The 135,060-nt window shown below is 47.8% G+C and overlaps 5 protein-coding genes and 1 pseudogene across 9 annotated transcripts; 4 read left to right on the forward strand and 2 right to left on the reverse strand.

Annotated features, from left to right (window-relative positions):
• The first annotated feature begins 734 nt into the window (after window positions 1-734).
• Window positions 735-50,607, forward strand: Akt2 (AKT serine/threonine kinase 2). 5 transcript variants are annotated; one of them, XM_026411528.2, is made up of 15 exons: window positions 735-898; window positions 9,128-9,241; window positions 19,446-19,570; window positions 29,358-29,486; window positions 31,044-31,155; window positions 41,946-42,099; window positions 42,522-42,653; window positions 43,362-43,427; window positions 44,426-44,494; window positions 45,273-45,395; window positions 46,721-46,849; window positions 47,009-47,223; window positions 47,700-47,787; window positions 47,902-48,004; window positions 49,029-50,607. In XM_026411528.2, the coding sequence occupies exons 3-15, from the start codon at window positions 19,525-19,527 to the stop codon at window positions 49,106-49,108; spliced, it is 1,446 nt and encodes a 481-aa protein (XP_026267313.1). In that variant the 5' UTR covers window positions 735-898; window positions 9,128-9,241; window positions 19,446-19,524; the 3' UTR covers window positions 49,109-50,607. The 5 variants fall into 5 exon arrangements, with proteins under 5 accessions (XP_026267313.1, XP_077648900.1, XP_026267312.1 ...); XM_077792774.1 differs by lacking the exon at window positions 9,128-9,241 and adding an exon at window positions 16,063-16,139; XM_026411527.2 differs by lacking the exon at window positions 9,128-9,241.
• A 5,054-nt stretch (window positions 50,608-55,661) lies between these two features.
• Window positions 55,662-59,303, forward strand: Ccnp (cyclin P). The gene is given in 7 exon segments (XM_077792740.1): window positions 55,662-55,720; window positions 55,722-55,929; window positions 57,470-57,559; window positions 57,638-57,793; window positions 58,337-58,495; window positions 58,578-58,729; window positions 59,138-59,303. Coding segments are annotated over 7 exon segments (990 nt in total).
• Window positions 59,304-62,558: 3,255 nt separating this feature from the next.
• Ttc9b (tetratricopeptide repeat domain 9B) lies at window positions 62,559-64,782 on the forward strand. The gene is made up of 3 exons (XM_026411594.2): window positions 62,559-62,979; window positions 63,560-63,742; window positions 64,673-64,782. Exons 1-3 carry the CDS (start codon window positions 62,559-62,561, stop codon window positions 64,780-64,782), a joined length of 714 nt encoding a protein of 237 aa, XP_026267379.1.
• A 273-nt stretch (window positions 64,783-65,055) lies between these two features.
• Map3k10 (mitogen-activated protein kinase kinase kinase 10) lies at window positions 65,056-79,949 on the reverse strand. Its single transcript, XM_026411544.2, has 10 exons — window positions 78,843-79,949; window positions 75,523-75,703; window positions 72,541-72,689; window positions 71,907-72,082; window positions 71,080-71,326; window positions 69,624-69,740; window positions 67,623-67,785; window positions 67,421-67,533; window positions 66,407-67,090; window positions 65,056-65,643 (listed from the first exon to the last, which is right to left on the reverse strand). Exons 1-10 carry the CDS (start codon window positions 79,522-79,524, stop codon window positions 65,321-65,323), a joined length of 2,835 nt encoding a protein of 944 aa, XP_026267329.2. The 5' UTR covers window positions 79,525-79,949; the 3' UTR covers window positions 65,056-65,320.
• Window positions 79,950-110,878: 30,929 nt separating this feature from the next.
• Window positions 110,879-116,980, reverse strand: LOC113198732 (protein max pseudogene; annotated as a pseudogene).
• Window positions 116,981-127,764: 10,784 nt separating this feature from the next.
• LOC144250329 (vomeronasal type-1 receptor 1-like) lies at window positions 127,765-128,790 on the forward strand. The gene has a single exon (XM_077792906.1). It carries the CDS (start codon window positions 127,765-127,767, stop codon window positions 128,665-128,667), a length of 903 nt encoding a protein of 300 aa, XP_077649032.1. The 3' UTR covers window positions 128,668-128,790.
• The last annotated feature ends 6,270 nt before the right edge of the window (window positions 128,791-135,060 follow it).

A 135,060-nucleotide genomic window follows, 5' to 3' on the forward strand; every position in this document is an offset into this window, starting at 1 on the left:
TCTGTTTAAATCTCTTTTCTAGCAGGGCGATTTTAAGACTTTTGTGGGCCCAAGTTGATCCACAAAAAAAGATATACAGCCCATATTTATTTGGATATAGATTTTGGAATGAGAGATTGTCATATTGATAAAAATCGTTCTGTTTACATAAAGTAATTCAACAGCCCACTGATGCTACTGTGATTGTTTCCATTTTGCAGATGTGGAAACTGAGACACAGAAAACCGTCTGCCCACAGTCACTGAAAAAGAGGAAACTCAAATTTTGGGGTTGTGTGGCTTCAGAGCCTGAGCTCAACCATGACTGGCACGCTGAAAAAGAAGAACCTTCCAACTCCGGTTCCTGGGCTCTTTAAAAGCCTCGGAACGAGGAGTACGGGCAAGAGCAGAGCAGATCAAAGCGTATGTAAATAAGGACCGTGGGCTGCCGGGAAATTTTCTCTGTGGCTGGCCTCTAGAGAAAGCAGGCGTCCGAGTCCTACGGCGCCTGCGCTGCCCTACCTCTCCTTTCCATTCCGCCCAAGCCAGGCCCTTTTCTTAGCCACACCGACCCAAACTGCCCAACGAGCGCAGGCGCCCGGCTGTGGGCCGGCTTCCTTCCCTTCCCTGCGCTTGCGCCGTGGCCCAGTCCAAGGCCATCCCTCGTTCTTTGTACGTCAGTTCCTGTTTGTGGCGGGAGAAGGCGGTATTTCCGGCTAGGGGGTGGGAGGGGGCGGCAAGCGGGGGCTGGGGGGAGGGGGCGGGGGGGCCGCGCCGCGCGAGCCGTTGGGCCTGGCTCGAGGAAGGCGTCGCCGCTGCCGCTGCCGCCGCCAGAAAACACAAGGAGCTGTAGCTAGCGCAGCGTGGCGATGGGCGGGGGTAGAGCCCCGCCGGAGAGGCTGGGCGGCCGCCGGTGACAGGTGAGTGCGCCAGCGCGTGTCCCCGAGCGCACCCCCCCGCGATGGTCGCGTCCGGGCCCCCCGCGGTGCCGCGCTGGGCCGTACCACCCTTGCCCGCCGGGCGGGGACCGAGCCCTCGAGCCCCCCCTTCCGGAACTGAGTGGGGGTGGCTGCGCGGGGGCGGGGGGACTAGCCCAGAGGGGCTGGGGGCGGGGGTGGCGAGTTGCGCAGCTGTGGCGGCTGGGGGAGCTCACCAGGCCTGCGAGGGCCGAACCCCTGAGGGGCTGAGGGCTGAACCGGAGTGGACCGAACCCTTGAGGGGGCTCACGGAGTCTAGTGTCAAGGACTGTGTTATTTGGGGGCTTAAGAGCCGTTCCTATAGTGCATTTAGAGGAGTGGGGCTTCTGGAGAGGGGCCTGTACCAAGTGTGTCAGTGGTGGGGCCGTCTGGTTCCTACCACCGAGGCCTGGTGGGGAGCTGGGTCGGGGAGGGAGGGGGGACGAGGAACAGGGGGCAGGACGGGCCAGGTGGGTGTTTAGGGGTGTATTTTGATAGAGCTGTGATACCGAGTGGTGAGAAGGAGCTTCTGCTTTTCGTATTTAATGTGTAGTGGTGGGCTTTTACGTGGAACTCACTCTTGATTGAACTTTTATTAATGATTTTGGGGAGAACTGATGGTTACTGGGGTCCTTTGAACCTTGGTGTTGTTTGCTCTGGACTCCAGAATCTGCTCAGATTATTTCTTTTTAAGGTGTGCGGGACATCCTTTGGCAAATTTTTTCCTTCCGGGGAGTGGGGGTAATAGGTCTTAGAAATCACTTAAGTTTTCTGAGCCTTAGGTTCCTTATTAGGGAGGGGAGAGGGTGTTGGGCTTATATTTGAGGAGCTGCCCCAGAACCTGCTTGTTAAGACTTGGGAGAAAGGAGTGTTTGGAGGGATACTCTCCCCTAGGGAGGGTAGCAGGGGAATCTCGATCCTTAGGATTCTAAGACTCTTTTTCTCTTATTTGAAGATGTATTGGGGCTTAGCAGAAGCCTGGACTGGAGCACTTAGGACCTCTGATTGGGCTTCTTTTCAACCTTGTTCACTCTTCCCTTCCCAGAGAAGCAGCCAGAGTTCGTCCTGCCTGAGTTCATCCTTGGTGGGCACCACTGCAAGCTCCTCCATCCTGGCACCACCTTGGTGTTTATGTCTCCTGGTTACCAGCCCAGCTGCCAGTCATGTTTATGCTCCCTACCAGTTCGGTGATAACAGTTGGCCTCACGGTGAGGCTGAGAGCTGTTTTCCCAGCTGTTCCTCTCCGCATAGGCCAAGGGGACCTGGATGGGGGGTGCCCCGGCCCAGAGCTCAGGGAGAAATGCTGCTCTGAAATGTTTGGGACAGTCAGATCCTTCATAGATTTGGTTTCTTTTTGTAGTCACTGAATGGGTGTTTGGAGCAGACAGCTCTAAAAGTGTGTGGCCACTGCTCCCTAGGCCAACTTGTGACCTTGACTTCCCCTATAACCTTTGCCCTGGGTCTGGATTTCTGGTTGGACTGGCTGAAGTCCCTGATTGATCCTGCTGACTGGGCTGATGAATGGTCAAGGGGGCAGATGGCTGCCTGTGGTCTCTAGCTGGTGGCTTCCGAGCTGACTAGCCTCCATGGGTCATGGTTCCTGGAGAGAAAGGTCCCCGAGTCATGTGAAGCAGTGCTCTCTAGGGTTATTCTACACTCAGGGTTTGTTCCTCTAGTCTTCTCCTCCTACTAACTTTTAGAGGGTTCACTGGATGGGGTTAACAGCAATAAAAAAAATAACCTGAAATTGATGCCTGACATTAAATGAGTGAATTCTCTGTGCCACATTATGTTAAGGACAGTTCATGTAGGTTAACTTGCTGAACACTAGTGTTCTAGAGTGACAGGCACTTTTAGATGAGGAAACTGAGGTACAGAGAGGCACCATTTCCAGAGTGAGAGGATAATTAGTGTTTATTGAGCATTCGCCTCCATGCTGGACATGTGACAGGTGTTTTGCACATATGGTCATGCAACTTTATTTAAGAGACTTCATTTAAGTTTCAAAATTTATCTATTGTTATACCTACTTTATAGAGTTCTATGAATAAGGTAGGGTGATGCCCATTTTACAGACAAGGAAATGAGGCACTCACTGTGAAGTGAAACCACTTCCCTAAGGTCTGGAAATGGGTAGTTGGGATGAAAACTCTCCGCTCATGTTCGCCCCACAGTGGTCCTTTTGTCAAAGAGTAATTGGTAACTGGGCAGTTACTGAGGATTGAACCCAGGAGTGCTCTATATCCAAACTACATCACCAGTCCTTTTTTTAAAAAAAATTTTTTTAACTTGAGACAGGGTCTCACAGAGTTCCTCCTCCAGCTGGCTTCAAACTTGTAATCCTACTGCCTCAGCCTTCCTGGTAGCTGGAATTACAGGTGTGTGCCACCATGTCCACGGGTAGTGGCTTTTGTGAGTGGATACCCTGCCTGGCACTGGGCTTGGGGCTTTATCTGGTGTTTGTGTGTGTTGTGTGTAGAAGGCTTGGAGGAGGAATTGCCTTCCCCCAGGTCTTACCAGACCCTGGGAGGCTGGGCTGGGGTTGGAACCCCAGGTAGTTATACCCTGGTGCTGCACACACATCATTGCTCAGCAGGTTGCATGCTGAAGTGGGTCTCTGTCCCCTTGGCCCCTGCCCTAGGCATTTTTTTCCCTTTACTCCTAAGCCTGGATTGCCATGAAGGCAATCCTTCATGGAGTCCAGCATTTCTGGGTTTGCTGGGGAAACTTGGTGTCTTCCTGGAGTTGAGCTAGGGCTTCTTTTAGCCCAGGCAGATGTGTGCTAGGAGCAGGATTCAGCAAGAGAACTATGCAGGTGGTGACACAACTACTGGGGACCTGTTAGAGGAATGGTGGGGACATGGGCATGGGTGTATGTTCTGGCAGTGTCACTTTTGGGCAGTTACCTAGGATACAGCACACATCTCCAGGCAGTGGACTCAGAAAGGCCCCCACCTTAGTCTGTTGTGAGGATTTGGTGAGTTAATCCCTGAGAAGTGCCTACCGTGGTACCTGGATCTGTGGATGTCCCAGTTGGTGACCTCGATTGTGTTACTATGTGCAGGACTCAGGCATCCTGCATTGCCCACCCTCCACCCTGCATCCCCTCCGGCATCCCAGGATCCAGGCCCGAGCTTGTCCCAGCCAGGATCCAGGCATTTGATAACCTGGTTGCCAGCCTCTGAAGAGCTGCACTGAAGCGATTCTAAGCAGAGTTCACAACAGCCCTATCACCTTTTCATTGTGTGGCCTTGAGCAGGATCCTCTACCATTTGGAGAGTGTTTCATCATTCATGTCATGGGAATGACATGAGTCTCACCCGATAGGGTTATTGGGAAGGCTAAGTGGGTTCATTTCTGGAAAGCATTTAAAACTCTGTGGGCAGAACAGTAAGCCTGCAGTAACTGCTTCCTCTTCTCTCTACTTAGGACACATGACAGAGACAGATGCACCCCCAGGTATGCCAGCAGCTCTAGTTTTATCATTCCTGCTAGGTCGTTGAAGGCCCTTGCTAGTTCACGGGACCATGTCAGAAAACTTTAAGAAGAGGGCAGGGCCAGAATCAGCATCTCCATTTTCCAGATCAGAAATGGTGTGTGGTGGGCACACAGTCAAGTAAAAGCTGACAAACGCAGCTCCCAGGCCCCTTCTCTCTTACCTATAGCTGTTGCCCTGAGCCCTTCCTAGATAAACATTCTAGATCTTTCTAGATGTCAGACTGTGTGCTTACCCTTCTCCACGTGCTTTTCTTTCTTTCTTTTTTTAATGGTAGCATTAGGAATTCAACCCAGGGCACTCAACCACTGAGCTACATCCTAGCCCTTTTTATTTTCTATTTTGAGACAGGGTCTCACCTAGTTACTGAGGCTGGCCTCAAACTTGTGATCCTCCTGCCTCTGCCTCCCAAGTCACTGAAATTATAGGCTTGTGCCACTATGCCTAGCTCTCCACCATAGCTCCTAGAGTGACACCAAGGGTGGGAGTTGGTAGGGAGAGTCCTGGAAGAGCCTTTGGGACCCAGGTGAGAGGTATGGATTTTATCCTGAGGTCCTTGAGCTGGGAAAGTATTTCATTCATCCACCACCATTTATTGAGCCTCTACTCTGCCTGGCCTTGCATTAGGTACTGGGTTATGGGGGTACACTCATCAAAATTCCTAACCTTGTGGAGCTGAGGGAGAACAGTGTATAACAGGTGACTAAGCATGGAATAGTTTAGATGCCAGGCAGCAAATTCAGATTAGATGATGGAGACTTATGGGGAGCTCCCTTATACATGGTGGCAGGGAGGACCTGGGAGCTGATATCAGACAGGCAGGTGGTCCTGTGGAATCAGTGAAGGAACAGCCTTCCAGGTGGGGGCACCTATAGTGGTTAGGTCCAAAGGGAGGACGACTGGGTGAGGTATAGGAATGGACCGCACAGGGGCCTGTGTGACTGGGCGGAGCCCATGAGGGGAGTCAGGGTCTAAGGCAGGCAGGGCCTAGCTCCCTCAGATCCTAGTAGACTGCCAGAAGAGGAGTTTGGAGCAGCCTGGGCAAATTTTAGTTAGAAGGTGACTTCCACCATGAGAGGTTCTCAGGCTTCTCCCTGGAGGCGGGTACATTGACTGAGCTGGGCAGGGAGTTTCACATGCCTCCCACTTCCCCCTTGAGCGGAATCACTGCCTTACGACTGGCAGAGGCCCAATGGTCACCTCCCTTTTCTGTGGTTTTCACACTGTGTTCCCTAGAGCCCATGGCTGTTACCTTTGGGGAGCAAGGCGAGGGGCGATGGGCTGGCTTTTCCACCCACCCCTCCCTAACGCAGCCAGCTGGGTGGATGGCAAATAATGCAGAACTGCAGAAATTGATAGAAACAGTCTTGCTGCAGATTGTGCCCTCTGCTCAGCTTGTGGACCTGTGATATGCTCAGTGCTGCTGGAGAGTTGGAAAGACCAGGTCTCCTGGGGCACCCTCCAGTGAAGACAGGTGCCCAGCCTGTGGATCTGCAGTGCCATATCAGGTTGTGGTTGGTGTTATAAAGGCAAGATAAGGGGGCATCAGGGGAAGGAAGGGTGGGAATGTTAACTCCGCTTTAGCTGGACAGTCAAGGGTGGCCTCCCTGTGGCAGTGATGGAGTGCTGTGGAAGGGGCCATAGCACGACCTAGGTGAAGACCCTGCAGACTTAAGGAATCAGTTCCACTTCCCACCTGACAGCAGTGAGACTCTCTAACTTGCTCTGGGTCTCCCAACTGGAAGTGTTGGTTCCAGATGCTGAATTTGGGTGGTCTGGCTCCGGGGGGGTCTCTCTAGCACATGAAGAGGCTCAGTAACCCTAGGTGGGCTTGACCCCTGATGTTTTCTGAGGCTTGATCTGGAGTATCATCCTGGATGGAACAGAGCCTCCCTCAGATGAAACCTCCTGGGGTTCCAGAAATCCCCTGGGAAGTGGGAATGGGAAGGAGTGTCTTTTGCAGTTAATCTCAGGCTTCGGAAGGACCAGGAACACCCCTGTCTGGGCCTCTCCAGCTTTCCTGAGCTCTCAGAGCAAGGCTTTCAGCCATCAGGCCTCTGGGCTGCGTGGTGGGGTGGTTCCGTGGCAGGCTCTTTTGGACAGCCAGCCAAGCAGCGAGAGGCCCAGCTGGGGAGACAGCTCCGGAGCAGGACCAGGAGGGAGGGAGGGAGCGAGTATGGGAGGGGACAGAGTGGGGATCTTGGCCTGGCCCCATTGGGACAGGACCCACTGCCAGCTTAGCACCCACAGTAGGGCCTGGGTGCTCTTGAGTGCACTGAGCAGGGTCAGCACGCCAGGGCCAGCCAAGGAGAGACTCTATGTCAGAGGTTCCTGCAGGAAGTTCCTCGAGCCCAGCCGCCCTGCCTGGGAAGCTTGTCTACAGATGTTGTTTCTAAGGGTGAGGCCAGAAATCCAAGCCTTCCTCTGCTTGCCACCCTGTGGGCCCTTTCCTAATGGACTGGGGCTGCTGCCACTGCCTTGTTCCCCTTATTGGCTTGCTCTCAGGCTCCTCACTGACTGGTGGGTTATTGGCCTGCCCTCACCTCGCCTGGACTGCCTAATAATCCAGGCTGAGGACAACTAATGGCAGAGAGCTCTGCTTCTGACACCCCTTAGTTACCATGGAACCCTGGGGACCTTGGTTTACTTCTGAAGGGCCTGCCCAGCCGGGGTGTGGGAGGGCTTAGGGAGCTAAGGTGTTAGGGAGCACTGACCCCATATGTGGGAGGCTGAGGCAGGAGGATGAAAAGTTCGAGTCCAGCCTTGGAAAGCGTCAGCCTCTTGAGAAAGTGCTTGACTTATTTGAGTTGCTGTTTCTGGGAAGGGAAGCTGGGGTTGATGGGCATCTGAGAGTAGAGAAGGGCTCTGGGGACAGCCAGCTTGCACTTGTCTATTGGCAGGGTGGGTTCAAAGTTGGAGCCTTGGAAGAGTGGGGGATCTGTTAGTTGAGGCGCCCACCTGGGAGGGCCCCACCCTGAGCTGCGATAAGTACCCCATGCCAGTTAGCCAATTAGTTTACAACCTGTACGGCAGCCTTGGGGGTGGACAGTGTTGTCACCCCATTTTGTAGATGGGAAACTGCGGAACTGAAAGCTATCTGTGTTGTTATTGAGAATTGTTAGCTGAGTGGCCTCTCTATGCTGGACATGGCTCCGAAGCTGAATGTGTCTCCCTTCATTAGTTGTCCCACAGCCTGGGAACTCAGTGCAACTATTATCTCCCCATTTTACAGGGGAGGAGATAGAGGTACAGGGACACATTAGATCAGTCAGTGTCAGTGACCGAAAATTTGGACCCAGTTCCATCTATGGTACAACTGTCCTCCCCCACTTTTTGGTATTGGGGCATGAACCCAGCAGGGGCACTATACCACTGAGCTACATCTCCGGCTTTTTTTATTTTTTACTTTGAGACAGAGCCTTGCTAAGTTACCCAGGCTGGCCTCAAACTTGGGATCCTCCTGCTTCATTCAGCCTTCTGAGCAGCTGGGATTACAGGTGTGTGCCATCACATCTGGCTCCACCTGCCTTTATAAGACCAGATCTTCTTTTGATGGATATTGTGGTTAATGTTCCTGGGGTCATCACAGTTGTTGTAATGAATTCTTTCTTGCTTTCTCTTCTCCTAGGTAGTTGGCACAGAGTAGGCATCAGTCATCCTGGAAAGGCCTCCTTTGGATGCCAGCTTGAGCGTTGGGGTGTGACTGTTGCTTTCTAACCCCTACTGCCTGTGCAACTCTGATCTTGGCACATCCTTTCCCTAGAGACCCCTAGAGGCTGGGAGAAGAGAGGAGACTGGGAGGCACATCCCTCCCCTGCCTTGACGACTGATTCCTGAATGGCCACAGGAGCTAGCCCGTGGCTGGTTTTGGTCATTTGTGTATTCCAGTCTACCACCAAATATTTATTGAGTCCCTATTCTGCCGTGTGTAGTTTTGGGTGCCCGGGAATGGTACATAGCCTATCAGAGGGTACGGAGGATGGGAACATATAGAACTGGGTTTGGAAATTCCCCTGAGGAGGGAGCGTGCAGGCCATGGCAGGAAGCCCCAAGGGGTGGGCTGGCAGAGTCGGCACAGGTAGAGCCCTGAGGTGAGAGAGACCTGGGTATGGTGCTGACATAGAGTTGATCAATGTAGCAGGAGATGGGAGGGTGGGAGGGCCCAGGAACCAGACAATAGTGAGGAACCATGACTTGGACCCCAAGAGGAGGGACAGACAGGTAGGTGGGGAGGCACTGTGTGAGAGGGAGCTGGCTGGATTTAAGTGGTGGCTCAGAAGATGGGAGAGGGCAAAGAAGTAGGCCATGTTCTGCTTTGGAGGCAGGAGGGTCCCTCCCCCAGCTTCTCATGCTGGCACCCAGGGGCCTTTTAATGTCTACTTTTTTTTATCTGTTTTTTTTTTTTTAATCTGTGTTTTCATTTAGATGATATTTTCAACAGGCTAATGTAGGCATGATGAAAGTCATCTGGATGATTCCTTCTTACTTCCCTGACCCTGACTGAGGCTCAAGATGGCCCTTGATTTCAGATTCACCTTTGTGTAATTGCTGCTGCTTTCCCCAGGCACTGGTCTTATCCCTAGCTGTGCATAAGGCACATCTCAGTGGGTTCCCATGACAACACGGGGTTGTCCCAAAAAATTTTGAGGTAACATAAATATATGCTCTGTCTGATGGTATTAAATCCCATTTTACAGATGAGGGAGCTAAGGTTCAGAGAATCAATCTGAAGCCTGGAGGTGGTAGAGTCAGGATTGGAGTCAACTGGAGGTGCGAGTTTGGGCCTCCGAGTCCTGCTCCAGTTCTCTGAGGTGAGCTGGTTGGGGTGTTGGAGAGGGATTGTAGCATGGGAGCTTCTCTTATCCAGGCAGGGTGACTGGCCTGTCCCTCCTCCTACCTCAGACTCCAGGTGTGATTTTTAATTAATTAAAATTAAATAAAAATAAAAACATAATTCTTTTGCCAAGGCTGCAGTTCAGACTCTCAGTAACCACATCTCTGTTCTGTTGGGTGCCTCCACCCTAGGCTCAGCCCATCCCCTGCATGGGCTCACTGTGCTTTTGTGCATGTGGCTCTCTCTGAGCCTTAGTCTCCTTATCTGTATAACAGGGATGTTGTACTATCTACCTCTCAGAATTGTGGGGAGGATTCAACAGTAGTGTGTGCCTGGCACTTTGTGAGCACTTACTAAATATTGGCCCTGGTCACTCCCTGCCTGTTTGCTTTTAGGTGTCCTAGAGGTCAGGTAGGAACTCAGGCCACTAGGCCCTGCTTCAGATTCAGAGGTCCCTGGGGGTGGGGAGGCAGATGGTGATGACACAGAACAGCATGTGTGCGGGAGGTGCCCATTCAGCCGGTCTGGAGGGATCCTGTTGTGTGTGTGAATGGACACAGGTATTTGTGTGTGTATTGGGGACAGCTTAGTTCTGCAGAATGACTGGAGTGGTAAGTAAGAGAGGGCTGCCCAGGGGTCAGAGGCATAGGCAACAAGAGAGTAGCTTTGGCTTTCTCTTTTGAGCGGAGGCAGAGAGAGGTAGACACAGGACTCAGGGTCTAACAGTAGAAGTCCAGTCTACTTGACTGTGTCCTGGCCCTCTGTCTGTGGGGAATTAATCTCATCCTTGATTTCCTTATCTGTCAAATGCAGGTTCTTTGGTCCCCACATGGGACATGTGATGGAAGTGTCAGGCTAGTGCACAGGGCTTATTCTGGGTACAGCTCCTAGAAAGGAAGACTGCGACACAGCCCTGCCTATTGAAGACCAGCACCCTGTACTGGTGTCGATGGTTCCATGTGCTGCTCCCTCCCTCTGCCCACCTCAGGCCAGCAGGTCTCCATCTTACTCCTATGGAGAGCACAGCCCTTGCAGGGGCATCCACAGTACTGCCCAACCAGGCTTATCTGTACCATATTTCCTGTCCCTCTCTTTTCTACTCTCTCTCTACCTCCTGGTGGAGCCTCATGCTCCTCACTTCTTGGCCTTGCTTGTCTTCTCCTTGCATGGAATGCTCTTCTTCTTTTTTTTTTTTTTTTAAAGAGAGAGAGAATTTTTTTTTTTTAATATTTATTTTTCAGTTTTCGGTGGACACAACATCTTTGTTTGTATGTGGTGCTGAGGATCGAACCTGGGCCGCACGCATGCCAGGCGAGCGCGCTACGGCTTGAGCCACATCCCCAGCCCCTGGAATGCTCTTCTTCGGGACTCCATGTGGCTCTCATGTTTTGCCTCAGACGTCACTGTCTCCATGAGCCTCTCTCTGATCACTCTGTATAAAGTTGGAATCCCTTAACCTTCCTTTACATCTTATCTCCATAGGCTGCTTTTCCTATAACATTTGTCAATCTTGGATATATTGTATAATTCGCTCCTGAGTTTATTTTACTGCCTATCTCCACATTCCTTAATGGTAGGGGTTCTGTTTGGGTCACTGCTGCATCCTTGGTGGCCAAGACAGTGCTGATACAGTTATTGCCATGTTTGTGGAGTGAGTGAATGGAGGATTTTTTTGTTTCACCTTCACGTGGCAGAACTCTGAGCATAAAATTGTGATTCTGTTTGCCACCCGCTCCTAGAATGAATTAAAGCTCTAGGCCTGGCCCATACTGGGTGTGGCTGGGAACACAGTGAGGATCAGGGAAGACTCTGTTCCTGCCATGTGGAGCTCCCAGTCCAGCAGGGGAGGCCACATTACCCAGATAATCGTCCAGGTGGCTGGGCATTAGAGTAAGTATAGTGAAGGGGAGAGAAGGCCAAGCTCTGAGGTCTGCTCTCCTGAGGAAATAAGCAGTAGGCAAATGAAAATGGGTAAATAGCATGCTGGTCAGGGCAACAGCATGTGCAAAGGCTCTGGAGTGAGAAAGCAAAGTCTTCAAGGGACCAGGAGAAGGGGGAGTTGTGTGTGTTAGAGCCGCTGACCTAAGAGGCTGAAGAGTGGAGGAGGGACTGAGGCAGATGGCCCTGGCAGTCTCCAAGTTGGCCTTAGATGTGCACCTAGGAGAGGGCCTGAGTAGGGTCAGAGTTGTTCTTGGAGGACCCTGCTGGCTATGTCCTGGTGCTCTGTTTGTTTGGGAGCCCATGGCCATGCACCATGACCAGAGAGACTCAAAATAATTTGACATAGTTTCTGTGGGTTCGTAAGGCCCTGCGTGGCAGTATGGGGAAGGTGCATGTGGCGGGGGAGGCAAAGAAGAAGAGGAAAGCTGTTCTAGTGCTTATTCTAGTTCTGGTTTCTTTTGCAGCCTGCCCACGTCCTCCTCCTGTCCCCATTTCCACCTGCTCCAAGTAGACAGATGGGGTAGGTGGCAGGGTAGGGAGGGTGATGAAGAGAAAAGTCTCTTTGACGCCACCTTCTCACCAAGGAGGTAGAATAGGTAAAAATTCACATGTTCAGAAATATACAGTGTAGGAAGTGAAGTTCCCATGTCTCCACCTACCAGAGGAGATCGTAACATCTGCTGTGTCGGCTCTATTGGGAGGACTCGTGTGGATTAGCTCATCTAATCCTGCCACAGCCTTGGAGGCCTACACTCTTATTATCTCTAGTATATGGATAAGATGAGGAAAGGAACGGTGACTTGCCCAAGGTCCCACAGCAAACGGCAGAGTGGGGTTCAGAGTCTGATGTTTGGTTTATGAGCCTGCCTTGACTCCCACATGCTGCAGTCTGCCTCTGTTAGTAGAGCCCCTCTGATCTGTTTTTCCCTGCCCTAATGCCCAGGACACTGTGCTCTGTAAGTCTCATTATTTATCTGTAACTCATTGGTTTTCTGAAAGGATGCTATAGGTGAATTGTATGCATGGGTCATGAGCTGCTTACACCCTCAGTAACATCAGAATGGAGGCAATGTGGTGGATACCTGTTTGTGTTTCAGAAAAAGGGGTGACATTATAAGTTCTGCCAAGCGTCAAGCCTTTTGCTGAGTGCTGAAGGTCTCGGTGCTGGTACTGCCAGGCTGGTATTTGTGTTCAGGATTGGTACCACAGAGAATGTTGCTGAGTAGCGGCACCCACTCCTTGGGCTGGGAGGACTGTGTTGAGTCCTCCCTGTGTGAGCCTGTGGTGGAGGAACTGCTGATGTCTCTGTTTCACAGCAAAGGGAACTGAAGCTTGGGAAGGTTATAAAGTGGGGGAGCAGGGACCTGAATTCAGTCCCCCTAACTTGAAAGGTCATCGGGTACGGTGTGAGGTGAAGCCCGGCTGCCCCGGGTCACATCTCAGTTCTGTTCTTTCCTTTTTGGGTTGTGGGGCAAGTCGTTTCACTTGCGTTCTTCAATTTCCTTATTAAAGGGGAGGTGGTAAAAAGTCTACTTTGTAGTGTTGCTGTGTGGGTTGGATTGGTAGGTACAAGGCACTAAATGGGCCCTGTACCTGGTGAATGCTACCTAAGCATTTGCTGAACTTAGTGGAGTTGTCATGTTAAGCATTACTGTAGTACCAGACCCCTGTCAAGGGCATTTAGGTTGCTTCCAGATTTTTACTATTACTGTGTTTCTCATCTCATCTCAGAAGCTAAGCAGGTCAGGCCTGCTTGGTGATTGGAAGGGAGAACTCTGTTTCTCAGCTGAGATGGCTTTGCTCCCAAGGGGACAAGTGGTGATGTCTGAAGACATTTTTGCTGACCACAACCAGGGGAGAGTGTTATTGGCTTAGTGACTAGAGACCAGGGATGCTGCTGAACCTCCTGAAGTACACAGAATCCCCCACAATAGGAATTACCTGGCCCCCAATGTCACTAATACCAAGTTGAGAGTCCTGCCTTGGAACTCCGCCCTGGTTAGCTGGGGTTGTGGCTTGTGATAGAGCACTTTCCTAGCACGTGTGGGGTACTGGGTTCAATCCTCAGCACCATATAAAAATAAAAAAATAAAGGTATTGTGTTCATCTACAACTAAACAAACAAACAACAACAACAACAACAAAAAAAACAACTCAGCCCTGGCAGTCTTAGGTAGGAAAGACTCCTCCTAGTACTCGCATGTTCTTTAGCTCATTAGTTTTGCTGAAATGCCTTCACAATCCATGGGCCAGTTTCCAGAGTGGCAAGTAGCAGGTAAGAGTGTTACTTCCCTGCACTCTGCCCCCTATTCCCATAAGCAAACGCTCTCTACCATGATAGTTTCCTTTGAATTTTACCTCTTGAGCAGGTCCTGGGGAGCTATAGGAAGGCCCAGATAAGAGGACAGGTGACAGAGGCTCCTGAGGGCCTCACTGCCACCACTTCAGTAAGGCACAGCAAGGAAGGAGTCCCTAGCCCACTGCCATCAGCTCCAGGAGATGCAGATCTCTGATTTCCCTGCCGCCCTGAACCCATATGTGCTGCCTGGCATCTAAGCCAGGTCAGTGAGAGGGGGCGTGGAAGCGGGGGGACGTAGCTAGTGGCAGGGAAGGAATGTTTTTTGAGCTACTGCTGTGCACAGGGTCCTCTACAGACACTCATTCCTCAGGTTTTTAGTTAAGTGCCCACTGTGTGCCCAGCACTGCAAGGCTGTGGGAATTCAGCGGTGACCAAGATAAGCAAAAGTTCGTGCCCTCGCTGTGTTGACATTCTAGAGCAGAGAGACAATAAACTGATAAACAAGTAAATATATATAGGATATAAGTCTGCAGTGATACAGAAAAAAAAAGATGATAAGGGGAGGCAGGGATAGGAGCTTAAGAAACATCAGACTATTTTAGTAGAGACTGGGTCAGTCCCCTGAGGGAGCGGGGCACACAGCGACCCTGGGGTGGTGTCCTGGTGTGGCTCAGGAGCTATGGTGGCTGGAATGGATGCCTTTGGAAAATCAGTTGGGGACAGGGCAGACCCCATGGTGTCCTGGGGCTCCTGTCAGGACTTTGGCTTTTGCCCTAGGTCACTCTAAAGGGGCAGGAACCATAATGACCCTAGCTTTATAGGTGAACAAGTGAGGTTCTGGAGGACCTGGCCCCTTCTAGCTGCCCAGCTAGGACAAAGTGGTCATCTGAGGGACCCTTTATGCTCACCTCTGCCTGGAATCCTGGGCCCTTGTGGCATCGTTTGAATCTCAAGGATGCAGCCTCTGAGGGGCTTCAGTTTAGAAACCATTGAGAAATAGTCCCCTGAGCCAGACAGATGGAAATAAAAATGTTTTAAAGAAAATTTAAAGTAATTTATTATAGAGCATTTGCAGCATAGAGATAAATTAGTCAATGATACCCATGTAGTCAGCAGCTCTTAAAAAAATTAATACAACCAGGGCTGGGGCTGTATGTAGCTCAGGGGTAGAGCGCTTGCCTTGCATGTGTGAGGTACTAGGTTCAATTCTCAGCACTACATAAAAATAAATACAATTTTAAAAAGAAAAAAATAAATGTTTAATAAATAAATAAAACCTCACCAGCACAGTCAGAGCCTTGTTGGGTTGCCTTCCATCTCCTTTCCAGTTGCCTCCCCTCCTTCCCCATCTAGACTGACCACTGTGTGGTCACACTGTGTGTGATGATTTCATTTCTATGCATAGCTCAAGAAGTTGCCTCCAGCTTCCTTGTGAGGGGTCAGGCCACCACTCCAGTGGGATCAGTGTACACATGGGAGCACCAGGGGTGTCACTTGCCTGTGGTCACATGGCCAAGATACAGCCTGAGGCTGAAACTCAGTTCCTTGGGACTCCAGAGGCATCCTTGTGCACAGATGGCCAGGCCTTCTTGAGGGGGAAGGGGGAAGAGCCCTGCTTTGGGACATAGGAGGTGGCCCAATTTGGGCTTCATGTCATCTGAACTTCCAAACCAGGGTTCCTCTGTGTGGTTACTTCTTTTGTCATAAAATGCAGAAAAATACATGGAAGATACTTTCTACAGTGCAGTAGAACCAGTGGTTGTAAAGCAGGTCCCAGTGTGACCACAGGGGAACATTGTCACCTCCCAGAGTTTCCCTAAGGCCCTGCCTTTGTGGCATTTGTTGACATTTGTTTCTCCTTGATTTTTTTGCAGAGGAGAAAGACATTCTTAAACAGCAAACAGCATGGCCTGTCCTGTTTCCATCTAGCTGTGAATGGACTCTCACTGGCTGTGTTACTTTGTGTCTGATTTCTTCTACTCTGTCTAATTCTGTTATGCCTCCTCCCTGTGGCGTGAGTGGTGTTCTGTAAATATTAATTCACTCGTTGATTTATCCAATCTCTTGTGGGTGGAATCCTGGCAATCACTAGGAATATTGCTCCTGTGAACCTTCTTCTATGTGTTTTTTGGTGAGCAAATGTATTAATTTCTTCTGGGGGACTGGAATTGCTGGGTTATGGGGTAGGCGTGTGTGTGTATTTTGTTGTTGTTTTGAGATGGGGTCTTACTGTGTTGCCCAGGCTAGTCTCCCACACCAAGGGGTCCTTCTGCTTCAGGCTCCTGAGTGCTGAGACGATAGGTGCATCCCACCATACCTGGTGAGATTTTAATTCTTACTGCCAAACACTTTTCCACAGTGGTTGGGCCATTTTGTACTCCTCCAGTAGTGCATAGAATCGTGATTCCTCATATCCCTGCTGATGCTTAGTGTTGTCAGTTTTTTTAATTTCAGCATCCCAGACAGAGTTATGTCCCCATAACTAATGAGGTTGTGCTTGTTCCCTATTCATCTGGGTGTCCTGTGAGTTCCCTTTCTCTTTTTGCCTTGCTTCCCAGGTGGCTCACCTCTGGTCAACAGCTGTAGCCCTGGCCAGAACCCTCAGCACACTCATGCATGGGCGTCCTAGGAAGTGGTGAGTGGGGAAGAGCCATACAGGCTCCCTGCAGAGGGGGTGCTGCCTGCCGAGTGGCCAGCGCAGAGCCCTGCGTGCTGCCTGGGTTCCCTCCTGCCTGCGTCCTAGGCCTGCACTCCCTGGTGAGCAGGCTGTCCTCTTGGCCATGCCGCCTGGTGTTTCATCACCACAGGACTGCGTCACAGACACCTCAGCCGAGGCGCCACCCTCAGTGGGAGGACGGGGCAGGATCCAGGCGGGACACAGGGGATCTTCCAATTCCTCCCCCTGTTCTCGCCTGAGCTGCCGCTGGCTTTTTAGTTGCTGAAACAAGACCATAAAACGTGACTGTGGCGTGCTGAGCCGCTGCCAGGCCTCCACCACTCAGCTGGGAGACTCGAGGTAAATGGCTTCCCCTCTCTGAGCCTCTGTCCTTGCCTGGGCACAGTTATAGCCCCTCTGGTGGGGTGTTACGAGCACTCAGGAGAGGCTCTACAGGAGTGCTGGCACTCTGCCCAAGGCCACCCAGCTGGGATGGCTCGTGGACTCTGGAACCCTGACCACTCTCGGTCACACCTGACTGCCTTCACTTTTGAATAATGGCAGCCATGTATTTGGCTTTACCAGGTCCAGATAGTGGGTTGAACCCTCTTCCCACAGTAGGTGCCTGAGTGCTACTCTGGAGCCTTGTGCTACTGGGTTGCAGAGGCTCCGAGAGGTGATGTTGTTGGGCCGCCAAGAGGAGCCGAGGCTGGACCTGGGACCCCTGTTCTCTTTCTTCCTCAACTGAGTTCTCCATCTCAGCTCTTTGGGAAGTGAACTCAGCAGGGAGAAGTGTGGTGTCCACCTCAGCTCCCCGCCACACCTCGGAATACCTCGAATGTTTTCTCCTGGCTTTGCCCGCACCAGCTCCTTCCTGCCTTGGGGACTTTGCATTCACTATTCCTCTGCCTGAAATGCTTTTCCCTGTACCTCTGCACTCCTCACTCCTTGGTCCCTCAAGGTGTCTGCTCATGGGTCCTCTACGCTGTGCGGCTCCCACAGCACCCCACTCCCTGCCTGTCTTTCTCTTTACTTTGTTTTCCCTCTCAGTGCCTTTTTGCCAAAGCTGACATGGTTCTGAATGTGCGTGGTTCTGCCTTCTCCCCAGAATGTGAGCTTCATAAGACAGGGCAAGGGCTGTATCTTAGTGATGCTCTATCTAGCACCCAGGACAGTGTCTGAAGCTTTAGGATACACTCAGAAAGACTGGTGGAATGAGTAGAATGCAGAGGTTTCTGCAGCGATCTCTGATTTGGGCTGCTGCCTTGGGAGCTGTGATTCATTTATCATGTTCAGCTGGTATTGGTGCTATGCTGGACACTGAATCAGCTTTGACAGGGGTGGGGAGAATTGCCAGAGGTGGGTGCACAGAGCACTGGGAGGCTTCCTGGAGGAGTCACTTTTTGACTGAGACCTCACGGTGGAGGGAGAAGGCATAGGGGATATAGTCTAGGTGACAGATGCCTGATTTTTTTTGGGGGGGTGGTGGGTAGCAAGACATGTTAATGACCATTGTCATTGTCTTAGCCTTTGCTTTCTGGATGTGTGTCTCAGCTCCCACGGGGCCTCCTCAGTACAGCACGGACTTTGTTCTTGTTCTGAGCACATTGGGGAGCTGTGGAAGGGTTTTGAGTGAGGAGAGGGACAAGGTCCATTTAAAATGGAGCTGTAGGGATGAGAGCAGAGGCTGTGAGCCCAGGGAGGAGGCCAGGGCTGGAGGAGGGGGCTGTGGGGACTGGGCCGGTGCTCGGGCGGGAGGCGTGCAGGGTGAGTGCGCAGGAGGCAGCAGGGATGAAGGGCGGCAGAGCGGGTTCTGAAAGGCTTTGGATATCAAGCTGAGGAGTTTGACTTTTTTGCCAAGGACAATGAAGGGCCACAGAAGGATTCTGAGCAGGGAAAGAACAGAGTCAAATTTGAGAGTCCTTTAGCTGCTGAACAGGGGATAGGATACTGGGGGAGTCCAGGGAGGAGGTAGAGCGTGATCCCACTAGCCAGGCCATAAACTGGGAAGGGAACGGGAGGCATGGGGCCAGGCAGTCACATTGCAGATTGACATTGTGGGGAGAGAGTGGAGGGTTCTAGCTGGCCTGTATTCAGGGTCTGAGGTGCCATGTCTGCTTACAAGGAGGCCCTTATTGCTATTCCCAGCCCAGAATCGTTGCCTTTGAATCTTAGGAGTCCAAAATGTGATTTTCACTGTCCTGTTTATGTCCCTGTCGCTGTCCATCTTGCCTTTCCTCCTGCTTCCTCCCACTTACCTCCCTTCCTTCTGCCCAGGGCCTGGGCAGCCTGCCACTGTCACATGCCAGGCAGTAGCGTATCCGGCCCACCAGCTCCCCTGGGGCACGAGAGAAAGCTGATGCCCATGGTGTCCCTAGAGCCAGCTGACACTTCTCTGGGGGCCACCGTAGCTTCTGACCTGCTGTCCGCAAATAACCTCAGGCCAGGAAAGGCAAAAGGCGCCTTGAGCTTCGTGGCTCCAGTCCAGGCCCCTGGCTCCAGGTAGGGCCCAGCTGGCAGCTCCTTGCACCCTTCTGCACTCGGCTTTGGGAACCTGAGACGAGGCAGCAGCCTCGGCGTCCATCAGTCTGTCGGCTGCTGGTCCCTGAGGACAGAAGCAGAGGTCTTGGGGAAGGGACCAGAACTGACTCCTAGGCCCAGACAAGCGCATACACAGTAGGTTGCTTGTTCAGGACCCCAGAATGCCACGCTTGTCTTTTAGTCCTCTTGGTGGGAGCAGGGAGGGAACTGAGGCTGAGAGAGTGGCTTGGGGTAGTCCAGCATGGAGTGGATGGACATTTATTTTGCTGAAGGTGATAGGTTGGTGGTTCTCTGGTTTGGAAAAGAGAGAATGGGAATGAGAGAGAGAGAGTGTGTGTGTGGATATATGTGTTGTGGGGCAGGCAGATGCTGATGGCTGTGAGCACACCTTCCGCTTGGTGCCCAGGGCTGTGTGATTCACTCTGGGTTACCTCAGTACTGGGCATGGGAGTGATGCACCGGGCAGAGCCATAGCTACCTCAGTGACCGCCCAGCCAGCAGGAAGGGTGCAGGAGGGGCCTGAGTGCAGAGGCCTGGCCACACATAGGATTGGGGTCTCCGGAGACCTGGTTATGTCTCTGCTAAGTCTGGGCCCTCAAGGGCAGGGCTGTCCCCCATCTTCACTGGCTATACCTGGTGCACAGCAGGCCAAGTTGCCAGAGGGCCTCAGAGTCTTGAGTGTCCTGAGGGAAGGGGCTGGGGCGGAATTTCTCCCACTCTGACATGCTCCTTCTTGTCTTCCAGACTATATCCACAGCACCTCCTGCATGTCCTGCTGCCCTGAGCTGTCCCAAGCTAGGTGACAGCGTGTCACGCTGCCACCATGAATGAAGTGTCTGTCATCAAAGAAGGCTGGCTGCACAAACGTGGTAAGGGGTGGCTTTTGCCCATTTGATAATGTGTCTTCCCCACCTATCCTGACTCTTTTGGCATCTGGCACCCTGAGAGGTGGAAGCGTAGGGTGATTACTGACCCAAGGAGTTAGTGTTTGTAGCCTCCATGCCACTAGCTACGTGCATACCACTTCATGGAATCCTTCAGGGTCCCTGGGAAGGGAGCTGAGGATCTACTGGGGCTGAGTGTCCAGGCTTAGCTGGACACCCTGGATGAGCCACAGACCAGGCCTCAGGCTCTGCCTTGCATCAGCGATCTTGTTCATAACCCCTTTTTGTTTATTTATTTATTTATTTACTTATTTATTTATAAATTTTGAGACAGGGTCTTGTTAAGTTGCTGAAGGTCTCACATAATTGCTGAGGCTGGCCTTGAACTTGTAGTTCTCCTGCCTCAGCCTCCTGATTTGCTGGGATTACCTGAATGCACCACTGCTCCTAGCCTCATTTAATAGGTGTGGAAAGGAAGTCACTTAATTGAGGGCAGTATTCAACATTTATTCAGCAAATATTCGTTGACATTGTCCCAGGCTTTGGGACACAGTGGCATCCTCATAGAATTCACATTCCAGTAGGGAATGGGGACAAACAACAAATGAGTAGACATGTGATAGTGATAAGTGCTGTTATGAAAAAAACGTAGAAACTCTGAGGAGCAAGGGGCCAGGGAGATGGGCAAGGCAAAGGAGGCTGCTTTGAGGAACCCTGGAGAAGGTGCAGGAGTGAGCCACACAGATAGCTGAGCAAGGGCGTCCCAGGGGGAGGGACAGCAAGGTCAGGGCTCTAACATGGAGGTGATGCCTATTGCGTTGTGTTTTTGCAGTGCTGGGGATGGACCCAAAGCCTTATGCACATAGGCAGGTACTCTCTCTTAAGGTGCCATACAGCCAGCCCATGCCCATTGTTTTCTAGGAAAAGCATGACTGGAGCGCAGTGAGCAGGGTGAAGTGGAGGAGAGAGGAGTGACATAGCTCCCACCATGTTGGGCCCTATAGGCCACAGAAGGGACCTTGGCTTTAACTTTGGACAGTAGGAAGCCCTGAGTATTGTGACCCATGGTGTGACCTGATGCAGTGTACTGATGGGAAGTTGAGGCGCTAGTGAAGTCATGGGTGGGGAAGAGACTAGACCTTGAGACTCCCAAAGTTGCCTGTTCCCTGGGCCAGCCACCAGGTGACCCTGGGATACAGGCAGGAAGAAGCACATGCTATGAAATGGCTTTGTCCATAGCTGAATTTTTAGTAGCTGTTCTACTTCACTTCACTTTCTTTTTCTTTTCTTTTCTTTTTTTTTTTTTTTTTTGGTGTGTGTGTGTGTATTTGGTGGTGGTGCTGGGATTTGAACCTAGAGCCTCATGCATGTTGGGCAAACACTTTACCACTGAGCTATCTCCTTAGCCCCTCCCTCTACTTGCACTTTCATCCATTCAGCAAGCATTTATTGATGGATCAGTCCCGGTGGTTCAGGTACAGTCCCTGTGGATCAGTCCCTGTGGTTCGGGTGCCAGGGTTATAGCAAAATCCTGTACTTGTGATGATATCTTACATTCTGGGTGGGAGGCAGGTAGCACCCAGGCTGATGTGAGTATGCTGTCGTGGTACATGCTGTGGAGTAGAACCAGACAATGAGAGAAGGATGGGGTGTGAGGTGGGCAGGAACTTGGAGACCCATCTTAATTTCAGTGGTTAGGAGGAGGTCTTCACTAAGAAGAGGATGTCTAAACGGAGACCTGAAGGAGCCAGACTTGGTGGTGCACACCTGTAACTCTAACTGTTTGGGTGGCTGAGGCCAGCCTGGGCAATTTAGCAAGACCCTGTCTCAAAGTGAAAAAGAAAAAGAGGTAGGGATGTAGCTCAGTGGCAGGGTACCTCAGGGCTCAATTCACAGTAACCAGGGAAAAAAGACCTGGGGGAGGCAGAAGAGGGCATCACAGCTCACTGGGTCAGGGGCACATGGACAGAGGGGATGGCCAGCGAGTCCTGAGGTGGGTGAGCAGGTGATTGATGGGATTGACCCTGTGGAACCAGGAGAAGAGAACCATTCTGCCCTGTCCCAGTCCACAGACACCAGACAGTGATGTGAGACAGAGGCCACTGCCAGGCAAGGACTCCCCATCAGAATGAGCAGAAGGACCCATTTCCTGCTGCCCTGTCCAAGCAGGGGCAGCATTCACGGCACCTCAGCCCAGCCCCTACAGACAACCCTGAATTTGGGTCTGTTAGTGGAACTTTGCAAAATTTGACAGGTGGTGATGGTGGGCAAGCTGTGTCATTTGACTGAGCCTTCATTTTACATCTGTATCTTAGGTTAACAGCCCAGGCCTCTGTGACCATGAGGGCAGGGATTTCCACGTGACTTGTTCACTGATGTGTCCTCATCACCTCAAAAAGTGCTTGTCATACAGTAGGCAGTCAATAAATGATAGTTGGATGAACAACTGGAATTGTGTGTGGTGCGAATGTCCTAGAGTGTGTGAGGGTCTTAGGTCTGTCCCTCAACTCAAGCTTCCTGAGGCCCATGGCTCACTGGGCTCAAGTGCCAGGAATCCTGGAGGTAATTGGAGAACTGTCAAAGGCTGGGGAGTTTATCTCTGGCCTGGGGACTTAGCTGATGGCATTAAGTGGGTCTCAGTCCCTGTTAGGGCATCACTGTCCCCATTCATGCTGCGAGACCAGATGAGTGGTCCACAGTCCTGTCCCTGTCTGCTGAGTTGGCCCAACTTGGACATACCTGCCTTGAGTTAGCACAACACACGTGTACACACCTGTGCTCGTGTACTTCCAGGCCTCCCTGGTGCCTGTCATTGAGGCAGCTGTTGTCTTAGCATCTCTGCTCCAACCCTTGCTGGCTAAAATAATTGCTGTACTGTTTTTTGGAGTGTCCACCCTGCCAGGCTCTGGACTTTGCCCCAGACAAGCCCAGTGTTGATTTTTTTTCGGTGTGGTGGGGAGGAAGTTTCCTGGGGATTAAACTCAGGGGCACTCATCCACTGAGCTACACCCTCAGCCCTTTTTTGTATTTTATTTAGAGACAGGGTCTCACTGAGTGGCTTAGCACCTGGCTTTTGCTGAGGCTGGCTTTGAACTTGCGATCCTCCTTCTTAGCCTCCTAAGCCACTGGGATTACAGGCATGCACCACTGTGTCCGGCCCCAGTGTTGAATTTTCATAGATGCCCTGTAAGGTGACTACCATCTTACTAGCAGCAAGAGTGATCACCCAGAGTTTTAGTGCAGAGTGTGAGGTTGAATCAGGCCTCCTGGCTGCTGAATGAATGAATGTCCTCAAAGTCTAGTCTCTGTGCTGCCTCTTGTTCAGCAAGGTCTAAGAATGTGGAGTCCCTTGTGCTACGTGTGGGTCCTGCTTGTGGCACGGCCTTAGTACACCACCACCATCATTAGCAGAGTGCCTACCCTCTGCCAGGCTCCGTACAAGGCCAACTTAGTGGTCAGGAGTGCTAGCTCTTATAGGACAGCTGTGAACCTTGACAAGGCTGCCTGTGCCTCAGGTTCCCCATACAAAATGGGGGATAAGATCACAAGACTCCTTTTTTCTTTAATTATAGGTTTCTTGATATCCAAGACAAGTTCTGGATCATTACCTCACCCCTGTGCCAGCGTGCGTGCAATAAAGAAATAGAGCTGGGTACAGTGTCACATGCCTATAATCCCAGTAACTTGGAAGACTGAGGCAGGAGGATTGCAAGTTTGAGACCAGCCTCAGTAATTTAGCAAGGACCCAGGCAATTTAGTAAGACCCTGTCTCAAAAAATAAAAAGGGCTGGCAATGCGGCTCAGTGGTAAAGTCCCTCTGGTTCAATCCCTAGTCCCCCCCCCCCAAAAAAAAAAAAAAAAAAAAAAACGGAAAGAAAGAAAACAAAACAATCTGCAGAAGCCTCTGCGCCCTTCCCAAGCTTGTAGTTTTCTAATTTTTGTCTTCTTTTTTTTAAAAAAAAGAAGGTGAAATTTACATAATATTAAAATAACCATCTTAAATTATACAATTCAGTGGCCTTTTAGTACATTCATGATGTTGTATTAACTGTTACCTCTAACTAGTTCCAAAATGTTTTCATCATCTCCAAAGAAAACTTTATATCCATTAAGCAGTCAGTCTCTGTACCCCCTTCCTCCCAGTGTCTGGCAGCTATCAGTTTGCTTTCTGTTTTTGTGGATTTACCTACTCTAGACCCTTCGTATAAATAGAATTGTACAATATATGCTCTTTTGTGACGGGCTTCTTTCACTTAGCATAATGTTTTTGAGGTTCCTCTGTGTTACAGAGGCCAAATAATCAACTTTATGGACATATCATATTTTGTTTATCCATCCATCTCTAGAAATATATTGGAGTTGTTTCTCCCTTTTCACTATTGTGAATAGTACTGTTTTGAACAAAATGTACAGTATTTGTTTGAATACCTGTATTCAGTTCTTTCATGTGCATTACCTAGGACAGTTGCTGGATCATGTGGTCTGTATTTGTAATTTGCATTTATAATCTAATATCTAATACACATAATATGTAAATGTGTGTAATTATATAATCTGAGTCATATTTCCTATATTTATATTTATAGTATATTCTGTGTTTAACTTTTTGAGGAAGCACCAGATTTTTCTACAGTGTCTTGTACCATTTACATTCCAAAAATGCACAGGGATTTAGTTTCTTCATCTCCTTACTAAACAGTCCTTGTGTGTATATGTGTGTGTGTGTTTGTGTGTGTTTAGTACTAGGGGTTGAACTCAGGGGCACTCAACCACTGAGCCAAATCCCACCCCTAGTTTGTATCTTATTTAGAGACAGGGTCTCACTGAGTTGCTTAGCACCTGGCTTTTGCTGAGGCTGGCTTTGAATTCTGTGATCCTCCTGCCTCAGCCTCCTGAACCGCTGGTATTAACAGGCATGCTCCACTGAGCCCGGCAGTTTATTTTTTATTTTGACAGGGTCTCTATAAGTTGCTGAGACTGGCTTTGAACTTGCAATCCTCCTGCCTCAGCCTTACGAGCCACTGGAATTACAGATGTGTAATACCATGCTCAGTTTTGTTTGTGTTGTTGGTTTTTTTTTTAAATATTTTTTTAGATGTTGATGGACCTTTATTTTATTCATTTACTTATGTGTGGTACTTAGAATCAAACCCAGTGTCTCACAAGTGTGAGGCAAGTGCTCTACTACTGAGGTACAACTCCAGCCCCTTTTGTTTGTGTTTTTAAGATTATCATTATTGCTGGGCAGAGTGGTACACACCTATAAGCCCAGCGGCTTGGGAGGTTGGGAAGAGGCAGGAGGATCTGGAGTTTAAAGCTAGCCTCAGCAACAGCAAGGCACCAAGCAACTCAGTGAGACCCTGTCTCTGAATAAAATATGAACTAAGGCTGGGGATGTGACTCAGTGGTTAAGTGCCCCTGAGTTCAATCACCGACCGCCGCCCCTCCCCCCCCCCCCCCAAAAAAAGATTATTATTACAGTCATCTCAGTGCGTGTGAAGTAGTGTCTCATCATGATTTTGATTTTTTCCCTAACAACTGTGTTATTAAGAATTTTTTCATGGCTTGTTGGCCATTTGTATAATCTTTGGAGGAATGTCTGTTCAAGTCCTTTACCCCCTTTTTAATAAGCTGTTTGTCTTTTTGTTGTTGAGTTGTAAGAGTTCTTTATATTTTCCAGATACTAGACTCTTGTCATATGAGTGGCAAGCATTTTTTCCTGTTCTGTAGGTTATTTTTGTCTTTGTCCATTCATCCCTCCCCTCTTTCCCTCCCTACTTCCTTCCTTTTCATTCCTTCTTTCCCTTCCCTTCCTGTCTCCCTCCCTCTTTCCCTTCTTCCCTCCTTCTTTTCCCTTTATTTTACCAGGGCCTCACATGTGCTAGACAAGCTCTATCACTGATCTACATTCCCAGCCCTATTTATTAATTTATTATTTATTTTTGGTATTGATGATTGAACCCAGGGGAGCTTAACCACTGAACCCTGTGTCCAGCCCTTTTTGTATTTTACTTAGAGACATGGTCTTGCTGAGCTGCTTAGTACCTTGCTAAGTTGCTGAACTCTGGACTCATGATCCTTCTGCCTCAGCCTCCCAAGCCACTGGAATTATAGGAGTGCGCCAGCATACCCAGCCTCAACCCTTTTTATTTTTGTTGTGAAACAGAGTCTTGCTAAGTTGATAGGCTGGCCTCAAACTTGGTATCCTTCTGCATCCTGAGTAGCTGGAATTATAGGCATGTGCCTTCACACCTGGCTGCCTTTTTACTTTCTTGATAGTGTAATTTCATGCTCAAAAGTTTTTCATTTTGATAAGTTCACTTTTTTTTTTTTTTTTTTTTTTTGCTTTTTGGTGTCATCTAAGAGTGCCAAATCCACGATAGTGAAGATTTAATCCTTTGTATTCTAGTTAGAGTTCTACAGTTTCAGCTCTTAGATTAATAGATTTTTAATGCGTTTTTGTATGTGGTGGATAGTGTGAGGTAGTTCACTCTTTTGCATGTGGACTTCCAGGTGTGCCAACACTATTTGCTGAATTATTCTAGTGAGTGCTCTGGCACCCCTTGTTGAAAGTCATTTGACCTTAGTGTTTGGGTTTGTCATTTAACTTCTTGATTCTGTTTCATTGGTCTATATATTTATCCTTTTACCACACTGTTTTGGTTATTGTAGTTTTGTGTAGTCGGTTTTGGAATTGGGAAATATGGAGTCTTAACTTGGCTAAAAATTTTTAATGTTGTCTTGGATGTTTGGAACGCCTTGCAATTCCATATAAATTTGAAGATTGACTTTTCCATTTCTCTAAAAGGGCTGCTGGAATTTTGAGAGAGATTTCGTCACACCTGGTCACTCTGAATATTGTCAGCCTGACAATGTTAAATCTTCCAATCCAGTAACAAGGGATGTCCTTGCATTTATTAGATCATTTTTTTAAATTAATGTTTTATAGTATGAAAACCTTTTATCTCCATGGTTACATTATTCCTAAGTATTTTATTCTTTTGGGAACTATAGTAAATGAATTTTTTTTATTTCCTTTTTGGGCTATTGGTTGTTGGTATACAGAAACGTAGCTGATTTTTTTTTAAACATTTATTTTTTAGTCATAGGTGGACATAATATCTTTATTTTATTTTTATGTGGTGCTGAGGATTGAACTCGGTGTCCCACACATGGTAGGCAAGTGCTCTACCTCTGAGCCTCAACCCCAGCCCCCCCCATGCATCTGATTTTTGTGCATTGATTATGCTAAACTTATTAACTCTAGAGGTTACTTTGGACATAATACCTTTATTCTATTTATTTATTTTTGTATGGTGCTAAGGATGAAACCCAGTGACTTAACATGCACTAGGCAAGCACTCTACCACTGAGCCACAATCCCAGTCCGGGTTTTTTTTTTTTTTTTTTTAATTAGGGTCCCAATATTTTGCCCAGGTCAGCGTTGAGCTCCTGGGCTCAAATGATCCTTTGGTGTCAGCCTCCTGAGTAGCTGGGACTTTAGGTCCAAGCCACTATGCCTGGCTATTCTGTAGATTCTTTGTGCTTTTTCTCTACATAGGATCACATTATCAGCAAAGTAAAGGTAATTTTCTTCTTTCCTTTTCCCTTTAGTACTTTTTATTCCATTTTGCACAGCAGTGGTAAAGACGGGCATCCTTGTCCTGATCCTGACCTTAGGGAGAAGCTTTCGGTCTTTCCTTATTGAGTGTGACGTCAGTCGTCAGCCGTGGGCTTTTCATAGATTCCTTTTATCACATTACGGAAGCTCCTTCTGTTCATAGCTTGCTGAGTATTTTTATCCTGAAAGGGAGTTGGATTGTCAGATGCTTTTCCTGTGTCGATTGGGATGATCACGTCATTATTTCAACGTACACTGAACCATCTTTTCATTCCTGGGATACATTTCACTTGGTCATGGGATATAAATGTACATATATATATATTTTAAAACAGATTCATTTTATTGGCCAGGTTGGCCTTGAACTCTTGCCTTAGTCTTCTGAATAGCTGGGGCTCTCGGTCTTCACCACCACACCAGGCATCTTTTTAATATGCTGTTGAATTTAGGATTTTGCTAGAGTTTGTACTTTATATAAATGGAGTAATTTATATCTACATTTGAGAGAATTTTATAAGTTAAAACCCACTCATGAGATACTTAAGACAGTGCTTGACACAGAGAGCACTGTGGTATCATGATTATTCATTGCTGTCTTCCTCCTCAGTTAGTGGATGGCCCCAGAAGAGGAAACAGTTCAGAAAAGGGAAATGATTTACTTACATCCAGCAGATATACCTCAGTCCACTGTGTCCTGCCTCTTCATGTGCCGTGGAAGTCAAGTGCCTGGCACACACTTCTTGCACAGTGGACTGATAATGAAGAGCATTCATTGAGTGTATGCAGTGTGCTGGGCTCTTGAGCTGGGTGTTTCATGGTTGCTGTCTCATCATTGAGATATAATGGACATGCCTTACAATTTAGCCTTCTGAAGGGGACAGTTCAGTATTCAGAGTTGTGCAACCAACACTACAGTCAATTGTAGAAGATTTTTTTTACACATCAAAAGATTCTGTCCCCATTGGCCATCACCTTCCAGTCTTCCCCTAGGCTCTGCATCCCAAGTGGACTCATATAGATACTCCTCAACATGGCAGGATTACATCGCGGTAAACCTATCATAAGTTAAAAATACATTTAATGCACCTAACTTACAGAGCACTGTAGCTTAGCAGTAAGGGATGGTAGTGTTGGTTGAGCACCTTTGTGATCATGTGGCTGACCAGGAGCCCAGTATCATATACTGTGTATAGGTATACTGTGTATAGGTAGCTTGGGAAAAGTTCAGAATCTCCCATTGAAGTGTGCTATGTACTGAAGGCATGTTGGCCTCATGCTGTCATAAAGTTGAACCATTGTAAAACACTGTCTGGAATTTGTGGTCCTTTGTGATCGACTTCTTTCACTTAGCCTAAGTATGGTTCATCCACTTCATAGCATGTATTAGAACTTCATTTCTTTTTATGGCCTACAAGCTTTCCATTTGGATCTACCAGGTTCTGTTGATAAACCACTCATTGGTTGATAAATATTTGGGCTGTTTCCACTTTGGGGTTGCTATGAGTGCTGCTGCTATGGATGCTCATGTGTGGGTTTTTATGTGGACATTTGTTTCACCATCTCATTTCACCCTTGGCAGCCCTCAAAGGAGCGGGTCCTTGTAGAAAGTGTTCAGGCAAGTGCATGTGGGTCCTGCCTCAGCCTCCTCCTGGCTCCCAGCTTCCAGAAAAGTGGAAGGGATTGCAGGTACTCGAAGGGTGTGGAAGCAGCTATAGCCCACCTGGCACAAAAGTATTTGGACATTTGATTCACCTACATGGCCATGCTGGTGAATTCAAGCCCATGGCATTTGGCCTTAACAGGGTCACAGGGCATGTGTGTTTAGAGGCCTGGGCCTCCCTTAGGATGGGACCATCTGGCAGGGATAGCTTGCTGTTGGCCACATTCTGAGGCAGCTGGTGTTCTGGGGCACTGTTACAGGCGCCTTCCTGCCAGGCATGACCCTGTGGATCACTCAGGACCAGTCTAGTGCCCCAGCCTGTGTCAGCAGGGGCCACCTTGAGGGCTCCCCTGGGAGAGGCACACTCGTTCACCCTCCTCCCACTGTGGTGCCCCTTGTGAATCACCCTCACACTGGGCTGCCCGCCTGCCTGACCGCCTGGGATACTGTTCAACCTTGTCCTGATCTCTCTCCTCTCCCGCCTCTTTCAGGTGAATACATCAAGACATGGAGGCCGCGGTACTTCCTTCTGAAGAGCGATGGCTCCTTCATTGGGTATAAGGAGAGGCCAGAGGCTCCTGACCAGACTTCACCCCCTTTAAACAACTTCTCTGTAGCAGGTGAGACTCAGGGCAAGTAGGCCAGCGTTGCAGAACTCAGAGAATGGCTGGCAGGTCTTAGGGACACATGGGTCTTGGTCATTCTTGAGCCAGAAGACTGTCTGGGCTTGTTTGCCCTCAGATCCATTTCCCATCCTTCTCCTGCTGTCCCTCCTTGTCAGCTGGGTGCTGTGGGGTCATCCTATGGGAGGTGGAGAATGAGAAGAGGGCGTAAGCAGGGCATTCATACACACCCTTCCCTGGGCCCCAGCTCCAGCTCCACCTGGCCCTGTGGTTCTAGCTGGAGTGCTGTCCTGCTCTGGTAACAGCCTCCTCCCTTCATCCCTCTCACCTAGAAGGGTCATGGCTTCCCACTCAGCTGGTCAGGGCTGACCTCATGTCCTTGGTTCCCTCTGTAGCACCTGAAATGGTGCTACAGAGTCAGCTTTGCAAACCAATTTCCTTGCCTTGTTCTTGTGGAACAGGGGACCCCCCCAACCCCCACCTCCTTCCTTCCCTGCTGACGTGATTTGTACTGTGTCCTTGTTGTACCTGCTAACAATGTTTCACAGGCAGCCCAGTCTCCTCGGCACCATCCTCTCAGGTCTCTCCTACAGCTTCCTCCCCAGCCCAACTCCTCCCTGGAGGCTCTCCTGCAACCCAGCCCTCCACTGTCTGTAGGAAGCTTTTTTCCTGGCTGCTTTCTCCATATGCTGGTGGCTTCTGCCTCGACTTCTTGCTTGTACTCCCAGCCTTTCCCCAGCAGCTTCCTGGACATTTCTCCCCAGGTATTCTCCAGGTTCCTCATACTCACCATGTTTCAAACTGACCTTCCCACCTCCCTTCTCCTTCCCTCTCTCAAACTTGTCATCTTCTTAGTCTCCTTAGGACAGCTCTGTTGTGCCTGGTGTTGGTCCCAAATGCCTCTCCCTCCTGCTACAACCTGCTCCCTTTCCTCCCCTGCCTGCCCCACTCTGCTGCAGCTCATCCCCTCCATCTGGGTCCTGCCACAGTCTCTTCCCTGGCTTCTGGCCTCCAGTCTCATCCTCCATGGCAGCCAGGGGATCTGTCTCAGTCTGTCCCTGTCCTTTCCATGGCTCCCTGCTGCCCTGAAGACAAAGTTGATATTCCTTACCATGGCCTCCAAAGCCCTGTCCAGCTGACTCTGGCCCACCTTTCCTAAGTGGCTGCTCTCTTTCCCCTGTCTAACACTTGGAGCAGAGTTGGCATCCCTGAGTATGTTGGGCGCCTCTTAACCGCTGGGCTTCTCTGTACATGACATCCCCGCTGACTCAGTTTTCTTTGCCGTCAGGCCTCAAGTCAGAGATGCCCCTTCCTCAGGGTTAGATGCTGCAGCTGGGTTGGATGCTGCCTCTGGCTGTCTCTGTCCCAACCCGACTGCTAAGTTGTTACCATCTGGTGGTCTGCCCTGAGGGCAAGGCCAGAGCTGTCTTGATCTCTGATGGGTCCCCAGCACCATCTGACATGGGACTTGACACAAAGGTGGCTCAGGGAATATGGGCTGCAGGCCAACAGGGTCATCCCCTCACTGTCCCAATCCTCCTCCCCTGCCTGCAGAATGTCAGCTGATGAAGACCGAGAGGCCAAGGCCCAACACCTTCGTCATTCGCTGTCTGCAGTGGACCACTGTCATTGAGAGGACCTTCCATGTGGACTCTCCAGATGAGAGGTGAGTGTGAGCCTCCATGTGGCTGCCCTTTGAGAATGGTCAAGCTTGGTGCGAGGGGAAGAGGCACAATGGACAGATTCCCCTGGGCCCAGCTGAGGAATTCCCAGTTTTCCACACTTCTGGTGTGAAGTCTTCTACCTGGAACTGAGAAGAACTGGAAGTTTTGGTGTGAAAATTTCACTCTGTCCTTGGACTTGTAGGCACATCAGAGTCACTGATGACAGTGACTTGTTAGAAAGAGCTTGTTAATGACAGACTTTAGGCCTGACCACTATGGAGGGTCAGCAGACTGTTCCTAGTGAGCATCTTTGTTGATTCCAAAGTAGGTCTAGAAAGTCACTTTAAAAGTTCAGTTTAATAATCAGAAGAAATTATGTAGATTCATCTGGTTCAAAAGTCAGGCTGAGAGTGGGGAACCAAGGCACATATCTATAATCCCAGCAACTCAGGAGGGTGAGGCAGGAGGATTGCAAGTTCAAGGCCAGCTTCAGCAATTTAGCAAGTTTTTGTCTCAAAATAAAAAATAAAAAGAGCTGGGGTAAACCAATCCCAGTACCCTGGGTTCAATCCCAGTACCAAAAAGAGGAAGAAGAAATAAAGGCAAGCTGGGGCTTAGCTCAGAGCTAGAATGTTTGCCTAGCTAGCATTCTCGAGGTCCTGGGTTCCATCTTCAACTCCACAACAACACCACAAACAAACAAACAAACTGCCTTCCCCCGTCCTTGCCATATGGAATAAGGAGGTGTCTGGTGAAAGTTTCACTGTTACCCGTTCCCCTTCCCTCTGTTCTCCATCCCCCAGATAACTACTTCTGTGTGCTTGAAGAGCAGATGGAGGCCTTGGCTCCTGGGCCCTAGAAGGCAGCACTGCACCCATGCTGTTCTGAACTTGCCTTTTGCACTTCACTGAGTATCTTGTGGACTCTTTCCGTCTCGTCTCGTATAGAGAGCTGCTGCCCCACCACAGTGTTTTTTTGCTTCTCTTTTTAACAGCTGGACATGTGCATCCCTGTTTAACTAGCAGTTCTTTGTTAATGGTGACTGGGGTTGTGTCCAGCCTTTGGCTCACTATAAGCAATGCCACAGTGAAATGTGTGCTGTCTCATTTCTCATGTGTGCAGGTCAGCCTGTATAAGGAATTCTTAGTGTAGGATTGCTGGGTCACAAGAATGTATACTTGTCTTTTTTTTTTTTTTTTTTTTTAATGGTACTTGGGATTGAACCTGGGTCACTCTACCATTGAGCCACATTCCCAGCCCTTTTCAGCAGCTTGCAAGTTGGGAAGCTGGTCTTGAATCTGTGATCGCCTCTTGAGTCACTGTGTTCAGCTTGCAAGTGTTGTTTTCAGAAATAGTTCTATGAGGTGATGTTTGAGTGTCTTCAAGGCCTTGTGTTTTCAAACATTTGGGTTTTTATCAGTCTGAGTAGTGGGAAATAGCACTTCAGGGTTTCTCTCTCTCTGGTTGAGTTTGAGCCTCAAGGGCCATGTGAATTTCCTTTTCTGAACTATCTGTTTATATCTTTTTTCTATTGAGTAAGTTGGTGTTTTTCTTATTTATATCTGAAGGTTCTTTGTATATTAGAAAACTCATTCCTTTTATAACGAGTGGCAAAGTTCTTCCTCCCACTTCATCCTTTTGGACATCACTTTGAGAAACACGTCTAGCTTGCCTGTGGGGTAGGGCTTCTGCTGACCCTCTGGAGAAGCCTAAACAGGGCCATGCAAGAGAGCTTCCTGCTGTGATGGAAATGTTAAGTGTGACAACTGAAGAGTGGAAATTTGATCTTAATTGCCTTTAATCAATTCCAGTAGCCACTCATGGCTAGTGGTACCCTCTTGGACAGTGCAGTTCTAGAGCCTGCACAAAATAATATCACAAGATGTTACCACAGTCTATTCTGTAATTATTGTTGCATATCTCCCCAAGGTTAAAAATATACTTACCCCACCAAGGGGAACAGAATTACCATTTCAGGCCAGCTTAGTTGTTACTCAGTTGAAAACTGGGGACCAAAATATAGGCTGTCAGTGAGAGCAAATCTGACAAATAGATGCTTAGGACCTGGGTGTTGGGCTGAGTTGTTTTTTGCTTGTTTGTTTGTTTGTTTGTTATGTTTCTCTTTTTTTGGTAGGAGGGGGGCTGAGTTTTGAAGGATGGATAGGAGGTGGGAATTAGAAAGGTCCAGGAAAAGGACTGATCAGCATATACTGAGGCCTGGAAGTGAAACAGCTTGTGTGTCCCAGGGACCACAGAGAGTTCTGTGTCACCAGGGAATCCACCAGCGGAAGTCTTGGAAGAGGGGAAGTGGAGGCGCTTGAAGCTGGAGGGCCCAGCCAGGGCCTTGGCCCCTAGATGGAGATCCCTGCAGAGCTTGGCTGGCATTTAATAAATTGGGGTTTGTCACAGGGTTGTTAAGAGATTCAGGGGATGATAAACAGGAAGCTCTTGATTCAGCAGTACCTGGCACACAACTTGCAAGCCTGGAAAAGGAGCAGCAGGGAGCCAGCAGTGGTTTAGTAGGCAAGAGAGATGATCTAGTTTCCATTCTCACAAGGTGACACACCCTTCAGTGTGGTATGACTCCCATTACTAAGACTGTGGGAGCTGGATGGAGCATTTTTCCTTTTCTTAGGAACTTCTGCTGCCTTTGGAGAGAGAACCGCTGGGTTGGATCCAGAGAGACCAAACCCCAGATTCCTGCCCTTAGCCCTGGGGGCGTTGTGAGCCAGAAACCCAGCAAGAGGGAGGCCACTCTGTTCTGCTTATGGCTGGCCATGCTTTCCTTGCTGCTCTGCCCCACATAGGCCTGAGGTCACTGGTTGCCCTGAGTCTGGAGAGAGATGGGGTGGCAGGGGAGACAAGAAGCACGCCGGTAGCTGAACATGGCTTGGACACTGCAGCACCTTCCTTACTGGGAACCTAGTTGCCTCTCCTGCCTTCCCCAGGAAGCTGGGGACCCTCCTCGCACCCCACCCTGCTGGCAGCTTGTTTCAGATGCAGAAAAGTTGAAAGAATAGTATCACTATGTGAACCTGTAGGTACCTGCACCTGGGTGCAGTATTTCTGCTGTATTTACCTCATCGGGCTATTTTTACTGAATCTTTTGTTATTTTCCTGATTATTTTGTGCTTCTGTTTATACTTCATGACACTGTTCCTTACCACTGAAGACAGGCATCTGCCACGAATAAGGACTTTCCCTCACAAGATCATGATATCCTCACACCTGAGATGAGTATACAGGTTGAGCCTCTTGATCTGGAAATCTGAAATCCGAAATGCTCCATCATTGGAAACTTTATCTACCAATATGATACTCAAAGTTTCAGATTTTGGAACATTTTTTATTTTCCTGTCAGAAATGCTCATAAGGGCTATGCAAAAATCCCCAAATCCAAAAAAAATTCCAAGGTTAGATATAATGCGTTTGAATGAGGGATACTCACCTATAACATGTGTTTACTGCTCCCCTCTCCTTATCTGTGCCATACTCGAATTTCCCCAGTTACCTCCAAAAATGTTTCTTCAACAAGGATTCCTTTAGGTTCCTGCTGTCTCTTTGGCCTCTTTTAATCTACTTTAGCCCTCTGTCCCCCTGCCCTCCAAGAACTGATAGCCTTGACCAGCCAGGCTGACTGTCTTGTTGTAGAAAGACCGAATGTGTCCCTTACTGCCTTTTGACATTGTTTGCTTTGTTCCCTGTGGGTGTATTTCCTATAAAGTAGAAGTTAGGTCCTCAGTAGGGTTGGCCCACTATAGCCCTGCCTCCTGTTGGTAAGGAAGGTTCTGTTGGAACATGGCCATGTGCATTTGTATATGGCTGCTCTATGGCTGCTTTTGCCCTGCTGTGGCACAGTTTAATAGTTGTGTCAGAGCTGGTGGCCTGCAGAGCCTGGAGATTTGCTACTTGGCTCTACAGAATGTTTGCAGACCCTTAGCCTTGACAGAAGTGCTTAATAGTGTGTATCCAATACACTTTTTTTTTTCTTATATAAAAAAAAAAGTTTTTAGTTGTAGGTGGACACAATGCCTTTATTTATTTTTACATGGTGCTGAGGATTGAACCCAGTACCTTATCTATGCTAGGCAAGCACACAACCACTGAGCCACAACCCCAGCCCCAGCCCCTGGACTCTCTTTTTAAAATATATTTTTATAACTTTATTTATTTTTGTATGTAGTGTTGAGGATCAAACCCAGTGCCTCACACGTGCTACACAAGTGCTCTACCACTGAGCTACAACCTCAGCCCCTATGTGATCTTTTTGATGTAATTTCTCTGCTCAGGAATCTGAATGGCTGTTAGTCCTTCTTGGAGTGAATTCCAGGGTTTGTGCCATGTTCTACAAGGCCCTGCCCCTCTCCAGACTTATTTCTTGCCACTGGAGCCCACACTCAGTCATGCTGGTCTGCTTGCTGTTCCTTAAACTTGCAAAATACACTCTTGGGTGGGTGCCTTAGCACCTGCTGCTGCCTTGCCTAGGACCCCCTTGCTCAGATATCGTGGCTATTTTTTTAACTTCACAAGTTCTCTATTCAAATGCCACCTTCTCAGAGTATCCTATCCTGCCTCCTCGTGAATGTTTCCCTTACCCAGCTTTATTTTTCTTTATAGAACCTGTCTACTAAGTGTGGCATTTTATATTTATTTATTTGTGCCCAGCATATAAATAGGTATTCAGTAAATGTTTGTTGGATGAATACAAGAATAATTAAAACTAATTCTCTTGAGCCAGATCCTGTTGTAAGGACTGTACATATCAACTTTGTCCTCCCAGCTGATGTTGTCTATGAGAAGGGAGGGAACCTAATACCGTCCAGCCATAAAATGTCCCTTGGGGATAGAGGAGGCCATGCATAGGGTGAAGCGCAGAGGCCCACTCTCAGACCAACAGTTAGCTCTTACTCCTGAAGTAGGAAGGACAGCCCGGCCACCTCTGCCTCCTTGAGCTTCCCTCTGTGGCACGTTGGGTCCTGCTCAGCAGGACAACCCAGGGCAGAGCAACTGCTGTGTTCCTTTCTCCTTGGGGCTCAGGTCCCTGGTTGTCCTGGGGACAAAGGAGGAAGTGTGTGTGGAAGCACTGGTAGGACCCATGCATAGTAGAGTCTTTGGGCAGTAGAGCTGTCCCTTCCTTCCTATACCTCCTGCCACTGTCTCCTCCTGCCTGGACAATGCTGTGTCCACTGCCCCTGGTCTGCAGCCCACATAGCAGTTCTTGGCCTAACACTGAAATTAGAGTTGTCAGCCACTTCCCATGATGGATCCCTAACTTAGTGGCACATACAGTACAGAGTGGTCTGGGCTTGTCCTTCTTTCACTCCCTCTGTTGGCTCCAGCCACTCTTGCACCTGCTATGCCTTCTATAGACACCCCAGGCTCCTTCTCCCTGGGCCTTTGCCCACTTCTCCCTTCGCCTGGATTCCCTTCCTTCCCACTATCCATGTGGCGTCATTGATTTCACAGCTATGTGCCAGGTGCTTGTTGTGGGCACTGGGGATGGCTCATACTCTAGTAATAGCCTTTAGGTCCTGGTTTAAGTATCACCTCTTCAGAGAGGCCTTCCTGGCTACCCTTTAAGAAAGGGCTCTCTCTGATTCCTGTCTTGCTACAGTAGTCCCCTCTTACCTGAGGGGATATGTTCCAAGACTCTTCCAGTAGATGCCTGAAATAGTGATTGATACCAACCCTCCTACTCTCTCTGTGTATTTTTTTCTATACATTAATGCCTATGATAAATTTTAAGAGATTAACAACAATAGTAACATTGAACATATATTCTGTCATAAAAGTTACATTATGTTATAAAAGTGTGGTAGCACATGCCTGTAATCCCAGCAGCTCAGGAGGCTGAGGCAGGAGGATAGCAAGTTCAGAGGCAGCCTTAGTAACTTAGGGAGGCTGTTAAGCAACTTAGCGAGGTACTGTCTCAAAATAAAAGGGCTGGGGGTGTGGCTCAGTGGTTAAGTACCCCTGGGTTCAATCTGTTGTGCCAAAATTAAGTTATGTGAATATGGTCTCTCTCTCAAAATATCTTTTTTTAAAAAATATTTATCTTTTAGGGGTAGATGGACATAACACAACGCCTTTATTTTTATGTGGTGCTGAGGATCGAACCCAGGTCTCGCCCGTGCTAGACAAGCGCTCTACCGCTGAGCCACAATCCCAGCCCAATCAAAATATCTTATTGTACTACTGTACTCACCCTTCTTCTCATGATGATATTGGAGGATGATCCAGTGCCTACATGATGAAATAAAATGAAGTGACTGACCTAGGCATTGTGGTGATGTGTTAGAGCACTCCAGAAGGCTTACTCGAACACAAATACTTTGGTACTGCTACATTTGATCTGTAGTAGCCAAGAGGCTACTAAGTGACATACCAGTGGGTAGCATATACAGCACAGATACATTGGACAGAGATGATTCATGTCCTGCTAGGTGGGATATAACCTGAGAGTTCATCACAATACTCAGAGGAACATGCATTTTTTTTTTTTTTTTTGTACTGGAGATTGAACTCAGGGGCACTTGATCCCTGAGCCACATCCCCAGCCCTATTTTGTGTTTTGTTTAGAGACAGGTTCTCATTGAGTTGCTTAGTGCCTAGCCATTGCTGAGGCTGGCTTTGAACTCGCAATCCTCCTGTGTCAGCCTCCCAAGCCACTTGGGTTATAGGCATGCACCATCACACCCAGCAGAAGAATGTGCAATTTAATTTAAGATGTTGATGGACCTTTATTTTATTCATTTAGTCATATGTGGTGCTGAGAATCAAACCCAGTTCCTTATACATGTTTGGCAAATGCTGTACCACTGAGCCATAACCCCAGCCAAACTGCTGTATTTTTACACAGTTGTCTTCCCCCGTTAGACTAGGAACTCTAGTGAGCTGTTTCCTGCTGCATCCTCAGCACCCAAACAAGGCCTGGCTTGTAGGAGGCATTTGGTAAACATTGACTGGCTGGCAAGGTGAATCCTCACAACAATCCATTGAGTCACTTCCTCTGTGGTTCGTGTCCAGCAGCTCACATCTCCCCTGTGTGAACCACTAGTGCCTGCTTTACAGATCAGCTCGCTGATGAATGTTAGATGACCTGACCAGCATCTCCTGAAGGAAGAGGCAGAGCTGGTTTGAACCCAGGCCGTCAGCACTAGAGTCTGCTCTTAGCTACTGTGTGACCCGTGCTTTATGTGGGAGGCAGACAACAACTGGAGAGGTTGGGCCAGTGAGGGCCACATGGGTTCAAGGCTTGGCTCCCAGCTGCCCAGTGCTGCTCCTATGCTGTACACAGGATGCCCTCCCTAGTGCCGCTTGGGCAAATGTAGCTCCCCATATATTCCTGGCCCTGAAACCCAAGTGAGGATGAGAAGGTTCTGGAAGATACCCCTGATGGGAGAAGTGCTCCTGGGTGAAGAAGGAATGCCTGGGTTGGTGTTCCCAGGCCTCTGCTTACTGGCTGTGTAAGTGGGCAAACATCAGCCTCCCTGTGCCTCAGTTTCCCTATTTGTAGCATGACTTGGATCACAGTTTCTGCTGCCTTGGTCATTAGGAGGGTTAAAGGTGTTACTTCTCACAGCACCATGGTGGCTGCCTGTGTGGAGGGTGTCTGGGGGTGGTATCCAGTAGGAGAGGCCTCCTCTGGAATGTGGTCCACCTCACAGCTTCCAAGGGGAGGCATCAGTTTGCTTGGCTTCGAGGTCCCTTGGTATGATGTCCCTTGGTCCGTGGACCTGCCTGAGAGTATCTTTGCTTGATTCTCCTGGACCTCTTCTAGGAAGTAAGGCTGGAGCTTTCCTCAGCTTCTCTCAAGTCTGACACTCAGACCGCCAGCACAGGGAAAGGCAGTGGGCTCCAGGGAAGAATGGGTTGCCTGGCACTGAGTCCCAGCTCTGCTGTCTCCAGCTGTGTAACCTCCACAGGTGATCTACCTCTCTGTGCCTCCATCTCCATGTCAGAACCCTTCCTTCCCATGCTCTTGAGGTTGTGGCTGTGGAGCTGCACACTCACTGCTGTTATTTTCCTAGTTGTGATCTTAACCAGGGAGGGGGTTGGTTTCCTTAAGAGCTCTCCTTTTAGCCCCAACTTTGGGTAGAAGCTCCCCTCTGCCCCAGACACTGTGTTGAAACCTTTGAGGAGTGTCCTGGACAGAGGCTCTTACTTTTTCTCTGGAATTCTGAGTGCTGCAAGCTTGTAACCTCAGTCCAGTTGGAACTGGACCGGCAGCTGGTCAGTGTTGGGGAGGGCCTCAGTTACCCGCATCCACCTCCTTCATCCTTGGTGGATCAGTTTGGCCCCACGCCTTGCCTTCACACCTTCCCTGAGGCTGGTGCTTCCTGGACCAAGCCCTGGGCCTGCTGCTCTCCACACGGCAGTCCGCCCTGCTTCAACAGTTGCCGTGCTGAGGCGGGGATGAGGCTGGAAAGGATGGGACACCCTTACAGCTGATCTGCCAGGCTCAGAGTTGCTTCTGGGGTGCTGTGTTCACTCCATCCCTCTCTTTGTCAGAAAGCTGATATCACACTGTGGGTCTTAACCTGTAGCCAGCTTTTTTCACAATCTCAAAATTTCTCTCCATGAGGTTGTATGTATGATTACACTGTTCGTATCCTTTAGGAGATCTGTGATTTTCTTTCTGCAGTCTGGGGTTGAACCTAGGGTTCTGTACCAATGAGCCACCTTCCCAGCCTTTTTTATTTTTATTTTGAGACAGGGTCTCACTGAGTTGCCAAGGCTGGTTTGAACTTGTGATCCTCCTGTCTCAGTCTCTTGAGTCACTGGAATTACAGGTGTGCCCCACTGTGCCTGCCTGTGTGACTTTGTTTTTTATCTACCATTTTAAAATTTCTATGATAGCTGTGATTGACAAGGCATATCATAGGATGTGTCCCTACTCTTTCCCTTTTTTTTTTTTTTTTTTTTTTTTTTTTGGAAAACAGGGAAATTAATATAGGCATTGGGCTTTAGGCTGTGACTTGTTCCAAAGGGAGCATGGGTTAAAACCAGTTGAGAAATGCTGGCTAGAAGTGCTGGGTCAGGGAGGGAAGAGGCCAACCCCACTCTGCCTGGCTGTGCAGTGGCCTTGCTGTGCATAGGCCCTGGGGCCACTCAGACTTTGGCTGCCTTGCTTGTTCATTACTTAGATACCTACTGAACACCTGTATAGGTACAGGAGGCATACCACACTCAAAGCTCCTCATGGGGTTGACATATATGGGTTATGGGGACCCCAGACTTTTCTTGGGTGGGAAGGGGCCATGTGCCAACACTTGATGTTTGTGTATCTGTTTCAAAACATGATATGGTGGATACTCATCTTCATCTTACAAAGCATGGTCTCAGGGGAGTGAAGCCAGTTTGAAGAGGAAGAGCCTCCTGTGCACTAACGGGCATCTCTGAGCTCAGTTCCAGCTTGCTTCAGCAAGCCACAGATCTGGGCAAGAACTGTCTTGCCCATTGGCCCTGGGGAGGGCCTCAAGTCCAGTGGGAGTCCAGCGGCCAGGCTTGGAGAGCTGCCATGTTTTTCTTACTTTTGATTTTTTAATCTGTGCCTCAGTTTCCTCCTTTGAAAGACAGGAGGAGAGGGTGGTGAGTGCTCTCTGAGTGTTCATAACAGTGAGTGCTCTCTGAGTGTTCATAACACCAAAAAATAGCAGTGCCCAATTTAGTGGAGAGAGGCTGCCACTGTAAGACACTTCTGTGTTCCAGCAGTGTCAAAATGTGGGAAATGCATTGCTGGGCTGATAGGTATGGAAGTGGCCCTGCTTGATGCCGTGGGACAGAGGCTGGTGGAGGGCAGCTAGAGGATGCGTGTGCATGAAGAACTCGGCCGCTCTTGGTTCTTGGTGGCTTTCTGCCAGCACTGGCTGCACACACCGTGGCTTCTTTCAGTTTTCGGAATTTGGGAGGCTGCCTGCTTACTCTCTGAATTGTCTCATTCTTAGTGAACATTTTCTATTTCCCGCTGGTCACGTGGCTGATTTCTAGACATAAGCGTAATACATGGGGGTTCAAAATATGTTAGGTTGAACCACTAGAAATTGCTGTGTGGTGAGTCAGAAATGGGGGGATGTGAACAATTGAGTGTCATTCAGCCTAATATTTTTTTCTTTTTGGTCTGTGGTCATTTCCACTAATTATCAAAAGAAAATTTGCTCCCAACAACTAAATCATGAGTGACAAAGCCAATTTATTGTATTCAAACCAGATCCTTTCTGCTGAGACCACTTCTCCTCCATCTCTTTCTGTCCCTGCCTTGCAGCCCCCACACTCCACCTCAGCAGCCAGTCCCTCCAGGGAGTTCTGCTGGCCAGCTCTCCCTGTGAACTCTTTAGCTGCTTTGGTGCTTGAGTGCTTAATTTACTCTTGGTTTTGCTTCACAAAACAGTTGTGACCTGTAAACCTACGCTGCTCGTGTGTTCTGAGCAGCTCAGGAGCACGGGTTCCCTCATTCAGGGTTCAAGTTGGTAGCTTCTTTTCAAGGGGCTGTGAACAAATGTAGTCAGCCCACTTTGATCATTTCAGTGCTGCCTATCTGCACAGGACCCTCAGGCCAGGCCACTCCTGGGCCATGGGTGACCTCTCTTTTATTCCACTCTTGAATCTCCCACCTGCCACAATCAGAGGTCTGTGAAGTTTCAGTCGGATCCTGTCAGCTCAGCCTGTCTTAGATAGATCTCTCCAAAGCCCCCAAAGAGGTTTGCCCATCTGCTCACCCACTGGAGGCTGGGCTGGGAGGTAGCCGTCTGCTTTCCCAGTCACGGTCCAAGACTTGTGTGTCCCCACACAGGGAGGAGTGGATGCGGGCCATCCAAATGGTCGCCAACAGCCTCAAGCAGCGGGGCCCTGGCGAGGACCCCATGGACTACAAGTGTGGTTCCCCCAGTGACTCTTCCACAGCCGAGGAGATGGAAGTGGCTGTCAGCAAAGCACGGGCCAAAGTGGTACGCGCTGGGGGCAGGCGGCCTGGGGCGGGCTGACCAACCCCCAGCTTCCCTTGGTTTTCATGCAGATGTTCAGGGGTCTCTGGAGAGACTTCACAGATGCTGTGCAAAATGGGGTGGTTCCAAGTTATGGATGGTATAGGGCTGCTCTGGCCCTGGGGTGAGGGGCAGCCATGGACAGAGCTGCCACGGACTCGTCCTGGGGGGTTGTAAAGACCAGGCGGCCCCATTCAGAGCTCCATGCCTGCCCCGCATAGCTTGTGCCTGGGAGTGCCTGGCCGTAGCCCCTTCAGAACAGAGCTGCTGCCCAGAGCGCCCTCCCTGCTCCTACAGTGGTGTCTTTCCCCTTTGCTTATTAAAGGATTTCCTTCCATGGCCGATTGCCAGGTCCTTGACTGCCCCTGCTTTTTCCCTCCCGTCAGACCATGAATGACTTCGACTATCTCAAACTCCTCGGCAAGGGCACTTTTGGCAAAGTCATCCTTGTGCGGGAGAAGGCTACTGGCCGCTACTACGCCATGAAGATCCTGCGGAAGGAGGTCATCATTGCCAAGGTGGATCCTCGCGGCCGTGCACTGGCTTCCTTGGGGGTGTCAGGAGACAAAATAACAGCTCACGTAGTTTGAGGTCTTACTGGCTTTTATTTGTGATCTGCTAACTGAGGCCACCTCCGTTCTGTGAAATAGAGGGAGAAGTCCCACTGGGCAATGGCAGAGCAGTGAGTGTTGTCAGGGAACAAGGAAACACCATTAAAAAAAAGTGGACCCGGTAACATCAAATTACCTCATACTTCCTTTTGTAGGGGTTAAAAGCAGAGAGGACTTTCTTTCCATGTTGATTCAGGTAGACTGGAATCTCCCGTTTTTAGGAATAATGGTCTGTTTTGGAATGTAGCTGCTTTCTTAACATTCCATTTGATCATGTGACATTTGGTATGAGTGACTCTACTAGAGCCTAGTGCAGGAGCTCAGTCCAGAGCAGCAGCTTCCCTTGTGAGAGTGTGTGTGTGTGTGTGTGTGTGAGAGAGAGAGACTGACTGAGGGTCAAGCCCAGCCTTTGTAAGATCCTAGCCCCTCCTATTATAGAATCTCAATCAACTCTTCTTGTAGTTTTGAGAGCTGCTGACTGTCCATATCTGGGTCCATTTTTTTTTTTTTTTTGATGGCAAAGAATGGAATTGGTCTTACTCAGGTGCTGCTCCCCCAGGCCTCAGGCTGGGGTGTGCGTGGTCACAACTGCTCACCCACACTCTCTGTCTGCAGGATGAAGTCGCTCACACCGTCACGGAGAGCCGGGTCCTCCAGAACACCAGGCACCCCTTCCTCACTGTGAGTCACCCCCCTTCTCAGATGGCAGTGGGTAGTGGGGCTCTAGGCCAGTCCATTTGGGCAGAGTTCAGGGAGAGTCCCAAACCTCCCACTACAGAGCACAGCCTCAGTGTGCTCCCCAGATTGTCTGAATCAAGGTCCTGCTGCAGGGTGGCACTTTGCTCAGAGGTGGTGGTTCATGATGTGGGACAGCCCTGGGAGAGCACAGAGCTGTCTTTGTGGATGGGCAGAACCAACCTGCCTGGTCCAAATGGAAAGACTTTTGATTTTGATTTTGGTTTTGAGGTATCATGGAAGCAGATGTGTGGTCACTATGTTGCCTGTTGCCTTGGCCCAGTGGACCCCTCTTTGCGGGAGGGAGGTGTCTTAGGGCTGCAGTCTCCATCAAGGCCATTGGGCATCAGTTAGGAGAACTAGATGGAGGGTGGTTTCTGTGCCGATTCTTGCTTAGTTGTGCAGATAGCCTGTGAAGCCATAGTGTTGTTCATGTCATCTTAGGAGGTGCCTCAGTGTGGAAGACAGAACTGCAGAATTGTTTCGAGCAGAGAGGTGTCCAAGGTGACCTGAGGAACCTCCTGGAGGGCTCCTTACATACAGCTTGGGACCTGTTGGTTGGCTGACAGTTTGTTCACCCTGTCTTTAGACTTGGCTTTAAAGTCACTGCTGTGCCTAGCCCCAGTGTGCATCGTGTGTGTGTGTGTGTGTGTGTGTGTGTGTGTGTGTGAGAGAGAGAGAGAGAGAGAGAGAGAGAGAGCGCGAGAGCGAGAGCGAGCGAGCTATTAACACACTTACTGTTAAAACAAGAAGGAAGACAAGTCCTGTTTGCCTAGAACACACTTTCTCCCCCAGCAGTGCCTAGGATTTGAACTCACCTGCCTGACAGCAGCCCAGGCCAGGGCGGGTGTGTACAGGTAGAATAAACTGCTTTCTCCTCCTGGGCTAGGCAGAGCCCTCTTCCCCCCTCTGACCCCAGTGGCCCTTGTGCCCTCCTCCCTCAGGCGCTGAAGTACGCCTTCCAGACCCACGACCGCCTGTGCTTCGTCATGGAGTATGCCAACGGGGGTGAGGTGAGCCCCAGCCACCGGCCTTGCATGTGGGGGTCTCCTTCCAGAGTATGGGGGCAGGCAGAGAGGATCTGGGTGAGATGGAAGGGACAGATGGAGGCTTCCTATCACTGGGTTCCGCCCTCACCCCGCACCCCTGCTCCTTTGAGCCAGGTGGCATCATCTCCATTTTGCAGGTGGGGAACTGAGACTCAAGAGAGGTTAAATGGCTTGCCCAAGTTCACACAGCTATTGAGAGAGTTTTCAGGGCAGATCCAAACCCAGGTGCAGAGGGGTGGGGAGAGGTTGTGGGGCGGTCAGCCGACAGTGAGAGGAAGGATGTTGTTAGGGAGGTAAAGATGCACCAGCCCTCTGACCCCATGTCCTCCCTGTGCAGACTGATCCAGCCACTCTGTCACTGAGTGGCTCATGCTTGCTCTTGTCCCCTGCTGCTCCTCTTACCCTCTGGACACACATGTGACTGACCGGGATATGGTCATATCTATCTGACTTGGTCTTGCTCAGCATGTTCTGTCACTTGCTTGTGACATGCCTGTCTCCCTGCTGTCACTGATTCCTTCACCTGTTCCTTATCTTTCTGTGGGCACCTGCTGACTGCCCCTTATTTTTCATCCCTTGCTTGGTTTTTCTCTTTGTGTGAGATATTATTTCATCACCCCTCACTTGGTGCCTCTTGATGTCCTTCCTGTTCAGGGAGCAGGTGTCACTCTGTCATGGGGCTGGGTGCTGAGCCATCCTCCCTTCCTGAGGCTGGGGTCTAACCTTTCCCTGTCCCCTGCAGCTGTTCTTCCACTTATCCCGGGAGCGTGTCTTCACAGAGGAGCGGGCCCGGTTTTATGGTGCAGAGATCGTCTCAGCTCTCGAGTACTTGCACTCACGGGACGTGGTGTACCGTGACATCAAGGTGAGCAGGTGGCTGGGATCGAGGGTGTGCCCTCGGCAGGCCAGGCTGGCCCTTGGCATGTGCATGGCACTCACACGGGGAGGTGGGCCCAGGTGGTTCCACTGTGAAGGCCTTTCCCAGTCGCTGTGTGGCTCCAGGTGAAGGTGTCAGTTGGTACAAACTCTAGAAAGTAGCAGCCTCCACCAAAGCTGAACACTCGCCACCTGCTCTGCTGTGTGCACAGCGGAAACAGGGACACGTGCTCACCCCAGAAAGTGTGCGTGTACTCAGAGCAGCACTGTCACTAGCTCAGAACGCCTGCTGCTGTGGAACAGGCACGGTGCACTGTGGTGTCTCCACGGCAGGATTGCAGCAGAGAGAGCAGCCCAGCTGCCCAGGGGTGCTGATGCAGCTCATAGGCTGGAGTCGGGGAAAAGGCCAGAGTAGGTGGGACACGTCCAGCACTGCTCACTGGTGTACACGTAGATGTCAAAACCAGTGAGGAAAGGGCTGAGGTATTTCAGTGGCAGGCATTCACAAGGCCCCGAGTTCCATATCCAGCTCCACAAAAGAAAACAAAACTATAGAGAAAAGCAAGGAATTAAAAAAGTGATTTCTCACTGGGCACGGTAGCACATGCCTAATCCCAGCAACTTTAGAGGCTAAGTAAGGCAGGATGGAGGATCATGAGTTCAGGGCCAGCCCCAGCAATTTAATGAGGTCCTAAGTAACTTAGCAAAACCCTGTCTCAAAATAAAATATAAAAAGGACTGGGGATGTGCTTCAGTGGTTAGGTGCCCCTGGGCTCAATCTCTGGTACCTAAAAAAAAAAGTTGCTTTTCACTGTGGGGGTGGGGGTGGGGGTGGGAGATAGTTAATACCTGGGAAGGGGCACATTAGGGTTCCAGAGGGCTGCTGATGTTATTTCTTGACCTCACGGTTTGCACAGAGGCTCTACTACCTCTTTCATTTGTGTTTTCTGTTTCTTTTGTGGTGTGTGTGTCATAATTAAAAGAAAAAAAGTTTAATAAAAAATAGAAGAAGGATAGTGCCCTCAGTTCCAATTGGATCTTAAGTAACTGCAGCCCACAGTGGAGGCAGCAGCTGGAGCAGGGCCTGGCTCCTTCAGCTTGCCTGGTGTGGCTAGAGGAAGGGAGGCATTGGGCCTGGCCTCCCTCTGCGCCTCAGCCTGTGTGGCCATGCACTGGGCTCATCCTGGCCCCAGGAGTCGGTACTGAGGAGCTGCTGGCTGGACAGTTACCACCCCAGCCCGTTGCCCCTTGGAGGGGAAGGCTGGTGACAGAATCCAGGAGGATGTTCCCCTCATCTATTGACTTTTCCTGCAGCTGGAAAACCTCATGCTGGACAAAGATGGCCACATCAAGATCACCGACTTTGGCCTCTGCAAAGAGGGCATCAGTGACGGTGCCACCATGAAAACCTTCTGTGGGACCCCGGAGTACCTGGCACCTGAGGTGTCTGGAGCTGGGGGCCCAGGAACATGTAGGCCAAGGGTGGAGGGCCCCCGGGCCTGTGTGCCTGCCTGGCTTAGACGCTGAGGGCAAAACTGACTCCTCTCTCCCCTGCCTGGCCCTGGACTGTGGCTTGGCTGCTTATTGCCCCTCACTCCCCAGGTGCTGGAGGACAATGACTACGGCCGGGCCGTGGACTGGTGGGGGCTGGGCGTGGTCATGTACGAGATGATGTGCGGCCGCCTGCCCTTCTACAACCAGGACCATGAGCGCCTCTTTGAGCTCATCCTCATGGAGGAGATCCGCTTCCCACGCACGCTTGGTCCTGAGGCCAAGTCTCTGCTGGCTGGGCTGCTGAAAAAGGACCCTAAGCAGAGGTGAGGGCTGGCATCTGCCTGCCCATCCCAGTGCTGCCTGCTGCCGCTGCCCCTTGGCCTAGAGAGAGCAGTGTCTACAGGTGCACTTGCTATGGGCCTGCAGTATGTCATCCCCCATGCAGCCTTTGGTAGACACAGCTAGCACCTGAAGGGCTTCCCCTTGGCCGGGCCCATGCTTAGCCCTCCCTGCCCTTCCATGGGGTTTGGGGATTTTGAGGACTGGGCAGTCTTGTGGCCAAGCCCTCCCGCCCACTCTTGCTGGACTCAGTGAGGCAGGCTGTGAGACCAGGTGGTCATGAGCGCCCCTTCCTGAGCCTTGGCTTCCCCCTCTGTGAAGTGGTGGTTTGTGGCTGGGACAGAATCGCAAAAGGCTGTGCAGATACTTCCCGCTGCAGGCTCTGGCCAGCTTGCATTGAAGCCCATCTCCCAGACCCAGCTGCTCTGGGAGATGGGTGCTGATGGCCGTCTCTGCCCAGGCTCGGTGGGGGGCCCAGCGATGCCAAGGAGGTCATGGAGCACAGGTTCTTCCTCAGCATCAACTGGCAGGATGTGGTGCAAAAGAAGGTGAGTGCCCACCTGTGCGCCTCCAGCAACTCCTGGGGGCCTGTTCCATTTGTGGGTGGCCTAGGTCAAGGCCTATCCTCAGGGTCCCTGAGTCTGGGCTGTTCTCTTCCATAGCTCCTGCCACCCTTCAAGCCTCAGGTCACATCTGAGGTTGACACAAGGTACTTTGATGACGAGTTCACCGCCCAGTCCATCACAATCACACCCCCGGACCGCTGTGAGTGTCTGGGGGCCCCGTTGGCCATCACAGTGCCTGCCTGGGTGGAGGAGAGGTGGGGTCTGCCTCTGGGCAGTTTTCCCTAACATCTGCTTGCAGGCCTTTTGCTGCTGGGTTCTTTTTGGTCTGGTGAGGGTCACCAGGAGCCATTGGTTACAGCGCAGTCCAGAGCTGCAGGGGAAAGCACTGGTCAGGAGGTGGCTGGGGTCTTTGGGCTGGATTAGTTCATGGACTGTTTTTTTTGTTTTTGTTTTTTTTTTTTTAGTTCATTGACTCTTAAGCTATTTGTGTTTTTACTCCAAAGCCTCACAGCAGTGACCCAGCCATCCCTGGGCCCTGCTGTTGGAGAGCTCCCAGTCTAGGTTTTGTGACAGCCCAGAGCAGGCAGCCTGGTGTAGAAGCCCAGGGACTGGGGTCTCATGGAGGAAGTGCCTCATCTGGCCTGTGCTTTCTGGCAAGAGTGGCATGTTGGTTCCAGTAGTGCAGAGAGTTTTGCAGTCAAAAGGACAGGCTGCAGGCAGGGTAGCTGTGGGCTCAGGGAAGAGGCAGGAGGCATGGGGGTCAGAGTGGGAGCATCCCAGGAACACAGGGTGAGAACCTTCATGTGGGAGCCATGGGAGGGTTCTGTGCAATCCCCTGGCTGCACGTGGAGGGTAGATTGAAGCAAGCCAGGGCAGGGGACTGGGCCTGAGGGGACTGGGCCTGAGGCGTCTGGATTGGACCTTGGTGATGGCATGCGGAGAGAATGGGAGGAGGACACTTGAGAGGACACAGGGTCAGGGTGATGGGCCTGTGGAGTTTCCCCACACAAGACTACCCAGGGCCTGGGGGAGGGACATGGCTGTGGGGGCTCTGTCAGGAAGGTGCCTCTGAGCCATCCCTTCCAATCTTGCTGGAACTCCCTGCTGGGCTCATTCTGTGACCCCATTGCAATCCTTCCTCTGGGTGTATCCTGAGGGAGTCGGTGGGTGCCTCTGGCCCTCTGCAGGCCAGTACCCCAAATACGCTTCCTCCTGACCCACAGATGACAGCCTGGGTTCTCTGGAGCTGGACCAGCGGACGCACTTCCCTCAGTTCTCCTACTCAGCCAGCATCCGGGAGTGAGCAGCCCATTGCCACCACAGGACACCTGCATGGCCGCCATCCACCAACTGGGTGGCTTTTAAAAAGACTTTTTATTTTGCCTTTTTGGTTTGTGCCCCCATCCCTCACTCTCTCACCTCCATTTCCAGTTCCTTCTTCAGTCCTCCCCCAAATTCACCTCAGTGGTCCCCGCAGCCTTGGCCTCTAACCTCCCCTTTGTGTGGAGGGACTGTCCACCTCCCACCCCAGCATGGGCTGCTGGGAGGATGGATTCAGGTTTTTAATCAAAAACAGGCCCCAGTGAGGGTGAAGCATGGATCCCCGGGTCCTGCCTGAATTTCTGGCTGGGCATCACGCAGGCAGCCTGGCTACACTGCTGCTTCTGGATGAAGCTGCCTCTGGTGGGACGGCCGCCTAGCGGACAGCACCCGTGCCACCTTCCACAGCCTGTCGCCTAGGCCCCAGGGGTCTGGCGAGAGGAGGTCCACCTGCCAGCCCCGTACTGGGGTCAGAAAAGCAATAATGTCCAGGGACCGGTGGGATTGGGGGTTAGGGCTCCTTGTGAATGGAGCCAGATCCCTGCGTCATGGGGAACCAGGAGAGGGTCACTGCCTTCTGGCCCTTCCTTTCCCTTTCCCTCCCCAAGTTGTTCTGCTAACTCTGTGGGTGAGGCAGAAGGAACAATGGGGGGCCAGCCTGCCTGCCTGCCCCCCAACCCTGTGCCTTACCAGGGCTTCCTTCCAGCTGGCCTTACCTCCCACTGGACCCTGGGTCTGGCCTTGGCTCCTTTTGAGGACAGGGGCCAGGACTGTCCACTTCTTTCTGCCTGAGGCAGAAGGGCACTAGCCTCGGCTGTTACACATCTCACCGAGACAGTATTGGGCCCCGTGGACTTGGGGAGAGAAGGGGCAGGGGAGGGCATCTTCGGTACATACTGGGGTTAAGGGCCTCTGAGAAGGGAGGCTCCCAGGCCACCTCACCCCTTCCCATCTCCAGGGCCCCAAATTCTGCAGCCTTAAGGTGAACGTGATGGAGAGAACGTGTCAGTGCTGTAAGCACACGTGTGTGTGCTGTGGACTGTGTCCGTGGGCGTCCCTGAGCTGCTGGGATGCAGGTGTGCATGGCTGTGTTTGTGTGTGTGTGTGAGAGAGGGCAGTGTGTCTGGGCCCTCCAGTGTGCGTGGTGTGTGTGCGCTTGGGCCCCACCCGCCCAGCGCTCCATCGTGTGTGGGGAGCGGGTACCTGGGGTCCACTTGCTTCCCCACCCATGTCCTCGCTCCCCCTGCCCCCGGCGTCTCTGGGTGTGTGCAGTTTGGTTTTTGTGGTTTGACCTCTCCATCCTCCTCCCTACTGGGCAGTCCATAGAAAGGCATTGTGGGGAGGGTGGGGAGGGTACGGGGGCTCTTTCCCTTCTCGTGTGTGTATGATGTTTATCTGACAGCTCTCCCCATCCCCACTGGCCCTTCTTAACCCCTTGTGTTTGTACGGTACAAGCAATAAAGACACTCATTTCAGACCAGGGCCCCGCCTGCACTTTGCCAGCTGCCACCCCCAGCCTTGCTTGGTTATGGAGTCCAGCCCCTGGGTACCATCCACCTCCTGCTCCACTGCTGTTTGAGGTCCCTGTCGAGCAGGTGGCAGTGGGAATGAACATGGGAGCCCAAGCCAGAGGGGAGGATGCTGGGTGAAGCTGCAGAGCAGGCTGGGGTGGAGCAGACAGACTGCTCCAGCCAGAGGAGGCAGGACTCAAGGGCAGGGCACGAGAGGGGAGGGATTCTAAACAAGCTGTGTGTGGTGTCACTGCCCTGGAACTGAGTGGGAGGGGCTGGCTCATTTCATGTGGTCATTGAGCCCTGGAGAGGTACACGCTGCCACAGTTTCTTTGCTCATTTATATTAAATCACGCATCTTGAGGCCCCCAAATTCCAGAGCAGAATCTGTGTTGATGGCATTTGCGGTTGCCATCAGCTGGGAGTAGCAGAGCACCTGGTTACAGCCTCTTGCAGCTCCTAGAGTCACTTTTCCAACTCCCGTAGCCTTTTATCCTGGCTGGGGGCTGGACCTGCCCTCCGTCCCCAGCTTGTCACTGGCCTTTACAGGCTGGGCTTGACTGTTCCCTCTCCCAAGCCTGGCACAGGTGAATTCATTTCAGATTTTGCAGGGAGGAGGGCGTCACACAGGGAAGCTTTGCGATTTTTAAGTGAGCCTCATGGGAAGGTCTGGTCCTGATTACAAATCTTCACCAGTGGGGCACTCCTGTAATCCCAGTGATTGAGGAGGCTGAAGCAGGAGGATCCCCAAGTTCAAAGCCAGCCTGGGCAACTTAGCAAGACTCTGTCTCAAAATTTAAATAAGAGCTGGGGATGTGGCTCAGAGGTAGAGCTGGCTTTCCTTGGCAGACTGTACCACTGAGCCACATCCCAACCCCATCGTGTTGGGTTTTCTGACTTTATATGGACCTTATTGTCTTTTTAATTACAAAAGTATGTCACAGTGGCATTAAGATAATCGGGAACTTATAAAGAAAAGCCTTTCCTTTTCACTCTAGTCGCACGCCTTGTAAGGTGAGTGCAGTTCTTCAGGCACGGTGGCTGGCCCTGCAGTGGGTGCATCCCGTCTGCCTCTGGGTCTGGTGGTACATCCTTGATCAACCAGAGGAACCACTGTCGGTCAACTGTGTCCCTTGGCTGAAACACCCTTAGATAACTGGAGTGACCCTGAGATAACTGGTGCTTCTTAGTTTGAGGATGAAGAGTTTCAAATTTTGCAAATTAAATTTTAAGTAGATTAATCCATCTTTTGCACTGTCCATTTTAAACAAGTTTTTTCGTGTCTGTATAAATAAAACAAAAGTATAAGGAAGAAAGTGACTATCACCCCATGTCCTGGAGTCTTGAGTGCATACACTTCTCTGCAAGTGGACAGAAGGACATAAAAAGGCACAGCCCTTTCCTTTCAGCTGCCACCACACCCCTGGGGCATGTCCTGCCACATCTTGCCCCCACTCCTACCAAGGTGTGTATTCATATTGCATATCAGGTGATGGGTAAGAATGAGGTTCCTTTTTTTTTTTAAGAGAGAGAGAGAGAGAATTTTTAATATTTATTTTTTAGTTATCGGCGGGCACAACATCTTTGTATGTGGTGCTGAGGATCGAACCCGGGCCGCACGCATTCCAGGCGAGCACGCTTGAGCCACATCCCCAGCCCAGAGTGAGGTTCCTTTAACCCACACATCCACCTTTGGAGGGACTTCTGGTGCACATCCCTGCCGACACTTTGCAGATGTATCCCAAGTGGGCCTGTCTCCCCTGTTGATAGGAATTTACTTGGCTTTCAGGTTTTTTTGGTTGGTTGTGTTTTTTTTGTTGTTGTTGTTTGTTTTGTTTTTTTCTGCTACCAGCATGCTGCAATGAAGCTTACTGTACATCTTAACTGCATTTGTGTTTTAATATCTGTGGTCTGCATTCCTGGATTTTAATATGAGTCACATAGATTTCAAAAGGGGATCATGGCCAGATGCAGTGGTGCACACCTGTAATTCTGGCAGGAGGATTCCAAGTCAGAAACCAGCCCGGGGAACTTAGACTGTCAAAAAATTAGTTTTTTGGTTTTTTGTTTTGTTTTGATTGGTTTGTGGTACTGGGGATGGAATCAAGGGCCTTGTGCATGTAAGGCAAGCTATATCCCCAGCCCTAGACTCCAAGGGCACAGGACAGAGGATGAGAAGACTGGACAAACTCTGCCAGCCAGGCGGTCAAGGTTGCCCTCAGCCATCGTGTTCTGGTGCTAGAGTGTCACTAGAGTGACGCTTGGCCACCTCTGGGCTTCCCCAAACACAAACTCCAGTCGAACCAACATAAAGCTGATCAAGCAAAGCCCAGTTGGGAGACATAACAAAATAGCTGACCTGCCCTCAAAACTGTCACCCAGGGCTGGAGCTGTCACTCAGTGATAGAGCCCTTGCCTTGCATGTGTGTGAGGCACTGGGTTTGATCCTCAGCACAACATAAAAATAAAGAGATTGTATTGTTGTGTCCACCTACAACTAAAAAAAAAATGTTAACACTGTCAAGATATTTAGAAGAAATTCTTAAGAATGTGCCAGAGCCAGTAGGCGCCTAAGTGTTGACTGGGCTAGTTCCCAGGATGGGATCTTGGGACAGGAAAAAAACAAAAAGTTGAGGGAAAAGCTCAGGAAGACCGGATAAAGCATAGATTCAGTGAATGACATCAGTATCAGTTTGTTAACTGTGACAAATGTGCCACACCAGGATGTTAATGGGGAAATGGTGTGGGGATGTTGGGGACTGTATTTGCAGCTTTCTGTAAATCTCAAAAATTTTATGTAGGTGCATAAAATAGCCAGACATAGTGGCACATGCCTGTGATCCCATCATCTCTGACACGGGAGGGTTGAAAATTTGAGGTCAGTCTGGGCAAATTAGTGAGACTCTGTCTCAGAAAGTGGGGTGGGGGCTGGGGATGTGGCTCAGCGGTAGCGCGCTCGCCTGGCATGCGTGCGGCCCGGGTTCGATCCTCAGCACCACATACCAACAAAGATGTTGTGTCCGCCGAGAACTAAAATATATATATATATATATATATATATATATATATTAAAAATTAAAAAAAAAGAAAGTGGGGTGGGCTGGGGGTGTAGCTCAGTGGTAGGTTGCCCCCCTGTTCAATCCCCAGCACTGAAAAGGAAAAAAAAAAAAAAGGCCGAAAAACATAAAATACATCCTTCACCCATGTTTCTCGTAGTACTTTCTTAATTGACAAAAACTGCATTGCGTAGCACTTTATCACATTTATTTGGCCTTCTCTCTTCCTGCTGTTCATATTTAGGTATCTGTAATGAAACAAGGGTATTTTCTCACACAGCCAGGGTCCAGTTATCAAGGTCAAAAAGTTAATGTTGCCACAATGTTGTCAACAGACCTTAATCAAATTTTACCAATAGTCACGTGTAATGTCCTCATAGTTGTAAAAAGCCCTGGCTAATGCATCCACCAGGTTCCCACACTGCATCGTCAGGTTGGAAGCTCACAGGGTAAGTATACTGCAGACTGTTCTCAATCAGAGCTTATTGCCTGACGTTTCCCCAGGGTTAAATTCCAACTATTTGGGACAGAATTTCCAGAAGTGACATGCCTTCCTGAGAGCACACTATGAGGAGGCACAGGATGACAGTTTGTCCCTTAACTGGGGATGACTGATCTCTTGATTAGGGTAGTATCGAGTTTCTTCACCATCTGGGGGTCATAAAGAGGCCACGGTTTCTCAAGTGGAGGTGGGGGAAAAGAAGGAAATGAGGTGACACATGTAACAATGAGCAAACGGGTTTCACTGTGTGACTGGAAGCCACTGATCCAATATCCAATTCTCTCTCCTGTTCACTTTCCCCAGTGTTGTTGACTTGGTGCCTGAAACTAGCAAGCTGTTTCCTGCATCAGGGCCTTTGCTCATGCTGGTCCCACCTCTTGGAATATTCTGCCCTCTCTTTACATTCTGGATCTTTCTCCTCCTTCAGGTTTCAGCTCCATTGTCCCACCTCAGAAAGGCATGCTGGGCCACTATCTAGCCTGTTCACTCATTCATTCAACAAATGTTTATTGGGCACTGACTATGTGCCAGGCACTGTTTTAGGTACTGGGGATACAGCAATAGGAGAATGGTAGACAAGAAGCCCTGCCATCATGGGGCTCACAAACATTGGTTGGTTAGAAAGCAATAAGTGCTAAGGAGAGAATAAGTGCAGAGAATATAGGATGGGAAGTGCTTAGACTGGCACTTTTCATGGAGAAGGTGACATCTAAATAAATACCTTAAAGGAAGTTTGGGAGGGAAACAGTCTGAGGGAAAAGCATTTCTGGCAGAGGGAACACTCAGCGCAGAGGCCTCAGGTATGAGGAAGAGGCAGAGGCCAGTGTGGGTGGCTGGGGGTACTGAGTGAGGGGGATGAACAGATGAGCTCAAAGGCTTATGTGGGGGATGGAAGCAGAAGACATAGGTGAGCTGGGCCTTCAACTTGAGGGAGAAGGGAGCCCTGGTGAAGCTCTGAACATACAGAGGGTGTGATTTGCATTAGGTGTGCACAGGATCCCTCTGGCTGCATGTTGGGCACAAAGTGTGGGGCATGGACCCAGGGAGAGCAGCTGCAAGGCAGGACCCACAGGTGATTCAATCACTGAAGAGCCGGCGCACAGAGCGGTTCCTTGACACTCCCACGCCTTCAGCTTTTCTGGTAGCAGGCTCCGTGCTGATCCCTGCACAGTCCTAGGAGATCCTTAGGACAGCTCTGTTGGCTGCAATCCCTGTGTTATGGTTAAGGAAAACGAGGCGCAGGGCGGCGGCTTCTGGGCAGCAGGATGAGCATTTGTCACTAGCCCCTGACCTTAGGCCTCTGGAGGAGGCAGAGCCTGCCTACCGACCCTTGTCTTTGCATTTGCACCTGCCCAGGTGAAGGGAGCCCACTGCGCATGCGCCCGGACCAATTCAAAGCGCCCGGCGCGGGTCCCGCCCTCCAGCTGAAAGCGCCTGCTCGGCTGGGCGCGCTGCCTCGGCCCGAGGATGCTGGTGAGGGGCAGGGACGGGGACGGGGCCCAGCTCCCACGTGGGCCTCTCTCCAGGGACTGACCCCAGACCCTCTTCTTTTCAGGGTCCTAATGCCTCCCTCGATTCAGAGCTTCCGAGCGCCCCAGTCCCCGACGGGGACACCAGTGTCTCCCCGGGACGCCCCGAGAGGCTGTGCGCGCCGCCGGGGCTGGAGGAGGCCTTGAGCTCGCTGGGGCTGGAGGGGGAACGCGAGTACGCTGGGGACATCTTCGCTGAAATCATGGTGAGCGGGCGACCCCGGCGCCGTCCCACTCCTGGCGCGCAGCCGGGTTCGGGTTGGATGGCGCTGGGCCTGGCGGGCTCTCCGCTCGCCGCTCCGCGGGGCGTCCAAACCTGCGCCCCACCCCAGATCTCAAGTTCTAGGCGGTTCTTTTTCTCCCCTCGCACAGTTACCGAAACCCCTTCCCGCGGTCCCTGGCTGTTGGCAGCCCTTCTTTCGAAAGCCCGTGGCTACCCTATTTGTGCCTCCTGAGTTCGCTTAACAAACACTTAACCCTTTATTATCGCGCTTTTGAGCGTGTCCTAGGCACCGGAGCTGCGGCGATGAGCCACCGTCTGTCCTCGTTCTGGGGAGACAGCTAGCAAATATACTTGATGATAACAGAAAGCCACAAAGGCCAGCACACAGGTCGTGGCAGGCGTCCGTCTCCACGAGATGCCACTGCCTGAAGAGGTGCTGGAGCGAGCTTAGCCAACACCCGCCAGTCTCTTCCCGGGTTCAGGTTCTCTGCCAGGAGCTGAGATGCACCTGTGATCGGAACGCAGGGCTCAGCCTTTGCTGGAGGCTGAATGCTGTGTTCCCAAATTCTTAGGTTGAACCCACATTTCCGGTAGGAAGGTATTAGGGGTTGAAGTCTTTGAGAGCTGACCAGACCAGAGAGACCGAGCCTCATGAATAGGCCAAAGAGCTGGGCATGGTGGCACATGCCTGTAATCCCAGAAACTCCAGAGGCTGAGGCAGGAGGATCACAAGTTTAAAGCCAGCCTGGGCAACCTAACAGACCCTGTCTCAAAAAGAGCTGGGGGTATGTAGCTCAGGGCGTTTGTGGTGCTGGCAGCCTAGCAGGGCCAGCAGACAACACACACAGGGAAACAATGGCTATCTTTAGTGAAAATACTAAGGAAAAAAAGAGTAATGAGATAATGAGGGGTGGGATGGAGGGAGGAGTATGGAGAAAGGGAAATTTTATCTGAGACTTGAAGACTGAGAAGGTAATGCAAAGAGTAAGGGAAAGACAATTACAGGCAGAGGCAAGGTAAGCACCAAGGCCCTGGTGTAGGAATAAGCTTGATGTAGTCTGAAACAAGAGAAGGCTGGTGTAGCCAAAATGTTGGTTGTGAGGGAAGAGGTGACATCGATTGGGGGCAGGGTCTGAGAGTCTGACAGGAATTAGGATTTTCTCCTAAGGGTCTGAGGTTCCTTGGTCAGATCTGTCTTTGGATGGACCCTTCTGGGTGCTCTGAGGCGGATGGATTTGAGGATTGGTGGCCAAGAATGAAATTTGAAAACCCAGACAGGGGAAGATGCCCAGGAAGCTGTGTGGCCATGGGGGCTCCACAGTGGACAGGTGGATAGGGAGGTATCTACAGTGAAGTCCAGGATTCCAGATGGGGTCGTGGAAGAGGTGCAGCTGAGGCGGGTTACGGTGTGGAACTCCTGCTACATCCAACTTTGCAGGAGGAGGCTATTGCACCCCGGGCTGGAGCTCAAGAGCGACAGAGGCCCAGGTGTGGAGAATGACGCCTGTCTTGCTCATCCCCAGGTGTGCCACGCGCTGCCCCGGAGCCCCCTGCCCCGCCCCGTGACTCCAGAGATGCGTGCGCTAGTGGTGGACTGGCTGGTCCAGGTGCACGTAAGTAAGTGGAGAGGGGGCGAGACTGGTTCCCTGTCACTACCTGAGACCCTGATGGTCACCTGTGCCCCTCCCCAGGAGTACTTGTGCCTGGCAGGGGACACACTTTACCTGGCGGTGCACCTGCTGGATTCCTACCTGCGCGCCGGCAGAGTGCGCCTACACCGCCTGCAGCTGCTGGGCATGGCCTGCCTGTTCCTGGCGTGCAAGATGGAAGAGTGCGTGCTTCCCGAGGTATTCGCGGGCTGGGGCTTGGGAGGGTGGAGCCTTTGCTGTAGTCACTGATTAAATGCCCACGGTGCGCCACACTCTTCGTGTACTCTTGGAATCCTAACGAATCTGTCTGTATGAGGCACGGGGCTGCTAATGTGTCCCTTTAACAGGAGGAGGAAACAGACCATAAGGGAACACTTGCCCGGAATTTAAACAGCCGAAACTTGGATTCCATCTTGAACACAGTAGTCATAGTCCCTCTCGAGTGTTAACATGCATAAACTCAAAGCTGTGTCATGAAGTAGGGAGCTTCATCTCGGTTTTAAGGGTGAAGAGGAAATGGAAAGCGTAAATGAATGTCCCATGTCACATAGTGGATAAATGGTGCATTGAACCCGGTCATTATGACTCTGATGCCCGTGACATCCACGACTTTCAGACACAAGTCAATGGCCCCATTTTACAGACCAGGAAACTGAGGTCTGAAACTTGGACTGAAGCGACCCCAGGTGCTCCAGGGCTGGGAGTCCAAGGCTACCTCACATCTTTCCCCGCAATCCTCAGCCTGCCTCCCTCTGCCTTCTGAGTGCCGGTTCCTTCTCGAGGGCAGAGCTGCTGCGCGCAGAGCGCCGCATCCTGAGCCGCTTGGATTTCCGACTGCACTATCCCGGGCCCTTGCTGTGCCTGGAGCTGCTCACCGCGCTGGCCGGGAGTGGCCCCCAGGTGCGCATGGGTAAGGGCGTGGCCTGTGCGAGGGAGCAGCGTGGCCAGCCAGAGCCTGAGGTTCACCCAGCCTCTCTGGCAGGTGATGCTGCTGGCCACCTATTTCCTGGAGCTGTCCTTACTGGAGGCTGAGGCTGCGGGATGGGAGCCTGGTCGTCGCGCAGCTGCGGCGCTGAACCTGGCGCATCGCATGCTCGACGGAGCGGGCTCCAGGCCCAAGCCAATGCTTTACAGGTGTGGCCTTGGCAGAGGGCGGTGGTAGGTCTCCGTTGCTTCAGATAGCCTCCCTTCTGGGTCGCCGTCTTTCCCTTGTCAGGATGGGACAATTTGGGACGGGGAGCAACTTAGACTCGATGTCTCTGGGTGGGGGAGAGGATGTCATGTCTTCCGCCCCGAAGGGTCTGCCTTTCTCTGGGGATGTGAGAGGATAGGGGTGTGTGCAGGCTGGGGGGCCCTTCGGCCTGCCTCTGGGGGAGATGGGATCTCTGGGTTCCCTGTGGCCGCATTCAGTGCCCCCCATCACGACCTCGAGGGGTCGCCCCCGGGGCCGTGTCAAACGTCTTTTCAGCTTCGAGCCTTCGGCCCAGGGAAAGGCTCTCCCCACCCCTTGCCTGCCTCAGTCTCCCCATCTCTCCACTGCAGCTCCGCGGAGCTGGACCCCCTGGAGCGGTGCATGGTCCGCGCCTCTCTGCGGGGCCCGGCACCTGGCCGCGCCGCGGTCTTCCTCAAGTACGCGCGGCCCCAGCGCCAGGGCACCAGCCTCGCCGCCGCCCTCCTGCTCCGGCGCCCCCAGCCTGGGCCTCCTTGAGCGCCACGACCCACCCAGAAAACAAACGCAAACTCTCACTGTGTGTTTGTCCCCACTTTAATAAAAGTGTCTTTTATTCTGAGCGCTCTCGGTCCTACTTGATCCAATTCTGTCCCCTTCTCGCTTTTGATTGGTCGCTTCCCTAGGCTTCTCTTCCCTCTGATTGGATATCCTTACCCAGTCCTTAGTTGAGGAGAGAGAAAATGCAAATTCTCAACTTCTCCGCCAGGGGGCACTGGAGGACTTCCCCGGAGCCTCAGCTAGGAAAACTGGGGGCCTCGGGGCTGGGAACACAGGAACTGTGCAAAACCGAGATGCCCGCCCCGGTCCTGAAGAAGTCTACCTTCATGGTGCCAGCTTCTCAGATTTCACCCAAGTGAATCTCAAAATCTGCAATTCCATAAACATCTCTGTCTTATGTTCTCAACAAACTCTAACTTATTTATTTATTTTTCTCTATTTTGTACTGGGGATTGAACTTAAGAGCTCTTATCCACTGAGAGACATCCCCAGCCCTTTTTATTTTTTTGAGATAGATAGGGTCTCGCTAAGTTGCTAAGGACCTCACTAAATTGGTGGGGCTGACTTTGAACTTACGATCCTCCTGCCTCAGCCTCCTGAGCAGCTGCAATTATACATATGGTAGTCGCCATTCCTGGCATCATTTAGTCCTTTTTAATGGCTGTACAAGCCCAACACATCACATATACTGGCCTGTGAAGGTCATCAATTGGTTAGAGTCCTTGAGAGAAATCAATAAATGGAGTTTGATTTACTTAACCCCGAAAGTGCCACATGTCAGTATCTACAGCAGCAACCTCACAGTGGTGTGGTATGTGAGTTAATATGTATGCAAAGCTTTAGGGCAAGGGGGACAAAAGAAGAAAAAGTGTTTGCATTGTATCCTAGTATGACTGGGAGTGAGGTACAACCACCCCCATTTACCACTGTGCCCTAGCACCTAGCTAGTTAATAGGTCAGAAAACATTAGTTACAAATCAATGGATTTCCATGTTTTCCATTAAAAAAAAAAACTACACACCCACATATACTCCTGAGGTGCAGAAAGGTTAGTGTGATGTTTGGGATTCACACTTGGGGACTTTAGACTCCTAACCAAACCTGGGTTTGGAGGTGCAGAGAGGAAGATATCTCTATGCCTGGGGTGTTCAAGTTGGACCCCAGGAATGGGGGAGGGACTTATTCAGTAAAAGAAATTTACAAAAATTACAATAACAGAGTCAGCTGCAGCCATTGGGATGGGAGGTATTGATTTCAGGTTTTGGCTATTGGGTGGGGCCAGCCGTGGAATTTTGGAACTCTGCCAGGGAGAGGATGTGCGCCTAAAGTGGCAGTGGGGACAGTGGAGATACATAAAATCATTCACTACTAATTCGACAACTAGATATAAATGTTAATGTTAGAGAGAATATGAAGAAAAAGGAACACTTTTACACTGTTGGTGGGATTGTCAATTAGTACAACTTCTATGGAAATTGGTATGGAGGTTCCTCAAAAGACTAGACATAAAGCCATCATATGACCCATCCATACCACTCCTCAGTATTTATCAGCATAGTCTAATGACATTTGCATTTTATGTTTATAGCAGCACAACTCACAATAGTGGAACTATGGAACCATCCTAGGTGTCATCAATGAATGACTGGGAGAAGAAAATGTGATATATATGCCTATGTACGTCTATGTATGTTTATACATCTATACATGTATCACATATACATACACACATACATAATGGAGTTTTAGTCATAAAAGTGAAATTATCATTTGCAGGAAAATGAATGGAACTTGAGAACCTTATGTTAGTGAAATAAGCCAAACTCAGAAAGTCAAGGGCCACATTTTGTCTCCTATTTGGAAGCTAGAGGGGGAAAAAGGAAAGAAAAGGTGTGGGAAGGGAGATCAGTACAGGGGGAGGGAAAGGGGAAATGCTGGGGAAAGCTATGGCCAAATTATTGTTCCATTATGTACAAATATGTAAAACAAATCCTGCCATTATGTGAAACCATAATTCAGTAAAAAATTTAAAAAACAAGTACATACCAATGCTGAGGCCAAGTCAGGTATTTGTGGCTAAATACCTGAGGATAAAATGGTAAGAAAGCACCCATGACTGTACCAAGGCCCTGTGCTGAGTGCTTTGCCTGCATGATAGAATTCAGTCCTCACCTAAGGTAAACTTACTTGTCATTCTCGTGTCACAGAAGGAAGCCAAAGTGGAAGATCCGAGAACTTGGCAGAGGTCACACAGCAGCTGAGTGGGGGGCTAAGGAGGGCTGCAGGGCAATCATCCCCTTCACCCCGTTTTGCTTTTGTGAACCTGCCACGTCTCCTTCCCTGCATATTCCTTCATTAGTGTGCCGCGCTCTCGGGCACTTCTCAGGGACGTGTCTGCTTTCTCACAGAAGGTGAGCTCGCTGAGCACCAGAGGCCGATCTCTCTCGGTTGTAGAGTTATCCCCTCCTCCAGGAAGCCCTCACTCGCCACCTCTGCCAAGGGCAGGTGCCTCCTCTGAGCCCTCGCCGTCTGTTATGCCTCCACCATCTCAGTCCTGAACCCTCTCCCTGCGCTTTCTAGCTAGTCCATTGTGGGCTGTCACTGTTGGTCACAGGTCTGCCTCTCTTCTGGCCTGGGGGGCCTGGTGAGGGTAAGGTCTGAAGTCCTCGGGCTTTAGTGCATCCCAGAATCATCCAGAACAGAGCCAGGCACAGAGAAGATAAAGTGAATAGTTGTTTGTTGCATAAATAAGTGAATGAATTCCAAGGTGGATATTATTAACCCACGTGACTGGATTCCGAGTTCCAGGTAATTTAAGTGAGATACAACTAGCGAGAAAATAAAGGGAATTTGATGTAGACAGCTTGAATCCCTATTCCGTGTTTATATCCAATACACCAAATGTTTAGTGGGCTGAAAACCAGCTTTTTGCGAGGTTGATGTCTTCAGGTCCTCCCCTTGGGCCCATCTTTTCCTGCTGAAAATCTTCGGGAGCTTTGGACACGGGGGAGGAGAGCAGACAGGGCGGGCGGGTGAGAGGAGTGTTGAATAAGGGAGAGGAGAATGACTGGGGCTGGTTTGAAGATAGGAAGGGAAAGTCTTGAGGGGTTTCTTTAGACCCATAGGGGGCAGCCGGAATCGGCAGCCGGAGGTGCGGGGGCGGAGAAAGGGTGGGGACCGGCCCCGCGGGGGGCGATGCGGTAGCTGCAGCGGCGGCCGCAGGAGTTTCCCACAATGCAGCGCGGCGCGCTGTCCCCGGTGCTGATGCTCAGCGCTGCCCCGGAGCCTCCGCCTCGCCCGCCTCCCGCCCTCTCCCCGCCGGGCCCTGGCCCAGGCCCCCGCCATGGCTCGGCTCGACCGGGTCCTGCCCCAGAGCCGTCGGGGGCGCTGGCTGCGGCGCTCGACAGCAGCCTGCGGGCCGCCGTGGCATTCAAGGCGGAGGGCCAGCGCTGCTATCGAGAGAAGAAGTTCCGGGAAGCCATCGGCAAGTACCACCGGGCTCTGCTGCAGCTGAAGGCGGCGCAGGGGGCCCGCCCTGGAGGCCTGCCCGCCCCCGCCCCCGGGCCCGCCACCAGCCCCGGGCCCGCCCGCCTCAGCGAGGAGCAGCGGCGCCTGGTGGAGAACACGGAGGTGGAATGTTATGACTCTCTCACGGGTACGGGGCCATCGGGGGACACGCAGAGGGGCATGTGTGAGAGAAGCGGGAAGTGAGGGACCATCAGGAGGTCTTGGGGACCGCGGGCGGGGGCTGGAGGCTGAAGGGGCCACAGCCATGCATGGTCTGTTGAGAGAGACCTCAGAAACTTGATCAAGGCAAGGAGTTGAGGGCAGATGATCAAAGCTCTGGTCTCTGAATGGAGGGAGCTGAGATGCAGGAAATGGGCTTTGATCTGGGTCTTCAGAATCCCACTTCCCCTGTCATTCCTTCTGCCCCCGGCCAATAGTGACCCTAAGATGAGAAGGGCTAGCCATTCTATGCCTAGTCCCTCGCCTCTGCGGCCACCCTTAACACTCTTGCTAATCACCGGAGCCTATCTGTCTTTCGCGCCCTCTAGCGGCGGCGCAGATTGAGCCTATTCTGATGGGACAGCAGATTGGCGCCTCCTGGTGGCCTTAGCCCCCTTGGGCGATGGGGTAGGACCCAGGTTCCCTGTAGGTGGGAGACCAGACTCCTCGAAGTCACGTGGGTTCTAGATTTGCCACTAGACTTAAGTACACGCCCGGCGCCCCTGCAGCTTGCCTTCTGCAGTCGGAGCTGGTGAACTATGAGCGCGTGCGTGAGTACTGCCTCAAGGTGCTGGAGAAGCAGCAGGGCAACTTCAAGGCCACCTACCGCGCCGGCATTGCCTTCTACCACCTGGGCGACTACGCACGTGCGCTGAGATACCTTCAGGAGGCCCGCAGCCGGGAGCCCACAGGTGAGGGGCAGGGCGGGAAAGAGGGGATGGCTGGGCCCCGGCTGGGAAAGGGCTTAGAGGGAACCGGGTCAGGATAATCAGGGCAAAACAGAGTCCCCCCGTTCCAGAGCTGCCCGGAAAGAGTGCTGCACCCCCCACTGGACATTGTCTCCCCATCCACCTACTCCTTTCGCCCACCCACTCACTCCGTCCATTCATTCACCCACCCTCCACCAAACATCTGCTCCCCCACCATTCCTTTGCCATCTACTTGGTCACTCCTCATCTAGTCTGTCACTGAGCTATCCTGATACCTCCCGTTCACCTACTCAGCCACTTCCCTATCCACACAGTTATCCTGTCTCCATACTTTCCCACCCCAAATACACTCATCCTTCACTTGTTCATTAACCATTCGCTCATTCACCTACTCATCCACCCAGGGCAGGTGGTGCCAGGAAACTAGTGTGTGGAGGGACGGGGCTGAGGGGTGGCAGAACTCCAGGCTTGTTCCCTGGCGTTCTGGAGGTAATGGCCAGGTGTATGCATGTCCCCACGAGCATACAGACACTTGATTTTGTATCAAGAGTCAGGAGAGAAGAGGGCTGACCGGGGGTGCATGGTGCAGAGCTGGAGCAGAAGCAAGATTAACTTCCCTGTTAAGTGGTTTGGAGAGCAGACTCCTCGCAGATGTCACTGGGGATGGGTGGAAGTGTGGCAGGAGCCTCTGAAGAGGCATTCCTGGCAGAGGGTGCAGCAGCCGCGTGAGCAGGGAGGTGTGAAATGTTTCTGGCTGCTGGTTGCAGCTGGGCTTCTGGGTAATGGCTCTGGCAATATGGGATGTTGGGGAGCCCCTGGAAATGGGGGACAATGGGTACAAGCTGAGGTGGCATGGATCTCACCTGCTGACCCAGGGGACACCCAGATAATGCCCTGCAACCTCCCCTGCAGACACCAATGTCCTTCGTTACATCCAGCTGACCCAGCTGAAGATGAACCGCTGCAGCCTCCAGCGGGAGGACAGTGGCGCTGGGGCCCCTGCCCGGGATGTGGTTGGCTGAGGGCGAGGGGCTGCCTACCCCCCACCTCACCATGGAACTTCCCAGACTCTTGCATTTGCTGGTAAAGCACTTGTCACTGATGACCTCTTTGTGTGTTGTTCTTGTGGGGTCAGAGAGGGGACATGGGCCTGGGTCTCATCCCTTGACCACAGAAACCCAGAGAAGCCCAGGGAGGAAGTGTGGGTGTGGGAGTGTCCCACTGGGGATGAGCCAGCACAGGGGGCCTGGGCTGGGGAAAAGACATTCAGCCAAGCAAGGTAGGGGGCAGGGGTTACCTTTAATGCTGCATTTGTGCCAAATCCCCCATGATGCCCTGTCCCTGAGTATCCCTGCCCACCCTCCTCCCCACTGCAGGGTGGGCACAGGGCTCCACCCCCTGGGGTACAAAGAATAAATTAAGTGTCCCCCCTCCCTCCTTCCCCAATAAATAGAGTGAGTATCCTGCCCAGGGCCTCCCCTGCCTTGGGGCACGGCAGGCTGGGGCAGGGCCTGGGACGCTACATTCATGGCTGCCCAGGCGGGCGGTGGTGGGCAGGCCTCATTGGGAGCCGTGGGCCTCACACAGGGGCACAGTGCTGTCCTGGCTCTGCCCCTCCATGTCCATGTCCAGCAGTGTAGGCTGCATGCTGGGGGGCCCAGGGCTCTCTGGAGTGTCTGGCCTGCTTGGAGGCGAGATGGTGAGTGTCCGACCAAAGGAGACCAGTTTCCAGGGGTCCAGGCGGGGACGGCTGGCAGCCGGCCGGGGTCTTGGGGCAAAGGTCAGGGTGGTGGGACGGCCAGGGAACTCGGGGGGCCGGCGGCGGGTGGGGAACAGGGCCTGGGGGTCAGGCAGGCGGGGGAAATCCAGGGGGTCTCGAGGGCCTGGGGAGAGAGGATCAGATGAGGTGAGTGGGGTGGGTGAAGGGGGACTTCCAAAGTCAGCAACAGTTACAGCAAGAGTGGAATTTTGGGCTTCCCTTGAAAAACGCTCAGATGCTGGGCCCACTGTCCAGCAGGGCCACTGCCGTCTGAAGCCCGGAAGCACTGGGCTCTTGCCCTAGGCCGCCACCACTCCCATGGCTCACTCAACTCTGGGCATGATGCCACTCTGGGCATGTGCTTTAGCCCTTTGAAACAGGTTTCTTAGTGGCCCTCTAGCCAAAGCCCTGTCCCTCTTACACTGGGCGGGGTGCAGGTAGACAGACATAAGGGAGAGACAGTAGACATGACATTGTCTCTGAATCGGGATCAAAACAGCACCTCACCACCTAGGGAAGGGCTGAATAAAGCAACGGTAACTAACCAAACCAAACCAGCAGCCCCAGCCTGATAGGCACTCAACTCCCGTCCACTGCCGTCACCTTTGCTGCCGCTGGCGATGGAGTAGCTACTTAAGTGTTAGCTCCGTGAGCGCTTGAGCGCTGCTGCAGTTTGCCACCCCTAATTCATCTTAAGTGTCAGTCACCCTGGTGGGACTTACAATGCTGCCAGCGGTGCAGTGCGGTGCGGTGCATGGGGACACAGAGGCTTCCCCCTGAGCTAGGTAGGAGGCTGCAGCCTTAGAGAGCGGCTGGGCACGGACTCTGGACATGGCGGGGACAGAAGAGTGGTTTTCAGCGCCATGGCTGCGCGGTGCCTCACTCACCCGGGCCGTGGCCGGTGGGCTCCAGCGGCCCCCGTTGCCCCAGCGCCCCGTCGGACGGCGTCCGCCGGTGTCCACGGCTCACGGCGCGCGCGGCCGTTACATGGGTGGGTGTGAGCGACTGGCGGGGGTCCTTCTTGAAACTCTCCAGCTCCAGGTCCACCAAAGGGTTGCTGCTGGGCGAGGGCGCAGGCGGGGAGGGCGGTGGGGAGGGCACGACCGGTGCAGCCTCGTCGCTATCGGAGCGCAGCAGAGAACGCGTGGAGTTGCAGTCGGACACGGACGACAGGGACACAAGGGTGGCCGAGGGCGCCAGGCCAGGGGCTGAGTCATCGCGACGTCCCGGGGGTCGCCCGGTCGGGCTCAGGCCCCGCGGGAAGCGGCCGGCGCGGGGGAAGAAGAGGCCATCTAGCCAGCGCCGCTGCTCCTCGCCATCGGCCGCGCGCGCCTCGGCCACATCGGCACCCAGGCCCACCGCGCCCAGCAGCGTGGCGCAGCCCAACAGCGCAAGGTCGCAGCGCCGCCGCGTGCCATGCCCGGGCCGGGCCAGCGGCGCGGCTGGAGGCGATTCCCACGGTGCCTGCGCCCCTGGGGAGGGCTCAGCGGGCAGTGGCACCGTGAGGTAGGACGGGGTGGTGTAGGGGGAAGGGGGCACGCTGCTGCCTCCATCCGCCTCGGCGAACTCCTCTGCGACCAGAGAGGGACGTCAATCAGCTGGGGTGGGGGTGAGGGTGGCCCTGGCTCTGCTGCCCTCAGGGACCTCAGGGGCCTACAATGACCCCTCCAACAGCAAGCCTCCAGATGCCCAGGCAACGTCTTTGACTCTTTCTCCCCCAAAAGGCTCAGGGTAGTGTGGTCCTTGCCGGGGGAGTGACCTCCAACCCCAGGGACCAGCCATCCCCCTTTCCAAGAATGCGCCTACCCCGGCTCCAGAGCCCTGCCCTCCCCCTTTGCCCTGGTCCTCCTCCTCTTTGGCAGGGGCTCCCCCCCCCCTTCTTCAAGCACCCACACCCTTACCCATCTCGTTGAGGCTGGCAAAACCAGGGGCGATGGGTGTGTGTTTGGGGGATTTTCCCAGGTTGGGGGCACTTGATGACCACTGTTTGCTCCCTTCCCCCAGAGTCTTCAGCCTGCAGCGGGCATGGGGAGATGGGGGCGGTCAGCCATGGCTGCCTGGCCCAGGATGGGCACAGGGGCCCTGAGCCCGGCAAGGCCCTACCTCTCCTCCCCTCCAGCTCTCTCCTTGTGCAGGGTGGAGCTGGGTCCCCATGTCCGGCCTTTCTTCTTGCCTCCAACTAGTTCTTCCTTCTTTGGGGGCCCACTGCGGCCCCATGTCCCACTGCCACCACTGCTGCTGCCACCACCACAGTCCACAGGAGTCACTGCGTCAAGAAAAGCCACTTGGTTACTGGGTCTTAGAAACTCAGTCCCAACCTCTAACCTCCAAACCATTCCCCCCTGGAGCCTGAGGCTCTTTCCCACCCCAGCGCCACTCCCTGCTGTAATCTGTGCAGGCCTCCCCCCCCCCCGCTGTGGGGACCCAGCTGCTCTCCACCATCTTTAAGGGGTTAGATCGCTGGACCCTGGGCTGTTCTCTTCCCTGTCCATCCCACTCTGAATGTACCAACACTAGTATTTGCGACTACTATGGTTGTCTCTGTGTCCCCTGCTAGCGTGACCTTCAGGGATTATTATGAATCTGGTGTCCAAAGAGAGGCATGCAGAGAGACTGCAGGCTGGGGCAAGGCTGGGGAGCACCATAGGTGGGACAGACTCAGGAGTCAGCTTTGCATTCATCAACTACTCTGACATGTGACCTGGACTGTGAACATCGGTTCCTTCTGAGTCCCCTACCCAGGTCCCTGTCATCTCAATGGCCTCTCTGCCTTTATTCCTCACAGTAGCTAGTGGAAAGAGGTCAATCTGATCACATCAAGCCTTGCTCACAGTCCCCTGTGGCCTTCCTGATGTTGGGGTTGGCAGCAGAGCTTAGAGGTGGAGCGTGTGCTTAGCATGTGTGACTCTAGGTTTGATCCTTAGCACTGGGGAAAAAGTCAAATTCTTTACCTTGGATCTCAAGGCCTTGTATGATCTGGTCCCTGGGAGCCCCTTGACCACTGAACTAATGCTGTCCCTCCCATTCCCTCTATCCGGGCCAAATTGGCCTTCTCCCCCCACCCTCCAGTACTACAGCCTGAACTGAACTACACCCCCAACCCTTTTATTTTTTGAGACAGGGTTTGGCTAAATTGCCAAGGGCCTCCCTAAGTCGCTGAGGCTGGCCTTGAACTTTCGACTCTCCTGCCTCAGCCTCCTGAGTGGCTGGGATTTCAGGTGTGCACCACCCTGACAGGCTTCAGCCATGTTGGCCTCTGGTCTGGTAACACTCCAGGCTTGTTCCGGCTTTTCGTGTTTGCAGTTCCCCCTGTTTCCTCAGATTAGTGCATGTCTCATTTCTTCCATGAAGGGCCTATTCAGACCTCACCTCCTCAGACAGACTTTCCTTCTCTGATGGCTAATTTTACGTGTCAACTTGATGAGGCCAGGCTAAGAGCTGCCAGGAGAGCTGCAGATGTGATTTCTGGGTGTGCCTTGATAGGGTTTCTGGGAAAGTCGCTAGCATTTGAGTGGGTAAACAGGGTAAAATGCCTTCACCAAAGTAGGTGGGCCTCACCCAATCCCTTGGGGGGCTGGGCTGAACAGAAAGGCAGAAGAAGGCGCTCTCTCTGCTTGAGCTGGGACATCCATCTCCTGCCCTTGGATGTGGTGCTTTTGATTGGCAGGCCTTTAGACGTGGACTGGAAGCCCAGCACTAGCTTTCCTGGAAACCATCTTGCAAACAGAAGATTAGGGAACTTCCTAGCCTCCATAATCCTGGGAGACAATCCCTAATTTTCTATCTATATATCTAAAGACATCCTATTGATTCCATATCTCTATAGCACCCTAATACATCTCCTCTTTTGTCTTTTTGGTACTGGGGATGGAAATCGTGCATCCTAAGCATGGGCTTTAACACTGAGCTACACTCCCAGCCCCAGAGTCTTCTCTTATATTTTCTTTCCTGGAAATTATTCAGCTTATTGATTGGTTGTCTGTTTCCCCCTGATGAGAATGAGGGAAGGGATCTTGCCTGTTATTCCTTTGGCCTGGTGCCAGGTCTATGCTCAGAGGTGTTGTTGACTGACTGGCTGACTGACGGGGCCTTGCAGATACTCACGGCGAATGGCCCTCAGTCTTGGGATGATGCTGGGGCTGGCAGGGGGACTGGCCCCATCGGATCCTTTCCGCTTGTCCAGGGTGGGAGAGGCCTGGACTGTGATCTTATGCTCGAAGCCTGCAAAATGAAGAGACTTTCTTAAGCAAATGGTTCTCTGGTAACAGAAGGGAAGTTTCCTTGCAGAAGTACAGTAGGAATGACAGCATGGGAACACCACTGTCTGTCATTCCCTAACACCACATCTGTCATTCCTTACTGCAGTGGTTCTAACATGCAGGCCAGACCAGCAGTACCACCAGCAGCTGAAAGCCTCTTGGAAATGCAAATACGCCCTCTCTTCCTTGATTAGCAATGTGGGGGTGAGGCTTAGATCTTCACATGTTGGGCTAAGGATCTAGGTCCAGGGGTCCAAGATGGTAGCCATCGGCTCCATCAAAGGGGCACTTGAAACATGGTTGGTGCAACTAAAGAACTGGAGTTTAACCTTCATTTATCTAACTATAATTAAGTTTAAATTTAAAAACAAACACTTAATTTGGTCATTGGAGACAAAAGCATGCTTAGAACAACCTGGGTATGTGAATCTAGTTTTTCCAATTCTCAATTTTATGAAATCTAAATGCAGACAATTTTTTGGAGGGTGGTGCTGGGACTGGAGCCCAGGGTCTTGCAGGCAAGGGCTTTACCACTGAGTGACATTTCTAGCCCCCAGATGAAAAATACTTTTGTGTGTGTGGTTGTAGGGATTTAACCAAGGGGTGCTCTGCTACTGAGCTACATCCTGAGTCCTTTTATATTTTTATTTTGAGATAGGTTCTCATCAAGTTGCCTACGCTAGCCTTGACCTTGCACTCCTCCTGCCTTAGTCTACACAGCTGCTAGGATTACAGGTGTGAGCCACTGCAGCCAGCCCCAGATTAAAATTTTTAATGAAAATTTACCAACCAGCTTGAGATGTGCTATACATATTTAAAACACAATGTATTTCAAAGATTTAGTGTAAAAAAGAGAAAGTAAGCTATCTCAATTTTGGGGTACTGGTTACATGGATGTATTAAAGCTATTGATCATCACCTGTTTCTTTTTATTTTTTAATGTGGCTGCTAGAAAGTTTAAGATAACACACTTGGCCACATTTCCATAGGCTGCTGCTGCTACAGGGTTGGCTCTATGGCTTGTAATATCACAGAGAGAACCAACCAGACATGATGCATAATGGGCTTTCTGATGGGTGGACACATTATCTGGAAGCCAGACTTTGGGGAAAAGTTAAAAAACAGAAGAGAGCTGGGGATGCAGCTCAGCGGTAGAGTGCTGGCCTGGCTTGCTGGAGGCCCTGGGTTCCATCCAAATCACAGCAATCAATCAATCAATCAATTAATCAAGGGAAGAGTTAAACCCTGAGTTAGAGACAGTCCCAAGGCCCCTCGGAGGATGCTCAAGGAACGGGGTGTACCGGAGGGCAGGCTGATGTGGCTGCTGCCTTCCCGCAGCTTGAGCAGGCGGCTGCGCTTGAAATTGCCCTTGCGTTTGCGGACCCGGGGCTTCTCCTGGCTCAGCTGGCACATGAGCAGGTGCAGCTCCCGTTCCACGATGTCCATCTCACGCTCCGCCAGCTCCTGCTCCCGCCTCCGAAGCTGCTCCTCTTGGAAGCGCTGCTCCTGCGCAGCACGCAGCAGCTCCTCCTCGCGGCTGCGGAGCTCCTGCCGGAGACAGGGAGACGCAGAGGCTGGGGAGGGGCTGAGCCACTCTGCCCCAGGCGGCGTCCCCCGGCCCGCTGGGTCTTCGAGGTGCTCAGCACAAGGGCACCCGGCTGTGAGGCACACTGGGTTCACACTCCAACTCACACTTTGCGAGCCAAGCTGGGCGCCAGGGCAGGGCGTGTGTTAGCTCAAGAAAGGGCTGCCTCCCGCACGCGCCCGCCCCTTTCTTTTTAAACTCTTCAATTTGTAAAATTTCAAACATCCACAAAAGCAGAGAATAGTGCACCCCATCTACCCATCATCCAACCTCAAAAATCATCTGTACTTTGCCAATTTCAGTCGCCCTCTCTGCAGTTTTGCTGTACATTTAAAGCCAGTTCCAGACACCATGCATATCACCTGTAGATACTCAGCACAGGGGGCTCTTTCTTACTAATCCACCAGCAGAGGCTGTCTTTTCTTAATATGCAAAAGACCCTGCATGGACCCAAAGGCTGGGGTTCAGGGAGTGGGGCTGAGGCACCAAAGGCAACAGAACTCATGGATCCTGCGCCACCCCCCACCTTGCCCTCTCCTTCACCTTCTCCTTGGTGCGAAGGTCATCAAACATGTGCTGAATCTCCAGCTTCCAGTCCTCCTGCAGGGAGTGGAAGGACTCCAGCGGCATCTGGAACAGGGCTGACTGCTCTATGACTTCCAGTCGCTTCAAGATGCTGCCAAAATCTGGCCGCCCATGTGGGTCTGGGTCCCAGCATTCTGGGGTGGGAGGGGGATGGCTTGTCAGCAGTCACGCTGGGGGAACCGGGCTGCTCAGAGGAAGGCAGGGCTTCTGGGGACTGTGGACAAACAGCTCCCATGGAGCCAAAGGGAAGGACTCCAAGCTAAGCTTCCGGCACATCTCAGACACTGGGAGAGGAGCGCAGGGCCTGCTCCCTATGGGGGGCCCTTGGTGGAATTAAGGATGGGATTGGGCAGGAACCCCAGGGCCAGTGGAACCTGACAGGATGCCCTCAAGGGCTCTGGCCTGCAGAAGGTCTAGGGAAGCAAGGAGCGGGCTGCTGGGAATGTCTGCAGCCATAGCCCCTGTGTTCCAGCACCTTCTCCCTCACGCCTGGGCCCACAGGTGTTGGGCAGGTATGAAGGGGACAGAACTGGGCTCAAGGGCCCCTGCCACCCAAAGATTAGCCTACCCTCTCCATGGGGCCCTGGCTCACCCTCCAGTAGGCGGGCAAAGGGCTCGGGGCAGGTGGAGGGGATGGGCAGCGTCAGCTTGTTCATAGCCACGCCATATGCCACGGCCAAGGCGTCGATTTCCCGGTAGGGGACCTCACCCGTCAGCAGCTCCCAGAGCAGCACCCCGAAGCTGCAGGTGGGGGAGAGGAGGGGTTATGCTGCAGCCTACCCAATCCTCACCTACACGGCCCTACCCCAGGGGGCCTCCCTCACCCCAACATCCAGCCCAGCAGACGGGGCCACAAGAACCTGCTGTGGGGACCTTTCTCTGACAGACGGCGGGGTTGTCCTCTGATGTCTCCCCTTGGCTCTGCCTCTTGTCCCTTGCCTGCCTGGACACCTCTGGGCCTCCCATCCTGCTGGGCAAACTCATCCTCCTCTGGTGACCCCTGCAGCCTCACCTCTAAACACTCCTGGACCCCATTCCAACCCTAGCTTCCTCTTGCAGCCACAGGGAACCCCTGAGTATGACCTGCTCTTCCCACCTCTGGCCTCGCACACGCCATCCCCTTTGTCAAGAATGCCCTTCCTTCTGTGTCACTGTCCTTCAAGTGCTAACTGGGCTGCCCCCTCTGCCAGGAAGCCTTTCTTGATCCCACAGCCTTCAGTGTGAGGTGGAAGTCCCTCTCTATGTTCCCCTAGAGCCCACAGCACTTACCTCTAAAAACAAGGAAACACTATTTTACACTTATAGAGCACCTGCTCCAGGCCAGGCACTGTGCTAGGCACTCTCGGTAATCCTCACAACAGCCCTGTAAGGCAGAAGGCATCGGTATGACCCCTATTTTATCTGATGAGCAGGCACAGTCTCAGAGAGGTTAAGCTGCTTGCCCAAGGTCACACAGCTATAAGTGACGGAGCCTCACATGAACTCAGGTCTACCTGATGCCCACCACAGAGCCTCTGGTGCTACACAATATCGGAGTGGGCCTCACTGGCTGTGTGTTTGTCTTCCTCAGTGAACTGTTCATTCTCCTCCATCCTGGTCACTTCTCTGTGCAGTTTCTAACTTGGAGTGGATCCCGGTATCCACTCATGAATTTCTTTCTTTCTTTTGGATACTGGGGACGGAGCCAAGGGGCAGTTTACCACTGAGCTACATCCCCAGATCCTTTTTAAATTCTGAGACACAACAGTGCCTTTGGTGGCTACACAATAAGTTGCTGAGGTTCACTCATATTTTTATTAAGTGAAACTGTGTGCTGGGCACTGTTCTAGGCACCGGGACAGGACAGACCTCGCTGCAGCCGGCAGCACTGGTGAATTTGAACTGGGCGTTGCTACCTGAAGACATGTTCTGACCCCTTCGTAGCTGAGTATGTCCAGAGGGCTACTGTGCTGCACAGTGGAAGGAGGTCTGTGGAGGGCAGTGAGCTTCCAGCAAGTGGCCTTAAAGAAAAGGGGCGCCCTTCCCTCGTTTCTTCTTCTCACTGGTTGGAATGTGGACAATAAAAGCTGGGGCTAGAGCAGCCATTCTGGACTGTGAAGTGAACTTGGGAATGGAGGCCGCCCAAGGTGGGGAAAATAGCTCTGGTTTCCACCTGGAGGTGGTGTCATCCCCCTCTCCCATGAACGTGGGAACCTGTGAGGTCGTTTTGAGTGTCACCATAGATGGAGAGCGTTACTGATGTTTGGTGGCTGGGAGCCGTGGATATCTAGTGTCCTGAAAAGTATGGGATAGGACCACACAAGGGAGAAGTAACCTGCGCCACACTGAGGAGCCAACCCAGGAGCCTGGAGCTTCCCATCAGAACCAGAACTTCAGCCTCGCTCCTGTGGTTCCCTCCCTGGGCTGAAGGAGCTGTCTGGTGCCTGGTTAGGCCAGCCGGGCTGCTCCCAAGGGCTGCTCTCTCCAGGCTGGGCCCAAGACCTCTTGTCTGATTTGGGTTTTCCCCAAGTCCATTAATTTGCTGTTTGGGCAACCTGGAGCCTCGGCTGGGCCCTGAGGGGACAGTCAATGAGGGGACCCTGGGTTTGGCTCCAACTAAGTAGAAGGCCTGGGTTGAAAAGCTTCTGTGCCACCACTGACGCTCACGGTTCCTGAGACCCACTCTCCACCCCGCAGCCCAGGGAGCTGCTCCAGTGCTAAGGTGGACCACGTCACTCATAAACGCCTGATGGCATTCCTCCGCACTGACTCAGACCGGGGGCGTCCCTCCCGCACAGGCTGCCCGGCAGTCTGCCCGCCACCTGGCTTCCACACGCTCTGTCCCGGCCACACAGGTTCCTGCCTGTTTCTGGAACACACTATGCTCATTTGCACCTTAGCACCTCCCTTGTGGCACCCAGACTTTGCGTGGCTGGCTCCTTGTCATTGAGAACTCAGCTAAAGCAGCAGTTCTCAGAAAAGCCTTCTCCAAGCGCCTCCCTCCTGGCTGCTCACGCCCCCTAACGCTCCTCTTTACTATCCTTTAGATGATCATTTTCTTAACTTAAAGACAGCTTTTATTCTTTTAGTTTCTTGTGTATTTTTGAAAGAGTTACTAGCCCTGAGGGCAGCCACACTACTTTTGTTGACTGCTGTGTCCCTAGAGCCCGGGCCACTACGAAGCCAATGAATGAACAGTGGCCTCCATTTCCTGTCCAATGGGCCGGGCACTGGCTGCCGTCTGAGGGCTCCCAGGGCTGACTTTCTGCCTATCTATAATTTGAAGTTTGTGTTCTGCATCTCTCAGGCTGGCCCTAAATAAGTCCTCTTTAAAAATCTACATCTGACCTCATTGCTCCCTGCTTAAAACCCTCAAATGACTTCCGTTACATGGAATAAAAAATCCAAGGTCTCTCCTCAGGGGCCACCTCTGCTGCCAGCGCAGGTGACTGCTTGGCCTGTTTGGTGCTGTGCTAATGGGCAGGAGGGCCCCTGTGCCAGGCCCTGTGCTTCATCAGGAAACTGTCCTTCCCACAGCACCCTCCCCCCGTCCCACCACCACTTCCCTGATGCCACCCAGCCCGCCTCTCAGCACCTCCAGACATCGCTGCTTTTGGAGAAGAGGGAGAGACGGATAACCTCCGGGGCCATCCAGGCGTAGGTCCCAGCGGCGCTCATTTTGGTGGTCTTGTGCCACTCCCGGGCAAGGCCGAAGTCTGTGATCTTGAGCACCGTGTCTGCGAGGTTGTGGTTCTCAATGGCCTCCAGGATAAGGACTGGGGAGCAGGAAGAAAGCTGGGTCACCAGACCTGTGGGGCTGCGGGCCTGAGACTCCTGGCCCTCAGTGTGGCTCTCCCTTCTCTCTCCAGAGGCCCCACTCTGTGGCAGCTGCTTGTCGGGCTGGGGTCCCCCAACCCCTACAGTACCTCCTTGCAGAACCAAGCCTTGGTTCCCTTTGGTCCCAACCTTAACTTCTAACCAGACTGAAAGTGGCACTGCAAACCATGAGCAGAAGAGAGGAATATGGTCTCCTACAATAGGTCCCCAATGCCACCCTTTCTGAGTCCACGCTCTGCTATGTGACTATGCAGTGCTTTCTACCAAATGAGGCAGACTGTGTTTTCCTATTCTTTGTGGGACAGTCTTAAGGTCATATATGTTTTTGATAAGAACAAAGAGGACACAGCAGGGTGCCAGTTCCAAACCTAGGCCTTAGAGACTTGGGTGTCTGCTTGCCCTCTGGCACTTTTGCCATCACCGTGACAGCATGCCTCAGCTGGCCTGTTGGTCCAAGGAAGATGGGAGATACTTGGAGCAAAACCTCTCCAGCTGACCCAAGAGCGCTCCAGCTGGCTGGCAAAGGCATGGACAGTAATAGGTGGTTGTTGTTTCAAGACACCAAGTTTTTGGGGTGGTTTGTTATGCAGCAGCATTGAGAAAATCTGACTGATACAACCCCAAGCATGTGGAATGGTTCCAGCTGACCCACACCTAGGGTTATTCCTAACAATAAGTCATGGATCCGCTTGCACTAGGCTGAGTCCTTTATGAGAACTGACTCACAAGCAACCTGTTTTTTTGACTAGCAAACTGAGGCTTAGAGGAGTCACTTTGCCAAAAGCATATGGCTAGAAAATGGTCTCCCTTCTTTGATCTCCTATTTGTGAAGCCCCACGAATGAGGGAACTCCTCCTGGGCTTATACTTTATTTCTGCATCTCTCAGGCTGGCCCTAAATAAGTCCTCTTTAAAAATCTATATCTGACCGCATCGCCCCCTGCTTAAAACCCTCAAATGACTTCCGTTACATGGAATAAAAATCCAAGGTCCTTAGCACAGCCCTAAGGTCCTGGCTCCTGCATCCGATCTTCTCTCCCCAACCTCGGCCTCAGCTCCTGCTGTTCTGCACTTGCTATTTCTCCACTGAGGCAATTCATACCCATCTCAGGAATTCTCCCTGATCTCTGTAAGGCTGGGTCCTTTTTGTTCAGGTCTCTGCTCAAACATGGCCTTCTCTGACCACCTGATCTACGGAATTCCCTCTGCCCCACCCTGATCTGCTTTATTTCCCTGACAGCTCCCAGGATTCTTTGAAACTTGGGTATCTATGGTCCTTTCACCCATCCACAGGTGTCTACCTGTCATCTGTTCCTGTTTACTAGAATATAAGCACCATCCTGGGGAGGGGCACAGACCTTGCCTTGCTCACATCTGAAATCCCAGAGTTGACAACAGTGCCAAGCACACTGTAGGTGCTTAAGAATCATTAAATCAATGAACAAATGACACCAGATGAAGAGCCTCCATGAGGGAACAGTGCCATGGCCACCCTGTGCTTTCCTTCTCCAGCAGGGGGCAGTCCTACTGGCCCTGGAGGAAGCCCCAGCCGTAAAAGCCCCACCCACCTTTGTCCAGGTTCATTCACTACAGAAAAACTCAGGGGCAGGGCCGAGGTTGGGAAGAGAAGATGGGATACAGGAGCCAGGACCTTAGGCCATGCTAAGGACCTTCAAGAGGGGGATGCAGGATGGTTCCACTCCAGCCACCAATGCTCCAGAGGAGGTGGAGTGTAGGCATTCATGAAGACAGGGACCAGCTCAGTCCCCCAGCCCAGGCATGGCCTGGGCATGTTATGGGTACTCGGTAGCTCTCTGCTGAGTGTACAAGTGGCAGGCTTGGGAGAGGAGGATGACTCAGCCCCTCGATTCTAGGGACTTACAGATAAAAAACATAAAAATAGTGATAGAGATTCAAACAAATTTGGAGGGGTAGAACTAACAGGAATGGATGAGGCAGGAATGTCGAGGGAAAACGGGGAACCCTCACTTTTTTGGGCGTAAGTGTGAGCCATGTGAGGGCAGGGAACACGCTGGCCTCATTAACTGTGGATCGTTTTTGCTTCGTACACAATCTGGCCTTGAAAATACCAAATTAAAAAACGAAGACACGAATAAAAATATGAAATGGAGTAGATGGGACAGAACAAGAATGGAAGAGCTAGGAAGGTAGGCGTTTTCCCCCTGCTGTATCCCTGGAACAGCATCTGGCACATAGCATTCCAGAATGATCCACGGAATAAATGAATGTGTAGTTTATGAATTTTGTTAGTTTGTCGTAGTCACTTGAGATCCTAAGGTAATAAATGCTCAACTAATATTTGCTGATGCCTTAAGATGGGTCCATTACTGATTCAACCAACCCATTAACACTGGAGACTGAGTGCTAGGCCTGGCAGTCTGGAAGCTTTTATATAAGCCACATCCATTTTCTTCCTCTCTCATCTTTTCCAGTTTACATCAGAGACCTAGCAGGGATCCAGGAAGTGGTTCTCACCTGGTGGCGATTTTGCCCCACAGGTGATGTACGACAATGTCTGTAGACATTTTGGGTTGTTATAGCTGGGTATGGGGAATGCTGATGGTCTCTAGTAGGCAGAGACCAAGGACACTGCTAACAACCTAAAATGCACAGGATGGCCCTCACAACGGCTCTCGCAATGGTCCAGATACAAATGGCAGTAGTGCCAGGCTGGAAAAAACCTGACTCCAGGTACAGTAGGTTCTTTTTGTTTCTGCCAGGTGGACTCTAGCATCATGACTGGATGGTGTGCACCAAGAGGGCAAGCACTGCATCTGTCCTGGTTGCCACAGGGAAGGAAGGGCCTGTCCACATGTTTATGGATACTTATTTGATCTACTGTGACCATAACCTGGGAAGCAGAATAGTCTTTCAGCCTTTTTGAACATTTTTTTCTTCCTCAATAGAGGCAAGGCCTGCCTCACCTGGCCCTAAAGGTATACTGCTGCTGCTCCTTCCTGCCCCAGGCACAATGCCATCTGGTGTCCCTTGCCCTGTTTCCTGCCTTCTAGGCTTGACCTGCAAGTTTTGTGGGTTTTGGGGAGAGGATACCACTTACTGTTGATGGACTTGAGGTCCCGGTGGATGATGGGCACCGGGGCATCATTGTGTAGGTAGTTCATGCCCCGGGCCACCTGCACAGCCCAGTTGACCAGCACATGAGGGGGCACCCGACGACCTGCCAGCACCCTACTCAGTGCGCCTCCCCGGGCATACTCCATCACCAGGCAGAGATTTGGGGGGCTCAGGCAGGCGCCCCTCAGGGCAATGATGTTGGGGTGCTGCAGGGCTCCAAAAAGCCGGGCCTCCTGGCGCACCTGCTCCGCTGTCACTGCCGGGTCTCGCTCAGGGTCCAGCCGGGCGGCCTTGACTGCTACCTCCTCCCCATGCCACAGGGCCCGATAGACCTTGCCAAAGCCCCCCACACCGATGATCTCCTCCAGTTGCAGCTCGTGGAAGGGGATCTCCTGGGGCAGCTGGAGGCCCGCGGGCGCGGCGGGTGCAGCAGGGGCCACGTAGTTGCTGGGGAAGACGCCCACACGGCCGCTGGGCAGCTGCCCGGTCCACCAGCCCTCATCGCCAGACACCGCACAGTCCTGGGAAAGCACCTGGACGCGGTCGCCCCTCCGCAGGGTCAGCTCCTCGTCGCCCACCGCCTCGTAGTCGAACACAGCGGTCCAGACGGGCCCCGCGGGGGTCGTGCCCCACTCCTTGGCCGCCGCCCCCTCCTCCTCCTCCATGGGGGAGGGGCGGGGGCTGCGGGAGGCCGCTTCACACTGGCTGCCCGCGGGATGCAGAGGGCGGGCCCGGGCGGCCGGGATGGGGGGCAGTCCCTGCGGGTCCGAAGGGGCTCCGGGGGGCCATGGCTGGGGGAAGGCCTCCGCTGGAGCAAGAAGGAACCTCTTTAGCCGGCAGGGTCGTCCCCTCTGATTCGGCTGTCCGGGCGGAGCGGGTGGGAGCGGGCGGCAGGTTCACCTGTTCCCCTCGGATGTCAGGGCGCTAAGAGGGCCTGGCCGCGCGGCTCCCGAAATCCTGCCGGGGCCCGCCGGTGGGGGCCGAGGGTGAGGGCAGCAGGCGGCCGCCCCTCCTCGCGCCTCTCACCCCGCGCAGTTCCACCGGCGGCCCCCGGCTCCGCATCCCGGGCCACGACCGCCGGGCCGGGCGGGGGTGGCGGGGCCCGGGGGGCGGCCGCCCCGGGCCGGGGTGGCGCGCCCCTCGGCCTCCTCACGCGCGGGGCGGTCGGGCGGCCCCCATCCTTGGCACCGGGCTCCCGGTCGGCCCCAGCCCCTGCCCCCGCCCGCGCCGCTTCCCGGGGCCGCCGGCGGTGCCGGAGTGACGTGCCGCCGCCGCCGCGGTGCCGCCTGGGAGTTGTAGTCCCGGGCCGCGAGGGCGCGGGGCGCATCCCCGCCCCGGCTCCCGCTGACGCTCCAGGGGGGACCCCGCGGAAGATGATCCCGGCTTTGAACCTCCCTGGGGCCGGGTGGGCTGGGCGTGGGAGGGGACCAGTGCTTGTGACACACCTGGTGGGGACCGCGGCCCGGGTGGGGTCCGCGGTAACCGACTCCCTTAGCGAAGCGCGATATAGGAGCTGAGCGAATGGCGGTTACTGCCCGGGTCCCCGAACGCAGCCCGGACAAGTCCCCACGAGGGACGGCCCTCGGGGTCCCCGGCCGGAGCTGCACGCCGGGAAATGAAGTCCGCCTTCGCGCCCGGGTGCTGCCCGAGGCGGCCCCCAAACCGCGGGCTTCGGGGAGCCGATGGTGGCGGGAGCAAGCCCGGGGCCCATCAGTGGCTGGGCCTGTCTCTCGGGACAGACGGGGCGGTCGAAGCGTTTCTGTTCCCGGCAATGCCACAGCCACGTCGCTTGCTTCCCGAGCTTGGGGTTCCTCTGACTCCGTAGTCAGAACTCTCCAGAATCCCCCACCGCCCATAATGTTTCAGTTTGGGGGGTTAAATGTGCATCTTGTGCTAAGTTCTTTGCGCAGGTGGTATCATTAAATCTTCACGAACAGCCCCATTTTACAAGTGACTCACAGAGACGCGAAGTCACTTGTCCAAGGTCATAAATTGGCAAAACAAAAATCAAGGGCAGTTTTAAAAAATTTACCCCCTGTCATAACCACCATGATTTTTAAGCCAGTGACTTGTTCAAATTCTGTAAGCTTGGAAGGGGCGGAATACTGGGTCTTTTTAGTTGTCCTATTTTAAGTGGCCTGGAGGTCAGGAGGGAGGAGAGAAGAAAGGAATTATAAGGGCCTCTGGTGCCCAAATTCCAGAGAATTGTCCTCACAGCTTCACACAAAGTTGTTTCACTCAGATGAAATTGAAGGCTACCTGGCTACCTCTCAGGAAAACTCAGGACCTGTGAGGAATGATAGTTGGCAGAGAAGACTGGCTTCATTTTTGAGTACAGGCTTTTATTTCTTCTATAGCCTGACATATACATTGTTTTCTTTTTAAGCAATCTGGAGTTCTGCAAAAAAAAAAAAAAAAAAAAAAAAAAAAAGTGCACTAAAAATAACAAGACTTATGGGGAAATGGTTAGATTGCACAAAACACAAGCAACTTTATAAATTTTGCTACAAAACCAAGAAATCCTAATAGAAATGCTAGTACAATTTAATTTCCTCAGGCATTTGCTCTAGCAACACTTTGCAGCTTAAAGACAGGGGCTTATGCTGCCTCCTTGCAGATGTTGGTGTGAGAGAGTAAATTTTTTAAAGTAATTTAAAAAACTTTATTTTTTTTTAATGTGCTGCTGAAGCTTGTACCCAGTGCCTCACATGTGCTAGGCAAGCGCTCTACCACTGAGTCACAACCCCAGCCCTGGCAAGATTAACTTGATGGAGACTGTTTGCATCAAAATTCAAAATATGACTCAAGGTGTAACCTTCTTAATTAATTTCCTGTTTTAATATAGGAGAAATAGCCTTGCAGTTTCTTCACCTGCATTTACAGCTTTGCCATTTGCCATAATATGGTGGCAAGTGTAGTCATTTTTAAAGCCATAAACCAACCACTAAAGTGAAGACACTTACATAGATTTGTAATTTTACAAACTCCATTTTATAATTTTGCAAGCTTATGGATCTTGAACAAGTCCCTGAACCTCTGCAGGACTCATGAAAGAAGGTCTTTCATTACTAAGACTCTTCCTTTACCTGTGAGAAAGCTTGCCTGTCCCCCATTGCTTCAAAATGTTAGCTTCCTGGAGAAAATTGCAGATTAACCAATGAACTTGGGTTCAGCTGACCTCATTTCTTAAAGGGTGGTAACATCAATGAAGCAGGTGGGCCGTGGAGTAGGTTTTCTCCAAGAAGGAGCCTAGACTTGGGTGAAGAAAGGGACTTAGTTCTAAACCTGGGTGGGCCCTGCAATGGGAATGGGGAGGAATGGCATGGAAATTGTCAATTTCATGAAAAACCTTTTGAATTTTGATTGAGGTTGTAATGAGTAACTTATTAATTTAAGGAGGACTTTTATCTTTGCACTATTGAGTTATCTTTGGATAATTTCTTCTCAAAATATTTTGAACATGCTTCCTTCAATTCACTCACTGGGACTTTATTGTTTTATTTATGGCTGGATTTTATTTTAATTTTTCTAATCAGTTGTTGCTTTTGATTATTTATTTATTTTTGTAGTACTGGGCATTAAACCCAGGGATGCTCTATTCTGAGCTACACCCCAGTCTTTTTTATGTTTTATTTTGAGGCAGGATTTCACTAAGTGGCAGAAGCTGGCCTTGGAGCTTGTGACCCTTCTGCCTCAGCCTCCTGAGTCACTGTGATTTACAGGCATATACTATGGTGACTGGCTCTGTTGATTTTTTAAAATGTTGATCTAGGATCTGACTACTGTGTTGAATTCACTCATTCTAGAATAGCTTCACAGATAATTCTCACTTTTCTAGCTAAATGATACTTTTGTTGGAAATAAATGAATAAATAAAAATACAGTTCAGTGTTTTCAGTCCTTGTAATGCAACTTCTCATCCTCCTCCCCTTTGGGTTGGTTTCTAATACAGTGTTCAATGACAGTGGTGTTAATGGGCAATCCTTGTCTTGTTTTTGACTTCTAAAGGAATGATCCTAAGATTTCCCTATTAAGTAGGATGTTTCCCCAGGCACAGGGATGCATGCCTGTAATCCCAGTGGCTCAGGAGGCTGAGACAGGAGGATCTCAAGTTTAAGTCCAGCCTAAGCAAAAGTGAGGCACTAAGCAACTGAGTAAGTTGCTGTCTCTAAATAAAATACAAAGTAGGGCTGAGGATGTGGCTCAGTGGTTGAGTGCCCCGAATTAAATCCCCAGTTCTAAAAAAAAAAAAAAAAAAAAAAAGAAAGAAAGAAAGAAAAAGTGGGATGTTTCCAGTAGACCTTTAGTGGAAATCCTATATCTAATTTATTATCTTCTATTACTAATTTGCTAAGAGTGTTTCTTAAAAGATGATATGGAATTTTGTTAAATGCTGTGTAAGTTTTGATTGAGGTGATCAAATAGATTTTCTGCTTTAATCTGTTAATGCCAAGCCATTCTTGTACCCCCTTTCCCCATCAGTGGATTTGGGGTGGGAGGGATACTGGGGTTAAATCCCATTGCCCCTGGGTTAAATTCCTATTCATGGTAAGGGCCTAGACAGGTATATCATCTTAAAATCCTTTATACTCTTTATAGTATCTTTTTTATGTTTAGATGTATTTATTATTATTATTATTATTATTATTTCAAACTCATTTCCCAGATTTTTAAAATATTTTTTTTAGGTGTAGATGGACACAACACAATGCCTTTATTTTTATGTGGTGCTGAGGATTGAACTTGGGTCCTGCCTGTGCTAGGTGAGCGCTCTACCACTGAGCCACAATCCTAGCCCCTTAGATATATTTTGATGCACAAATATCATTGTGTTATAATTGCCATCAATGTTTAGTATAGTGACATGCTGTATCGGTTTGTGGCCTAGAAGCAACAGGCTGCCATAGAGCCTGTGGTGTAGGCTATACCATCTAGTTTTGTGTCAATGCTTGCTATGTTGTTGGCACAACAAAACAGCTGATCAATGCAGTTCTCAGAACATATCCCCATGGCGAAGTAACACGTGACTGTATTTCCTTTGGTTTTCCCAATATTCAGTCCTTGGACTTGTGGCCCACACTTCCTTTCTTCTTACTGTGAGCCCAGGAGAGTGTCAAGCTCTACCTCTGCCCAAACGTACAAAACTCCTATGACACAGAGAACATGGCAGGATTGGTTATAAGCTTAAAAGTTCTGTAAGGATGGAGGCTGCTTTGAGATATGAATTCTGAAGTTTAGAATCCTTTTGCTTTCTTTTCTTTCTGGTTTCTTTAAGGTATCCTGTGTCTCCTTCATCAGTGGCTCAGCCAAAAGGAAGGACCCAGGTGTCTGTGCCCTCCAGCTTTACCTGTTCTCTGTTATTGAATCAGAAAGCTAGTGGACATTGAAGTGATTGTACCTATTAATTTAAACATCCCTGGTTTTCATGGGACAACATACTTATTCACTTACCCATGCAACAGTTTTTGCTGTTATTCTGAGAACCCCAAGGGATTGGTTATACCTTATCCAAGGCATTCCTACCATGAGATGAATTCTGTGCCTCCTCTATACATTGAAGTTCTAACCTCCAGCACCCTAGAACATGACTGTGAGCTAGGGCCATCAAAGGGGTGATCAAGTTAATATAAGGCTGTTAGGGTGGGCCCTAATCCAATCTGATTGGTGTCTTTATAAAAGAGGAAATTTGGGGTTGGGGTATAGCTCAGGGTAGAGCAGCTGCCTAGCATGCACGAGGCTCTCAGTTCCATTCCAGTGCACATGTGTGTGTGTGCACACACACAGACACACACATACACACACAGGAAATTTAAGTTCACAGATACCAGGGGTGTGTGTGTGCAAACAGAGAAAAGGCCTTGTGAGTGGCCATCTGCTAGCCAAGGAGAGGGGCTTCCTCAGACACCAAACACCTTGATCTTGGACTTCAGAATTGTTGCTGAAGCCACCCAGCCAGTGGAACTTTGCTACTGCAGCCTGAGCACATGAGCACGGTCTCCAGGGCTGGCATTTCAGACACCAATTTAGCCTCGAGGGAGGAATGGGGGTGACAAAGGGGTGGGTGGGGGAAACCTTTCCAAAGCTGTCCACATCACACCCAAAGTGCATCCTGGTGTGACTGACAGACTTAAGGAGCCCAAGCCTAGTTGCGTCACTGAGGTACCCTGAGGCCTCTTGTTTCTGAGGGTTTCCAGTCTTTCTACTCAGGAATGAGTCTGGGGACATAGAGCATCCTACCAAAGCTCCAGACTTGCAGACGCCTGGGGGAAGATGCTGTGTGGGAGCCCTGGGATGGGCTAACTCTGGGAGCGGCAGGAGAAGAACGATGGGGGAGAGGTGAGAACAGCAGGAGTTGGGGAGGGCGGAGGGAGAGGAACACTCAGACCGGAAGCTGCCTCCAGCCAATTGGCACAGGAACAGAGCATTACTATTAATTGTCTTTCTTGTGGTGCTGGGGCTTGAACCCAGGTCCTGGCGCATGCTAAGCAGGTACTCTGCGGCTGAGCCACCACCCCAGCCCCAAGCAAGCCTCATTGTGGGGTCCAGAAACATGAGGGGAAACGCAGGCAGGGAATGGTGTCAGATGAGCAAGGACTAATGATGATCCAGGAGTGGTGCCAGGTGTCTTGGCTTGCAAACCTCCTCTGCCTCTCCTTAGTAAACCAGTGCTATCTATGCTCTGAATGTTTTTGTCCCCCAAATTCCTATGTTGACACCTGGTCACCAAGGTGACGGGATTAGAAGGTAGGGCCTTCTGGAGGTTCTCAAGTCTTGAGGGGCCTGAGCAGCCTGAGCAGATGCGCACGGTCTCCAGGGCTGTCATTTCAGACACCAATTTAGCCTAGAGGGAGGAATGGGGGTAGGCTTAGTGCTCTGGTGAGGAGGCCCCCAGAGCTGACTTTCCCTTACAGCGTGGCAGGACATGGAGAAGTTGCCATCCATGAGGAAGGACCCCTGCCAGATACTAAATCTGTGAGAACCTTGGTCTTGGACTTCCCGGCCTCCAGAACTGTGAGCAATAAATTTCTATTATTTATAAATTACCCAGTCTAAGGTATTTTGTTATAGCAACTTAAGCAGACTAAAACATCCAGAAAGCTGATTTAACATTTATTGATAATGATCACATCCATTGGTCAATTATTAATCAGTGTTAATTATCTATTATTAATCATGGCATCTATGAGCCGCTATTATTTCCTTCTCCCAGTCTTTACATGATAGATTCATTTTCCTTAAAAAAACGATTTTTTTGTAGTGAGAATTGAGTCCAGGGGTCTTTACCCAGCTCTTTTTATTTTTTTGAGACAGGGTCTTGCTAAATTGCCCAGGTTGGCACTGAACTTGCAATCATCCTTTATCAGCCTCCCAAGTTGCTGGGATCACAAGCAAGGGCCACTGCACCTAGCTTTAAAAAAAGATAAACTGGGGGCCGTGTTTAGTGGCGAAAGCCTGTAATCCCAGTGGCTCAGGAGGCTGAGACAAGAGGATTGCAAGTTCAAAGCCAGCCTCAGCAACGGCGAGGCGCTAAGCATCTTATTGAAACCCTGTCTTTAAATAATTAAACACAAAAAGAGGGCTGGGGATTGACTCAGTGGCTGAGTGCCCCAGAGTTCAATCCCTAGTACCCCCCACCAAAAAAAAAAAAAAAAAAAGATATACTGGGAGATGAGGGTATAGGTCAGTGGTTGAATGCATGCTTAGGATGCATGCGGCCCTAGGTTTGATCCCCAGCATCATAAATCAGACGTATATATACAAACTTTGCCGATTAATTTTGCTATATTGGTACAGCGTGGTCCAGGAAATAACACGCCCCAACCTGGGCCTCCTTTGCAGTTTGAAGTGTGGGGGGCCCCGCGTGCTGTGCTTCAGAATCGGCAGTAGAGGGCACTGTGGATGCACATGAACTGAAAGAATCCACTGGGTGCCCAAACCTCAGTGAAGAAGTTGGGAGCTAAAGGAGGGTGGGGATGGGTGTGAGGTTGCAGAATTGTGCCGTGAAAGCCCCAAATCAAGTGAGTCCCTGAAGAAGCTCCGTGTGGCTGGACTGTGGAGCCCAGGGGCAGCAGAGTGGCCTCGCTGACAGCAAGCAGAGGCCTTGCTGGGCCGAGCTTTTTAGGAAGGTTACATATGTAGTCTCCTCAAAGGAGGGTGGACACCGAAAAGGATGCTGGGCAAAGGGGCAAGCGCTCTACCCTGGGTTTGGGTGGACCACGAGTCAGTTGTAGGCTCGACACTTGGGCGGCCACTGTGGTGGCAGCTCAGGCAAGGGATGGCGCTGGCTTGGGAAGGGGTGCTTCTGTGGGGACAGAGAGAAGTGACAGATTTAGGACCTCCAGGGCAATCTAAGGAATCTGGTATGGGGGCGAGGGAGAGGGAGGAAGTAAGTATGACTCAGGTTTCTAAGGAGACTGAGGAGAAGAGGCCCTGGACTTCAGGGCAGCCTGTCAAGGGAAGGAGTAGGGCTTGGTTGGCATAGCCTCAGAGGGTCAGGGTGGTATTCTTTAAATTAGAGAATGGAGAAGGGATGATAGAAATACCTGAAAATGGCTTTGGGGTGTCGAGGTATATAGCGCATTGTATTACTGCCGTGTGTGTGTGTGTGTGTGTGTGTGTGTGTGTGTGTACACTAGGGATTGAACTCAGAGACACTCAACCACTGAGCCACATCCCCAGCGTATTTTGTATTTTATTTAGAGACAGGGTCACACTGAGTTGCTTAGTGCCTCAGTAAGTTGCTGAGGCTGGCTTTGAACTCGCAATCCTCCTGTCTCAGCCTCCTGAGCCACTGGGATTACAGGCGTGCACCACCGTGCCTGGCTGTCCACAATATTTGATGTCCCTCCTGAAATATCCTCTACTGACAGCAGACTTGGTCCTCTGACTTGCTGTAGCTGATGAGCTGTGGACCCGAGTGGGGTGCACTGATTCTCTGCCAATGCTTCAAAAGGCTGCTTGAAGTTGCCCAGGTCTCCTTTCTCTCTGCCAGGAGATGGGCAGTGTTTCAGGGACTGCCCATCAGCCTGTGTCCAGGAATGAAGATGTGGGATGGAGAACTAGAGCTCTCAGTTAATGGAGGGGATTGACCTCTCTAATTACTGTGAATGGCCAAACTGGCTGTCAGGGGTGGAATCATATCCCCATCGCTTGCTCCCCCAAATTCATGTGTAGCTATTCTAACCCTGAGTATCCTAGAATTTAAATCAGTATTTAGAGACAGGGTCTTTACAGGTGTCAGTAAAATGAAGTCCTTAGGTGGGCCCTCATCCAATGCCTGGAGTCTTCATAAGAAGAGGAAGTTTGGACACAGACAATGTGAGCAGACATGGGGTGAATATGGCCATCTGTGAGCCAAGGGGAGAGTTCTGGGATACATCCTGCACTTGTAGCCCTCAGGAATAACCTGCTGACATCTTAATTGTGGGCCATCCCCCAGAACTATGAGAGGAAACATTTCTGTTGTTGAAGCCACTCAGTCTGTGACACTTTGTTACAGCAGCCATTGTTAACAATACTCTAGCCTAGGAGTGTTTGTAGCAAGGGGACTATCCTGTCACCCAGGAATTTCTCTTTCCTTAGTCTGTGTCTTTGCCAAGGAGAAAACTTGTCATTTTAATAATTGAGCTGGCCACAAGGCACTGTGATCCATGTTAGTGCTAGATTTCCAAGAGTTTTCAGCTTCCCTCCAGTGACTGGGCTAATCCTTGGTCACTGAGGGTGGGTGATCTGTGCTTTACTATTGTTTTAGTTTGTTTTCTGTTGTTATAAGAAAATACCTGAAGCTGGGGAACTTATGAAGAAAATAGGTTTATTTTGCTCATGTTCTGGAGGTTCACAGGCATGGCACTGGCATTGGCCAAATTCTACTGTTAACCTCATGGCAGATGGCATCACAATGTTGGGGCATGTGTGAGACAGAGATCACATGGTGAGACAGGAAGCCAGAGTGAGATTCATGGAGGGGCTCACTCTTTTATAACAACCTCCCTTGAGAACTAAATGGGGTCCCATGAGAACTACTCCTGTCTTCCAAGGGTGATGCTCATAGTGACCTAAGGACATCATTACTAGTCACTAAACATAGGCTCCATCTCTTCAGGGTCCCACCAGCCTCCCAACGTCAGTATACTGAGGATCAAGCTTCCAGCATGTGAACCCTTGGGGTCAAATCTCATGCAAGTTATAATAATATCCAAAATTTAGAAACTATTGAGGAAGGCCCTGCAGAGTCGCATCCTCTTGAAGCTGCATGCTTTGGGAAAGGAATGAGGGAAGTAGGATTACTGTGCATGGCCTGAGCATTTGACTGCCAAAGCAGAGGGGCAGGCTTGCCTTGCATGTGCTCTGAGTAGCATTTGCTAGTAAGGAGCCCAGGGCCAGCACTCAGCTCCATTGATTAGCTACTGCCCATGTGGTATGGCCCCGAGGCCTAGGAATGTCACTCTGGGTTTTCCAATGACTTTGCAGCGAAAGTCAGAGAGATGGAGGGTGCTGGCTGAGTGGCGCTTAGTGTTCCTGCCATAACCACTGATTTCTGTTTTGGAGAAGATCCTAGTTTCTGGGCAACACACAATCAGTAGCAGAGTTTACTGGTCAGCTGGGTGTGTTTTGGGGGAACTGAACTGCCCCCAAACAGCTAAACGAGGCCAGCGGGAGTGTGAAGTGAGGGATTTACTAAGCAAGTGCTTGCAGTGTGCCAGATCATTGCTAGTCACTGAACATAGTATACCTTTCATCCTTAAAGCCACACTATGAAGCAAGTGCCACTTACCACATTTCAAAGAAAATAACTTGAACAGCCAATATTAAAGGTCTGCCCGAAGTCTCAATCACTGTGCTCAGGACTTAATACTCATCATCTCACTTAATCCTCACTGCTGTGGATGAGGTGGGTACTGTTCTCACCGTCCCTAACAGTGGGAATATACAATGTCAGTTTTCATATGAATATACTTCATGAAATGATTTCCACAAGCTAATTAACACACCCATCACCTCACAGTTACCTTTTTGTGGCATGTGAATCTCCCTTAGCAAATTTTGACTATATAAAAAAAATCTTTATTAACTATACTCACCAGGTTGCTCATTAGATTGCACAGCCGATTTATCTTTTTAAAATTTTTATTTTGAAAAATTTTTTTCAGTGCTGGGGATTGAACCCTGGGCCTTACACGTTCTAGGAAAGCACTCTATCACTGAGTTACGTCCCCAGCCACAGCCGATTTATCTTAAAACTGCAAGTTGGACCAACATGTCCTTGTTTCTCCCTGTCCTTGGTAGCCATCCTTCTATCCTCTGTGTCCATCTGAACTCAATGTTATTAAAAATGTTGCCACATTTATTCATTCAATCAATATATGACTAATAGTAAACATATAATGCATGTGCACTCTAGGTGCTATGGTTTGGATGTGATTTGTCCTCCCAAGGTTTCTGGGCTCAAATCTTGGTCCCAGGTGGCAGTGTTGAGGTGGTAGGAGCTTGAAGAGGTGGGGCCTGGCGGGAGGTAACTAGATCATGGGGTCATTACCTTTGGAAGAGATTAGTGTAGGTCTCACAGGACCCGGTGAGCTCCTGTGAGAGTAGACTTAAAAAGATCAAGCCTGAGCCCTGGATCACTCTGGCTTCTTTCTCTCCCTCTCATGTATGCTCTGCTATGTTGTGATGCAGCTGACGGGGCCTCACCAGAGACCAAACATATGGGGCTGCTTGACCTTGAACTTCAGCCTCCAAAAGCTGAGCTAATAAATGTGTGTGCACGTGACTAGGGATTGAAACCCAGGGCCTCATGCATGCTAGGCAAGCACTCTACCACTGAGCTATAATCCCAATCCTAAACCGACTTTTAATAAGTACCCTGCTTCAGGTATTTTGTTTTAAAAACAGAAAATCAGACTTATACACTAGGAAAGATATTGTGCTAAGAATGTGAAGTCATCAAAAGCCATAAATTCTGCTCAAAGACAGGTTCAGCATACTGGAAAGAAAGTCAAGCAAACAATTATAATCTACCCACTGGAGGGACGTGCTGGATTCAGTAAGATCCAGAAAGAATACAGAGTTGCATTAGATTGTATTTCTGAAAGGAATTACAGTCAAAGAAAAGCCCAATCGCTCTTATTTACAGAACCCTACAAACTTGATAGCCTTTGAATTTAATAAAAAGCTTAGTAAACTACTGCAGAATCATTTCTTTATCCTCTGATATTATTTTATAAATCATCTCTAAGTTTCCAACCTATCGTGGCTTTTTGTTTATGGAATTCAGTTAAAGCTGTTTAAGAAGATTTCAAGTATAAATATCTTTCACAGGAAAGAAAAACTCACACATTTCATTAGCACTGGAAGCATCCTTATCTTTTTTCTCGGGTGTCAGAAGCTTGAGAACAGTAAATATAGTGTAATTCAAAAATGCATTTGTCTTGAGATTTTCTTTGGCCTTCAAATTCAGCTAACATTTCACCAATTGAAAGTCAGTTTTCATTCCTAAAGGGGAAGCACAGATTCTGATCTTATATTTTCTGCCTTTCATCCAGGTGAGAGACTGGTGTGACCAAAGCATAGAAACTTGACAATGTGGTTTCCTTTAGGAAATCCAAGGATTTATATATTTCTGGAAACTAAAGTTCAGGAGAGGAGAGAAATCTAGGCTGTAAGCGAAGGTGACTTTGAAGAGCCTCTTATGTTGTATAAAAAGATGAAATTTCAGGGCTGGGGATGTGGCTCAAGCGGTAGCGTGCTCGCCTGGCATGCGTGTGACCCGGGTTCGATCCTCAGCACTACATACCAACAAAGATGTTGTGTCTGCCGAGAACTAAAAAATAAATATTAAAAATTCTCTCTCTCTCTCTCTCTCATTCTCTCTTTAAAAAAAAAAAGATGAAATTTCACCTTTTTTTTGTATAGGGGATTGAACCCAGGGGTGCTTAACCACTGAACCACATCCCCAACTTTTAAATATTTTATTTAGAGACAGGGGCTTGCTAAGTTGCTAGGGGCCTTGCTAAGTTGCTGAGGCTGGTTTTGAACTTGAGAGCCTGCTGCCGTCAGCCTCCCGAGCTACTGGGATTACAGGCATGCACCACCGAGCCCGGCTAAAATTTCATCTTGATTGGTTGGTAGGCAATTATTAAAATATTTTTGGTTGCCTGAAATAACCTGTTTTATCCATTTATAAAGCTTCTCTTGATGGCAGCCAGGGGGTTGGGACTGAGAGGACCAGGAAGATCACAAAGAGTCAGTATCAATCATGAAGTTAGTTATTGTCTCTCAGCTCCACACCTACCCTCCTGTGCTCTGTATTGTGATTCCGGTGCTGGAAGCCCGTTTCTCTTGGCCAGCTGCCTCGTGGTCTGTATTAGGCTCTGGCAAGAGGGTGAGCTAGAAGACTGCAGAAATAGGTGATCAGCTCATCCCAGTCTGCCCAGAACTTTCCAACTTTTAGCCCTGAAAGTTCCACATCTGGGATCCCCTTCCAGGATTGCTGGTCACCCCAAGCAAGGGCTTTGCTTCTTCCTGTCTGCCTGTGGTTCTGAGCACTACCCCAGCAACGCTTTTGTATTCTGGCAGCAGCCGCTGAATCCACTTAGTAGTTTTCCAACTTGCAAAAGCAGCTGCTTCAGGAACAGGGCCGTCACCACCAGCAAGTGCACCTTCCTCACCAGCTTTGTTCTCCAGTTCTGAGAGGTAGCTGCTACCTGAGCTGCTATATCTAAAAAAATTTGAGAGCAGTGATTCTTAAAGTGTGTCCACAGAACACCAGGAAAAGCAGCACCTGGGAACTTGTTAGAAACAAAAGTGTTTGCCACCCCCCGCCCCCCACACTGTGGGAATGGGGCTGCGAAGTCTGCATTTTAACAAGCCCTCGGGTGATTCTACTGAAGTTGGAGAACCCATTGCTTGGGCTCTCTGGTGGCCCTTTCAATTATCTAAGTAACAACTTCTCCTCCTCCTCCTCCTCCTCCTTCTTGGTACTGGGGATTGAACCGGGAGGTCCTTTGCCACTGAACCACATCCTCAATCCTTTGTATTTTTAAATTTTGAGACAGGGTCTCGATAAGTTGCTGAGAGCCTTATTCAGTTTCTGAGGATGGGCTTGAACTAGTGATCCTCCTGCCTCAGCCTCCTAAGCCACTGGGATTACAGGAGTGTGCCATGGCACCCATGGCAATTCCTGATATTAAGTTCCACATGTTAAATTATCTGTTAAAATACCTGGTGTGGGGGCTGAGGCTGTGGCTCAGCGGTAGAGCACTCACCTAGTACGCGGGAGGCCCTGGGTTCGATCCTCAGCACCACATTACAAATAAATAAATAAAATAAAGGTAGTGTGTCCAACTACAACTAAAAAAAATAAAATAAAGGGGCTGGGGATGTGGCTCAAGCGGTAGCGCGCTCGCCTGGCGTGCGTGTGGCCCGGGTTCGATCCTCAGCACCACATACCAACAAAGATGTTGTGTCCACCGAGAACTAAGAAAAAATAAATAAATATTAAAATTCTCAAAAAAAAAAAAAAATAAATAAAATAAAATACTTGGTGTGTTTTCTGTCTCCTGACTGGATTCTGGTTGATCTAGAAATTACTGCAAAAATACAAGTTAGAGGGGCTGGGGTTGTGGCTTCATGGTAGAGTGTTTGTCTCATATGTTCGAATATCAGCACTACATATAAATAAATGAATAAAATGAGGGTCCATCAACAACTAAAAAAATTAAAAAATACAAGTTAGAGAAGAAGACCAGTAATGGATAATTCATTCATTATTTATTTAATCAATTCTTTAAGGGAGTGGGGATGGTAAAGAGGTGACAGATGGAAAATATTTTAAAAGTATTACTTTTTGAAAAGAGACTGGATGACTCCCAGGTTCCTGGCCCGGGTCCCAGATGGATGGTGGTACTGGCTCACAAAATACCAGTGAGGAGGAGGAGGAGGAGGAAGAGAAGGGGGAGGGATCTGTCGACAGAGATGTTCAATGTGCTTTAGGATTTGATAAGGTTCCAAAAGAGATACCCAGGTACAGACACCCAGGGGAATTTGGCTATAGGATCTTGAGGTCAGGAGAGAGGTGCGAAAAGATTTGGGAATGACCAGCTATAACTGTGGGTCCTCATAGTCAGGTGACCAAGCAGCATGAGAAGGCTCCCTAACCAGATGGCACAGGCTTAGAGACTAGGAAAGACCAAGAAGAGATGGGCAGGGTGCTGGGAGAAGACCCACAGGTGTTAAAAATTTGCAGCAAGTGAGCTACAACGGAGATCAAATGCAGCAGAAAAGCCAAGTTGGTGGATTAATTGCTTGGTTTATTTTCTGCATTCTGATGCTTTGACAGCTGGGGGTTTGCTGGCCCTGGACTCTCATACCAGCCCCTCTCAAGGTGAGTCAATTCATAGAGATAGTAAACAATTAGCCTGCAACTTTGCTTTTCAAAGTTTCCTGAGGCTACACCCCAAAACTCACTCCAGGGAGAGGTCCCAGACAATTAGCTGCAGCCCCCATGCCCAGAGCTGGATGAAATTGTTCAAACTCGCCAATCCTAAACTCAAGGCACCTGTTCCTTCCCGTGGGCCTTTCAATAAAGGTTCTGGCCCGCTGATCCCTCTGCGCCCGTGTTTCCCGAGCGCCCCAGCTGCACGACACACCCCCTCCTCTTGGGAACTGTGAGTAACAAACTCTTTTGGACGGTGGGTATCTGCTGATCTATCGGCTTTACTCTCCATCAAATTTTTTGTTAATATGTTTTAAGGCAGGAATTGAAAGTCATTTAGCAGTTAAGCATTAGTGATTTTGGTGACAGTGGGAAGTTATTGTTTTAAACATCACTTTCCAGCTTCTGTAGTCCAGGAGGGTGAACTGGGCAGAGTTTGAGGGTGGACCTGGATCTCATGTCACTAGGTCCATGATGCCATGTCAAAGGAATCCCTACAGAAGGTTGGTCAAGGGATGTGCCATCAATGAATTTCTCACTCATTGATGCAGGACTTGTCCCTCTCTTCCCCAGTGTGCTCAACATTTGATATGTGGATCTTTCTCAGCCACTGGATTTACCCATTTGTGAAGCTGTGATGGTGTAACCGGAAAACCACTGTGGTAGCAATCCTTTTATTAATTTTTGTTAATGTGCTGATCTTTCCCCAAACACATAAGTTGAAGGGTGATTTACTGGAACTATCACAAGCAGCTTCATCAACTGTAACAATATAAATATAACTGGAAAATTCTTAAGCAAAAGGAAACTGGGTTTTTTTTTAAGTGTAAATTTATTACTAGCCAACAGAGTTTTAATATTTTGATTGTCTGGTTGGTCTATCAAAGAGCCTAGCTGACTTTCCTTCTGTAAAGTCCTCCTAATAGGCTTTTTTAAAGTACTGTACATATTTGCAATTACATTGTGCATAGATTCTTAATGGGTAGTTTTCTTTTGTCAGGCTACAACAACAAACTGCAAATTCCTTGTTTGTAATGTAAATGATTGAATACATTTTGTTAGTATGTTTTTATTCCTGTTTTGCTATTAAAAATTTTTATAACATTTCCAAGACAAAAATTCCAAGTTTATGCTTTGAAGAATTTATGTAATTAAAATTTCACTAAACTAATAATCTTTTTAGTTTAGGAGTTATTTGGGTTTTGACACTGGATTTGCACCAAATGAGCATCAGAAATAGAAGATGCTTAAAATTGCTACACTACTTGTATTGGTTGGGGTTTGGGTTTGGGGGTCCTTTGTTTTACTTTTATTTTCTTTTCAAATTTAAAAGCCTTAAATGTACTGTAAGCCTCAGATTGTTGTACAACTGGATGGCGGTTGATTGCCAGTTTGTGTACTGTTGCTTGGATGCAGCACAGTGGTTGGTAATGGAATAAAGGATGCATGGATCAGAAAAAAAAAAAAAAAAAAAAGTGTTAGGTGCCGTGTTGAGGACACAGTGGCACCCAGGGAATTCAGGAGAACCGGACCTGGGACTCCAAGAGATTGAAATGGTCCCTTTGAAATTAAAAACAACTTCTGGCTGGCTTTCCATTTCTTCTTATTACCTGCGCCTAGCCCAGGGATCCTGGGTGGTGGAATTTGGTGGCCCACCCGCCAGCATAAGAAACCAGCAACCGATGCAAAAAGGAAAGAGGAATTTTATGCACTTTGGTCAAACTGGGGAGAAGCAGTAGACCGCCTCCCCCAGGCTACAGAGTGTTACAATTTACAGAACAGAAAGCCAGGTGATAGACACACGGAGCTTCAGCTAGGCTGTGCCTAGCCCGGGAATATGCCAGTCTTAATTTCCTTGGCATCTGTCTTCAGTTTGAGGAAATTTTATTCTCACTGTCAGGAAATTGAAGAACTGTTTCAATATTAAGCTGTCAGGATATAAAGAATTAACAAATAACTAACTGGGTTTCTGTGTGACAAGTATAATTTTTTTAGTTGATGAAGTCCTCAAATTCCAGAAAGACTCCAATTTACTACCATTTCTATTCTTAGGATTATTTGTTTGCCCTGCTCTGGAACCACACCAGCTGCCCAGGGGAGCCTTTTTTGTCTTGATTAATGCAATCTTTATTTCTTTTGGCTACAGTTAGGTTGTCTTGTTTCACTGGGGATTGAACCCAGGGCTCTCTACCACTGAGCTCCATCCCTAGCCTTTTTTATTTTGAGACAAGGTCTCACTAAGTTTCCCCAGGCTGAGCTTGAACTTGAGATCCTCCTGCCTCAGCCTCCCTAGATGCTGGGGGCTCCAGTTAGTATTCTTTGTCCAAGGCAGGAATGTCTTCCTTGGCCTGGAGTTAGTTTAGAAGCAGGACTGTCCAGGTTTTGTGATTTAGATAAAAGAGTTTCAATCTTGTGGCTGGGGGTTGAAACTATAAAGTTGTTTTCCTATCCCTCACTCAACTTAAGGAAATGCCCATGGAGCCTTAGGCAATCATTACAAAAACTTTCTTCAGTTCTTTTTTTTTTTTTCTTTTAAGCATTTTTTATTTTTTGGAAGTAGTTGGAAACAATACCTTTATTTATGGTGCGCTGAGGATCGAACCCAGGGCCTCGCATGTGCTAGATGAGCGCCCTCCCACTGAGGCACAACCCCAGCCCTTTTCTTCAGTTCTTAAGTGTAGTTTATCTATGGGCAGCGCCTTCATTTCTTTCTTTACTTTCATTTAGCTGTTGAGAGACCAGGAAGTGTTGCCCACAGTCTGGGTTTTGCTGCCTGGGCAGGGCGGGCCTGATGTTCAGACTCACCTGGGCCACTGAAAGTTCCTACATTCCCTTCCTCTGGAGTTTTAAAAATAAGCACAAATTGAATTTCTTTCCATTTGGAGAGAGGGCAGGGGTACTGGTGACTGAACCACTGAGCTACCACCACCTCTTTTATTTTTCTATTTTTAGATAGAGACCAGGTCTTGCAAAGTTGTTGAGGCTGATCTTTAACTTCCCATCCTCTTGCCTCGGCCTCCCTCACCACTGGGATTAGAGGCGTGCACCACAGGCAGGGACTTGCACTCCATCACCCTTGCCCAGTGATGAGGACGAGTTAGACGGATGCACCTGGGTGGATCAAGGAGGCACATTTGGAATCCAACAAACTGAGTGAAGGTGGGATCTTTCCATGGCTGTTAAGCTATGAGCCAAGGCCCAAGAGGGCATTTGCCCTTTGTCCCTGTGGTGGTCCCCGACTGTCTCAGCTCTGTGGAGGGTAAGTGTTCAGTTCTGGCCACACTAATCCTGCTATGAGGACATCTCCGCCTTTGAATTTCCTGATCTCAACTGGGAGCCTTGAGCACGGGGGCTTTTCTTTCCTTCCTTTCTACCTGAGGAGGAGGCTTTGTGCAGGAAGCTCACTTGTCAGTGTCTGGGTTTACTCATGTTTATTTTGAAAAATTTAAAAACATTGCTGGGCACTGTGGTGGTGCACATCCGTAATCCCAGAGACTCAGGAGGCTGATGCAGGGAATCACAAATTTGAGGCCAGCCTGGCCAACTTAGACTCTGTTCTCAAAATAAACATAAAAAAACTGAGGATGTAGCTCAGTGGAGAAGCACTGTGTTCAAGCCCCAGCACTGCAAAAAACTTAATTTTTTTTTGCTAGGCATGGTAGAACACACCTCAAATCCCAGTGACTGGGAAGGCTGAGGCAGGAAGATTTCAAGTTCAAAGCTACTCTAAGCAACTAGGTCAGACCCTGTCTCAAAATAAAAACAAAAAGTTTGGGGCTATAGCTCAGTGATAAAGTGCCCTGGGTTCAATCCCAAGTACCAAATAGAATAGAAACCCTCTGTGGAAATCTTTTTTCTTTTCTTTCTTTCTTTCTTTCTTTTCTTTTCTTTTTTTTTTTGTACCAGGAATTGAATCTAGGGGTGCTTAGCCACTTAGTCACATTCCTAATCATTTTATTTTTTTTGAGACAGTGTCTCATTGAGTTGCCCAGGGCCTCAAAAAATTGCTTGAGGCTGGCCTTGAACTTGTGATCCTCTTGCCTCAGCCTCCAAAGCTGCTAGTCCACAGAAGTTCTTGATATGCCCCTTTTAATTCATATTTTATGACTGGAATTTTTTAAAATTTCACTTTTTTTGAAAATATGAGCAAATGAACATGTGTAATCATTTTCCTCCTTATTGCACAAAAGGTGGTGGCCTAGCACAGGTTTATTCACTTCATTGGGTCTTGGAGGTCACTACACAACACACACACTCCACAGGTGCATGTACTCTGCATGGTGCTCTATTTATGTGGATGTGGTGGGATTTTTTTTTTTTTTAACCCAAACCCTTGCTACGGTCATGTCGAGAGCTTCTAGTTTTTTTTGCTATGTCACATAGGGCCTCGGTGAAAAGGCACATCCACATGGTTCTATTTCTATGTGTCACTGGGATAAGATTGTAGAAGCAGGATTGCTGGGTTAAAAGGCAAATTTACCTTGATATTGCCAGATTCTCCATATGTGTATTTGAACTGACACACAGTAACTGTACATATTTACGGGGTACAGTGTAGCATTTACTTTTGTGGTGCTGGGGATGGAGTCCAGGGCCCCCCACAGGCTCGGCAAATGCTCTGCCACTGGGCTCAGCCCCAGCCTCATCCTGGCATTTCAACACCTGTGCGTAATGTTAGGAGCAGATCGGGATAACCAGCATAGTGGGCACCTCAGACCCATGTCATCTGCCTCCAAGGACGCTGTACCCTATATTCCACCAGCAGTGTGAAAGAGCCCGTTTCCCCACAGCATTGCCAGCAGTCTTGGCAAATATGAGGATTTTTTTTTTTTTTTTGCTAATGAAATAGGTGAGAAATGTGATCTGAGTGTAGTCTCAATTTTTTTTTATTGTAAGCAAGGTCAAGTATATTTTCATATGTTCAGAAGACATTTGCATTTTTTTTCCTTTTTGGTACCAGGGACTGAACCCAGGCGTGCTTTACCACTGAGCTACATCCCAGCGCCCCCTTTTCTTTAAAATTTTTTAGTTGTATATGGACACAATACCTTTGTTTATTTATACGCGTGCTGGATTGAACCCAGGCCCTCACACATGCTCGGCAAGCGCTAACCCCGGCCTTCCCAGCCTTTTTTATTTTAAAGTTTGAAGCAGGGCCTCACTAAGTTGCTGAGGCCGACTTTGAACTTGGAATTCTCCTGCCTCCACCTGGGATCACGCGTGTGTGTACACTGTGTTCGGCTATCATTTGCATTTCTTGATGTGATCTTTCTGTTCACATATATCTTGCCCACTTTCAAAAGGTTCTTGGTCTTTTTCTCCTTTTAGAAGCTCTTTATGTTGGGGGAACATTTACGTTGTGTTATAATCTGTAAATATTTTTCTCATTTTGTCTCGTAGTTTTTGATTGTGTGTGGTGTGTTTATTTTCTGGATGTGCAAAAGTTTTTCACTTTGCGTCATTTAACAAGGGTCTCTTACTGGAAAATGTATCAGCCCCTGATTCATAAGGGAATTCACCAGTGTCTTACTTGAGGGTTGTATTTTTTTCTTGTAGATGGTAAGCACGTTTAAGATTTAATCTGGCATGCTGCATCAGGAGTGGATCAGCACCCTACTGGCCATGGTTAGCTAGCTGCTCCAACATTTTTAAATAAAAAAATTTCCCCAGGGGCTGGGGAGGTAGCTCAGGGGTACAGCACTTGCCTAGCATGTGCCAGGCTCTGGGTTCCATCCCCATCACCAGGCAAAACCCCAAACACCCCTGAACAACAACAAAACAATTCCCCTAAAATCCTTTCCTAAATTAAAAACTATCATATGATCATGTTAAATTTCCATAAGCAGTTGTGTGTGCTCCTGGGTTTTCTCGTCCTTCCGTGATCTTCTTAGTCATTCACTGACAATTTGTGTTTTTACTTATGGGGTAGGGCTACCCACTTTCTTGGCCACGGTGGGGGCACTGGTTTGGTTCCCTCTATATTTGCCTATTATTTCAAATGAACCTTATAATCAAGTTGTTTAGTTCTAGGGGGAAAAAACTTATGTTTTTATTGGCCTGGCAATAAATTTTGTAAACTATCTCAGCAATTAACCTCTTTTAAGACGTTGATGGCCTCCCTGGGTGCAGTGGCACACATCTGGAATCCCAGCGACTTGGGCGGCTGAGCCAGGAGGATCAGAAGTTCCAGACCAGCTTCGGCAATTAGACCCAGTCTGCCCAAATGAAAAGGGCTGGCAGTGTAGCTCAGGGGTAGAGCAACCCTGGATTCAGTCCCCAGTACCTGCCCACTGCCGTTCCCAGCCCCCCCCCCCCCAATGTTGGCAGCCTCTTTTGCCTATAGCCTCGGAATCCAGACGCCATCTGGCGGCCATTGAGCAAAACAGCAATTTTCTCGATTTAAAATAGAAAATCTAGCGACTCAAAGCAGTTATTAGCATATTCACATTTTGTCTACTGGGTATACACAAGTGGCTTATGTGGATTGTTCTGAATTGAAGACTTTGGCCAGGGCTCCAGTCATCAGAGGCCTTGAATGGACCTGGAGGATCCCCCATGTGGTTGTTGGCAGGAGGCCACACAGCCCTCTCCACACCGCACACCCCACCCGGAGGCAAGTGAACCAAAACAGCAAGAGGTGGAAGCCTCATCTAGATAACCTTAGACTTACAGAAGTTGCAGACAGAATGGAGAGGTCCTGCATATCCCTCATTCTGCTTCTCCTAACTTCAGCCTACTGATCAGAACCTGGAAATGAACATTGGTACCATGTGGTTAATAAACTGTTGTAGGGACAAAGGAGGCAAGGCACCAAAATAGCAGGACACAGTTTTATTTGGCTGCAGCCAGGTTCAGAGGGCACAGACTTTGCTGTAATCAATTAATCCCCCTGAACCCTGAGTTCAGGGAGTTTCAGAATTTTATACCCAGCATGTCAGGGGAGGTGCTCAGAAGTTCACATCTGCAGAAGTTCACATAAAAGCAGCTTTTTCTTTCACTGTTCTGGGCAAGTTAACTCTTCAAGGACAGCACCTGAGAAGGAGAGACCTGCTTCTCCCCTTTCTTTCCTCCCCTGCCAGCTGTTACCATGGAGCCCAGTTGTAACTTATCTTAAAAATGTAGACATCTCTGTGAAGCCCAGCCCAAGGTCAGAGGCCTTGTTTGCACTTTTCTACAAAGTACTATACTGGATATGTTTGTGAAAAACTAGTAACAGGGTGTCCAGCACCTGGAGTGCTGGCATCTTCCTGGCCAGTGGCCAAGTAAAACAGGGTGACACGAAAATCAGAAGTTTATCTACATTGGAGCCTTTCACAGAGACTCTTTTGCTGACAGTCCTAAAATCAGCCAAGGCTAAAAGGGCTTTTCTGTGGAGCAAGGGGGTGCCACTTCAAAACTACCAACCTTATTTTAAACTTGGCACTTCTGATACAAACTTTTATTATTGCAGGATCCCACATGACTTTTAATTCTCAAGTCTCCTGTAGACTAGAACAGTTCCTTTATATTTTATTCAATGACCCTGGCACTGGAGTGGTATTGATCAGGTGTCTTATAGAATGTTCTTCAGTTTGGACTTGTCAATACTTTTGGTTCCTCCCAATGACCTTGATCACTTGGTTAAGGGGCTGTCTCCTGCACCTCTCCACTGAAAAGATACTTCCTTCCCCTTTGTAATGAATACATATCTTGGGAGATATCCCTTGAAATATTGGTTCTCCTCAAACTTTGGCACACTAATCTTGGCATCCATTAGTGGAGTTTTCTGCCACCATTATTACTGTGCATTTGCCTAATGGTAAATTTTCTAATTCCTTTTTTTTCTTCTACATTTAAAAATCTATAAAAGGAAGAGCTTTCCTTTCTCTTGAATTTATTTGGATCAGTATGGAAGAGTAGATTCTTATTTCATTACATGGATTAAATTAAGACTTTCAGGTTTTTCATGGCTGGGTGCAAAATGATATACAGCTGAAGTTTAATTAGAATTTCCTAGGTACAAATGAGATCGGGTATCTTTGGCCTTTCCTATTGTGGCCACTAGGAAATACTTATGGCAGCTATTTTCTCTCTTCCTCTGGACTCCCCAGTTCAGGATATTGGCTTAGGATACAGATAGATCTGTTCCCAAGAAATACTCCTGAAATACTTTAGGGATTGTATATGTGTTAAATGCAACTTCAAGACTTTATATAACCATCTATATGCTGATGGGTCTTGTTAGAATTTGAGTTCTGGGGAAGTGGACTCCGAGATGTGGTTTGACATACAAAATAATAGGATTTGACATCCATGGAAGGGCAAGGGAGGAACCCATTTTGGATGGAAGGAATATTTGGGCCATTAACAGTGGCCTTGCTCAATCCCACAAGAGCTCTGGAACACAGGTAGCTGCTATAGTCTACGTGTGCCCCTGAATTCATTAGTTGGAAAGTTCGTCTCCCAAATACAACAGTGTTGGTAAATTTTTGAGAGGTGTTCAGGGCATGGGGCCTCCACCCCTGCTCTGTGAGGCACAGCTTTCCTCCTCCACTGGCGTGCCATCTTGGAAACAGATCCTAGATCTTTTCTAGACACTGAACCCACCAGTGCCTTGATCTTGGGTTATCAGCCTCCAGAGCTCTGGGGGAATAAATGTCTGTTCTTTCAAAATTACCCACTCTCACAAATACTTCATGATTTCTCTTTTTTAATGTTTATTATTAAGTTGTAGGTGGATACAATGCCTTTATTTTTTATTTTTTTAGAGAGAATTTTTTAATATTTATTTTTTAGTTATCGGTGGACACAACATCTTTGTTTGTATGTGATGCTGAGGATCGAACCCCGGGCCGCACGCATGCCAGACGAGCGCGCTACTGCTTGAGCCACATCCCCAGCCCAATGCCTTTATTTTTATTTATTTATTTCTATGTGGTGCTGAGGATTGAACCCAGTGCCTCGCCTTCACTAGGCGAGTGCTCTACCACTGAGCCACAACCCCATCTCCAGCATTAACAATATTTTATATTTCAAAATAGAAAAGATTTTTTAATGTTCTCACGACAACAAAATGATATATATGAGGGCCTGGGGATGTGGCTCAAGTGGTAGCGCACTCGCCTGGCATGCGTGCGGCCCAGGTTCGATCCTCAGCACCACATACCAACAAAGATGTTGTGTCCGCCGAGAATTAAAACAATAAATAAATAAATATTAAAAATTCTCTCTCTCTCTCTCCTCTCTCACTCTCTTTAAAAAAAAAAAAGATATATATGAGATGATGAATAAGTTAAGCATTCTGATACTTAACTGACACAATATAGTCATGTATCAACTTCTCAGCATGCCCCATAAATATGAATAATTATGTTATTTAAAAATAAAAATTACTGTCTCGGGTATTCTGTTACAGAAGCACAAATGGAGCGTGACAATAGCTGATTGCCATTGTCATCTTTGCCCTCTCCTGCTGGGGCTTATCTTCCTAGCTCCATTAATATTTTGTGAGGGGTCCCCAGAAGGACTCACATTTGGGCAGGGTGGCTCTCTGCAGCTGAGGTGGGGTGAGGAGGAAGCTGTCTGCAGACAGACCTTGGAGTAGCTGGACAGCCAATCTCACATTGGAGGGGAATCTGGGCACAGATGCCTGTGTGCACCGTGAGTTCCAAACTTCTACGTCCAGGGCAAACCTCTCCCCTGGATTCTACACTCCGACATCTACTGGACTCTCAAACTTCTAGCATCCAAAACTGAGCTGCTGGTATTCCTTGCCAAACCTTATCCTGTAGGCTTCCTCATTCTTGGTTAATGGTATCTGTATTTTTCCTGTCACTCAGTGCAAAAATTTTACAGTCATCTTTGATGGACTTCTCTGTCTTCCATGTGTCACATCTGATCTGTCAGCAGATCCTTGTGGCTTCATCACAAATGCAAACACCCTGATCCGGAACACATGCGCCTCTTCCCGGGGCCATTGCAGTGGTGCTAACCCGGCTCTGCCCTCCACCTGCCCGGCTAAATCATTCTCTTGTTGAAATGCGAATTGCAGGCTGTCCCCTTCTGCTGTAGCACCAGTGGTTTCCTGTCACTATGAATAAAATCCACATTCTCTTGAGTGGACTAGAGTCCCAATGTGACACCACCTTCGATTCTCTTCCTTGCTCAGTGGCTTCTACTCTGTCTGGCTCTCTCTTCCCCTGGGATACCCTGGCTCCCTCAGGCCTCTGCTCAGCTGTCACCTTCTCGGTGAAGGTGTCCCTGACCACCATTTGAACTTGTGCCCCACCTCAATACTCCTGATCCCTTTTGGTTGACTTTTTTTCTCTCCATTGCTGTTACCACCATCTAAAATTGTTCTGTCACCTGTTTCCCAGTAAAATGTGTAAGATGCACAAAGGCACAGAATTTTGCCCTTCTTGTTCTCGTGGAATCCCCAGGGCTAGAATAGTGTCTAGTGTGTAGTAAGCACCCAGGATGCATCTTGAAACGGTGCTAGAAAGGATATTCTATAGCTCCTCCTACTCAATTACCTTGTCACTGCTTTAATTATGCTATTGGCATATGAATGCATTTAGGAGTCATTCAACTATTCAAGGAAAAAAGTCCCTCCAGACAGAGTATTGGACATTTAACACTTCTTTGTCAACTAGGGAGTCAAATATTGTGTGTGTTTAAGCGCCCCCGGGTTTAATCCCTGGTTAAACAATGAGCCAAATCCCCAGCCCTGTTCATTTGGAGACGGGGTCTCTCCAAGTTCCTGAGGCTGGACTTGATCTTGGGATCTTCCCGCCTCAGCCTTCCAACTGACTAGGGTTATAAGTGTATGCCACCACGCCTGGCCAGATTTGGCAGTTTTGCTGGTCTTTTCCAAGAAGTTCTCTATTGTGTTTTCTGTTTCATCTCTAACCATTATTTCCTTCTGTATGGGAGCTTTTGATTGAGTTTTCTGCTCCTTTTCCAATACTTAAGGTGCAAATTTAGGTTATTGGCTTGATCTTTGTTCTCGTTAATGTGAGCATTGGTAGCTATACATTTTCCTCTCGTAATGCTTTCCCGGCAATGCGTACATTTTGGTATGTTTTTTATTTTGATTCATCTCAAGTTCTTTTCTAATTTCTTTGATTTCTTTGACCCATTGGTTATTAGAGTTCAAACACTGACTTTGTAATAGTGCACAGATCTATGCCCCTCTGCATCTCCATTCTTGTTATATATTGCTGTTCTCACAGGTTACATCTTACACTAAACACTCATTCACGAAGAGTTACAATTGATTTTCACATTTGTCCTAAATTGCATAAGAAAAAAGGAATTACAAAAGTACAGTGATACTGGACTTTGTATTTACGATAAACTTTGCTAGTGTTCTTTATTTCTTCAAACAGCTTCAAGTTTGTCTAGTAACTTGACTTTCATGTCCACCCGAAGGACTTGTTTTAGCATTTCTTAGAAGGCAGGTTCCCTGGTAATGAACACCCCCAGCTTTCATGTCTGTGCAAATGAAGGCATTTTATTTTTTAACCATATTTTAATTGGCGTATTGTAATATAACATTGTAACGTACATAATGGTTATGTTATACGATATAGCAATATAATTTGGCAAATATTCCTCCTTTCCCTCCCCTCCACCTCACGCTAGTCCTTTCCTCTTCTCTACTGATCTCCCTGGGATTTTCATGAGATTCCTCTCTCTCACACCATTCCTTACCTTTTTGCTCTCTAGCCTCCATATGAGAGAAAGTGTATGGAACTTGATTTTTGAGTTTGGCTTATTTTGCTTAACATAATGTTCTCAAGTTCCATCCATTTTCCTGCCAATGACAGAATTTCTCGTTATGGTTGAATAAAACTCCATGGGTATATATACCACAATTTTCTTTATCCATTCGTCCACTGACGGATGCCTAGGCTGGTTCTGTAGATTGGCTATTGTGAACCATGTACTCCATACTGAGTTCCATAGTGATTGTACTAATTTACAGTCCTATGGATATTCTAAAAGTGTTGCTTTTTCTCCATATCTTTTCTGGCATTTATTGTCTGTTCTTGATGGCTACCATTCTAACTAGAGTCAGAGGAAATCTGAGTGTAGTTTTGATTTGCATTTCCCTAATTGATAATGATGCTGAACATTTTTTCATATATTTTTTAGCCATTTGTATTTTCCCCCCACAATTTAAAATTTTATTTAGTTGTAGATGGACACAACATTTTATTTATTTTATGTGGTGCTGGGGATCGAACCCAGTGCCTCACATGTGCTAGGCAAGTGCTCTGCCACTGAGGCACAACTGCAGCCCTTCACAGTTTTTATTGGTGCATTATAGTTGTACATTACTGATGGGATTTGTTACATATTCGTACATGCACACGATTGTATTCTTTTGAGAAGTGTCTGTTTAGTTCATTTGACAATTTATTAATTGGGTTCTTTTTTGGGTATTAAGTTTGAGTTCTTTATATATTCTAGATATCTACCTCTGTCAGAAGAGTAGCTAGCAAAAATTTCTCCCATTCCATAGGTTCTCTCTTCACATTCCTAAGTGTTTCCTTTGTTGGGCAGAAGCTTTTTAATTTGATCTATTCCCTTTATTAACTCTTGGCATTATTTCTTGAGCTTTAGGGGTTCCATTGAGAAAGCTGTTGCCAGTACCTATATATTGGAGTGTTGACCCTTAAATTTTCTTCTGGGAGTTGCATAGTTTCTGGTGTGTGTGTGTGTGTGAGTACGCGCGCGCACACACACATGCATGCACAAAAAACGAGGAAAAGGGGTCTGGTTTCTTTCTTCTACATATGGATAGCCAGTTTCCCCAACACCAGTTTTAAAGGCTGTATTTTCCCCAGTGTCTGTTTTGGGCACCTTCTGAAGATCAGGTGACTATAGCTGTGTGTGATTCTGTTCCGCACTGATGGAGTGGTTTAAGTCTGGAGGCCTGTGGAAGCCCTGCAGCTGTCTCGGGGTTAAGTCCTCCGAGCTCTTGGCACACCTGAGCGAGTAAGAACAGCACACTGTTCTCAGGACACACTCTGCTGACATGTCAGACTTGCCATAAGTTCCTCTTGAGACTGAGACTAGCTTCATGCGTTTCCCGTGGTTAACATTATTTGGGGGATATTCTTGTTAATTTGTTCCCCTTGAATTGTGCTTACTCATTGGGCTTAGATCTAAGAGACTAAGGAAATGGCTTATGAACACTGCATTATTTTAATGTTATTCTTGGTATCTTATGCTAACCTCAAAAAGCTTGCTGAACTGTAAAGATTAACACAAGAGACATATAAACATAAACATCCTTAGCTTTCCACAGCTTTGGGTCCCCTGTGTCCTGTTTCTCGTCTCGCTCAGTTCCTTGGCTGCACCATTGATTTATGTGTCTGTGTTTGTGGCAGTACCATTCAGTTTTTGTCACTGAAGCTCTGTAGTGATTTGAAGCTGGGTATTAGGATGTCTCCAGCATTGCTTTTTTTGTGGCTCAGAATTGCTTTGGCTATTCTAGGTCTTCTTCCAAATGAATATTAGGACGTTTTCCCCCCTAGTTCCGTGGGGAATGTCACTGGGGTTTTGATGGGGATTACATTGAATCTATATGTTGCTATTGATGGTATGATCATTTTAACAATATTAATTCTTCCTATTCATGAACATAGGAGGCCTTTCCATTCTTATGTCTTCAATTTTTTTCTTCATTGTTTTGTAGTTTTCATTTTACAGGTCTCTCGCCTCCTTGGTTAGATTTACTGTGTGGTTTAAGGCTATCATGAACGGGATTGTTTTTCTGATTGCAGTGGATGCATTATTGGTCTATAGGAAACCTATTGTGTTTTTGTTGTTGTTGTTGTCGTCGTACTGGGAATTGAACCCAGGGGCCTTGAATCTGTGATCCTCCTGCCTCAGCCTCCTGAGTTGCTGGGGTTACAGGCCTTTTGGATCTCCTGAGTATAGGATTAAATCATCTGCAAAGAGTGGTGATTTGATTTCTTCCTTTCCTAATTTTAATCCCTTCTATTTCCTTCTCTTGCTTAATTGCTCTGCTAGAAGTTTTAGTATGTATTGAATAGGAAAGGTAAGAGGACATCTTGTCTTCCTCTGGGTTTTTCAGAAATGCTTTCAGATTTTCCCCATTTGTTGTGAAGTTGGCTTTGGGTTTGTTGTATATCTCCCTCATGATGATGAGGTAAGTTCCTTCTAACCCCAGTTTCTTCAGTGTTTTTTTTTTTTGTTGTTGTTAAATCACAAATGGGGGCTGAATTTTGTCAAAGCTCCTCTCTATACTGAGATGACTATGATATTTTGGTCCTTATATCTATCTGATGATTTGCATATGTTAAACCATCCTCATAACCCCTGGTGTAAAAACAGCTTGGTCATTATGTACAATCTTTCTAATATGTTGTCAAATATGATTTGCTAACATTTTATAAAGGGTTTTTGCATCTACATTCATTAGGAATATTGGTCTGTAGTTTTCTTAAAGTGTCCTTCTTTGGTTTAATATCAGGATGATACTGGCTTTATAGAATGAGTTTGGAATTGTTTCCCCCTTTCTGTTTCATGAAATAATTTGAGGAGCACTGGCATTAGTTCTTTAAAAGTTCGGTAGAATCCAGCTGAGAATCCATTTGGTCATGGGCTTTTTACTTTGCTGGAAGACTTTTCATTATGGCTTCTATCTCAGTGCTAGTTATTGGTCTGTTTTCCTGTGTCCTTTCGATTCAATTTTGGCAGGACATATGTATCTAGAAATGTCACTTCTAGGTTTTCAAATTTACTTGAGTAGAAGTTTTCAAAATAGTCCCTAATGATCCTCTGGATTTCTGAGATGGCTCTGGCAAAATTTCCTTCTTCATCTCTAATATTTATTTGGGTTTTCCTCTTTCTTCTGATTAGTTTTGCTAAGAAAATACCAGTCTTGTTTCTTTTTAAAGAACCATCTCTTCACTGACCCTTTGTAATTTTTTTTCTCTGCTCTGAATTATTTCCTTCCTTCTACTGGTTTTGAAATTTATTTGTTCCTTGTTTTTTTAAGGGCCTTGGGATGCATCATTAGTTTGGTTGGGACTTTCCTATGTAGGCTTTCATAGCTATAGATGTTCCTCTCAGAACCATCTTCATAGTGTCCCAGAGGTTCTGGTATTTTTTTTAAGGATAAAATAAGTTTTTATTTATAGTCTTATAGTAAAGAGGGAAGCCTTAACTTGCAAGACAATTCTTCTGAAGTATGTACAACATACTTTTTATTTCCATGGAATGGAATCAAACACAGACCAAGACTACAGAGTATACACCAGAGATCAGCAAATGCCAGGAACAGAGTGGGAAAAAGACAAAGAAATGAGGCCCAAACACACAAAACCCTTCACTGGGATCTGTTGACCACAGCCAGAACCAGGGCTGGATCACACGATGGAGAGAGGTTCTGGAACAGGAGGAAGTAGGGTGAGGGTGGGGAAAGGGGCCACACTGGGGTGAGGGTTTAGTACCAGGTAAATTGCTCTTGGAATTTATATTACAAAATCAGTTGGCTCTATTTCTTAGAAATACACATGAAAAGAAAGGAAGAATTGATCATTACTTTTTTAAAAAATTTTTTTAATATTTATTTTTAGTTCTCGGCGGACACAACATCTTTGTTTGTATGTGGTGCTGAGGATCAAACCCGGGCCGCACGCATGCCAGGTGAGCGCGCTACCGCTTGAGCCACATCCCCAGCCCTGATCATTACTTTATGAATCTGTGGCTTTGCAATAACTGACATTATCAGAAATAGGGACAATTCATTCAGATTCAAATTTCAGTAGCAGGAAATAAATATCAAAACATCATCACTGGCCCTCAATACAAAACCTGTACCCCACCCAATGATCCCTCCCTGTCCCACCCCCAACCACCCCCTGGTGGCTGCGGCTTCTCTGCTGCCATCTCCAGTACATACCACAAGTGTCACTCGGCCCTCCGTGCGGCTGGCACTGCAGGCTTACACAGCTGGCTGAGAGAAGCGGGAGTGAAACGTGCCAAGAACTCTGCAAATCTGTCCCCATTTTCCTTTTGTACCACAAACTTCAAGGTCTGGTCTTTCAATGAGGGTTAAATAGCTTTATAGGAAAAAAAAAAAAACTTATGAAGGAGGGGGTGATTCTGATTACTCCAAACTGGTCACCTTCTCAAAGTGGAGCAGTTCAGATCCACAAAGTCTATCAAACAAAGGCGAGGGGACCGGGAGGAGAGGCCCGGCAGGGCAGGCGTCCTCCAGGCACGTGCCCCGCGGGGCTGGAGGAGCTGGTGGGGTGGGCAGGACACCATGTGCCCAGAGGTCCGGCCGGCCGTCTGTCCTCCACAGAAAAAGCTGCCAAGTTGGGGAGTTTTGGTTTAAAAACGTCTGGTGGGGACAGGGAATCCCTGAAGGGAAAACATTTTTTAAAAATAGTGGAAACAGGGAAGAAGGAGAGTTGTTGTCCAAGAGCTTCTACCTACAAATAAAAATTAAAAAAAAAAAAAAGAAAGTCTTTTAAATGGTTCTGAGCGTTCTAATGATGAACTGAGAGGAGGATGAGACGACGCAGGAGATGGACAGTTTTTATTGCTGGCCTGCCCTGTGTGGCTTAGGGGGCCTCCATCCGGAGTTTCTTCCTGTTTGGGGGCTCTTCAGGCTCTCACTCTGAGCCCGAGTCAGAGCCCCCATCGAAGGCAGAGATGGTGCTGCCCCTGGGGTTGGTGTAGAGGCTGTTGTCTGAGCAGGGGTAGTTGGTCCGCAGTTGGGCACTCGACCTCGCCTTCTGCAGTGCACGGACTTGCTCCAGAAGAGCATTCTGCTGCTCGAGGTCATCAGTATCTTGCTGGTGTGTGTGGTTTTTCCTTCGCATATACTGGATATCCTCTGTGGCTTTGTCTAGGATTTGGGCCTGGGATGCCTTCTCTCCTTGGAGTGATGGGACCGAGTCCTGCAAACTCTGAAAGCTGTCTTTGATGGGGTCCTTGTGTTTTTGTTCCAGTGCATTATGATGAGCCCGTTTGTCAGCGTTGCTCTCCACCTGGATATCATCCTTATCGCTCCTTTCCTACGTACGGCCCAGGGGTGGTGACAGGGAGGGGGAGGGGTGGAGGGGAGAGGGAAGTCACCACCAACAACAAGCCAAATGCCCCCACACACACTCTCACTCACTCGCTTTCTCTCTCTGAGGTTCTGGAATTTTGTGTATCAATTCTCATTTAATTTTAAGAATTTTAAAATTTCCCCCAATTTCCTCTATCACCCTTTCATTATTCAAAATTATACTGTTCAATCTCCATGTGTCTTTAGAGTTTCTATAGGTTTTCTTTGGGGGGAGGGGTGTTGATTTCTAATTTCATTTCATTACAGTCAGATAAGATGCAAGAAATTATATCATTTTAAAAATTTGTATTTGCTAAGAGTTGCTTTGTGGCCTAAAACATGGTCTGCTTTGGAGAAGGTTTTATGAAGGGCTGAGGAAAAAAGTGAATTTGGCTGTTGGATGAAATAGTATATAGATGTCTACACTCATTTGATTTATAAGTTATAGAGGGTCTTCACTGAATTTGTCTGGATGACCTATCGTTGAGAAAGGTATGTTGAAATCACCCAGTATTATTGTACTGGGGTCTGTCTGAGTCTGCAAGTTGAGTAGTGTCTGTTTTATGTAATTAGGTGCACTGATGTTTGGGGCATAAGTATTTACTATCAGAACTTCTTGTTGGATTGATGTCTTTATCAGCATGAACTGACATCCTTTGCCTGATTTTTGGCTTGAAGTCTGCTTTGTTTAATATTAGAGTAGCTACTCTGGCTTGTTTTCAGGTTCCATTTACATGATACAACAATTTCCATTCTTTCACTTTTTGCCTGTGACTGTCTTTGCCTATAAGGTGAGTTTCTTGCAAACAACATATAGTTGGGTGTTATATTTAATCCATTTTGACAGCCTATGTCTTTTAATTGGAGATTTGAGACCATTTACATTCAATGTTGTTATAAAGAGATGTTTAATTCCTACTATTTTTATTACATTCTCTTTTTTTTTTATTACTAGGAATTGAACTCGGGGGCACTTGACTACCAAGTCATATCCCCAGCTCTATTCTGCATTTTATTTAGAGACAGGGCCTTACTGAGTTGCTTAATGCTTCACTTTTGCTGAGGCTGGCTTTGAACTTGAGATTCTCCTGCCTCAGTCTCCTGGGCCACTGGGATTACAGGTGTGCACCACCATGCCAGGCTTGATTAATTTCTAATGTTTAATGTGGTTCAGTTTCTCATTTGATTATCTGCTCTTCAAAATGATATTTGTACATTTGCTGTCTCTGGAGTTCTTTTTTAAAAATTTTTGTTGTATTTAAATATTTTTCTCTAGTTCCAGCTTAGTAGTCATTAATTCTTTTAGTTTCTGTTTATCTTATAAGGATATTATTTCCCCTTTGATTCTGAAGGGTAGATATGCTGGATATAGTAATCTTAGTTGATTTTCTTATGGGGCTTGGAACATAGGATTCCAAGCCCTCCTGGATTGTGCTAAGAAGGCAGGAGTTATTGATTGGCTTATTTCTAAAAGTGACCTTCATAAAGGTCACAATGAAATCTTCTCTTTTTTTTTTAAAGAGAGAATTTTAATATTTATTTTTAGTTTTTGGCAGACACAACATCTTTGTTTGTATGTGGTGCTGAGGATCCAACCCGGGCTGCACGCATGCCAGGCGAGCGCACTACCACTTGAGCCACCTCCCCAGCCCAAATTTTCTCTTGAAGTTTTAAAAAATTCTATCTTTGTTCTGTGCATTAGACATTCTAATTATAACATTCACAGAGACTTCTTTTATCTTGTCTATTTGGGGTTCTGAATGAATCCCATGTTTTATGTCCATCCCATTTTCAAGGTTTGGAAAATTGTCTTATTTCACTGAAGAATTTATCCATGCCATTAGTCTGCATCTCACAATGTTCTTTGATTCAAGGGATTCTTAAATTTGAACTCTTAATGTTGTCCCAGAGTTCTTGTATATTCTGGTCATGGTTAATCATTTCCTTTAATGCTGTCTGGATGTTCACAGCTGGCTACTTGGTCTTCCAGCTCAAGATTCTGTCCTCAGCATGGTCTACTCTACTAAAGAGGCTTTCAACAGAACATTTTGATTTATTGTATTTCATTTTCAAGAGTTTTGGTTCTTTTTCAATATCTTTATCTCCTATTGAATCTCTCACTCATATCCTATACTGATTTCCTTAATTCATCCAGTTGTTCAAATTCTCTAGTTTCTTGACCATTTTACAATAATTTAAAATTCTCTATAGGAGCTGGGGATGTGGCTCAAGCAGTAGAGCGCTCGCCTGGCATGCGTGCAGCCCGGGTTCGATCCTCAGCACCACATACCACAAAGATGTTGTGTCCACCGAGAACTAAAAAAAAATAAATATTAAAAATTCTCTCTTTCTCTCCTCTCTCACTCTGTCTTAAAAAAATAAAATAAAATTTTCCATATAATATTTCATTGACTTCTATATCTTTGGAGTCAGTTTCCGGTGAATTATAAGCTTTTGGAGGTGTCATGTTACCTTTTTTTTTTTCCACAGTTCTTGTAAACCTGGGTCAGGTTTGTTTTGCTTTTTAGAGTATTTGTTAATTGTTTATTTTCCAAGAAAGACTATTTGTTAGCCTTTCATGTTTTATAGTTCAGGAGCACAAGTCAGTACAAACTTCTAAGGACCTCAATCCAAAGAAATTCTTTTTATTCCAAAATCACTTTGCACCCCGAAAGATTCCAGCCCTCCTCATCTCCTCAAAATCTTTCATGGAATCATAATTTCTGTAGACATCTGCATATGCCTTCTTTCTTGACTCGGCCACACCAAAATTAGAGAGCTGCAACCTCCAGGCAAAAGTGAATGCTCCAACAATATGAAACCACAGCCACTTGGCCAGAAGACCCCGCCTCTGAGGTTTCGCCAAAGCCCTGGAAGCCGTAGCAGTTAGTGTCCTCCACACCAACGTCCTTCCTGGTAGATAGAGAAGTGGACCCCTGTGTCAGGTTTTATGAATCTGTTGAGGTGGATTCTTTTCTATTTTTATGTGCAGGTCTTTTTAGGGCACAACCTTTTCTTGTCAAAGTATTCTGGGATATGAAGTTGTGGTGAATTTTTCTATATACTTATTTTTTTAAAAAATATTTTTAGTTGTAGATGGTCACAATACCTTTGTTAATTTTTATGTGGTGCTGGGGACTAAGCCCAGTGCCTCACTCATGCTAGGCAAGTGCTCTACTCCTGAGCCACAACCTCAGCCCTCAATATATTTCCAAGTAGGTTTTATAGTATAGTTTCCCAGCTTGTTTTTTTTTTTTTTTTTTGGTGAAGGTTAGTGTATTTTGATAGAGTGTATTGTGTCAGAGGTTGAGGATTCCGCTTTCCTTGTAGGTCTCAAGAGTGCAGTCCTTCTTGTAGGTCTGGCTATGGTATTGTATACATCAGGGTGTGGGGTATACACCCTCTGATTGCTCTTCACTTAACAGCTGTATATTCTAAAGTGATATGTGAATGATCTAGACTGAGACCCATTGTAAGTGTGGTATCCACAAACTTTGTTTTTTGTGTAATTGTGGATGTCCATGAGTGGACCTGAGGGTCCCTGCTAGACATTCCTACTCAGGGCCTGGTCATTATTTTTGGGGTTTTGTTTTTTCTGTTCTTTGTATTGAAATATCATTGCTGTTTGAGCATGGTTAGTTTGTGGAGCAAGATATGCCATCTCTTGGCGGGGTTTAGCTTGGCAGCATTCTCTACTCTCTTAACTTACATTGTCCCAGTAGGTTCCTGACACCTCACAGAAAAAGGGGGAAACAAAGAATAGCAATATCAGAAGAAATGATCTACAGCATTAAATACCTGGTGCCTAGTAGGACATCTACAACACTAATTACCACAAAGACAGAAATGGGGGGGTCAGCAACGCCAGCAGCACAAACAATAACTAGCTGTGAACTAGATCTTTCATTAAAGTAAACAGCAGGAGTCAATTGTGCCACCATGGTACAACAGCTGCAACAACATGAATGGTGGGGCAAGTAGTTATATAAGCCAAAGGGTTCACTAAAAGAAAAGAAAATGTGATGGGATGGTAAAAGAAAGCTTGGAGTCTGCAAAGATGTGAACAGTGGAGGCAGAAGAGATGTAGCAAGTGATGGCTATAAAGAAGAAAAGTAACTAAGGAAAAGAGAACAGGTGAATTTGGCTATTAGAGGAAGAAAACAAGAAAAATGAGCAAAAATAAATGAACATGAAAACTCTAACCCTTAAAAGACAAAACAAAAATTTCCATTAAAAAATTCTAAAAATGAGGGGGAAAAGAAATATGTATATATGCAGCCACAGACCAATCAGCACAGCAAGAACATGCTCTTAATGAAATAAGAAAAACTTGTCTCCACCGAGGTGGCCAACACTGTTGAGCACTGGGGCTGTGGCTCAGTGGTACAGCACTCCCCTAGCCCGTGTCTATCTCCACTGGGTTCAATTCTCAGCACCACATATAAATAAACTAATTAAAGGCACATTGGGGAAGAAAAACTGAGGATGAGGACAGATGATCCCTACCTGTCCTTGACTGCCTTTTCATTTCTTCTTGGACTGTGTATTCCTTAGAGCAGGACTGGGGCTGTTACATTCCTCGGTGTCCTCCTGCTCCTCCTCTGCCTCCTAGGTCCTCTTCTCCATCCCCCTCCTCCTCGCTGAGCCACTAGCTGGAGTGGCCTAAAACTGAAGCTGGTCAAAATAACTTTCAACTTCCCCTCTCCTCAGTGAAGTGAGGACAGATGAGAAGTACTGTTGCCTGCAGTTCTGTTTAGACCTGATCAGTGCATTCCTGGGTGAGGCTGATGCAGAGTGCTACATGGGGAGTTTGGTAGCTGGAGCTTGACTCTTATTGGGCCTTTGGGACTTCATTGTGTGGTATCTGCTTTAGAGAGATTAGATCAACATGCCCCAGGGCCAGGTGGATGCCCATCTCCATTGGGAGTCTGGATCTCAGTATCCTCCTAAGAATTGTACTCAGAGCAGGGGGGGCCAGTCCTCCACAGGTCTCTCTGCTGGCCATGAATACAGCCTTTACAGGCTTAGTCCATGAGTTGTTCACACCCACCTGGTTCCTGAAACCTCTGCAGCTGGTCATGTGACACATGAAGGGAAAGTAAGATGCACTCTTCTTGACTGATTTAACCCTCCTCGGTACAGTCTTCTGTTTCAATCATGTTCTCCTAGGTACACACTAGGCTGCACAGTAGTTGCTTGCTGGGACAGTATGGCAATGTTTTGTGGTCTGCTGGGATCCCACAGCACCAAGCGTCAGTATAGTCTTCTCTAGATGATGGACCTCAGCTGTCCCCTTGCCAGTTGAGAAACAAAGAACAGTCTTTAAATACCAGTTCACAGTGCAGCCTCTGGATCAGGGGACTTCAGGTTGCTTCTCCGTTCTACAGGTTTTCCACAACAAATTTGTCCTTTGTTGTCCTTCCTCACTGCAGTGAACAAGTGCCACTGTGACAACTGGCTCAGCTCCAGTGTACTTTCTTGATTGTTCAATGCACCCAGATTTCTGAGTCTCTAAGAGCTTCTGATGGTCCGATATTGAATTTCGATGAATTCCCTCTTTCACTTACCTCACTGAGAAAGCAGTGCTCCCACTACTTGAATCCTGAGTCATGGAGTAAGTGGACTTGCAGCCTTGCTCTATTCTTCCGTCTTTCTCTCCCTTTTGGAATGTCTGTGGTGCATTAGTTGATATGCATGATGGTGTCCCACAGGCTCCTCAACCTGTTCATTTTCTTCTTTCAGATGGGGTAATTTCAATGGCCTTGCTTTTGAATATCTCTAGTGAACTTTCCACTTCAGTTTTTGTACTTTTCAGCTCCAGGATTTGTTTCCTTTCTGTACTTTGTTTACTGAGATTCTTGTTTTGTTCTACAGTTTTCTTTACTCATTCAGCATAGTTAATATCTTTTACTATTAATTGCAATGTCAGAGCATCCTTAGGAGTGCTTTTTTTAAATGTAGAAGTGATGTTTCTATCATGTGTGAATTTTTCAAATAGTTCTATTTTATTCCTTTTGTGTGTGGTCATTGAAACTTATCTTCAGTTGTCTCTGTAGTAAAAATTATTTGAATGTCTAGATTCAGAAAAAAAGGAGAGTTCTGTCCCTCTCAGATTTTCTGGTGTTCTGCTGGAGAAGCTGCTTGGATAGAACAAACCAAAACCAATGCAAATGTCTCTGCCAGTCTCTCAGGGCACTACTAGACCAACAATCTGACAGGGCCTCAAATTCTTGGAATATCTGTATCTCACTCTTGGTCCATACAATGGAGATAGAAAACTGAAGTAAATCTATAGATGTTTACTGTTAAATGGATTATAAGTCATATTTATTGAATCTTTGCATACATTATAAATTTTAAATTATATTAAACTTGATTGCTTTATGATTTCACTTTTCTGGTCAGACAGATGGGTGTGCAAATTGATCATCTTTGGGATACTACCAAACTTGGTCAGAGCTTGTTTGTGGAATTTATAGAGGTTGCTCTTTCTCCAGTTTGCTCATGTGCCTAGACATGGATAGTTAGAGTCTACAAAAAAGACTTATAGTACTTTGCCTCTTTATTGCCTAAATATGGGGAATGTTCATACATAAGAGCTTTTCAACCTAAGTCCTTAGCCTGTGATTCCATGTAGCATGACAATTTGACATATTTCTTGCTGAGGAGACCAAATGTGAGTCATTCAAGTACCAAATTTTGTCACTACATCATAGGATTGCCCAAATCCTTGGTTTTTGAGGTACCAAATTTCATTTTTTGCATGAATGTTAACTTGTTCTTGATATATTTATATTAAATGAATTTCTTATATACAACTAATAGTTCACAATTCCCTTTTAACTCCAGCATAGCAACCTCTGCCCTTTAATAGAAGTTTTTACAAGACTTATTTTTAATACCATTATTTATGTCATTGTGTTTAACCCTCCTTGGTGTTTTTTATTTCTTCTCTACATTTTTCCTGGATTTTTTAGTACTTCCTATTATATCCACTGTTGACTTATTAGATACAGACTTTTTTTTTTCCTGTCATTGTTCTGGGGTTTACAATAGATCCCTTCAACCTTCCACAGGTTGAATATTGGACCACATCACATATAATAACCCTACAACCTCTTCCCTCATCCTTTTGCCCTTAATGCAGCTGTCATATCTTCTACCTTTGTTATAAACTTCACCACATCAGGTCATAATTTTTGTTTTAGAAATGGTCTCTAAAGAAATTAAAGATGAAAAAATGTTCACATTTACCTACATATTTCCCATTTCCAGTGCTCAATATTTATTTGTAAGTTTCTCTCTGGCATTGTTTTTCTTCCCTGTGAAGAACTTTAGCTTTTCTTATAATAAATGTATGTTGGTGATAAATTCTGATCTGCTCACCAGATGATAGTGTTTTCTTAATTTTAAATTTACTTGACAAAGATTTTGGGGGGCATAAAATTCTATATTGAGTCGTCTTCTTTAGATCTGTAAGGATCTGTAATTTCCCCCTCTATAATTCCATTGTCTTCTGGTCTGCATAATTTCTTATAAAAAGTCTTCAGTATTATTATTATTATTGGGTACAGGGGATTGAACTAGGGGACACTCAACTACTGAGCCACATCCCCAGCCCTATTTTGTGTTTTATTTAGATTCAGGGTCTCACTGAGTTGCTTAGCACTCAGTTGCTTTTGCTGAAGCTGGCTTTAAACTCACGATCCTCCTGTCTTAGCCTCCTGAGCCACTGGTATTACAGGCATGTGCCATGACACCTTGCTCATCATTTCATTTTCATCTAACATGTATTTATTCTTTGCTCTAAAATTTTTTGTTTGCTAGTTTTCAAAAACTCAATGTTTGAGTCTCAATATGGTTCTAAGATCTGTGAGTTTACACTTTTCATTTGGAAAATGATCAGTAAGTCCTTTTTCATCATGATTGAGATATAATTGCCCACTTAATAGTATTTCACAGGTAAAAAAGATCTGATTCTTTAAAATTTTCTTTTGTACCACTTAAAAATTTAAGCTCTACACTTTATATGTAATTTAATGTTTTAATTCACACATAGTGAACTGATTACTACAATCAACAAATTAACATCCATCTCTGTACATTTTTATTTTTGTGGTGGGGACACTTTGAAGCCTGAGTAAATTCCAAGCATAAAATCAGTAATATTGGTGTCCCTAAACTATGTTAAGGTCTTAGAACCAATTCATCCTGCATAACTGGAACTCTGGGTCCTTGATGTACATCTTTCCTTCCCCTCCACCCTTGTAGCCGCCATCTACTCCCTGCTTCTGTAAATGACTAAAATTCCATATATAAGTGAGATTGTGCATTATTTTTATGCACAATCTATTTTATGCAGCATAACATCTTCTAGGTTCATTCATGTTTTGTAAATGGCATGATTCTTTCCTTTTTTAAAGGCTTTCATTATAATATATGTATAATTATGTAATAAATAATATATATATATATATAAAATTCTTTACCCTCTCATCTGTCAATGGACCCTTGGGTTGTTTCCACATCTTACCTGCTAATTTTTTTTTCCCATTCAGTGAACTTCTCAAGGGGATTGTAGCTCAGTGGTAGAACACTTGCCTAGTAAATGAGGCCCTGGATTCCAAAAATGGGGGGAAGAGGAACAGTTTCTCCATTTTTCTTTGGAAAAATAAAATGAAAAGTCTCTACCACACACTGCAGAAAATATATATGTGTCTAATTTCTTTTGTGGTTGGACATCTCTAAGCTGAATCTGGTTTTTCCCTTCTTTTTTCCTCTAATGCCCTCTTTTCTCCTAACCTCTGTGGTCCAGGCCCAGGCTCTGGGGCAGCTGCAGTGAGGGAGAGGTGCAACAGGGCAGTGGTTTCCAGGCAGCTTCCCACTCGGCTCAGAGACCAGGTGAGGCCCACCTAGAAGGGACTAAGCAGGGGTGGGAGGCCATTCAGAGCATATGTTTTTGTGGGGATGCATAATTTGTTAAACGGTCACCAGTCCTGAGAGGAGGCTGGTCAGAGGCTGAGCACTTGCTCTCAGAAGTTTTCAAGCTCTTTCCATGCTACCCCACCAAACTTAGTCTTGGGATGGGAAGAAAAGATAGTGAAAAAGATTGAAGCACTGAGGGCTAAGCCTCCTCCCATTTTTATTGCTGATCAGTTAGAAGTTTGCTTTCACCCCGTCTTGGGACGAGCTCTGAGAAGGCCCTGAGAGAAGGCTTGGGGCCATCCCAACCCCTTACTGATGGCCATATCTTAACTATTACAAATAATGTGACAATGATACATCTTTGAGATGCTGATTTCATTTCCTTTGAATATATATACAGAATAGATTTGCCTGATCATAAGGTAGCCCTGTTTTTATTTTTTTTGGAGGGAACTTCATACTATTTTCCATAATGGCTGCATTGGTACTGGGGATTGAACCAGGGGCACTTTACCACTGAGATGAATCCCCAGCCTTTTTATTTTTTTATTTTTGAGACAGACTCTATGCTCCTTGGGCCCCACTAAGTTGCTGAGATGAGCCTCAAATTTGCAGTCCTCCTGTCTCAGCCTCCCCTGTTGCTGGATTATAGGTGTGCAACACCACACCTGCTAGGGAGTCTGCTTTTATTGACTAATTATTCTCTTGTGGGTCAACTTTTTCTGGTCTCTTGGCATATGCAATGATTGTTTCATGGCATTGTCAATTTTACTTTGAGTGCTTGAATTCTTGGATTTTGGTTCTTTTTTTTTTCCTTTGCATACTAGGGATTGAACTTTTTATTTTGAGACAGGATCTCTAAGTTGAGGAGGCTGGCCTGGAACTGCAATCCTTCTGCTTCAGCCTCCCCAGTTGCTGGGATTACAGGTGTGTGCAATCGCATCTGGCTTTGGTTTTTCTTTTTAAAACTTGTTAGGCTTTGTTCTGATGTTCAGCTGATTTATTTGTGGTTCAGCTTGATTCATTCAAGGCTTGTATTTAAACTTTGATAGGGCAAGCTTAGAATAGTCTTTTATTTCGTGTGTGTGTGCGCGCGTGCATGTGTCATAGTAGGTATTAAACCCAGGGGTGCTTTACCACTGAGTTATATTCTCAGTCCTTTTTATATATATTGTAACAAGGTCTCGTAAATTTCCTAGGCTGGCCTTGAATCCTCCCCCCTCAGCCTCCCGAGTTACTGGAATTCAGATGTGTGTCACTGCACCCAGACAGAATAGTCTTTTAAAATAGAGAGATTTAGTTCAATCACTAAGGCATTGCCCCTTTGGTGCCTCTATTGAATGCTCAAAGTGGCTCTTTTCTAGCTGGTCATCTCTTGAACATTTTTTAAAAAGCTCTGAGAACTGTTAAAAGTTCATAATTTCATGTTTTTTTTTTTCCTCCTGTGCTCAGTCCTGTGAAGTTTCATCCTGGATATTCACAACTTGGCATTCAGTGGAGAGTCCTGTTCAGACCTCTGTAGCTTTTTTCCTGCGTGGTTTTCTATTCTCATAGGATTTTAGACCATTTATATACATTCCTAGTTTTCTGACATGCAAGTTTATATGAACCATTCTCTTTATTATAATTTTTGTCAGTCCTTCAAGTCTTTACAGCATGTACAGTTCCCTCTTGTTGTTCTATGACACTGACCTGGAAATGCCTCAAGTCTAGTGTCCCTTTCCCCCCACAGCTACTCTGTGGAAGTTTTATGCAGATGAATTACACAGTGAGGTGGATGGGTGTTGGCCATAAATATTTCATTGGCTACAGATCATCTGAATTCCTGCTGTGATTCCCCGGGTACATCTCCTGTTTCCTCTTTCATCTTTCCTTCCATTATCTGCTGCTGTGCTTTCAAATAGTCTCGTTCTCCTCCAGTGTCTGCCTTTCCAACTCTTCTTGACTCCTGATTCAGAAAGATGTTAGTCATCAAGAAATTCCTTGCTGGGTGCACTAGCTCATGCCTGTAATCCCAGCAACTCTGGAGGCTGAGGCAGGAGGATGGAGGCCAGTCTCAGGAACTTAGGGAGACCTTGTCTCAAAATAAAAAATAAAAAGGGCTGGGATGTGGCTCATTGGTCAAGCACTCCTGGGTTCAAAAAAAATGCCTTTCTGTCGCGACCCCTTGCCCGCAAGGAAGATGCAACTCAGGAATCTTCTTTCAGCAGTTTATTCAGGCCCTTGATATTTCTTCTAATCTCCCTCGGATGCCCCTCCCAGCCTTAATAAAGCATCTCAAGCCCCAATGCGAAGCTGCCACGTGGAACTTTCTCATAGGGTGTTGAAAAACAATGGGCCAACTCTCCCTAATAAGGAGTTGTTTGTCTCAGACCACAGCAGAGCCAGCGCCATCTTGTAATGGCGGCCACAGTACACAGAAACGGCTCACCACACCTCTCCTTAAAAACAAACAACAACAACAAAACCTGTTTCCTTCCATCCTTCATATTAATCCTTACCTTCTATTCTTCCTTCCTAAATTTATGTTGAATGATGATATATGCATCTGTAAAAAGATCAATTTCCTTCTGCCATGGATCCTAGTTTTAAACTAATAACAGACCTTGATCTAATGAAGAATGTTAAATGTTTACTATAATTCAACAAGTCGGGACCTGTCAGTTCCCTTCACACCTTGAACTTCTGGTTAACCCTAACAGTTCCACTTAATGGGAGAGGGGTCTTAGCTTCCTTTGCTTCTCACTCCCACATCCTCTTGGCCCCTGGTACCTTGGCATTCCATCCCTTGGCCTCATCTTGCATATTTTAACTTTTACAATGGGTTCTAGGTCAGCATCTGATATCTTATATACAAATCAACACACTGTCCTTGGAGGGTCTTTTTATTTTCTTTTCTACCAAGTCTCTTTTTTAAATGTTTTTAGTTATACATGGGGACAATATCTTTATTTTTTTTGTTTGTTTATTATGTGGTGCTGAGGATCGAACCTGGGTCTCAAACTTGCAAGGCGAGTGCTCTACCACTGAGCCACAACCCCAGCCCAACTACCAAGTCTTTAACAGGTGAAATTCATTAGGTTTCCAGGAATCCAAGAAATCTCTTACTGGAAATGTTAATAGAGGTGTTTTTTTTTTTTTTGGTGTGTGTGTGTATGGGGGGGGAGGGGGAGAGAGAGAATATAGGCAGGGTCATGCACTTCTCAAATCTCTCATCTATTAGGTCTGTCATTTGGTGTCACCCCTATAGGGAATGCAGCAAAACTTTCCTTCCAGCTTCCTCTGACAGCATGCTGGGATATTCTTGGTAAATAATTAGTTTGGATAATTGGCATGCTGGGAAAAAATGCTCAGAGACTTTTCTTGCAGACATAGTCACTGATGGTAGAAATAACATAATAATCACAGCAGCTCTAGAGAGATGAAGTCAAGGAAACCAAATCTATAAGTGAGGGTTCAACTTTCTCTCCTGTGACATGTCTGGTAAACATCAGGTGTAACTTCTGGAACAGAGGTGAGTGGAACTGTATTTCAGACTTAGAAACTGGGGGAAAAAGGGGGTGAATGTATTCAGAGGTGAGAATCGACAGTGTGTGGACGATGGTGCCTTTTCACTAGAATGAGCCGTGATAGGGCCCTTCCTTGGGGCCTTGGGAGGCCTCCAGTTGCTGTGTGTCTTCTTCCAACTTTCCTGCAGTCTCAGTTCTTTCTCTGAATTAGTTCTGTCCCAATTGTCACAGTTGTCCTTTGATTTGCTTTAATCTGAGATTATTTAAGCATGAGGTCAAGATTGATTCAAGGTAAAATAAGGAAATAATTCGTCTGGTGCACAGAATATCTTGGGTGAATGGTAATGGCTTTGTTTCCACAGGACCTCCTCTGGGTGACACTGAACGTGGGTGATCACATGAAAACGATCTGTGTGCACTGCATGAGGATATCAAGGCTTTGTTTGAAACTCTCACAATTGGTGCACCAGGAAATGCCATTGTAGGTGCTGATCTCCAAATCAAAAAATGCCCCTCGGAGTGAATGCCAGACCTAACATGGAAGGCAGGTTCCCTCGGGGACACACTCATGGCTGGGCCCTTCTGTGCAATGGCAGACTCAGGACAGAGGTGTGGAGGCTGAGATGTGATTCTGGTCTAATAATCAGACACCTCATGTGGACCCTACCTTGGACACTGTTCCAGAGGGCCACAAAAAACCCTGAAGATCAATGACAGATCAGGACTGTGGCTAACACATGGTCATGCTGATAAGGGTTTGATGAGTTAATGAAATCTCATTGAACATCGGGGCATACGGACCTTTGTGTGGTGGTGACTCTCATATAGGGCTCATCGGTCACTTTGGCATTCTTGGCTACTGCACAGCTGTTGCTGCTGCTGTCTCTGGGTGGGTATCTGGTTCCTGCTCTCCCCTGCTCTGTGTGTGTGTGTGTGTGTGTGTGTGTGTGTGTGTGTGTGTGTTCCCCCCCTGAAATGTGTAAGATTTGATTTGGTAGTTCAACTTTACACTTTCTAAATCATTCACCAGTTTTCTATTTCTTCATACTGGGTTTTTTTTTCATATTTTGAATTTCCTATTTTTTCAAGACACTTCATTCTGTACCACTATTATGTTTGGCTGTTTGTCTCACCTACTTTCATTGCTGTATAGTTTTAGAAAATTAGGTGCATTCATCCACTTCATTATTTTAAACAGCAACTTAGTCTGAACATATCAGAATGCAAATATTGTTTTTTTCTTTTGGCATGGTATTGGGCTTGAACTTGGGGCCTCACATGTGCTAGGCAAACATTCTACCACTGAACTGTATTATCAGAACAGTAAGTCTTTATAAATATATATTTTAAAGGGCTGGGTTTCTGCATGTTTGAAAATAAGTGGAAAAATGACATGGATTTTCTTGTATAATATAGGTAAAATTTGATGCATTATCCATTTCCCAACAAATTCTCATGTGATGTTGATATTGAGATCAATTTACAGATTACCTTGAGGAAACTTCAAATCTTGATACCATATTATGCCCTTTCATCAAAGAATGTGAAAATTTATTCCATTCACTATTTCATCACTATGTGATACTTGCTTTTATTTTTCTAGCATATTACTGATCTAGTTTACTCCTAAGATTTTTGAAATGTTTAAAATGTATTATGTATTCTTGTTTTTGTCATTTGTGTTAGAGTTGGAAAAATTACTATCTTAGTACTTTTATAATATCTTAATATTCTTCAACTGTTACACTCAAAAGAATCTAACTTTCGAAGAGGGATAACTTTTTTCCCTGTTTTTTTTTTTTTTTTTTTTTCGTGGTGCTGAGGATTGAACCCAGGGCTTTGTGCATACTAGGCAAGCACTCTACCAACTGAGCTATTTCCCCAGCACCCCCTGCTTATTTTTATTTCTGTTGTTGTTGTTGACCAAGTCAGAAAAACAATGAAGTAAAGATATGAGTTGTTTGTTTTGAGACAGGGTTTTGCTAAGTTACTGAGACTGGCCTCAAACTTATGATCCTCCTGCCTCAGCCTCCAAAATTACTGTGATCATAGGTATGTGTTGTGATACTTGTCCTTGATATAAAGTTTTAAATAACAGTTCTTAGGTTAAAATGCTTAGTGAACTAAATTTATCAAGTAGGAAATCTGCCTCCCACATGAACAAATATTTTCATTATAGAAAAACATTTGGAATGCCTTTTTTGGTATTTATTTTTATTATAAAATCACTAACACATCTTAATTGTATACATTGGGATTTACTATATATTCATATACACATAAGTTGTGCATAGATGGTGTCCATCCACCCTTCTTTCTCTTCCCAAGCCCTCTTCCCAGTCCTGAATAGTCCCTCTTCTACCCTCACACCCTTTTAAGTTTCTACTGATGAGAAAACATTTATTTCTTTGTGTCTGACTTCACTTAACAAGCCCTCCAGCTCCTTCATTTCCTGTAAATGGCAGGGTTTTGTTCTTTATGGACAAATAATTCTCCATTATGTGTGTATACTTTATCCATTCATCTGTTGACGGGCACCTCGGCTGATTCCACATCTTTGCCATTGTGCCATAACAAACATGGGTATGAGGGCATCTCTTTTGTATACTACTTCATGGCCTTCATGTGTGCACCAAGGAGTGGGACAGCTGGATCATATTGTCATATGATCTATTTTTAGTTTTTTTGATAAACTTCTACAGTTTTCCATAGAGGTTTTACTAATTACATTCTCTCCCCACTTCTCTCTCTCTCTTGTACAGGGATTGAACTTGGGCATGTTACCACTGACCCATATCCTCAGCCCTATTTTGTATTTTAGAAATGGGGTCTCAGTGAGTTGCTTAGTGTCTCGCTTTTGCTGAGGCTGGCTTTAAATTCTCAATCCTCCTGCCTCAGCCTCCCAAGCTGCTGGGATTCCGTGCCTTGCCGAATTTACAGTTTAACTAGTGGTCTGTAAGTGTCCCTTTTTCTCCACACACTTGCCAGCATTTGTTCCCTTTGGTTTTTGATGATGGACATTCTAACTAAAGTGAGATGGAGTCTTGTTGTAGTTTTCATTTGCATTGAGGATGATTTTTGACATGGAAATAACCACTCCATTTGTTTATTCATTTTGATAGACCCAACCTGATCTTTTCTTAAAATTGGGCATCTCGCCATAAAACCATGAAAAGATAATTTCGGCTTTACTATAAATTACTGCAAATTCTGAACCTACTTGGAATGCCTGCCCGTGCCCTGAACTCACCCAGGTCCGGTTTTCCCTGACCAGATAACAACCCTTTCCTAAACCTTAGTGACGCCTCATAAATTCTGGCCTTCCCTGGCCAGACAATGACCCTCTCTGAGTCTCTAAGATCTCCATAAATTCTGATGCCGGGGCCAGCAAAAATGTAAACTTGTGTTATGCTCCTCAGAGTGTTGTTATCTGTAACCCCCCCTTTGTGTAACTTTTTGGGCTATAAAACTGGGCCACAAAGAAGCCTCGGGGCTGTCTTGTTCCCGCCGTTTTTGGGAGGGAAAGGCAGCCCGGCCGGTCGAAATAATAAGCTTGCTTTAATTTGATTTTAATTGGAGTCAGTGGTCTTTTCTTGCGTCGTGGTCTAACAATTTCTTCAAAGAACAGATACTTATTGACTTCTAGTAATATATTCTAGACTCTAGATGTGAACTGAAAACAAGTTATAAGATCTATGAACACAGGGACCTTGTATATTTTTAAATTGACTTTGTGTGAGATACATAGGGGAACCCAATGAGATGACTTCAGTTTTAAGTTCCACAAGAGGTATAGGAGGTGATGAGGAGAGAAATACCTTCATGGATGACATTTTTACATGTGGCAGTCAAGTAAAGGAGGCTTTAGAGAAAACTGTACTTTAAAAATTCATGTGTTTCTTCTGTTTGTCTCCAGGTTCCTGGATCTGAGTAAACGCATTACAGCTCTGTCACTGAGGGAATGTTTTCTGTGAATGTGGCCATGGGACTGGCCATCATCACTCAGACTGGAATAGGAATCACAGGGAATTCTCCCCTCCTCTGTCCTTATATTTATTCTCTTTTTAGGAAGCACAAGATGAAACCATTAGAGCAAATGGTCCACCATCTTGCCTTAGCCAATATGTTGTGGATTATCTGTGGAGGAATCCCTCAGGCCATGGCAGACTTCGGGCTGCAGTATTTCCTGGATGATATTGGATGTAAATTTGTCTTTTATTTTTACAGGGTGGCCTGGGGAAATTCTCTCAGCACCATCTGTCTTTTAGGTGGCTTCCAGGCCTTAAGTATCAACCCCACAAACCCCAGATGGGTAGAACTCAAATTCAAAGCCCTAAAGCATATTAATTCTACCTGTCTCTTGAGCTGGATGTTTCATTTGATAGTAAATATAATTGTTCCCATGAAAGTGACAGGCCAAACCCATAGCAGAAATATCACTGGGCATCCAAATCTCAGATATTGCTCTCGTCTTTTTATTAACACAGTTGCAGAATCGGTATTTTCATTTATTTTCTCCTCTGTGGATGTTATTTGTTTGGGATTCATGATCTGGGCCAGTGGAACCATGTTATTTTTCCTTCACAGGCACAAACTGCAAGTCCAGTACATTCGTAGCACTGGACAATCTCCCCCAATATCCCCAGAGACCAGGGCCATAAAATCCATTCTGACACTTGTGAGCACTTTTGTCTTATTTTATTCCCTCTCTGCCGCTTTTGAAATTTATGCTTTCTATGTTAACAATCCACAGTCGTGGCTGGCAAACGCCACTGTGATTATAGCATCCGGCTTTCCAACCTTCAGTCCCTTTTTGCTCTTAAGAAATTACACCCACATCTTCAAGCTCTGCTCCTCCTGCTGAGGAAGTGTCTGGACTTAATCAAGTACTGATGGCAGCATCAATATTCCCTCATCAGTTCACCCCTTGCTGTGAAGTACCACCTCTGTATCATGCTGTTTTGTGTGCAGTGGTGAACAGGGACGGTGTCTGCCACAATGAAGTCTGGAAAATCCAGACGTGAAAGAAGGGACAATGGGAATAATGATGGAAGACAAAGGAGGCTGGACACCTGAAAAAAAAAATTCAGGAAGTGGGTTTATTTAAGCTGCAGTGGTCCAGAGGGTCTAATGCCTACAAATCTCTGGACCCGGAGTCTGGAAATTCTTTTAGATTTATATTCAATGGGATGGTTACATGAGAGGAGGAAGCCAGACAGAGGTCTCATGATCTGTTTTCTTGGTAAAATCTTGTAGCTTTTTGCACAAGCTTGACGGCAGACTCTATCACACCTTTTGTATGCAAACAGTCATTTCAAGGAAGAAGCAGCTTCAAACTGTTAGCACAATGACAGAGCTGGGTGCAGACTTCACAGATCAGCACAGCCTTGACTCAGCAGTGGAGTCGTGCATCTGGTAGACCTGCTTTTCTGATGGAAAACGAGCCACTGGCCAAAGGAGGAATCTGTGCTTGTAAATGCTCCACTGAGAGGTGATTTTAATTACTGACAGAGCGTGTCAGTTTGGGCACTTGGGAAACAGGCTGTGAGAATTTGAAATTTGTTTTTACTGGGCGATGTTTTTATTTGGGGAAGAATGGAGGGTCTGAGGGCCTGGTGGTCAGCATTCAGTACTTATCTTTTTCCCTTTAGGGTCCCATTGTGCTGTCACTGGGAAGGGATTTATATAGGAAAGGATTAATGCTTTGGCAGAGACTGTCACTTTAGGCTTGATGGCTATCGCCTCCCCAGGGATTGTCTTTGTCACTTGTAAGGGGTGTACTGGTGAAGGATCAATGTTATCAGTGTTTGGCCTTCTTCCTCACTCCCTCTTCCCAGACCACACTATTTTGGGGTTTGCCATTTTCCATCTCTTACACAAAACACAATACTCTCAACAGAATGTCAGTGGGCTTTCTGCATATTTTTTGTAAAGAAAAAAATTTTTCTGATGTGAAACTTAATTGTGGCAAGGGTCTTTGGGGCGGGAGTACCTGGTCTGCTTCAAATGTCTATATTTGCACAGGTCATTGTATTGAGGATCTCATTTTGTTAAATGTTCAGGAAGCTGAGCTCTAACACTAGGCCCAACAGACCAAACCAAAACAGAATTACTCGCACTGAAGTGCCACATCATGAAGCCAAAGCGAAGTTGTTTATCTGACCCTTCAAGAAACTGGGAGAGTGAGAGATAATAGCAAAATTCCCAGACACTCACTTTAGTAGGCATGATAAGACGTCTAGTCTGACCTTTAGAAGAAAAGCAACTGAAAGAACCAACTCCCTTTTTGTTCTGTCTCGGCTTTCCTCTACGCTCTGTTTATAAAGCCAACCCCTGAGCTGAGCAGGGGAGTTTAGTGTATCAGAACACTCATTCTACTTTATGGAATGAGGTATTGAGTCTAGAACCACAAATAAATGCCAAATAAGACCTTTAAGCTACATTTGTTGTAATTTTCTTTGTATCAGCAGCGTAGGGAGCTTCCTGGATATTATGGAGGAGTAGCCAGTCATAGTGGGCACCTAATGCAAACTGTTTGAAGAGGATGTGCACAAAAGCCCACAGAACATACCAGGACCAAAAGAAATCCTATGAGCCTCGTCTGTCAACAAGAGAATTTAGCATGAGTTGAGGTTGTTGAGTACAATGATAATTTGTCAGGTCTGTACAGATAGGGGTAGGAAATTGTGCCAGAAATCCCAACAGTAATTACAGGCAATAAAAGGATATTTTTTTTTTATCAAAGGGGGTACTAATAAAGTATCTGACTTGTCTAAAAATGACCATTGTTTATTGAGTTCACAGTGTAAGAGCAAAAGGATTAGGAGAATTTTTGGAATTAGGTGAGAGGGGACAATGGCTGTGATGCAGATGATAAAGATCATGAAGATGACACTATTAGGAAGAGGTATGACTGACCTCGGCAACGGCCTCATGAGGAGGAGCTTGAAGTCTGGATTGGAGGGTGACTCGTCTCACTTGAGCACTGGATGGAGGACAGTGGCACTCTTGATACTGAGAAACTGGGGAGGCTGGACTTTTAGAGAATGCGCACACAGCTCAGCTCACAGTTCACCTCTAGGGCACCTGAATTACACCTGGTGTGTGTCACATACATGCACAGGTAGAGCTGCGGGGAGGGCTTGTTTTGGGAACACGCCTTTGACTCTCAACCAGATAGATCAGTAACAGGAGCTCAGGGCTGAACTGAAAGGGAAATTTGAAAGTGAAGAGACTGGGACCTAGTCACTAGTTAGCGTTCCTACCTGCTCTAATTAAATGAAGCTGTTTCAGATGGTGACAAAAGTCCTGCCGACAAACAATGGGGTGCAATGAAGGAGCACCCTGGGTGCACTGGTTTCAAATACTCTGTGCAGGAAATCTCTTCCTGAGGCTGATATTTGAGCAGAGTGTAGAATGACGTGATGGAATTCAGTAATGCACATAGCCCTTGGCTAGAACACAGAGGGCAGAGGGACTACGCAGAGAAATGACTGAATAAAGCCTTTTTTATTTTTTTATTTAATTTTTATGGTGCATGTCATATAGCAAGGTACCAGTATAGTTGTAGGGAACAAATAGGTGTAAGGAAGTATCAGGATTTAAAAGTGGCAGCTTGTATAAAATGTTGTAGATAGCATGATTATTTTGGCCTTTTCTCTAAAACAGGGAGCCATTAGCAGATTTTGAGTAGAAGGACGACATGATAGGACTTATTTTTTGAAAGGATAGCTGGTGCTTTTATACTGTGCAACTTGGCTGAACTGGAAGTGTTTCCAGAAGTCTTTCCAGAATGGTTGTAGGCCACAGAGACATTGGTACTATATTTAGCAGTTGGAAGTGAAGCAGCAGCCATATGCTCTGAAGGTCAGAGTGGACCCCTGGTGTGGCCATAACTCTTGGCATGGGACTGCCTATCTGCTGACTCATGCTGTTGGCATGATGTCCCAGTTGTGTCTGTATCACTATGGCTCCTACCAGAGCTTATTTAGCTTCTTGTACTGCTGGATCAGGCTTATGTGCCACCCACAGCAGGCCGTTGGCTTCTGTAGGTCACCCCTGTGACAGAAGTCGGAGGTGGACACGGGGTCCAGTTCATATTTATTTTCTCCAATTTCATGTCCAGCTTTTCAACCTGACTGACAGGCTAACAGTTCATGGAGATCTCAGGCCATCGGAGACAAAGCCAGCAGCATCCCATAGACTTCTTCACCAGCTCCCATAATTGCAGAAGTTCTGTTCCTTGGAATAAACCCCACATTCCATCCATCACCTTCCTAGTGCTTCTATTGCTGACTGAATCCTGACATAAACGATCTTTACCATCAGGTTCTTGGCTCAGTAGAACAAAGAATGAGAGACTTTTCAGAAGGCAAATCACAATGGTTCAGAACAGGTGTGCTAGTGGCTTGGATTGGTGTCCTAACTGTGAAAGTAGTGAACACTGTTTAAATTCTCAATATATTATTTTGTACATCTGCCTTTTTTCTTTTCTGAGATAACTGCAATCCCCAAACATGTATCAAATCTTTTCTCTATCTTCTAGTGCAGATGAAATTTATAACAGCTCTAGGATCTTATTTATTTGATATGTTTTCCTCCACATTTTATTGCAGTATAACATGAATTTTTAAAAAATGGTCCAAAGCATAAGTGTACAGGTCATTACATTTTCATGACACTCTTATGAAAGCAAGATTAAGAAACAGAATAATGCCAAGATCTCAGGATCCATTTTAATTCTATAATGAAGTCACCAATACCAAAGGTTATTACTATCCTGACCTCTACTGCCTGGCTTAGTTGGACTGTTCTGATCATGATGTATAGTTTTTGTTGTCAAATATTTATTTGCTAATATTTTACTAGGATTTTTTTTTTTTGCACCAATGTTCATCAGGGATATTGGTCTATATTTTTTTTTGAAGTATCCTCTGGTTTTAGTATTGGGGTGATACTGGCTTCTTAAAATGAATTTGGAAGTATTCTATACTCTTCTATTTCATGGAGTAATTTAAGGAGTATTATTGGCATTAATTCTTCTTTTAAAGTCAGGTCGAATTTAGCTGAGAATCCAACTGGTCCTGGGCTTTTCTTTGTTGGAAAATTGTGTTTTTGGGGGGAGTGGTGGTGCTGGTGGTGGTGGTGGTGGTGGTGTGTGTGTGTGTGTGTGTGTGTAAAACATGAGGTTATGATGCAATGGATTTTTTTTTTTTAGTCGGAACCTCATTAAATTGCTAAGGCTGGTCTTGAACTTGCAATCAGCCTCCTGAGTTGTTGGAATTGCAGGTTGTGCTACTGTACATGGCTTGGAAGGCTTTTTATTACTGCTTCAATTTCATTGCTGGTTATCTGTTTAGGTTCTCTATATCCACTTGGTCCAAGTTGGGTAGGTCACATGTCTATAAATTTATCCATTTCTTCTAGATATTCTAGATATGTTTTGCTGTGTAAGTTTTCAAAGTAATTCCTGATGATTTATTGGATTTCAGAGATATCTGGGGCAATATCTCCCTTTCCATCTCTTCTCTCTTGGTTCGTTTGGCTAACAGTTTATTAATCTCATTCATCTTTTCAAAGAACCAATTCTTTGTTATCTTTAACCTTTGTATTTTTATTCTACATTTTATTAATTTTGACTGATATTTCCTTTTACTGTTTTTTTAAAAAAATTATTATGTGGTGCTGAGGATTGCACCCAGTGCCTCACACATGCTAGGCAAGCACTCTGCCACTGAGCTACAACCCAAGGCCCCTTTAACTGGTTTTGAAATTGGTTTGTTCTTGCTTTTCTAAGACCCTAAGATATATTATTAGGCAATTTATTTGGCATTTTCCAGATTTTCTTAAAATATAAGAACTCACAGCTATAAACTTTTTTCTCAGAACTGCCTTTACTCTGTCCCAGAGATCTGGTATATTATATTTATATTCTTGTTTGACTCTAAGAATTTAAAAATTTCTCTGGATTTCTTCTGAAACCATTCATCATTCAAAAGTACATTATTCAATCTCCTTTTGTTTATAGTTTTCGGTCTATTTTCTTGCTACTGATTTCTAATTTTATTCAATTAGGATCTGATAAGATACAAGGAATTATATAAAATTTTTTCTATTTGCTATGACTTGTTTTGCAGGTTAAAATATGGCCTATGGTGGAGAAATTTCCATGAATAGTTGAGAAGAAAGTGTATTCAGCTCTTGTTCGATGAATTAGTCTATAGATGTCTGTTAAGTCCATTTGATTTATAGTATTTTTTAGGTATAAGTGTCTTTGCTGATCTCATGTCTGGGTGACCTATCTATTGCTGAAAAACATGTATTGAAATCACAAAGTACTATCATATCAGGATCTGAGACTTGATATCAAGTAGCATTTGTTTTATATAATTAAGTTTTCCAACATTTGGGCATAAATATTTACTATCACTTTATCTTCTTGTTGTATTTTTTCCTATACCACTGTGTGATGATTCTGTATATTCTGATTAATTTTTGACCTGGTTGTTGAATATGAGAGTAGGTGCTTTCCTTGCTTTCAGGTTCCAAATACATCAAGTATCATTTTGCATTCTTTTGCTTTTGGCCTGAACATGTCTTTGCCTATGAGGTGTCTCTTGAAGGGAACAGAGTTGGGTCTTGTTTTTTAATCCTGTCTGCCTGCCTATTGTCTTTTAATTGGAGAATTGAGGTCATTTACATTCAGTATTATAAAGATGTGTTTATTATTTCCTGATATTTTGATTTCTAATTCTCATTTGTTTACTGCTCATCTAAGAGATTTATTCTTTCCCAAGCTCTTTTTACCCCACATTTTTTTAAATGTAGGATTTCTTTAAGTTTCATCTGCTATTCTCCCTTAGTAGTCATGAGTTATTTTAGTTTATACTTATCTTGGAAGGTTTTTATTTCTTTTTTTTTTTAAATTTTAATATTTATTGTTTAGTTTTCGGCGGACACAACATCTTTGTATGTGGTGCTGAGGATTGAACCCAGGTCACACGCATGCCAGGCGAGCGTGCTACCGCTTGAGCCACATCCCCAGCCCTGGAAGGTTTTTATTTCTCCTTGGATTCTGAAGAATAGTTTTGCTAGATAGAGCAATCTTGGTTGGCAGTTATTTTAAGGTCTTGACGTAATATTGTTCCAAGTCTTCTGGAATTTAGGATTTCTGTTGAGAAATCCAATGTTTCTCTGATTGGCTTATCTCTAAATGTGACCTGACATTTCTCTCCTGAGACTTTTAAAATTGTATCCT

Source organism: Urocitellus parryii, chromosome 15 (assembly GCF_045843805.1).
Source record: "Urocitellus parryii isolate mUroPar1 chromosome 15, mUroPar1.hap1, whole genome shotgun sequence".
Lineage (NCBI taxonomy): Eukaryota > Metazoa > Chordata > Mammalia > Rodentia > Sciuridae > Urocitellus > Urocitellus parryii.

What these genes read in the sequence shown, in the direction of transcription:
- Map3k10 (XM_026411544.2), bottom strand. Translation starts at nt 79,524, where the DNA reads ATGGAGGAGGAGGAGGGGGCGGCGGCCAAGGAGTGGGGCACGACCCCC. An exon ending in GGACCTCAAGTCCATCAACA is followed by an intron (nt 75,704 to 78,842) that starts GTAAGTGGTATC and finishes CCTGCTCCCCAG; the next exon opens with TCCTTATCCTGGAGGCCATT. An exon ending in AAGACTGAGGGCCATTCGCC is followed by an intron (nt 67,786 to 69,623) that starts GTGAGTATCTGC and finishes TTCTTGACGCAG; the next exon opens with TGACTCCTGTGGACTGTGGT.
- Akt2 (XM_026411528.2), top strand. Translation starts at nt 19,525, where the DNA reads ATGAATGAAGTGTCTGTCATCAAAGAAGGCTGGCTGCACAAACGTG. An exon ending in AGTATGCCAACGGGGGTGAG is followed by an intron (nt 44,495 to 45,272) that starts GTGAGCCCCAGC and finishes TGTCCCCTGCAG; the next exon opens with CTGTTCTTCCACTTATCCCG. An exon ending in AGGATGTGGTGCAAAAGAAG is followed by an intron (nt 47,788 to 47,901) that starts GTGAGTGCCCAC and finishes TCTCTTCCATAG; the next exon opens with CTCCTGCCACCCTTCAAGCC.
- LOC144250329 (XM_077792906.1), top strand. Translation starts at nt 127,765, where the DNA reads ATGTTTTCTGTGAATGTGGCCATGGGACTGGCCATCATCACTCAGACT.
- Ttc9b (XM_026411594.2), top strand. Translation starts at nt 62,559, where the DNA reads ATGCAGCGCGGCGCGCTGTCCCCGGTGCTGATGCTCAGCGCTGCCCCG. An exon ending in ATGTTATGACTCTCTCACGG is followed by an intron (nt 62,980 to 63,559) that starts GTACGGGGCCAT and finishes GCGCCCCTGCAG; the next exon opens with CTTGCCTTCTGCAGTCGGAG. An exon ending in CCGCAGCCGGGAGCCCACAG is followed by an intron (nt 63,743 to 64,672) that starts GTGAGGGGCAGG and finishes CCTCCCCTGCAG; the next exon opens with ACACCAATGTCCTTCGTTAC.